This window comes from Ursus americanus, chromosome X (assembly GCF_024610735.1).
Source record: "Ursus americanus isolate L20-20 chromosome X, mUrsAme1.1.p, whole genome shotgun sequence".
NCBI lineage: Eukaryota > Metazoa > Chordata > Mammalia > Carnivora > Ursidae > Ursus > Ursus americanus.
This window is the reverse complement of record NC_142164.1, coordinates 27278638-27422816: the sequence shown is the minus strand read 5'-3', so window position 1 is coordinate 27422816 and position 144179 is coordinate 27278638. Positions and strand designations below refer to the sequence as shown.

Genomic DNA, 144179 nt, shown 5'->3' with positions numbered 1-144179 from the left:
ATATATTAAAATGAGAGTGGGGGTCATTTGGGGGGAAGTGAGGTTGAGAATATCCTTCATCAGGGGTTGAGATGTGAGAGGAAATAAAAATTATACATATCAATTACAATAAAGTCATAGGCAAAACATTGCTTGGTCAGTGTGGGATGATCACGAGGAAATTTACTTGAACTGCAACATTCAGAACAAGAAGGGGTAGCTCATAAGAGTCCCCTTGCCCTTTGGATGGGAGTGTTCATATTTGAATGACCTGGAAAGTTATTATTTCCTTTCATCATGAAATATTTTCTATGCTTCCCAACTGCTGTCTTTTAATTGATAGATATCCATGAGGTATGTCAATTCTCAATAACTTATAAATTCATCTTGGCTTAGGAGTCTTCTCTGTAGGAGACTGTGTATATTGTCTCCTGTCCATTAGCTATTTATCTTTTTTTGTTAATCTCAGGGGGCAATTTTATTTTCTCCATTTCTTCTTGGGTGGCTAGATGTCTCAATTCAGCATTGTCACACTGGTATCAAACATGTCTTTCCTCACAGATTTGTTGGCAAGGCCAAATGAAATTGTGTGAAATATTTGTGTAGTTTTTAGTCTGGCAATAATAGGTACTCAGTAAATAAATAAATGAATATTGTTCAATTAACACTTAAAAAAAAAAAAACCAGGAAGAAGACAGGTACTAATGGAGCCCATTGTTTTCTTTTTGAGGGCTTTTTTGTTTTTTGAATGCCTTATTGTTTAATGGTTCTAGTTTCTTCCCAGTGAATTAAACTTAAAGCTTCCATAATAATTAATTTTTCCTGTATCTCATTTCTAGTATATTATCACTGGACAAATCCTTTCGATTGCCTCCCTAGAATATCTTACTTATCTTTATTTTTTTCCTATCCCTTTGCCAGTAATCTAGTTCTGACCTTCATTTCTCGTTCCCATAGCAATTTGCAGCCGGGGCGGCTGGGTGGCTAAGTCAGGTAAACATCCCATTCTTGATTTAGCTGTCATGATCTCAGAGTGGTGAGAATGAGTCTCCTGTTGTCTCCACGCTCTGTGTGGAGACTTCTTAAGACACTCTCTCACCCTCTCCCTCTGCCCCTCCCCCCTTACAAAAACTAAAGAAATAAAATAGCAATTTATACCTAAATAGTGATCTCCTTCCGTCCCGTCTGAACTATATTCTGCTGCCTGATTGTTCATGTGATACTCTCCCTTCATTGCTTAGAAATAGACAATGTCTCCTTGGGTTGTAAAGTCCTTACTTCTGATCATTGTATCTTCGGATCTCCTTAGGGAGGCTTGAATCTAGGTTTTCAGTCTCGTGAATATCTGCTCTAACAAATTGGAAGATTCACCAAAAGTGAGCTATTTACATTTTCCCATAAATTCCTTGTCATTTCCAGCTTAATACATGTGGTCTTCTTCCCACTTGTAATGTTCTTATCTCCTATCATAATGTATCTAAGTTCTTCCTTTTTGGGGTGCCTGGGTGGCTCAGTCAGTTAAGCATCTGCCTTTTGCTCAGGTCATGATCCTGGGGTCCTGGGATTGAACCCTGCATTGGGCTCTCTGCTCCATGGGGAGACTGCTTCTCCCTCTCCTTCTGCCTGCCACTTTCTCTGCTGTGCCCTCTCTCTCTATGTTAAATAAATAAATATAAATAATCTTAAAAAATAATAAATTCATCTTATTTGTCAAGATCCACGTTAAATGCCACCAGCCATCCTTGATTTTCACAACACAAAGCAATCTTTCCATTCTCATTGCTATGACATTTCCTCATTTTGCATGATATTTTCTACTTTATAGTGCCATAAATATGTGAAGGATCTCAATCATCCTGTCAATTCCTTAAGGTTAGAATCTATGTCAGCTAACGTTTTTCAGTCCTCCAACACAGAACTCATAGTAAATACTAATTTGATGTTAATTATATGCATGCATTAAATTTTATCTCAAGTATGTCCTTATACCTTGATTTCTGCTGTTCTAATATTAAATAGTCATTAACATAGTCGTATGGAAAAATAATATAGTTAGAATGTAGAATATAGTTAGTTAATATCTTTCCTCTTTTTTTCTTTTAAATTTCTTGCAATAAGCTTAAGGCAAAGACAAGAATGCACATAGTTCTTGATTGAACTCTCAGATGAATACTTGAAGATCCAGAACTTTTGCTTTTGATTAAAAAAATCCATATGTCTTTTGTAAAATACATTTGGTGGTAAAGTTGACATGTGTTTATGGAAAAGAAAACCATGCTTATATTCTTCCCTTAAGGGTCATTCCACCCTTGCATGGAAGTAGGCCACATTGGCACCTCGAGGCAGAGCGAAATATACAGAAAAAGTCTTTGAAGTCACGAAACCTATTGGACACTAACATGAAATCAGAATTATGTGATATAAACAATAGACGGGATGCTGTTGACAGGATATATGGATTTCTTTTGAAAATCGGGTCTCTTTATCAAAAGCAAAAATAACAAACATGCGTTCTGTAGAACATCTAACTTAGATTAAAACTGTCAGTGTAGGCAGATACCAAGTATAATTTATCCTTATATGAAATGACAAGTTTCTTTCCTGTGAGATCATTGACATTCCCATACAGTTTGATCACATATCAGAATAATTCACTACATTAGTTATATTTTCCAAATTTTATAGTATATTGAGCTTGTTCTTTTTACAAAACTGTTTGGGTGCTGTTGGACAGTTAAAAGATAGATGGGATGTGATCCCACTCCTACAGTCTACTGACAGCCAAAACTGTCATGCAGGTGTCATAACAGGATACATGATGGGATAGAGGTGAGTGGGGGAAATTTTTACATGGTCACTATAGTGTGCAAATATTGTTCTGATCCATATATCAGATTTATGTTTGATTTCACATTATATTACACAGATATGAAGCCTGTTGATCAAATATTTGTTTATGTTATGATTTTATCATTATAGATCTCGATGTAAATTGTTTTTCTTTTCTACATCCCCAGGACTTATTTATTTCATAACTGGAAGTTTGTACCTTTTGACTCCTTCAGCCATTTTACCTATCCCACCTATGGCAACCACCAATCTGTGCTCTGTATCCTTGAGTTTGTTTTTTGTTGTTGTTACTGTTAACTATAGATATGTGAGGTCATACGGTATTTTTCTTTTTCTACCTGACTTCTTTCACTTGGTCAGTGCCCTCAAGTTCCATCCATTTTGACACAAATCACAGGATTTCATTGCTTCTTATGGTTGAGTAATATACAATTATAATAAATATATGTGAATGACCATTTGAGTACTTTAAGCTCACCTGGCTCAGACCTGCCTTTAATCCTTTAAAATGTAGACAGATATGAATGCGTGAGTGCACACGGATGAACCAGGATCACATACATTTCAAAGGTCTGTATAATTATATATTTTCTTTATTCATTAATTTGTCCTCAGATACTTCATTTTCATCTGTTATTATAATGTTGCAATGATCATGGTGTTGCAGATATGGTTTTCAGATTGTGACTTCATTTCTTTTTGAAAAGTAGCTCAAGGTAGATCATATGATGATTCTCATTTCAGTTTTTTGAGGATTTCATACTGTTTTCTATCTTCCTGTGCCGATGTGCATTCCCACCAGTAGTGTACAAGGGTTCTTTTTTTTTTTTTTTTTTAGACATCTTCAGCTACACTTGCTATCTTTTGTCTTTTGGCTAAGAGCAATGTTAGAAGATGAGAAGTCTTATGGTTATTTTGATTTGGATTTCCCTCCTGGTTAGCCTTGTCGAGCACCTTTTCACATACAGCTTGGGTATTTGTATGTCTTCTTTGAAAAAATATCTATTTTAAGTGGATCTTTTTGTTACTGTGTTTTATACGTTCTTTATTTGTTTTAGCTAGTAACCTCTTATGAGATAGATGATTTGCCTCTCACATGTATCTTTAAGAATAAAGAATCTTTTATAATGTTTTACTTTAAAATCTGTATAAAAGTATTACTTGAGAATTAGAAGATACAACAAACTGAATAACCACTCCATCTCTGAGCAAACCTGCATCATTCATCTAACCTGCAAGCTGAATTATTTTAAATGCCAGTTTTATTGAGGTGCCTGGGGAGCCCAGTCGATTCAGTGTCTGCCTTTAGTTCAGGTCATGATCCCAGAGTTCCTGAGTCAAGACCTGCATCAGGCTCCTTGCTCCGTGGGGAGCCTGCTTCTCCCCCTCCCTCTGCTGCTCCCCCTGCTTGTGCTCTCTCACTCTCTCCGTGTCAAATAGACCAATAACATCTTTTAAAAAATACCGATTTTACTGGGGTATGTGTTTGCATCTATATTTTCCTGTATTTCTGTCTGTACGTGCACATGCAGGAATTATATCACTAGACATGTCCTCTTTTCTAACCTGATTTTCTATTTAAAAATATGTGGACTTTTAAAATTTTGACCAACAGATTATTGGTTTAGTATTCTCATTCCTGATTAGGAATATCTGATGCTGGATATGGAAATCCTTAGTCTTTTGCACAATGTTTAATTTTATTTTATTCAATATTCCCGTATTTTTGTGTGTGTGTCCTTGTAATTTTTAGATATTGCTTGTGCTTTTATTGTTATCAACCACATGGTTATTATCCTCATTATCACTAATGTTTATTGAATACTTATTACATGCCTGCTACTACCTAAAGATTCATGTGCATTCTCATTTAGTGTCTTCAGAAAAAACATTAATGTCGAAATGATTACCTTGTCTGCCTGCTGTAGAAGAGGAGGTGCTTTCTAGTTTCTAGGCTCAACCACTACTGATAGGGCTTATGGTATTGCAAGGAAGTAATGATTGTGGTCTTACTTCAAGACAAGTTGTTTTCAAAGTAAAAACATTAAGCATGGGTAAAAAAGTTACTTAGAAATGAAGAAAAGTACATTCCGTAATGATTTTAAGGATGTTCTGGAGGGGCACTTGTGTGGGTGCAGTTGGTTAAGTGTTTGAATCTTGGTTTCAGCTCAGGTCGTTAATCTCATGGTCTTGGGATCAAGCTAGGTGTTGGGCTCTGTGCTCAGCACGGAATCTGCTTGAGATTCTCTCTCCCTCCTCCTCTTCCGTTCGTGCTCTCAAAATAAATAAATAACCTTTAAAATAAAAAAGATGTTCTGGAAAGTTTAACGATAATAGTACAATATGAAGTAGATAAAACATAGGCCAAACCATATAGTTGCGAAGAACATCTTAGGTTTGAATCCTGGTTTTACCATAAGTTAACTGTATGACCTTAAAGAAACTACTTGACATCTGTATTGATGAATTTCCCCAGATGTAAAATGGGGAAAGTCAAAATACCTACCTCATGTTATTTTTATAAGGATTAAGTGAATTTTATCATGTAAAGCCCTTTGAAAGGTACCTGAAATATCACAAGGTCTCAAAGCTAATTACACTTTATGCTGATGGAATTACGACGTGAAGTAAAAGCAGAAACACTCATCCCAATAGATCACAGCCTATGAGACAACAAGGAGATAATAAATGTGTGTGTATGTTCTGAATAACACAATAACTTTGATATTACACATGTATTCAGTTTATATTTTTACAAACCTAGTTCTATTTATTTAATTTTAATGTTAGTACCTGAGGTATGAGGAACAGATTACCAAAGATGTCCATACTCTATTTCTTGGAAACATTATGATGCAGTATATCTTAAAAGTGACTTCAGATGTAATTAATTTATGGACCTTGAGAGAGGAAAATTATCCTGGATCATCCAGGTACGTGCAATCTGATTACATGAGGTCTGAAAAGAGGACAGCATTCTCTGGGTAGAGTAAGAAAAATGTGGTAAAAGCGCCAAAGACATATAGAATTTAGGAAAATTTTAAGTATGAGATTGACTTTACAGTGCCTTTGCTGATTTTGAGATAGATGGGTCCATAGGACGAGGCTGATGGTCAGCAGGGAAATGAGGACCTCAGGTTTACAAATGCCCGGAACTGGAATGTTGGCAGACAACAATCTAAATGAGGTTGGAAGCAAATTTTTCCTGGGGCCTCCGCTCCCAGTAGGAGCCAAGTCCACTGCTTTGATTTGATGCTGTGTGACCCTAAATGGAGTCCTATTTGATTAGATCCTGACCCATGGAAACTGAGAGATAATAAATTAATGTTTTAAGCTGCTAAATTTGTGATATGTTGTTACACATCAAAAGAAAATATGGTCCCCTGATATTTTTATCAAAATTGAATAGATCACAAAGTAAATCTCAATGAATTCTCCAGAGTAAAAACAGCATAAATCAGCTTCTGTACCACAAATCAATAAAACTAGAAATAAATTTAAATTAAGATAAAGAATGCCCAATGGCTTGAAAATATTCATAATGATATACAAAACTCTGTCCTTAAATAAAGTTGGTCAAAGAGAAAAGCTAAACCTTGTTTAAGAATATTGAAAAACAATATTTTTGGATAATGAGAATGTTACATGCTTATAAATGTGGGATTGGAAAAATCTGTAGTGAAATGCATATTAAAATCCCGAATCATCTGCATGAGGGGTTCACAGAATGAATCAGTATCCTGACTCAAGGAAAGTAGAAAGACAATAGAAGAGGAATTAGATGTCAATACAATTGGATAAATAAATTTGAAAGGAGAGAAATGAACATTTATGAAGAAGTTGATTTTAAATAATAAGCCATACAAATGTTAAAGCTAATGATCTGATAATCAATAAATGAGGAAGGCTAAAAGAAGCATGCATTAAGAATAAAAGAGGAGAAAATAACCACAAGAAAAAGTGTTTTTTTTTTTTTTTTAAAGATTTTATTTATTCAACAGAGAGACAGCCAGCGAGAGAGGGAACACAAGCAGGGGGAGTGGGAGAGGAAGAAGCAGGCTCAAAGCGGAGGAGCCTGATGTGGGGCTCGATCCTACAACGCCGGGATCACGCCCTGAGCCGAAGGCAGACGCTTAACCGCTGTGCCACCCAGGCGCCCCCACAGGAAAAAGTTTAAAATCATATATTCTGTATCTTTTTTCTTATAAAATTTAAAACCAGGGTGAATATATGCAAATATTAATTTCCGAATTGGCTCAATAAGAGAGAAAGGCTTATGGAAACATTACCCATGGGCAGAAGTGAGAAAGCCACTAAAACTTATTAAGCCCATAGAGTTTCCCTGGAAAATTCTTTCACACATTCAAACAAAATATAGTTGTTATTGTTATTTATATTGTAGCAGACAATAGAGAAAGTAGGGAAATTCTTTTTCTGGAGCCAGCACTTTCTTAATAACAAAACATGATAGTTAAAAATAGAAAAGTATTGACAGTGTTTAAATTGAAAACAGGTGTGAACATCTGAAGTAGGTTTTTGATAAACAGAATTTAAGAGTATAATAATTAATAAAAGAACTTAAACAAGTAGACTTTATTCTAGTAATAGAAGACAGTTTAATATTATATAATCTGATGATATTTATGATAGTAATAACTGATACAAAAAATAAAAATAAAGTATACATTCATTTGTACAGATGTGAAAAATCATAAAATTCAGTAACTATTATACATAAAAAATATAACAAAATACTAATAGATTCCTCATTAATGTAGTAGCCAGCATCATTTTTTAATTGAAGTATGTTTAAGATACAGTGTTCTATTAGTTTTATTACCCAGTGCTCATCTCATTGAGTACACTCTTAATCCCCTTTATCTATTCTTTTGTTTCTGACTTACTTTATTTTTTTAAATTTTCACATATGAGTGATATCGTATGGTATTTGTCTTTATTTGTGTGAATTATTTCACTTAGCATCATACCCTCCAGGTCCATCCATGTTCTTGTAAATGACAGGATCTCATTCCCTTTTCTGGCTGGGTAATATGCCATTGTCTGTGTGTATTCGTGCATCCATCCATACATGTATATGAGTTCTTTATCCATTCATTTGGAACTGTACACCTGTGTCACTTCCACATCATTGCCTTTCTAAATACTGCAATAAACATAAGGGTGTGTATACTTTTTTTAAAGTAGTGTTATCATTTTCTTTGTATAGATTCCCAGGAGTGGCATTACTGGATCATATCATAAATCAGTTATTATTTATTGAAGGAACCTCCATCCTCTTTTCTTTCTTTTTGTTTTCATTACATTTCTATTTAATTTCTAGTCAGTTAACATACAGTCTAATATATGCAGTATAGTGATTGAACACTAACATACAGCACCCTGTGCTGATCATTCCAACTGCACTCCTTAGTACCCATAAACTGTTTCACCCATCCCCACACCCACTGCCCCTATGGTAACCATCATTTTGTTCTCTACAGTTAGAGTCTCTTCCTTGGTTTGTCTCCCTGTCTCCTTTTTCTCTCTTTGCTCTTTTGTTTATTTTCCACAAAAGAGTGAAATCATATGGTATTTGTCTTTCTTTGCCTTATTTCACTTAGCATAACACTCTAGTTCCATCCATGTCATTACAAATGGCAAGATTTCATTCTTTTTTATGGCTGAGTAATATTCCATTGTTTACATGTAACATATCTTCTTCCTCTTTTTTTTTTTTTTTCAGTATACCACATCTTCTTTATGTATTCATCAGTCAGTGAATATTTGGGCTCCTTCCATAGTTTGGCTGTTGTTGGTAATGCTGCTATAAACATCGTGGTACATGTACCCGTTCGAATCTGTATTTTGTATCATTTCAGGACATACCTAGTAGTGTAGTTTGTTGATCATAGGGTAGTTCTATTTTTAACTTTTTGAGGAACCTCCATATTCTTTTCCAGAGTGGTTCCACCAGTTTGCATTCCCACCAACAGTACAAAAGGGTTCCCCTTTCTCCACATCCTTGCCAACACTTGATTTTCCTAGTGTTGATATTAGCTGTTCTGATAGGTGTGAGGCAGTTTCTAATATTGGTTTTGATTTGTATTTCACTGACAATGAGTGATGTTCAGCATCTTTTCATGTGTCTGTTAGCCATCTGTATGTCTTCTTTGGAAAAATGCCTGTCCATGTCTTCTCCCCATTTTTTATTGGATTATTTCTTTTTTGCATATTCAGTTTTATGAGTTGCTTTTATATTTTGGATAGTAACCCCTTGTCAGTTATGTCATTTGCAAGTTCTGAAGGTTGCCTTTTAGTTTTTTGGTTGTTTCCTTTGCTGTGCAGAAGGTTTTTTATCTTGATAAAGTCTTAGTAGTTTATTTTTGCTTTTGTCTTTCTTGCCTTAGGAGACATAAATTTAGTAAGAAGTAGCTTTGGCCGAGGTAAAAGAGGTTAATGCCTGTGTTCTCCTCTAGGATTTTGGTGCTTTCCTGTTTTACATTTCGGTCTTTCATCCATTTGGAATTTATTTTTGTGCATTGTGTAATAAAGTTGTCCAGTTTCATTCTTCTGTGTGTGTCACTGTCCAGTTTTCCCAACACCATCTGCTGAGGAGACTTTTTTCCATTTCTTTGTGTTGTCTTCAATTTCTTTCATCAATTTTTTAAGACTTTTCAGAGTACAAGTCATTCACTTCTTTATTTAAGTTTATTCCTGTGTATTTTATTAATTTTTGGTAGAATCATAAATGGGATAGTTTTCTTAAATTCTCTCTCTGATGCTTTATTATTGATTTATCGAAATGCAACAGATTTCTGTATGTTGATTTTGTATTCTGTGACTTTACTGAATTTACACCCATCAGTTCTATCAAGTTTTTGGTGGAGTCGTTTGGGTTTGTTGTATAGAGTATCACATCATCTGCAAATAGTGGAAGTTGGACTTCTTTCTTGCTGATTTGGATGATTTTCTTTTCTTTTTGTTGTCTCATTGCTGAGGCTAGGACTTCCAGTGCTATGTTAAATAAAAGTGGAGAGAGTAGACATCCCTGTCTTGCTGTTGACCTGTTATTCCCCTTTAAATATATTAGCTGTGGGTTTTTCATATTTGGCCTCTATCGTGTTGAGGTATGTTCCCTCTATCCCAACTTTGCTAAGGATTTTTATAATTAATTGATGTTGTATTATGTCAAATACTTTCCTGCGTCTATTGAGAGGTACATATGTTTCTCATCTTTTCTTTTATTAATGTGCTGTATGATGTTGATATGATTTGCGAATATTGAACCACCCTTGCAGCCCAGGAGTAAATCCCACTTGATAATGGTGAACGATTCTTTTAATTTTACTGTTGGATACGATTTGCCAGTACTTTGTTGAGAATATTTGCATTCCTATTCATCAGGGATATTTCCCTGTAGTTCTCTTTTTCGTTGGAGTCTTATCTGTTATTGGTATTAGTGTAATGCTGCCCTCCATTTCTATTGTTCAGAATAGTTTAGAGAAGAATAGATATTAACTTCCTTAAATGTTTGGTAGAACATACCTGTGAAGCTATCTGGCCCTCAATTTTTGTTTGTTGTGAGTTTTTTGATTACTGATTCAAATTTTTTTCTTATCAGATTAAATTTTATTGCTGGTTATTAGTCTGTTCAATTTTTCTATATTTTCCTCCTTAAGTTTTGGCAGTTTTTATGTTTCTAGGAATTTAACCATTTCCTCCAGGTTGTCCAATGTGTTGGCATGTAGTATTTCCTAATATTCTAATTGTTTGTATATCTGTGGTGGTTTTTGTTATTTCTCCTCTCTCACTTGTGATTTTATTTGGTTCCTTTCTCTTTTCTTTTTGATATGTCTGGCTAGAGGTATATCAATTGTATTAATTTTTTCAAAGAATCAGCTCCTGCTTTCATTGATCTGATCTACTATTTTTTAAATTTCTCTTGTTTTCTGCTCTAATTTTTATTATTTCCTATCTTGCACTGGCCTTAGGCTTTGTTTCTTGTTCTTTTTCTATCTCCTTTTGGTATTTTGTTAAAAATCTTTCCAGATTTTTTTCTTGTGGTTGACTTCTAATTTCATGGTGTTTGTGCTCAGAAAATATGCGTGGCATGATTTCAGTATTTTTGTATTTATTGAGGGCTGTTTTGTGACCTGATGTGTGAGTAATCTGGAGAATGTCCCATGTGAACTTGAAAGGAATGTGTCCTGTGGTGTTTTAGGATGAAATGTTCTGAATATATCTGTTATGTCTCTCTGCTCCAGTGTGTCATTCAAGGCCCTTGTTTCCTTCTTTTGTTTCTTTTTTAGAAGATCCGTTCATTGATATGAATGGGTGTTCAAGTCCCCTATATTGTGTTATTATCCATTAGTTCCTTTATGTTCATTATTAATTGTTTTATATAATTGGCATAAATATTTATAATTTAAAATTTTCTTGTTAGATTATCCTCTTTATGACTATACAATGCCCTTCTTTATCTGTTTTTACAGTCTTTTTTTTTAACCTCCATTTTGACTGATAATAGTAATGGTGTTTTCTTTTGACCTCCATTTGGATGATAAATATTTCTCCATCCCCTCATTTTTAATCTTCAGGTGTGTTTAGGGCTAAATGTAGTCTCTTGCAGGCAGCATATAGATGGGACTTATTTTTGTTTTGTTTTGTTTTCGAACGATTTTATTTATTTGTCAGAGAGCGCAAGCACAAGCATAAGCAGGGGGGAGCAGCAGGCAGAGGGAGAAGCAGAACCCCCGCTGAGCAGGGAGCTGAATGCAGAGCTCCATCTCAGGACCCTGGGATCATGATCTGAGCCAAAGGCAGACACTCAAGTGACTGAGCCACCCAGGCACCCACTGCCACAGTTTCTAATATGATTAGGGAAAAGACAATGATCTTGGACCTAACCAGTATTGTCTAAACCACTAAAATAAGAATATTTTTTTGGAAGTGGCATAATTACCATTATTTTCAGATCATTGTATATGTAGAATATCCAAGAGAGGCTGAAAAAATTAGTATGAGCAATATGAGAATTCAGTAAAGTATTTGTTTACTGGTTTGTAGTGTGAATTTTTACTACCAAGAAAGCATATTTTGAAGGCCTGAACCCCCAATGTGACTGTAGTTTGATTTAGGATTTAAAAATGTAATTAGAGTTATATAAGGTCATAATAATGGGGCTCTGATATGATAGGATTAATGTTCTTACTAGCAGAGACACTGAAGAGCTTGGATATGCTCTGTTTCTGTCATGTGCACCAATAAGTGGTCATGTCAACACACGGTGGGATGATGATGCCCTGTACGCCACCAGCAGAGGTCTTAGAATGAGCCCCACTTTACTAGCATCCTCATCATGGACTTCCTAGTCTCCAGAACTGGTTAGAAATTAAATTCTGTTGTTTTTGTGACCCAAGCTGTGGTACTTAATATGACATTCTGAGCTAATAGAGTCACCAGTTTTGGTAGACAATATCAGTAGGATTCTCATATTGTAGGTACGTGTTTGTATGTTGCATGTTTCCTCCTCCTTTATATATGTTACATATATGACTTTATAGCTCTCAAATAATTTATTACATACTTCTTAAATACACAATGTGTATTAGAGTAATACTGATGAAACTACTGAATAAAATCTGATTAGAAATTTTTATAGTTTGTCATTATGGTTTTATAAGTATTAAGTTCAATTAAAACCTGAAGGGATAGAGTTCCCCATTTACATACACGCATAATCTGATCTCATTCACAATAGCATCAAAAACATTAACAATACATGAAATTGGAAAAATGAATAGAACCTGTAGGAATAATCTGTAACACTTACCTAAAGTACAAATAAAATATATGTCCTTTTCTCAGATTTGAAATAGAACAACTCCCTGGCAGTTAACTACTACATAAATGCAATCTCAATCAATGTTTAAATAGTGTGCTTCTGTATCATGGAAAAAGTTTGCATGGATGAAAAAATATATTGTAATATACAGAGAACTTCAGAAAAGAGGAAGCAATAAAGGGCATTGCCTTACCACATATTAAAACTTTCTATAAATCTAAGGAGTAATTAAAGCATTGTGTGGTTGTCTTAGAAATAGAACAGCAACTTCCTCTATGTTGTTAGGTATATAAAAAATTAGGTATCCAATGAAATTTATCATCACAGTTCAACCATTTGTAATAATGATTAAGCCCTTTGAAGACCATTAAGAAGGAATTCAGAGTCCTGTTCTTATTGAAATTGGGTTATCCTACAGATGTGGACATATGGAAATAATGCAGATTTTAGTTATTATAAATTTTGATCACGGGGAAAAAGAGGAATTGTTGAACTGGAGCCCTAATTATGAGAGTGTCTCAGAAAGATGACTTAATATTGAATCCACTGAATTATTTAGGGCTCCGTAAAGAAATAAGACATAAAATGAATATTTCCTCAGAGCCTGGAGAAAACTTAACCTTTATATTCAAACATCACTAATTATGGGAATTGTAGGATGTAGTGGAAAGGAGTAAGTTGGATAATTAAACCACATCTCTCAAAAACCACCACAGAAATGAATTATTTGATTTTGTGTTAGGCTTTTGAATTTTTACTTTGTTGATTATTGGTTGAGTGTTCTCCATATCTCCAGGCTTGGTTTGAATAAATATTTTTCTGTTAGTATGTATTACCAGTGAGTGGCCCAGTATATTTAGAAGTCTTGAAATGGAACTCAGAAATTCAGACATGGGCCTTGTGTGCCAAATGACATTTTTCTAGTTGCAGCAGGAGTGTGTTATGTCTGTGTTTAGCTAATGTCTTCATTGATGACTTTGAAAAGAATTTAAGTGTATGTTAATTAATTTTGAAATGATAGTAAGAAAGAAAATGTTGTGAACATTATGATATTTCACACAATAACCTCTTCAAGGGGGGGGGTTAAGGATGCACGCAGATAAGAAAGCCAGATTTAACCTATCATGTAGACTCAGTCATGCAGGGAAAATGATCAAAAATAAGATATTTTCGTCTAGGGAGTGTACTAACTGGAAATCAGCCGTGCTGTGAGCATTTGGTAGTCACCAGAATAGAATTAGGCTAAATAAAATCTCAAGGAAGGAATGGAAAGATTCACACTGAAATTCCAGTTTTTCACTAGAATTTTTTTTTTTTAAACTTTGAAGTGTTTTGAAAAAGAGTTGATATTGGCCATGCTTAAAAGGTCACAGATTGTAGACATAGATATGGGTGATGAGTCAGCACTCCATATCTGTTACTGAAGTGGAGAAAAATCTCTATAGCATGAATGAAATTTATTCATTAAGGAAAACCTGACCAGTACTTCCACTTTTTAGAGAGTACTTTGGAAAAGGATAAATGATGAGAATAATTTGTGTTTTAGTGGGGGTTTCTGAAATATCATTTGTTTTAGAACTATCAGAAATGTTTTTTGAGATTCAGAATTCTGGGCACTACCTCTGACCTAATGAAACAGAGTGCTTTCATCTGGGTACCTGGCATATGCATTTTAAAAGTTGTGGGGGTTTTCCCCCCTCTTATGTAATAACTTTTGGGAGACACTGTTTTATGTTATCAGCTCTAAAATGTGATGGATAGTAATGTACAAAATAGTAACTGTATTTTAATATGGAATGCTTGTTCTGATGACTTAGAGTATAAGGGCCCAGATCATCAGGGACAGCCATCTGCACCCACAGAGAGAGAGGCATAGCACTATTGGAGTTAGTGCTAGGGCCTCACAAATGAGTGGCTGCATAATTCCATGGGCATCATTCACATGAATTACAATGTGAATGGAACCCCCAAAGATTTGGGTAGTAAAAAATTAAAAACTCTGAGTAATTATATACAGATTTTCCCATTTACTACTAGCTTGGTTGTATTCTGGAGAAGAGAATTGCATTCATTTATCTTACTCTATATTAAAAGCCTTATGTTTTCTTTGATCTATGGTCACTAGAATTTACAAATTTGATCTTAAAAATCCCTTGATCTTGAGATAGGGATGTCATTGGAAGTGTATACCCTGTTATAACATTATACAGTTACATCTTCATTCATTAATCATTCTTCTCAATTTTGGCGAATCACAGTTTTATAACCTGTAGAGTTGAGGGCCATATCCTGGGGTAAGAAAGATACAATTAAAATGTGTTGATTTCATTAAAGCCTTCCTGAAACTATCAGCTAGCTTTGTCTTTGTCATGATTACAACTGCAATGCTGTCATATTATGTATTTTAGTTTGTAAGGGAAAAAAAATTAGTGTTTGAGGATATAAGAAAATTTGCAGACAGCTTGATGAGCCATAGATTACGTTTAGAATATTTTCACTCAAATGCAATTTTTTTTGCACCTGCAAGCATATCGTAACCTTGAGATGAATCTTATGCACGAAATTAGAGGCCACGTGGAAAATTTACTTCTGAGAGTAGGTCATCAAAAAGAGCATGCTGAGTCCAGACGCCGAGGAAATTAGAACCTTTGTTTGTTCTCTCTTTGAGGACAATTGTGCCCTCTGTGAAAATTACACGGCCCCTCCTTACACTGTTTGAGGGGGAGAGAAACCCATTAACAAAACAAGTATGGGAGATATTGGAACACAAAATCAGGAGGAGGAGTTAGGAAAATAATTGAGTTTGAAAACTGCTGAGTCATTATGACTGATTGTATAACCCCAGGAAAGAGGAGGAGAGGCAAAATAAGTTACCTGAGTTGAGGTAGATGGTACTGGGTGAAGTAGTTCCTAACAAGTCACGGCTTCTTCCACAGGTTGCTCTTCTCCTGGAAAATCATCTCCTGGAAAGAATTATTTGACCCTACTACCCTTTGTAGATTCCTCATAGCCTTACTTCCTTTCATATCTAAACTTCTCTTTGTAATTTGACTTTCTATCCTCTCCATACATCCCTCCTTAACCCTGAACTTTAATCTGAAATTTCTTCCCACCATGGTACTGAATCTACAATCCTAGCACTCATCAGTACCCTATCAAAGCTATACTTCCAGGTTCCATATTCTTTCTCAGTCTATTTCTGCTTTTCTGACTATCTGCTGAATTTTCCATCTAAATGTAATAGCCACGATGAAAACAAAAACAGCAAAGACACCACTTATAACAGGATAGATTATATATTGAACCCTGTCATGCCCTGTTTCCAGTGCTTTACATGTACTAATTCGTTTCATTCTCTGAAGTCTATGAGGTAGGTACTTCTGTTAGCCTCATTGTAAAGATAAAGGTAACAAGGTTGGGGAAGATTCATAACTTCCCCCAAGGTCAAATAACCCGGTAAGTTTTAGAGCTATGAGCTGAACTTAGGTACTTTGACTTCTATGTGCTTCACTACTTGTAAGCTTACTTTCTGTATGCCTTGCAAGTTCAAATTCAGCATATCTTAACGTCACCTCTTAAATATTTATCCCTAATCCTAAATGAGGGTTTCACTTTTTCCACTTTATTGAAATCACCATTTCCCCAAATCCTTTTATCATCATCTTTGAGCAATGCTAATGGGAAATAAGGAGATTTCACCATTTTGATTTACCAGCGTATGAAAATTGTGATCAAAAACTTTATAACTTTTCCCACAACTATATGGTCAATTAATCCTTGACAAAGCAGGAAAGTACCCAATGGGAAAAAGACTGTCTCTTTAAGAAATAGTGTTGGGAAAACTGGACAGCAACCTGCAAAAGAATGAAACAGGATGACTTTCCTACACCCTAACACAAAAATAAATCCAAAATGGGTTAAAGACCTAAATTTGAGGCCTAGACCCATAAAACTCCTTAGAGAGCACGCAGTATTTTCTTTGACATCAGCCATAGCAATTTCCTTCTAGATATGTCTCCTGAGGCAAGGGAAACAAAAGCAGAAATAAACTATTGGGACTTCTTCAAAATAAAATGCTTCTGCACAGCAAAGGAATCAACAAAACTAAAAGGTGACCTATGGACTGGGAGAAGATATTTGCAAATGACACATCTGATAGAGGGTTAGTATCCAGAATACATGAAGAACTTATCAAACTCAATACCCCCCAAAACCACAAATAATCCAATTAAAAAATGGACAGAAGGGGCGCCTGGGTGGCACAGCGGTTAAGCGTCTGGCTTCGGCTCAGGGCGTGATCCCGGCGTTCCGGGATCGAGCCCCACATCAGGCTCCTCCACTATGAGCCTGCTTCTTCCTCTCCCATTCCCCCTGCTTGTGTTCCCTCTCTCACTGGCTGTCTCTATCTCTGTCGAATAAATAAATAAAATCTTAAAAAAAAAAAAATGGAGAGAAGGCATGAACAGACACTTTTCCAAAGAAGACATATAGATGGCCAACAGACACATGAAAGAATGCTCAACATCACTCGTCATCAGGGAAATGTAATTGAAAACTACAACGAGATACCACCTGACATCAGAATGGCTAAAATCAACAACATGAGAAATAGCAGGTGTTGGTGATTATGTGGAGAAAGGGGAACCCTCTTGTATTATTGGTGGGAATGCAAACTGGTACAGCCACTCTGGATAACAGTATGGAATTTCCTCAAAAAGTTAAAAATAGCATACCCCTTGATCCAGCAATTGTAATACTAAATATTTACCCAAGGAATACGAAAATACCAATTTTTAGGAATATATGTATTCCACTGTTTATAGCAGCATTTAGCGAAATTATGGAAACAACACAAATATCTATGTACTGATGAACAAGTAAAGAAGTCACACACAGACATATACCATGGAATATTACTCAGCCATAAAATAGAATGAAATGTTGCCATTTGTAAAGATGTGGATGGAGCTACAGGGTTATTATGCTCAGTGAAGTAAGTCAATCAGAGAAATACAAATACCTTTTGATTTCACTCATTTGTGGAATTTAAGAAACCAAACAAAAGAGCAAACAAAGGGGAAAAAAGAGAGGGGGGCGCAAACCAAGAAAGAGACTCTTATCTATAGAGAACCACCCTATGGTTACCAGATGTGTGGTGGGTAGAGGGGATGGGTAATAGTGATGGAGAGTAAAAAAAAAAAAAAAAAAAAATCAAAAACAAAAAAACTTCACACCTTTTTATGCTGAATCTGGGAGTTTGATATAATAACTTATACACAGGTGTGTCATAGGTTTTAAACAGTATAGATTTATGTTTTTAAATAGTATTCATTTATTTTAATGCTTTCCTGCAAATGTGAATTTCACATATTTTTTAATAGAAGTCTGAGAGTTTATTTTTTTAAATGGGTGCGACTAAATAGTAGAATATCTTGAATTTCACTTATTAGCCGGATGCGTTTTATTTGGTAAAAATGTTTTACCTGTGCTGTCCTATAGTGATTCCCTCCAGGTTCATCAGCTATGTAAACACTCTAGTAACTTGTATGAAGAAAAAGTTCCCAAACATCTTTTTACAGATACAAAGTTTCGTGATTGGATAGTGCTTCAAGTTTGAATTTCTAAAGACTAAACTAGATAGCAGATTGAATGTTGGGATGGAGAGTAGACACAGATAAGAAAATGAAAATACTAGTAATTTATATGGAATATTATTTTAATCATCCATATATTTTTTTCTTACCATGCTTGGAAACACATCTGTCTTTGGCATAGGGTAGATCAACCATCTCTGTAGTTGGATGAGATTTTCATTTTTGTACAGACTGTTTGGTGTTACATAGACTTAGACAACCTTAATAATTTAACATCCTGTACCGAGCAAGGCATCAAACAGTGGCGTGTACAGGGCTGGTATTTAAAAGATTGGCTTAGTTCTACCCTTGAATATATCTGAATTCCAAAATAGAGGTAGTTTACAGAATATCAGTGGTTTGAAAATTACCACAAATTCTGGCAGTGGTCCTTTTCTCTTGCAAAGGGAATTTAAGTAATTTTGGCCAATAGCTCAACACTTCACACTCTTTCTGAGCCCGCCTTTTTGACTTTGTACAGTAATGGAGTCCTTTCTTTCCTTCTCGTCTAAAACTGACCTATGTGCTTCAGAATCAAAATAGAATGTGAAGACAAAGTCTGACATAAAGAGGAACAATAGCTTTAATGCTTTTCTGGGCAAGGGAGGCTGCAGGGGTCTATGTCCTTCAAAAACTGCAAGCCCATCTGAAGGTGTTGGGGGGTTTTCTAGAGAAATACAGGATCTAACGGGTTTTGACCGGAAACGTGTATGTACTACTAGCCTCCTTATTCTTGTTTTTTGGGTGGTACAGGGTTCCTGAAACAAAAGGCTAGCAATGGAGGAAGGGAAGTTCGAGGGAGAGAAAAAAGGTTACTTTAAAATTTAGCTTCGTTGGAACAGTGCAGCCATTTGATATTTGTTTGACTATTCTTGGAAGCTTTTTTTTTTTTTTTTTTTCTTTTTCTTTCCTAACAAGGTAGGTCCCTGCCTCCTTCTCCAATACCCAGAACTAGGCTTCTGTTTCTCCCTCCACTTGATCCTTTGCCCAAGACCTTTGAAATTACGTTCTTCAATTTTCTTTATCATTGTATATTCCAAGAGACTAGAATCCAGACTCAGAATTTTATTTCCCATGTCTTGACCCTTGAAAAGTGTTACCTGATTTCTCTGGCATTTCCTGTTTATCTGCCTAGACTTCATGGCTTTCACATATGGCCATGAAGGTCAACACTGCAACTCCAGGCGATGCCATTGGTGAAGAATCTGATGTCAGTATTGCCCCTGGAGTTCTATGGTGAGGCAGCCCGAAGTTGATCTTTACCTATTTTCTGCTGATAGACTTCCCTCCTTCTGTAACTGCCTTTGGTAACCCCTTGTTCCCCCCATGTCGTGGATATTTGCCTAATACTTCTTACCAGGTTGCCTTAACCTCAATTTTCTGCCTTTTTTGACCACCTATTATTAATTCCTGCTGTTTAAATACTACTGCCGGTGATTACAAATGCAATTTTTTTTTTAAAACATGGGAATTGCAGAGAAAAAAGTCACGTTGTTAGAATGACAAAATTGCAAAACTCAAGGGTATGTGAATTACCTAGTTGTCATGGTTCTGTTTTTTCACTCTGTTTATTTAATGTGTGTGTGTATACACACACACACACACACACACAGCACTTGTTGCTTAAAACATTTAGTTTTCTAAGCTCATTAATTTCAGTAAGCAGTCTATTCTGTATTTATACCATCATACCAGTGAAACAAATCTAGACTAATTCTTTGACAATTCAAATACATATACAATATTGGGAGGGTTTCTGCAGAGGTTCTGAGAATATAGCCTGAGAAGTAACTAGATTCTTTTACACAATTTCACATCAGCTTTTTGACTGATCAGGGTAGTCCACATGGATCGTTTATATTCTGTTTGGAAAATGAAAATTTTTTCAGGCTTCGTATGGTCATTTAAAAAATTATTTCAAAAGGAACATGAAGAGGAATACTAACAGTTGCCACAATAAAGCACATTATTCATGTGTTAGGTAAGTCAAATACTGTTCTATTGCAATTAACTCTTTTGGGAGAAATCTGGACATTTCCTTAAAGTGCGTAGGTAACCTTTTGTTCAATTTCACAAAATGAAATTTCCAAAGTATAGAGATTATTTGAAAAGAGCAAATTAGTAAGTTTAGTGATACAGTCACCCTGTTCTGTGAATGCTAGGATGTTTATAGCAGTGTGTCATGGACTTATTACAGTGCCTTTTCATTTCATTTTAAGTTGTAAGTTCAAAATATACTTAAGGGTTCTAAACCAAGTGCCTTTCTTCTCTCCCTTAGTTTGAAAACTCATTCTGTTTTCATTTTCATGAAATGTGGATATCATGCAGGAAAGAAGTAGGACCATCCTCCATATCTATAAAGAACGTGACAGAAGAGGTATCATTTTCCCACCTCACGTAAACTGCCTCATTGATGGAGTGTTTTTGGTTGTCTTATGTTTTTGCAGGGTACTGCTGATCAGTATTGGCTAAGAGCACAGATTCATAGTAATCACTGTACTCCAAGGCATATAATTTGAATATGTAATTCTTGATCCTGCTTAATATAAATGATAACCAATGCTGTCATATCTTTGTTTAAAGTTTATTAAGTGCAATGGAAATCACAAATATCTAAGATGTTTGCTGCTTCAGTGACTAGACTGAGCACTTTTTTCTCTCCAGCCTCTTTCCATCATTCCCCAAAGGCAGCTTTATTGTTTTAGCAAAATCTAGTTAGCTTCCTTCATTGGAGTTTATGACTTTAAGCTACAGCAATCTGAAGCAAATTTGGTAATATTGAAAAGTTCAGCATGAAGCTCTTTCCTTTACTCCTTGGCAACAAAGCAAGGTAGATTTACTATTTTTCCATGTGAAGAAACTTTATTCAGCGTATACCCTTTTTGTTTTAGTCAGTGAAATGACCAAACAATGCAATATTTAGTGCTCAAAGCTAGGGTTTTCTATATTTTATCCAATGGCCTTCAAAGGGGAGTACCCAAGCTGGTATCATAGAGCCTAATGGAAATTTTCTAGGTAGTCAGGTTAAGAAATCCAGATTTAAATCTAGAATAGATTGTTCAAATCAGAGATTACAAATTTAAATATTTGTCTTTAGGAACCAAGCAGGTAACATAAATTTGTAATTAGTCTAAATGTGGCATTTTCAGTAATGTTAGGGTCTGTTATGAACTGGAGATTGTATTCCACTTTTAGATAAATTCAAGTGAGCTTGTGACAGTGTTTTAATGGAGTTTACATCATATCTGTCCTCACATGGCAGCTTCTTACACGATGGTAATAAAAACCATGCTAGTAGGATATTAAAGCATATTAAAGCCTTTGAGAAGTATTATAGTCAATAAACTTGTTTAACCAAGAGTTTCTCAGATGTGACAACACGACCCTCCTTTCTCAATATCACTCTCCCGCCCCCTTTATGCATGTGCATCCAAGTGTGGGTGTTTGGCAAACACACAGTGTGTATTTGTTTCTTCTGGGATTTTAATTATTTTATGGGATGCAGTTTAGTAAATACTCTTCTTAGGCAAACCTACTTAAAGGGATCATAAGAAACCAAGCAGTCAATTTAATAAGGTTTACTCCTCTTAGATGCTGTGTAATAGTTCTTGATCTCTGACTATTCACATTGTGAAATGCTAAACATTTGAGCTGTCGGTCCTAATGTATCTCACAGCCAATTGAAAAGAGTGGCTTTCAATTTGAAATTAGTCATCATGCAAGGTGATAGTTTTGGCTTTATAATTTTTCTCATTAGTTAATATGATGTAGTCTATTGATTAAGGAACGGGCTAGGTTGTTACAATAAAAATGAGTCTGACACAGTGGTTCTAATAGAAGACAAATAATTTTCTCTCTCATAGAGTTGTCCACATCTGTCAGGGACAAATAGATTTGTCCTTAAGAAGATGACCCGGGGGGCTCCTGGGCGGCGCAGTCGGTTAAGCCTCTGATTCTTGGTTTCTGCTCAGGTTGTAATCTCAGGGTCCTGAGATCGAGCTTCCCTGTGGTCTCCGTGCTCAATGTGGAGTCCGCTTCTATTTCTCTCTCTCCCTCAGTCCCTCCCGCTTGTGTTCTCTCTCTCTCCAGAATACATAAATTAATCTTAATAAAAGAAAGATGACCCAGGACTTGCACACTGCATTTCTGACTGTATCCCATTGTTGAGAACTTAGTACCGTGCATATGCCTAAGTGTAGGGAGGCTTGGGAATACAGTTTCTACCTCGGTTGCCATGTTCCCGGCTGAAACTGAGAAGGAAAGAATGAATATTATTGGGACATTTAGGCAGCTCTCTTATACCCAGGAAACATTTATGGCCATGGTACAACGTAGTAGGTAAGAAGTTCAGTGAAAATTCAATGAACGTCTATTGAAAAAAAAATTGGTTGTTTTTTGAGCATAATATTATAGATATATACAAATACATTTACTGAATCAGAAAGACTGTATGATTTATCCTTCCCTTTTATATTGATAGCCACTTAATGAACTATTTGTGTATGTTTATTAAACACTAAATATTAGAAACGTTCTTTATATCAGGCACTGTACTGTGTATTGTAGGTTACATGATGAATAAATCATGGCTAGTGCCTTGGAAAAGGTCACAGTATAGTGAAGATATATGTTGTTGCACAATCCCAGCATTTTAGTCATAGTCATTTTTTTCTTGTTTCTAAAAGGAAAATAGTAAAATAACACAGAAATCTTTTGATAAGGAAGAAATTTTTTTTTGTTTAATTTTTATTTATTTGACAGAGAGAACAGAAGCACATGCAAGAGGAGGGCAGAGAGGGAAGAGCAGACTTCCCACTGATCAGGGAGCCCCATGCGGGCCTCAGTCCCAGGACCCTGGGATCATGACCTGAGCCAAAGACAGACTTTTACCGGACTGAGCCACCCAGGCGCCCCAGGGAAGAAATTTCTACTGTTGGTATGCAATTCTTGCTAAGTAAGTTCATGTTACCCGTTGTCCTTATATTAATTAATTATTCAGTTATAATATCTTATTAATTAATTGTTAATTTATTTTAATAATGCTTCTATTTCTCAAAACTCTACAAAGCAACGAAAATCTCAAGAAGACAGAACCTGTGATTTGTTAACAGAAGATATCTCTAGTAGTGCTTTGTGATAATACCACTTTTCACATTTCCATGGTCCTGTAGTGCAGAGTGGTATAGGATTTGGTTGGGAGTCAGGGAAACTCATTTTAGTCTTTTTTACTATCTTCTCAGTTTTATGAATTGTGTAATGGGGATAATGAAATTTCTTCCACATAATTCATACTCTGTGAGGTTCAGAGAAGTCAAGATATGTAAAAATACTTAATAATTCCTAGAGTAATGTTCAATTTATGTTTATTTCTGTGTCAAAACGTGGAGATTGATATCAGGACATTTGTTATCCTTATTGTAGCACTTTGGTTACAAATTCTATATAATTCTTGACTCCCTTTATAGTTTATATGCTAAGGGGTGGAGGGCAGTGGTAACAGATGTGAATTGATAGGTAGAGACTCTGTAGGCCATGTCAAGGAATTTGAAAATATTTCGAAGTGAAATCATAAGGTATTCAGTGGTTTGTAAGAAGGAAGTAGCATGATCTGTTTTCCCCTTTGGAAACATTTACTCTGGCTATTTTATGGAGAGTATTCTTTACCAGCAAAATTTAAAGGCAGGAAAAACACCAATGAGAGACTTTTACAGTGGTCCAAGCAAAAAAATAATTATGATAATAATAATATGGTGTTTTAGGTAAGGTGTTGGTTGTGGGAATGGAGAGGATACGACAGAGTTGGGAAATGTTGGAAATAGAGCTGTTGCAATTATGTAATTATGAGTCTGTAAGCAAAGTCTTTATTAATTTGTTAATAATAGAAACAATCTAGTATGAACAAGTGTTATGATTCTGATGCTAGGTCATTTGTCTTTGATCTGAGCTCAGCGGGGAGTCTGCTTCTCCCTCTGGCCCCTCTGACCCTCCTCCCTCTTGTGCTCTCTCTCTCTCCAATAAATAAATTAGAATCTTTATAACAAATAAAATTGTAAATATATATAGAAGTGTGATTTTATATAAAATATTTGCCAAAAGAATAATTGTAAAATTAAGTAGACTTGCATGAGTGCATATGGGAAAGCAAGGCCTTAAGGATGAAATCTATGTTTTTGTGTTGGGCTGTTGAATAGAAGGAACAATTTATGAAGCTACGTAAGACAGTAACAGGCTTGGGAAGAAGAATCGCAAGTTTTGTTTTGGATATGTTGAGTTTAAGATGCCTGTTTGATACTCTAGTCTGTGATGTTCTTAGTGAACAGTTAACAATATAAATGAGTTTAGGGAGGAGATTTTGGAAGGAGATAAAGATAAGGAACATGTGTTTTTAGTATGTGGTGAATGAGAAGCCTATTTCACTCCATTCCATTCCATTCCATTCCATTCCATTCCATTCCATTCCATTCCATTCCATTCCATTCCATCCTGTCCTATCCTGTCCTATCCTATCCTATCCTATCCTATCCTATCCTATCCTATCCAAATAGCCTTGTCTAGTAGGAAGTTGAATATGTTTTTTACTAAAGAGAGAGAACTTGGATATAGATTTTGGAGTCACTAGGGTATCCATGCCAATCGAAACCATTGGAGTGGAAACAATTTTACACCAGCCAAAAATGTAGTGGACATAGAAAAGAACAACCAGTACAGAGTCTTCAGGAACACCAGGAGATGAAAGAAGAAGGAAATCCCTGGTGAAAAAGGTGGGAGGAATACCAAGGGAAGAGAGTATTTTTAGTAGTAAGGATTTTTCAGCAATATCAAATGTTTTTGGTGGATCAAAAATGATAATGATTGAGAACTGGTTTGGGGTTTAATACAAGGAGCTCCTTGAGGTCTGTGGTGAGAAACGCTTGGGTGAATCAGTGGAGATAGAAACCCAATGATGTTGAGATAGGTACTGATTGTAGATTAGAAATGGGGACAGCAATTGAACATATTTCTTTTAAGAAGCTTGGCTATAACCTGGAGGAGAGAAATAAGAAAGCAGCTGGATGGGGATTAGGGAGTTATGTTTTTAAGAGAGGAGAAGTTGAACTTACTTAAATGCAAATGAAAAAGACCTAGGTCATGGACTTTGAAGATAAAAGAGAGAAAGGGGACAATCAATGTAATATGATTTCTTTTACATGAAAGGATACAAAGGATAAATGAAGATATTAATCTTAGAAGAGGTAACTCTGTTCTAATAAGAGCATAGAAGGAGATGATGGGTGCGTGTGAATGCCAGGGGACTAAAAAGCAAAAACGGTGATTAGAAGGGCACCTGCATGGCTCAGTCACTTGGGTGTCTGCTGTTGGCTCAGGTCATGATCCCCAGGTCCTGGGATTGAGTTCTGCCTCAGACTCCCTACTCACTGGGGAGCCTGCTTCTCCCTCTGCCTCTCCTCTCCGCTCGTGCTCTCTTTCTCTCTCTCTCTGAAATAAAAATCTTTAAAAAAGTAGTGATTGCAGGGTGCCTGGCTTGCTCAGTCGGTTAGATGTCTGCATTAAGCTCAGGTCATGATCTCCGGGTCCTGGGATCGAGCCCCGCATTGGGCTTCCTGCTTAGCAAGGAATCTGCTTCCCTCTCTCTCTCCCTCTGCCTCTCCTCATCGCTCATTCTCTTTCTTTCAAATACATAAATAAAATCTTTTTAAAAAATTAAAAAATAGTGATTGGAAAATAACAGAATCCCCATCTTATTGGTTTCTATTTTCGGTGAAGTGCGAGGCAAGTTCGCCTACTGAGTGAATGGTGTGATGTATTAGGGTCCATAATGAAAGAGATTGCAAGAGAGCAATAGTGAGGGGAAAAAGACAATCCTGTCTTGTGCCCTACTTTGTTTCTCTTTGATTACTTGAATGATCTTCGTTTTTATTTCCTTTTTTTTAGTGAAAGATACTTGAAACACAATATTGTGTATATATAAGGTATGAAGTATGTTGATCTAATACATGTAGATAATGTAATATGATTTACATTGTACTGGTAGCAAAATGTTTGTATCACATAATTAATATTTCTTTTTTTGTGATGAGAATAATGAAGACCTAGTCTCTTAGCCAGTTGGTGATTGTAATACTGTTGTTTGTAACGAGTATAGTGTACTTTGGATCTCTAGAATTTATTCATCTAATAGGTGCAAGTGTATATCTTTAAATAACATCTATTTTATTTCCCCACCCCCCTAGTCCCTGGTTTCAGTATTTTACTGTTTTCATAAGCTTGGCTTTTTTAGATTCCACGTATAAGTGATATTATACAGTATTTGTGTTTCTCTGTGTGACTTACCTTACTTGGCATGATGTCCCCTGGGTTCATCCATGTCTTCTTATATCTATGGTCGAAGAGCAATATCTCCCCAAAACCAGTAATAGCTATATTTTATTCTTTTTTTTTTTTTTTAAAGATTTTATTTATTTATTTGACAGAGAGAGAGATAGCCAGCCAGAGAGGGAACACAAGCAGGGGCAATGGGAGAGGAAGAAGCAGGCTTCCAGTGGAACAGGGAGCCGGATGTGGGGCTGGATCCCAGGACCCTGGGATCTCGCCCTGAGCCTAAGGCAGATACTTAATGACTCAGCCACCCAGGTACTCCTATATTTTATTCTTAAGGTTACATTGTCAGTTGTTTTTTTTTTGTTTGTTTGTTTATGACTAAGCTGTGAGAGGTTGCATCAGGGGCTTCTTACCAGATACCATTACTGTTAAGAAACCTTTCCTGAAGGGTTCTCCCCACCCCCTACCTCCATGCTACGAATAGTTTCTTAATCGATTATTTTCAAGTACTATATCTTAACAGGCCTGTGAAAGGCAATTTAATGCATTTGGAGCTCTGTAATTTTTTGCAGGTGACATTTTATCAACTACTGTAGTTGACTCTTTAACATTATTGGGTTTAGGGACACCAATCTCCCTGTCCCCACATATGCAGTTGAAAAATCTGTTTGTAATTTTTGGCACTGTAAAAACTTAACTACTAATAACTTACTGTTGACTGGAATCTTTACTGGTAACATAGACAGTTGATTAACCCATGTTTTGTTTCTTACTTGTATTATATACTGTAGGGGAGGAAGACCTTCTTTCTCTGCCCTAGGTTCCTTCAAAGGGGAGAAGTCCATTAGCAAGAAGGTGAAAGGAGGTATTTGGAAAAACAAATTTGCCCTATTATGCAGAGAAGATCCTTAGGTAAAGGGGTGTCTATGTTAATAGCAGTCTTCCTGTTGCAGGCTCCCCTTTCCAATGTAAATTGAGGACTTTGTGGGGAAGCCAGACAGCTTTTCCTGCTGTAGTGGCCCATCTTAGGGCAGCCTGTCCTGGGCCTCTATAGTGCTGTGTTCTTACAGTAAAGTAAGCCATAGAATAGAAAGTGTTGGGACTCCTGGGTGGCTCAGTCAGTTAATTGTCTGCCTTCAGCTCAGGTCTTGGTTTTACAGTCCTGGGATCAAATTTCGCGTGGGGGGTGGGGTGCGGCGTCCTTGCTCAGTGGGGAGCCTACTTCTCCCTCTGCCTGCCTCTCCCCCTGCTTCTGCCATCTCTCTGACGAATAAATAAAATCTTAAAAAAAAAAACCCACCTAATTCCCTTGTATTTAAAAAAAAAAGCAAATCTTATTAAAAAAAAAAGAAGGAAGAAAAAGTACATCTCCAGGATTGTACTCTATTTCTGAATAAGGTAAGTTTCTGTTCTCTGTTTACAGGGTGAATCATCTGTTTTTCACATCCTACATCAATATTGTTTTACATGATGCAGATCGGTGTGGATGTTATAACTAGACATCATAAATGAAAAATAATATATGGTTTGTATGTTTTGATAAATTTTAACTTTTTGTAATAGATTTGTGTGTATGTTATGGTAGTAAATGACAAACTAGTATCTACGTACGTTTATCTATTCATGACTCAGCTAAGTTTTCCTTAATTGTTTTGACATTTCGGTAATATTGTGGTTTGTCTCTGAGTTTTCTCAAATTGTTACAAATGTCCAAAAGATTTTCCAACACATTTTTTTGGAAACCAAATCTACATGTAAGTGGACCCATGCATTTTAAATCTTTGTTGTTGAAGTGCGAACTGTAATTGTTACTGCTTCTCTGTTTTCCCTTGGTGCCTCTGTTACAGAATCACAGGCAGATAAGCAGGTCATATCATCCTGGGACGCATTTGTTATGTTCTGAAAGTACATCTGTGTGCCCATCTTAGCTATTCTTTAGCTCTTTTCCGTAGTGTCTGGTTCTGGGTCATTCTGTGATGATGCCTCAACTATTCTCAGCCTCACTTGAAGCGTAACTCCAGTGGATCATGAAGTGGATCATTCAAGACTTGGATAACTCTGGTCCCTTAGCACAGTGTAACCATGTATAAATCTCTCTCTTGTTACCACGGTGCCTAAGACAGTTTTGCTTACAGAAACTCCTGATAAATTACATCTTTCTTTAACTTCTTTTCTTCTACTTGGGATATATCTGTCCCTTTTTCTCCATTGAATCCTCTCTTGTTTGTTCCTTTTTCTTAGATCTACGTTTGGATAGCTTTTGTATACAGTGATATTTGTTTAATTTGCCCACTACCACAGCATTTTGAATGATCGTCTTATTTTATGATGTTTGTCCTGTCTTCTGTATTATATCTGTCTGTATATATAGGGATATATCTGTCTGTATATATCTGTCTGTATATCTTCAGTATTATATCTGTATGGTATCTGTCATTTGTAAAATTTTGTTAACTGTTTAAACTCAATAATCTTTTCTTAACTCCCCCCGGATATTTACATTCGGTATCTTGTACTTATCATTTCTCTATGGTTAAAGAAATAATGACTCAGGGTGCCTGGGTGGCTCAGTCAGTTAAGCATGGCCCCATAGTCAATGAGTATGAAATCCGAATATTTGAACACGGGTTATCTGGACCCAGTGCCTATGTGCTTAACCGTTTCATATTATATACTATGCTTCCTCTTTGACACCTTCCCTCCTGCCTCATTTAACTTGGTCACAATCTGTGTTGGGTGTAACTTATACCTCATTAATACATTGCAGCTATGTTCTATCTTGTGGAGCTCTCCATCCACAATGGACATTCCATTCATTCATGCCTGGTACCTTCTTCATGAGTATTTTTTTTTTCTTTTTCTTTTAACTGATTTTATTTATTTATTTATTTCTGAGAGAGCTTGCACAGGAGTAGGGGAGAGGGGCAGAGGGAGAAGCTTACTCTCCTCTGAGCAGGGAGCGTGATGTGGGGCTCCATCCCAGGACACTGAAATCATGAGCTGAAGGTAGACACTTAACCAACTGAGCCACCCAGGCACCCTGGAGGAAGAAAATTTCTTAAGTTTGGCTTTTTTGTACTTTGAGACTAAGAAAGATTTTGAGGAGAAATTCTATGTATGTATTTCTTTTGTGTACTAATTATTTAAATTCTCTTAGATCACAGGTGTGTCTGCTCTCACCAATTTTATAAGCGTAAGAAAAATACCGAGCTATTTACAGTGTCAGCAAACCCTGAAATCAAAGACTAAAATTCAGTTTAAAGTTCAGAATCCACAAAGTTTGAATATGTATTAATAAATAAATTTCCATGATCATTTTCAATACCATCTTCACTTAAATTGTGTTCATTTGTTCTGGTGACTTCCATGGTTTTCCCTTTCTGTTAGCTAAATGAAAGTCTTGTTGCTTTGACGTAAGTAAACACTAACAGACTCTGAAGGGCTGAGGATTGTTTCTTGTCCTTTTCAGAGTCAATGTTTTGTAACCTGAGTTGCAGAAACTACAAGACCTCCAAGGCTAGTTACTTTCGTGCAGAAGAAAAAAAATAATATGCCAATGAACTATGTATGTGGAAGTGAGAGTTTATTTTTGAATTTCAGTTTTGTTTCCTTTTGTTTATGAATTTCCTAAAAGAGAACTTGTTTCATTTGTGGAGATTTATCATAGGATGTGAAGATTGAGGTGGGGCTTCTAAGCAAACTTTTCAGAAATGGGATTATTTGCATTTTATAAATGTAAGACGGATTGATCTCTAATAACATGCAGTGCAAGGTTTCCTTGAGTTGAATTAGATCCTACAGGAAAGAAGAGAAAGCGGAAAGGGATTGATTCTTTCCTGCCTCTTTCTGCTTTTCATTACTTGGCTTTCATTACCTTGTCGCATAGACTTTGGAAACAAGCTGATGAGAGCATGCGTCATCGCTATGACTGTGCAAAGTTATGTAACCTCTGTAGGCCTCAGTGTCCTCACAGTTCCGTGCAGACAATAAAAGTTTTACCTTGTAGGACTCTAATAAGGACGAAATGGCATAATTCATGTGAAAACCTGGATGCATTGTTCGCCATCTGCAAAGATGAGGGGCTGATATTATTACTAAATATTACTGCCGTTCCCTGGATTGATGAATATAAAATTAGATTTCAAACCACACACCAAATTTTAGTCACAGTTACCCATGTGATATTTCAGTTCTCTTTCTAAAGTTTCTACCTGGCATTCCCCTCCATCACTTCACTTTTTAGCTCTCTTCCCTGATAGAGTTTCTTTAATCTTCCCTGTTGCCTGAGTAATTCAGTTCTTTCTAAAAGTACTTTTCCAATTAGCAAAATAAAGACATGATAGTCACCTAATTTGGCTTTCTTAGAAAACAGTTTAGCGCATATTCAATAATACTTCAATCATGTGCCTTGTGGGGATTTGCCCTTTTACCTTTTGTTGTGTAAGTGGCCCTTCCATTCCCACTGCCACCCACTCTCCTTCCTTCCTACCTGCCCTTACTAAAGAAGGAATTCTGCTACTATGAAAAATAGGATTTCAGGGAGAAGATTCAGCTTTAGCATATATATTCTTATTTTTAAAGATTTATTTATTTATTCATTCGAGAAAGAGAGCACAAGCAGGGGAGAGAGGAAGGAGCAAACTCCCCTCTGAGTTGGGAGCCTGACTTGGGGCTCCTGGCTTGATCCCAGGATCTAGAGATCATGACCTGAGCTGAAGGCAGTTGCTTAACCATCTGAGCTGCCCAGGCACCCCTACCTTTAGCATATATATTCTATGTAACTGCATTGTTTGGTGGTGCCTTTAAGGTCTCTGATCACACACCAGAAGAAGCCCTGTTACTTTTGTAGGAATGTGGTGACCCGGGGTAGTCCATGGTCATAGAAGAAGGTGACTTTTGACCACTTATATCTCTAGTCTCTGAAGCATAAGTCTAAGCAATGGAAGTTACTCTACCACACTATATTGGACTAGTATACTTTAAGCTTTATGGCTTATTAGAAAAAGCCGGGCTTGGATTCACATCCTGGCTCAGACTCTTACTGGCTGTGTGAACTTGGTCAAGTGTCTTAACTTCTCTAACCTTCATTATCATTTTGAAGAATAAATGTAATACAAATTAAAAGTCCCTGGTATATCATGAATAATGTTTCTATAATTGCTTATGTGTGTGTGTATGTTAAATATTCTTGGTTGAAGGAAATATCTAGGAACATGGTCCATAGTAATATACAATTCACATCTGAGTATATGTGCCCATAGAAATTATAAACTGTCAAGAGTTTAGTTGGCTGCCATTACTAGCTATTAGTAAATTAAGTCAATGTGAACATGTTCAGAAATGCTGTCTTGACCAATCATTTTGCGTGGAATCACCATTGGCATTGGGACCACCTTGTATTTCTGTTTTGAAACTGCAGTGCTGTTGAGATTGCTTTGTAACAAGATCTTTTTAGTATTTCAACTTCTTTTTTTTTTTTTTAAAGATTATTTATTTATTTATTTGACAGAGAGAGACAGCCAGCGAGAGAGGGAACACAATCAGGGGGAGTGGGAGAGGAAGAAGCAGGCTCATAGCAGAGGAGCCCGATGTGGGACTTGATCCCTGAACGCCGGGATCACGCCCTGAGCCGAAGGCAGCCGCCTAACGACTGCGCTACCCAGGCGCCCTTAGTATTTCAACTTCTAAGTAATTTCTCTAATTCCGAAATTGCCCACATCTAATACTGGATTCTTCTTTGTAACAAGCAAAATGGTTATCTTTACCAGAGAAAAATAAATTCCTTTGCTTAAGAAGGAGATGGAAGGGAAAAAAAGAGTCTCACCAAAATAAGAGTTTCTTTTGTCATGAAAATGTAGCCTCTGTACACTTTCCGCAACAGTCAGTTGACAGAGAATGCTTGATAATTAAATGTTGATCCCCTCTTTTAGTGTTAGATCTTCAATACAAAATATCCTGTCAAGATGACAAATGAATCTAATATAAGCTATAAAACACACACACACACACACACACACACACACACACACACACACACACATCCCAAACCCAAGACCTATCTAGAGACTCTTCTGATGTGAACGGCATGTTGTAGTTTGGATTAGCAGGAGTGTAATCAGATTTTTTGATCGTCACTGAAAGGAAGGAAACTTCTCCTTTCGAAGCCATTGAAATGAACTATCTGTCAATTCTGGAGTTTTTTTTTTTTTTTTGTTTTGTTTTTGGAGTCCTCTTTTTTCCAGTATTACTTGCTGCTTAAAACTCTGTGTGGGTATTATACCTTGTTTCAGTCAAGGTTCTCATTGCTCTTGTTCTTCAGGGCCATTGCTAGCTATCGTTTGCTACCAGCTGCTGTCCTGAGCGTACTTTAGTCTATCAGCCCGTCTTGTTGTTCTACATGAAAAGAATGGAGCTGGGGAATGAGAGTTCTTCCTGTAGAATGCTTACTTCGCTTGCTCCTAAACACTCATACCCCACTCCCTTCAACTAGTTAAGGGCCACTATCAGATCTTACTTTAAGTAGCATTTTCTCAAGGAAACTTTCTCTGTCACTCAGAATAGATGAGGTTCCCTTCATATACACTCTAATTGTTTCCCCCTATTTTCCTTAATGTAGGTTATCAGAATATGTCATTATATTAAGTCGACCCATATTAAAGTGCTATTCAGATTGGTTAAAAACAGTGAACTATTGGTAGTTTCATATGGTCCAACCTAAAATACTTATTTGTGGAGTTAATTATTTTCTGTTCCCCTCACTATACTGTAAGCTTCACGAAGTCAGAATCCTTGTTTGTTTGCTTCCTTGCCCCTAGTATCCGGTAAAATGTCTGCCTCGTAGCAGTTTCTCCGTATACGTTTGTTGAATGAATGATGAGTCTATATGACCTAAATACCAATTTCAAGTATCTCTATAAACTCTTGAAACAAGTGTTCAAGGCATCCCTGGGTGGCTCAGTTGGTTAAGCGTCTGCCTTCGGTTCAGGTCATGATCCCAGGGTCCTGGGATCGAGTCCTGCATGGGGCTCCCTGCTCAGCGGGGAGTCTGCTTCTCCCCCTGGTTGCCGCTCCCCCTGCTTGTGTGCTCTCTTTCCCTGTCTCTCTGACAAATAAGTAAATAAAATCTCAAAAAAAAGAAAGGTATTCAAAAGACTCTAGACGAGGACAATAATGCTGTGTGTGGGCAGGTGGTTTTATCATAGTGGGGGGGACTTTGTAATATAACTAATGCTGCTTCTTCACGATAGATTCTCTTATCGTTCTCTAGGATGGTATATACTTTCCCACTCTTTCCGCACTCCTGTGGCAGAATACTGTTGTATGTTTCTGTTCTGGATGGATGTCATCTCCCTCAAAGACTGAACAGAAATCTTAAGCTTCTGTCTACTACTTCCCTCGTGAACATATGCTTTTAGATGAAACTTTTACTGAAACCAAATCTTTTTGCTTGCTATTCCCCATGTCTATTTTAGATTTCTTTCCATCTGCATCCTTGCTCCTGCCCCTATTTTGTATCTACTGATATTTCACCCATCTTTCAACACCCCATTCATATCCCTCCCTCTTCCCGAGTCCTTTCAGGATCACTTAAAGTGAAGTTTTCCCTTCAAACTCCTAGAACACTTAATATATGTCCCATACAATTCTCTTATCACTTAGTCACTACCTAGTTTGACAGTAATTTGGTTTTGTGTGGATCTGTTATTCTCTTTATACTTTGCCCATTTTTATCCTTCACTGGCAGTCATTTGGCAGAAACATGCCTGCTTTAAACAAAGTTTATCAATACATGTATGTTTAAAAAACTTAAAATATGCTTGTTTTATTATACTAAGTATATTAAGTTTATGAGTTTTTTTATGTTTAGCAATAGGAAGCATTTGTTTGAAAAGTTGAGAAATTCTTCACAAGGGAAAGGAAGAAACCACTTTTGGCATGATGTAAGTAGAAGGACGCAAACATGTGCCTTTCCTCTTCATCCCTCAGAATGTCAAGATATCACAACAACATATAGTGGAATCTTTCTTCATCATTTTTCTTTCCCTTCCTTTCCTAAGAGCAGCAGTTTGGGCTGTTAGACTTGGGTAGGAGGCAACAGTGTGGGCCTGAGGTGGCTTTTGCTTGGAAGGTACTTGAGATGGAAGGTACTTTAGAGTCCAACGTTGGCTATAGAGCGAGCTAAATGATGTTGGGAGTTAGCTAGTTTCTGAATTATTAGCCTAGATTGTTCAGTTAGTTGACAAGGTGTGAGAGAGGACAGAAGTTCTATCTAAAGATACTAATTAGGCTGGAGCAGCTTTAGGCTATCCTTTCTAGATGCGATTGTATCATAGAGAATGAGACAGATGCATTGTCAGCGAATGCTAGAGAACCACAAAGTCTTGTCTCCATGTACATTCTCAGGTCCTTCAAAATAATGGTCATAAACTTCTTGCATATGAAACACAGTGCATTATAAGTGGTAGGTTTTCAATAAATATTTCATTGAGTAGCTGAAATTAGGTACTGAAAATACCCTAGGAATCATTAAATTCAATTTCATCGTGTTATAGTTCGTGAATGCGATTTACCATGTGACTGTTCTGTACCAGGTACTCTGTGCACTGAAGACCTGAGTACAAATAACACAGTAATTGTGTTTGAGGCAACTTATAGAATGAGAAAATAGAAGCTCAAAGAAGTAAATTGTCTTGTTTAAAATCATGAGTCTTAGGGCAAATCTGGTTACAAACAGTTATTGCTGTTTTCTTTAGAATAAAAAAATGCCTTTCTTGAGTCCTTAGTGATCCTCCCTACCTCACTCTGGATCCTGATCCCAGCTGCTTCCCTAACTCTGGAAAGTTATTCGTTGCTCCTGTTCTACTCCTAGAAGAGGAAATGCAATTCGTAGAGCCTGGTAGTTTGTTACACCTTACTGTGTGGAAGTTAACAAGTCCTTCTTATAGTAAGTGAACCCCTTTTTTATATGTTACTGAGTTTATTGCAGTTATTTACATTAGATTTACATATCTGAGCCATTAGCTTAACTTTTCCCTTTATTTCTTTCATTCCTTTTCCTTTTTTATAAAAGATTTTATTTATTCATTTGAGAGAGACAGAGACAGGAAGAGCACAAGCAGGGGCAGAGGGCTAGGGAGAAGCAGACTCCCCGCTGAGCATGGAGCCAGACTTGGGCCTGGATCCCAGGACCATGAGATCGTGACCTGCACCCAAACCGAGAGTCGAAGACTTAACTGACTGGGCCACCCAGGTGCCCCCTTTTATTTCCTTCTAATCAGGTTTCTCTTCATCTAAGCTTTTGTCTCATTTTTAGATAAACCACCTCTAAAGAGTACCCAGTTTATTTTTATCAGGATGTTTTTAACTTATATTTTTCAGAATAATTGTTGTAAATTTTAAAGATACAGAAACGTAAGGAAGAAAATAAGAATCATCCGTAATAGTACATAGCCAGAAATAACTACCTAACTTTTTGACATGTTACTTTAGTTTTTGAAGTGAAGTAATGTTGGTTTAATTCTATAATCTTTAATTCTGGAAATTGCTTTTTTTCCCCATCAATAATATTCTTTCTGTCACGTGACTGCTATGTGCAAGGCATTGTGCTTTAATGCACAGGCATTTTGCATGAAAATAATTCTCGTGATAGATTTAGACATAGTCTATACTTAGCTAACTCCAGATTTCACTTATGGAAAAATTTGTGTTTTTTTTACAGAAATTCCTTGATAAGCATCTTGGGAGTAGAGGGTTGAATCTTGTGTGAGTGCAATTTTGGAGCAAATCCGGCATTTATTGATTAGTGTCCTTTGTGTAGGAAAATGTAGCAGGAATCTAGGGCTAGAGGGTTGGTAGCAGTAGAAATGACAGGATGGGAGGGCTGGGGGATGTTCGGCAATATGGGAGCAGTCCAGAGCCATGAGAATGCTGTGGCCAGTTACACAATAGCAATGATCGGGTAGTTGACAGACTTTTAATAGCAAAAATCAACAATATTCAATGTTTATTTGTTTAGGTAGGTATATTAGAAAATCATTCCACTGTCTCAAACCTCCAGTAACGTCTGATATACCCATGTAAGCTTGTGCATTCAAGTTGCAAAGGATCGACTTCGTGCAAATCTAAAGGGAAGGTGTTTTTTTTTTTTTTTTCTTCCCCATATACCAACTCCGCTGATGCTTTTTTACAGTCTAGGGCATTGAATCAGGGGATTGGTCTAGGAGTTCCAAGAAGTGACCAGAACAACAAGTTCAGAATAAAGATAATAATCCGGGTCTTGCATAGAAGACAGTTTTAACTTGTTTAGATTAACGAGTAGCCATTTTACAAAATCCTTTTTTCCGGTAGAAATAAAGTAAAGAATTAATCTTTGAAGCCTGGAAGGTGTTGGGAAGCTGACGTCATGTTTACATCATGCAGTGTAATACGTTTATAATATTGGCATGATCAATATCTTTGTTGGTTCTAATGTGAATTGACATTTACATGTAAAGATTCTCCATAGCAATCCTCAATTAAACTTTGATTAGGAACTAGGGGTTAGGAAAATCATGACAGTCGGAGACACATTTTTCCACTAAAACACCTATTATCTTCCTTAGAACAACTTTGCCAATAATCTTCCTACAGAGCTTAAAACATTTCTGAAAAGATGGTAAGATTCATCAATACAGAGTATCTTTTTCTGCCTTTTTCCGAAAGACATAGCTTTCTGCTTTCTGCTTCTCTGGTGTGGGATTTTCCTGACCTGCATATGAATTATGACTATCTTCACTTGGGCCTCAGCAGTAGTGCACCCTGCGTTCTAGTAACATAATGAAAACTTATTTTAAAACTTGTCATTACAGGCCAATAGATAGATCATCGGTCAAGATATATTTCCAAATAAGATGATTTTGTGTAGTAATAGCCTGTTATGATATGGTTAACGTGCCAAGAGAGATGTATGACTTCTACATCCCTACTCCAGCGTCATAAAGGAGTTCTGCTATATTGGTTTGATTGATTTATTATGCTGATTAAATGTGAGTGACTTAATTGTTGTTCTTTTTCCTGTCCAATCCAATGAAATGCAACTTCTTGAGTTCCTAGGAGATGTTGGTTGTTTGTAATGTTGTTCTAGCTTGCAGATGATAGTCCATATTCAACTGCTGATAGCAGTTTTGGCAGGGATAGACTGATCTGGAGGCCTGGAATATAGAAGCAGAATATCTCTGGCCTGAGATTGAAATCTAGAACACAAAGAATAGGTATCAGGAAAAAAAAAAAAAAACAACAACAACAACAACAAAAGCAACAACAATGAAAACCACATTGTAAATCTCTTCCATACCAGAAGAAGCAGTTTGAAATTAGGTCCCAAATCAGAATGGAGTTATAACAATGGAGACCTGAAATGTAAAGTTATATAAGAAAGGAAATAAGTGGAGTAGAAAAATGAGGGTGTACAAAGCAGTGAAAGGAAGATGAACTTGGAGTAATTTGTGATAGAGTGCCTAGAGTGGTACAGAAATTCTTTCCTTTGTTCTAAAGACCATTGGCACAGTCATGTTGAGTTTAATTCAACGCGGTGTTTATGAACCTCAGCACTATTGTCATTTTGGACCAGATAATTCTTTGTCCTGTGAGCTGTGTGATGTTTAGTGGCATACCTGGCCTCTAGCCACTAGATGCTGGTAGCCGCAACCCCCCCCCCCCCCAGCCCCCGGCCCACTGTGAGTTCCTATGGTCCAAAAATTTCTCCAGTCTTTGCCACGTGTCTCTTTGGGGACTGGGGGTGACATTGCCTAATTGAGAACCAGCGATTGAAGGTTTAGCAGAACAAAAATAGTCAAGAGGGTTACAATGTGTACTATACTTAGTCTATATTTCCCAGCTTTAGATAAACTCCTAATACTGTCTTCCTGTCTTCCTCTGTACCTAATATTTCCAAAGTTGTACCTCTTATAAAAATTAAGACTATTGATTATACTTTTACTGTCATCATAGTAGTTCAGGTGATAATAGTTATGATAAATTTCCTATGCTCCTTAGGTCTAGATTTGTATTCACTGTCTGCCTTCGAATGAAGAATGGTATCATCAGGCAAAGAAATCCTTGGAGGAATTTCTGACTTTTAGGCTTTCTCAGATATGTGTAGGAAAAGTTCTAGATATAAAGGAAGTAGGTATTCAAATACATTTTTTGATGGATTTTCTGTTTATGTGGTGCCCCAGCTTAGCTGTCCAATATAACGTTTGCGCGTGTGTGTTGATTTTCTGAGTTTTGTTAAAATTTATTTCTGTTTGCTCTTATGGAGAATAAAAATGGAAAATAAAAGAAGACGGCTGCCCCCAGTGACACTACTATCCTAGTGTTATTTTGGTCTGGAAGCTATCCAGTTCTTAAGGTTTCTTTTCTATAACTTTTCAACCATTTCATCCAACGGAGCTGAAAATATTATATAAAATGTTTTCCTTATTTGTTTGCTGGGTTTTTAGAATTCAACCAATGATCCCAAACTGTCCTCTTCCATTGATTTCTGCAATTACTCATTTTAATAGCTTCTCTTGGACAGCAGGGAATCATCCCCCGTGTTGTAAAGCAGCATTACCTTTCCTACTCAAGAACAATTTTAGTGATGAAGATTTATTGGCCTAAACTATTTATAACCTTTAGTTCTATTTGTTCTAAACATCATCTGATTTACACACTAGCATTCTTATTTCAGGACACATAAGTTAATATTAGTCCCTTATCCTTTATGGACAGAACAGTTGAAACTCATTTTTAACTGAATACTATTACTTTTCATAATATTTTGTTTCTTACATGGAGGAATTTGAAGAACTTGAATAAGACCAAATTTGTCCTGAACTTTAAGTATTTCACTTCTGGATTAATTTACCATTTTGAAATATCTAATTAAACTTCCCAAATTTGTCATTTTGAATGGTCGATATGAAATTATGAAATTTGGTTGAAGTATTTAAAATTTCTCTAATATGGTAAAACTATCCCCAAACTATAAAACTGCCTTGTGCAGAAAAAGTACCACTACTTGAAAATCCAGTAAATGAAAATGTACTTTTACAATCAGTTTAAATCAATTAGATGGCCCTTTGGTCCAGTTCTATTTATGTTTTCATTAGAAAATTTTGTTCAGGGGTGCCTGGGTGGCTCAGCCAGTTAAGCATTTGCCTTCGGCTCCGGTCATGGTCCTGGGGTCCTGGGATGGGGCTGTCTGCTCAGCGGGGTCTGCTTCTCCTTCTCCCTCTGTGCTCTCTCTCTTTCTCTCAAGTGAATAAATAAAGTCTTTAAAATAATAAAAATAATACTTTGTTCATTGTAAATATTTAAATACAGATATATGTGGATATGAAAAGTGAAAGGCTCTTATTTATTGCCTATCTTCTGCCCAATCCCACTCTCCCGAAATCCCTGCTGAGCACAGTTTGGTTTATAACTTTCAGAATTTTGTTTTAGGTATACAGAAATAACGTATCGTAAACTATTTTCATGGTATGTACACATCCACTCATCTACCTGCCCAAGAGAGCTGCTTGAGTGTTTCATTGTATGGATGTAGAACAAGTTTGCAAACTCTTCCTTAAATGATGGAGATTTATTTTAACCATTTTTTAAGTTTGCAGATGATATTTCTATATATCTTTTCTCTAAAATGACCGAGCCAGAGATGAGTAGTGAAAACTAAAATTCCTAGGCTATGCAGACATTGTTAGAGAAGTATACTAGACTTATGTTGCAAATTGTATTTTAAGCCAAATTTACCAGGACCGTAAGTGGAAGGTACTTGCAGTTCCATCTAGATGTGAATGAGAACTAAGTGACATGCTTTAAAACCTGAAAGTGATCTAAGGTAAATATAAAAAGGAACCAAAGTACGTGGACTACAGTTTACATGAGAAGATGGGTCATGTATTGTTCACCACTACAACTTAAATATATTAAGCAACATGGTAAGTATTTTTTTATGGAAGAAAAGAAAAAATAAAGAGGAAAGGGAGAGTCAGAGGGAGGGAGAAGAAAAAAGGAAAGAAGGAAGGAGGGAAGGAATGGAAGGATCTTATGAATAACAACTTTCTAAAAAGTGCTTCAGTTTACAGGTGCTTGGGTGGCTCAGTAGGTTAAGCGTCTGCCTTTGATCATGATCTCGGGTCATGATCTCAGGGTCCTGGGATCCAGCCCTATGACAGGCCGCCTGCTCACAGGGAACCTGCTTCTCCCTCTCCTCCCTGCTCTTGCTCTCTCTCACTCTCTCTCTCAAATAAATAAATAAAATCTTTAAATAAAGAAACAAATATAAAGTGCTTCAGTTTAGCATCACATCAGGTCTAAATACAAAGATATAGTTAGATATTTGGGGGAAAGCTGTGAAGTTTTAGATACATCTCTAATTTATGAATATGTGGTTATATTTTTTAATATCATATCCCTCAGTGGTCCCGTAAAAGGTTCAACATGAAGCTGCATCCGTTTATTTTTGCATTTAGTAAATATTTATTCAATGGTCATTCTGTCCATATAATTCTCTTTTGTCAGATACATCTGTTCATTGCCTTTGAATTGTGTATAATCTAGGCTTATATGCACATGCACATGATTTAATTGATTTAAGAGGACAAAAAGTAGCACTGGTCCAAAGGAGAAAAAGCATGAGCTTTTGAGTCAGATAGATTTAAATTCAAATAGCGACTAGCCATGTGACCTTGGCATGGTACACACTACTATAAATCTTAGTTTCCTTATCTATAAAATGAGGAAATTAATATTATCTGCCTCATAGGGCTATAATGAAAAAGAATGTAATTTACTTAAATACTTAGCATATTGTTTGAAACACTGAACATACATAATAATGATGATATAATTACTATTTTTCAATAATAGTGAACGTAAGATATGTCTGTAGACAGTATGTGATTAAGTGCCAAATTAGAATTATAGAGCAGTGGTCAGCGACGTGTTTTCTATAAAGGAATACATAATAAATATTTTAGGTATTGTAGACCATATATGATCTCTCTCAGAAATTCTTTATCCTTATTTATAAGTCTTTAAAAATATATAAACTACTCTTAACTCATAACGTGTACAAAAATAAGCCTATAGCTGGATTTAGTTAGAGACTATGGTTTCCAATCCCTGTGATAGATGTTAAAGTTCTTTTATCTCAAAAAAGACACTAGCTGGCATGTTGAGCTTCTTGTAAGTGGTGGTGCTTGATTTGGCTCATAGAGAATGAATGGACCATAAATATAATTTGGAATGGTAATTCTCATGTTCTTAGAACAACTGATAAAAATATTGCTCATAGTATCACTCTGAGAAATGTATGAAGTAGAGATTGGAAATAACTGAAAATAGAATTTGGGAATAGGCTTTTAAATGTTTGGCCGCTCAGTGAGTTTCCTGGACCTACAGATGTGGGTGGCATTCCTTGAAGTTTACCCCTTCCATGAAATTTCCCGTAGTAATTTTTCTCTATAAACTAGCCTTTCTTTCTTTCTTTCTTTCTTTCTTTCTTTCTTTCTTTCTTTCTTTCTTTCTTTTCCTTCCTTCCTTCCTTCCTTCCTTCCTTCCTTCCTTCCTTCCTTCCTTCTTATTTTTTAAGATTTTATTTATTTATTTGAGAGGGAGCACAAGCAGGGGAAGCTGCAGAGGGAGAGGGAGAAGCAGGGTCCTCGCTGAGCAGGGAGCTTGACACAGGTCTCAATCCCAGGATCCCGAGACCATGACCTGAGCCAATGGCAGATGCTTAACTGACTGAGCCACCCAGGCGCCCAATTAACCTTTTAAAAAATTTCATAAGGAGGTAAAATTAAAAATTCAAGATATTTAACAGAGTGGCACAGATGTAGCAATAATCGATTTGTGCCATGTGATGTTCCAAATGACTCACATTCACTAACTCATTTACTTTCTGCAATAACCTTGTGTTGTACATAGAATTATTACCATCCCCATTTTACAGATGAGAAAACCAAGGGTGAAGTAATTTAGGCAAATTATTTCATGTCTCACACATAGTAGCAGAAGTGAGATTTCAACCCAGATAGTCTGGGTCTTGAGACAGTAATCTGAACATGTCTTCTGGGGAGCTCTGATTCATTAGTGTTCTTAGGACCCGATACATGGAAACTTAATTTTATAAAATTTAAAAATGTATATTAACTTATTTCCTAGAATGTAAATTTTGTATTAATATATATTCAAGGATACACTGAAGGAAAACAATTTTTTTTTGCCATCCTCAGATTTGTATAATTTTTGGTCTACATATCCAACAGAGTGATAAATACTATGGATAGGGGGTTATCATAGCCTTCAAATATAGGTCCTGATGTCATCCTCATTTCACAAATGAGGACACTGAGATTTGAAGAGGTGCCGCAACTCGTCCATGGTCACATAGCTAATCAAACAGCAGACACAGGATTTGACCTCAAGCCTGTGTGATGCTAGAGCCTGAGCTTTAACCATCTTACTTACTGTCCCCAAATAATTTACCTTCTGGTCGGGATAGTAAGGGATGTATATATGAAATTATGACTAATGATGCCCAGTGGTATTTATGAAATGAATTGTATCGACATTAAGTACTATTAGAATTTTAGAGGAAGGAGAGGGCATTTTGGGCTGGGGTGGACAAAGGGAATGACAGTGACATTAATTTTTATGTTAGTCAATCCAAAAGTACCAAAGCACAAATGGCAATGTGAGAGTGGGATGGGATCGGCAAAAATAGCGGAGACATGGTAGAGTATTTAAGGCAATGGCAAATTGGAAAACATTAGTACTGCTGTAATTTGTTGTGATAGAAGCAGTATACACTAACAGTAAATGTTAAAAAAACAAAGAACTAAAGCCTGAAGGAAAGTGCTAAGTGATATCAGAAATTTATCTCTGAAATATTAAATAATGAATCATATTAAAAACATCTTACAAGAGAGTTAAAGATGGTACAATTTTGCTACAATACTATGTTTTCATAGTATAGCAAATGATTAGATTTAGGAATGCTGTATTGTTTTAAAAAGCAATAATTGCTTTTCATAGGATAGCAAATGACTAGAATTAGGAAGGCTGTATTTTTTTAAAAAGCAATAATTGCTTTGTGCATACTGTCAACATTTAATAATACGCCAATGACTTAACAGTTTTAATGTTACGGAGCAGGTTATGATATTCATATAATAATTTTTTTGCATCTTAAAAACATCGCCACATTTTAAACATCAACCTTCTTTTTATCTGTTTCTGTCTCCTATTATATTTTGATTTTTTAGCCTCATAAGTGGATCTAATTTAATAATGTTCCTAAAATATACCATTGTCATCTTTTAAGAAGTAAAATATATTTGTGCATTCATGTCTCTGGTATTCTATTGGAAAATAGGTTTGATTCCTTTTGCAATTGCTGCTAAGGTGGGTATTTTTCTTTGGATTATAAGGTCATTATGAATCTCTGAGTAGATTGATGAAACTGTTAATTTACCTGTCAAGAGAGGGCCACAGATATATCTGAAAGAGGTATACTAATGGCATGGCACTAATGCAATTTCACAAACGACTTAATGGAGCACATAAAGCATATTTCCTCTATTAAATACACATAGCATAGAGTCATATCTTGCTTTACGGGCTGTGAAAAATATTTTTAATCAGCTAAAGGATGAAGAGGCTCTTCAAGGTTATGCAGATTAAGTTATAAAAAGCCCTTAAACACATAATCCTCAGTGAGTGTTCAGGAAGGAAAATTTCAATCAGGGATGTTTGTTTAGATTGACAACATTTGTGAGTTTCTTAAGTTTCCAAGAGGATTTTAAAAAGAAAATTGGTATGTCATTCTTCAAAACAAAATAGGGAAAATACAAAGGTATTCAAGGCTTATGTTCTTTAAAAGATGTCTAATGCACTGTGATGCTAGATTGTTGACCTCTCTTCTAGTCTGGATTAGAGCACAATTATAGCTATAGTTTTGTTGGATTTCAGTTACCTGATCCACCCACGGATGTTCCTCGCTGTCCTTGATACCATAGCCACCTCTTCTTTCTCCTTAGCAGCAGTAATTATCAAAACATCTTTAAGTACCAACTTGCTACCCTATGAGATAAAGACTCTTTTATAGTTCATTGATTTATTCATTGATTCATCACTTATTTACTCCAGAAATCTGTATATAACTCCTGTGATATTTTCAGCATTGTCGTAGGCCCTTGAGACACAATGGGGTTCCAAATACTTCTATATGTCAACTGTACCTCAGTAACATTTAATCTGTGTGACACTGAGCTTATTGTGAACTGGGCTATGTATTAGATTGAGAGGGTACAGTTAGGGGTTCCAGCCCCTTAATAAACAATTGAGGGTTGGCTTCTGTTACACCTTAGTTTGAATATTATGCAAGGAATGGGTAAATGGCATGGAGGGCAGACTTCAGGGAATTAGACATGCCCGGAATTAAGGAAAAGGCCTCTATCCCACTAGCTTGAGGTAAAAGTCAAGGAGCCTTCAATTACCTGAGGGGAGGACAAATAGAAGATCTGCCAGCCAGCGAATCAGTCTCTATGACCTGTGCTTTAACTTCCATCTCTGATCTTTCCCCAGTCGATAACTATTGATATCTTCATGAGAATTGTTAGAGAATTGAAGACCCTGAATCATTAAGGTCGTTAATCATTCAAGAATGATTAAAATTGTTTTCAATAAGTTATTCTTCCTCATTCAAGATAAACGACACCCTCAAGAAGATGTGAATCCAAACGTGGTTTCTGCTTTATATTAAAACATTCTGAGAAGTCCATGAGGGTCCCATGTACTGATAGTCGGTCCCAGCTAGATTACTTCTGAATTGTGTGATCTTGTGCGTATCATGTAACTTCCTGGACCTGCCGCTTCCATCTGTAGAAAAAGGGTACTAAATCTGGCTCTGCTTAACATTTGGGGTTATGTTAGTAGTTCCAGTGATATTAAATGTATGAGCATTTTGGGGAGCCTGGGTGGCTCAGTTGGCTAAATGTATGAGCATTTTAAAATTTGTTCAGCAATATACAAATGTAAGGAATTTTTATTTGAAAATATCGTAGGCTCCGAGAAAGCCTGTCTTAGTACTTGAGCTGCAAGCTTATTAAGAGTCTCATCTGAAAGTTATTACATTAGTGGAAAGTATTTTAAGAGTTTATATAATAAAAGTGGAAATGGGAGATATTTTCATTTTATTATGTGGAAAATGGAATTGCCAATCGGCAGGTGAGTTTAAGACTGACTCTTTTATTCTTAATAAACAAATTCTGTTTTGACTCTTTATAATACCTATTTACAAAGGTACTCTAGACTGCTGTGGCCCACTTTGCAGAGGTGTTTTGTCTCCTCTGTTGAGCCGAAGGCCAGTGCACTGTATCAGATATGGGAGTGCATTCTCTACTCAGTGCAGGAGGACAGATAGAAAGGCCAGAGCCTTAGTTTATTATATCCCAGTTAATGAGCAACACAATTAAGGTTTTGCAGCATGGAAAGTTTAGCAGCGTATTCAGAATGAAAATAAGAGCAAAAAAAGCAAAACATCCTTTTATATTTGATCAAAATTTGTTGAGAAATGTTATTCTGCAATGTCAATCTGAACACGATTATGGTTCCTTTTTTTGTCCCACCCAATTTTCAAGAAAATTTTTTTGCAATCAATTTACATGTTTGCTTTACGATGCACAGTTAGGTCAGTTTTCACAAATGCATAAAGTCATGTAAGCATTGCCAAGATCAACATACCGAATACTCCTTACACTCTAAGAAAATTTCATGTTGCCCCTTTGTAGTCAAACCCTACTTCCCTTCATAACTCCTGTCAATTCCTTTTGTCTATAGTTCTGCCTTTTCTAGTATGGTTTTTTCATTCATTCATTCATTCATTCATTCATTCATTCATTCATTTGACAGAGAGCACAAGCTGGGGGAGCAGCAGGCAGAGGGAGAAGCAGACTCCCCGCTGAGCAGGGAGCCCTATGTGGGACTTGATCCCAGAACCCTGGGATCCTGATCTGAGCCCAAGGCAGATGCTTAACTGGCTGAGCCACCCAGGAACCACTGCTTTTTCCATTTATCAGCAAATTATTCTTTTTTATTTCTGAGTATCCAATAGTGTGAATTTACGAGTTTGTTTATACATTCACCTGTGGATGAGCATTTGGGTTGTTTCTGATTTTTGGTCGTTATGAATAAAGCTGCTATAAACAGTCTCATACTGGTTTTTATGTGAACGTGAGATTTCATTTCTCTTGCGTTGAATGCCTGGCAGTAGGATTGTTGGTTCAAATGAGAAGTATATATTTAATGTTACCAAAAACTACGTAATTGTTTTCTAAAGTGCCTGTACCATTTTTTTTTTTATTTGCAATGCAAGAGTTTTCCAGTTGCTCTGCATCCTCTCCAGGGTTGGGCATTTTCATTGTAATAGGTGTGTAGTGGAATCACATTGTGATCTTAATTTGTCTTTATTTCCCTAATGTTTAATGAGACTGAGTAACATTTTGTGCGATTATTTGCCATTACTGTATCTCCTTTGGTGAAGTATCTCTTCATGTGGTTTATCCATTTTTAAAATCAAATTTTGTTTCCTTATTCCTCTTTTTTGACAGTTATTTATATATTGTGGATATAATCCTTTGTTAGACATGTGATTTGAAATTATATTTTTTAGAATGCAGCTTGTCCTTTCATCCTAGTAATGGAGTTGTTTTTGAGCAAACATTTTTAATTTTGATGAAGTCCAAATTACCATTACTTTAAATTGGTTGTGATTTTGGTTTTATAGTAAAGAATTCTGCCAGATCTAAGTCCAGAAGAATTTTGCTCCTATGTTTTGTTCTATTGGTTTTATACTTTATCATTTTACATTTGGGTATTTGATCCATTTTGAGTTAATTTTTTGAATAAGACATAAGCAATAGATTGCGGTTTTAACTTTTTCACATGACAGTTTAATTGTTCCAGAGCCAAGCTGCGTTGTTAGGTTTGTGCACATTGAGGATTATTATTTCTTCATGATGATGTGACCCTATTATCATTATGTAATTAATGTCCCTCCTTATTCCTGGTAATTTTCCTCATATGTAAGTTAGCTGTGTCTCATGTCAATATATTTACTCCTACTCTCTTTGAATTTGTGTTTTCCCGGTATTTCTTCTTTCAGACTTTTATTTTTAATCTGTGTATATCTACTTATTTAACGTAGGTGTCTTACAGACAACATATAGTTGGGTCTTAAACAGGGCATTTAGGTGTTTTTTTTTAATGCAGTCTGAGTGTCGGTTTTCATTTGTGTTTTATACCATTTGCATTTTATTTTAGTAATTTTTCCTTGGATTGGGTCTATAATTTTGTTTTTTTGTTTTCTGTTTGTCTTGTTCTTTTGTTTCTCTGTGGTTCATATCTTGCCTTCTTTTTGATTATCTGAATAGCTTTAATTTTTTTTATTTTTTTTATAGATTTATTCATCCATTTGAGAGTGGGGAGAGGGGCAGAGGGAGAGAGTCTTTCAAGCAGACACCATCCTACCTTGGAGCTAGACACAGGGCTCCATCCCAAGACCCTTGAGATCATGACTTAAGGCTAAACCAAGATCAACTGCTCAACCTACTGACCCAGGTGGGTGCCCCTGAATAGCTTTTAGTATCCTATTTTAATTAATCTATTTTTCCCCCTATATACAGTCATATTTGTAGTGATTGCTCAAATCACAATATACGTATCTGTATTTTTACAGTGTACTTAAGGTTGGTATTTTACCACTTCAAGTAAAATGTAGAAGCCTTACACACATATAGAGTTCTTTATCTTTCCTCCTTTTATGTTAATATTTCTTTGCCCTTTGTGGTTTCGCATGACCAATCCACTAATGATGCAGATTTTCTTATATGTAATCTCTGGATGCTTTCAATATTTTTCTTTATTTTTGATTTTTACCTATTTGATTATCATGTAATCTAGGTTTGGTTTTCTTTTGGTTTATCCTCTTTTAGTATGCTATACTTCTTTTTGTGTAAATTTATTTCTTTTGGCAGATTTGAGAAGATTATAACTATTATTGTATAAAAATCTATTTTATGTTCCAGTCTTTTTCTCCTGTCATTCTGGGACTCCAGTGACACAGTGGCCTTTTAATATTGTCCCACATGTCCTTTGGGCTCTGTTCATTTTGTTAAAATTTGTTTCTGTTATTCTGATTACATAATTTACTTTAATCTATGCTTATGTTCACGTCCTCTTTCATACTCTGTCATCTCCATTCTGCTGTTGAACCCAATACAGTGAAAATTTATTTTGTATTCTGTGTTTTTTAATTTTAAAGTTCTATTCGGTTCTTTATTGTAATATATACCTTTGTTTTCTTAAAATTTTTGGTTGCATTCTGGGAGTTATGATTTTTATGTTAGGAGAGAATGGGTTCTATTAAAATCCATGGGAGATAGTTGATACTGTTAGTTTAGTATCTAATCAACATAGTTATGTTCAGACTATAAGTTCTAACTTGTTTTCTGTGTGATGTGGTTTGAAGTGGTGGGGTTCAGAGCCGACAGCCAAGAAAGAATTTTTGAGATGTCTTCTGTCTAAAAGGTGATTTTATTAAGGCATGGGGACAGGAACCTTGGGCAGAGAAGAGCTGCACTGTGGTTGTGTCCTGTGACTGATTATATACTTCAAGGTAGGAGGGGGTTAGGGACAGCACAAGCCTCAAGCTATTTTGGAAAGAAGGTTTCCAAGATCCTGAGGGATCTAACTCTTGTTTGGAAAAGGTCATTTATTATCGTTCAGTAAAAACTCAGTCATGAGACACTGCAGATGTGGATTAGTGAGCCATATGCTTGGAGGATGATTGCCAACATGTATCTTGGGGGCTTGAGATAAAGGCAGTTTCAAAGGAATTTTTATACGTTAAAGAAGACTTACAGGACTACAGGATCTGGGGCGGGGCGGGGGGGGTGGCGGTCAGGCTAAGTTGCCTTTTGTCCTTAGTGAAATGTCCACATTTAGGCAGCTGAGCTCCCAGAGGAAGGTCACTTTACCTGTTTCAGGGACTTGTCAGTGGGCTGTAGGCAGTAAGGAAATTTAATTTTTTCTTTTATCTTTGTTTCCCACATCATATGCATAATAGTTTCAATGTCAATTTATTTGTGCAAATGTTTACTATGCTCTTTGAGTTGAACATCACGTGTACCACTGGGAACTGAGTGGTGGTTCATATCATATTTCAGTTCTCATATCCTTTGTTTCTTTGTCTGTTCTTTGTATGCACAGACTGCGGTGAGCCTGTTATGTTTTTGTCCTACACATATTTAAGGTGTCAGAGAAGAAGACCTGCCTCTGCCCTATAGTCCTGTTGTAGCAAAGACATTAGGGTTCGAAGCTGATGGCCAAGAAAGAATTCTTGAGATGTCTTTGGTACAAAAAGTTGCTTTTAGTAAAGCTCAGGGACAGGACCCATGGGCAGAAATAGCTGCACCGAGGTCATGAGGAGTGGCCCGTTATATACTTTCAACTTGGGTGTTAGCTGTTCTTGGGAAAAGGTCATTTAACTACCATCTAATAAAACTTTAGTCATGAGATCCTTAAGATGTGTATCAGTATATGCTTGGGGGATGATTGCCAACACATATCTTGGGGGGTTTAGAAAGAAAGGAAATTTCTAAAGGAATTTTTATATGTCGAAGTAGCCTTACAAGATGGGAGGGGGGGTCGGGCTAGGATTGCCTTTTGCCCTTAGCAAAGTGTCAACATTGAGGCAGTTGAGTCCCTAAAGGAGTGTCACTCTGCCTGTTTCAAGGACTTGTCCATGGCCTGTAGATAGTAAGGAAATTTAATAATTTCTCTCTGCCTTTGTTTCCCAAATCAGTCCTTCTACGTGGACTTAGAATCAAATTTTCATGAGACAGTTTGAGAGGAGAAAATCAATTATATGTGTATGTACCAGAATTCTACACAGACATGGAGATCCCAACGACAATAAGGCAACTTGAAGCTCATATGATCTGAGGAGGGGGTAGGGTAGCCATTAGGTGGAAGGTGAAAGGATATGTTTGGAAAAACAAGGTTGCTCTATTATGGAGATAAGTTCCTTAGGTAAAGGGCAGTCTCAGTTAATAGCTCTCTCTTCCTGGTACAGGCTCTCCTTTCCAGTCTGAACTTAGGCAATTGAGGGCCAAGGCAGAGAGCTTTTCAGGCCTCTGCTGGGTTTTGATTACTTTTACCTCTAATCTTTATGCCAAAGTGGCCCGTCTTGGGGAAGCCTGTCCTGGGCCCTTGCAATTTCTGAATCTTCCCTCAAGTGTCACACATTAAAAGTTGAGCTAGTAAATCGTTCCATCTTATTGATGAACCAGTCTTAGTCCTGATGTTAGGTAAGTTCAGTTCAACTCATTTCAAGAGGTGATTATGCACATGTGTTTGCAGAGTAGGCCTATGGTTCAAGAAATCCAGTATTAAACAAGAGGTATTTCTATGAAAATAAATGAGAAAAACAATGGTTAATGATTAGGTCAAAATATATATCACTTTCTGATTTCTGAGAAATGCCTATGGAGAAGATTTCTGGATTTCAAGATTGAAGTATTTTCATATATAGGGAGAGCAAGGCAGTGTCAGCCTGACAGATTTTTCTAGTTTGTTGCTGAAATGGCTCTGGTGATCTCTCAATGGCCCACACAGCAACAGGCATGAAGACTGTCTCTACAGTCTCTACTGTCTCTACAGCCGTTGTGGTGATTTCGCTGAAGTTTACATCGAGTTATTCATATTTATTTTATAGGACTTCAGGAAAAAGGGCAGTTTTAGTTCTCAAATGAGTCCAATTCAGAAAGGTAGGAGAAAAATAAACTTGTTTGGAGAGTTAGGCTCTAGAAGAAATCAATATCTAGTCTAGTTTATCATAAACTGTATTAGAATCTAATATTCACTCAGGTGTGTTGTTCAAACAATTTTTGCTCTGTATAGTCACCCTCATTTTTATCAAAGGTAGCCAAATGAACATTTGTTGGTAAAACAAATTTAGTCTTAACAGCTTGTTCTAATTATTTACATGAGCACAGTAAGAATAGTGATTGGCCAAGTAGGTTCTTTTAAATCTGTTTTGCTGGAACTTCTTATAAGGAGTTTCTAGATTGAACTTTTAATAGCCTCTCCAGGCCATAAGCCAAACCAAAAGTCCCTCCAAATTCTTGCCAGACTTTGCCTGGAATAATTCTAGATTTCGGTGATTTCCTCTCTTCTCTGATCCCCCAAATATCCTGAGGTTCTGGAACCTGCCAGGAAGTATTCTTCTTTACTCCCCAGGTAAGGCTATTGGAAACTCGGTAAGCAAGGTTTGTGGCCAACGTCTCCAAGTGGCTCTGTTGGCTCCATAAAGTCTATCTTAGTTCCTCAGATCTGATCATATCTGAGTCTATGCATATTTCAAATATGACATTCCAGTCAAAGCCTGGATATATAACCAGTGATTCCAATTGTATCCTGTTAGAAGGAAAACAAATTCTTATTGATCTTACGTAAATAAATGTATAACCATAAAAATACAACAATACTTACTGAGCTTTTTAATTCTGGAGATTCAGATAAATGTTCCAATTCTGCTTATAATGGTGTAATTTATCAAAATCGCAATTGCTTAGGTATCTTAAGAAACAAGATATCCTTAGATCTGAGAAAACAAAACATTTTATTTAATTTTTTAAAAGATTTTATTTATTTATTTATTTGAGAGAGAGATGAAGAGAGCATAAGCAGGGGGAATGGCAGAGGGAGAAGGAGAAGCAGACTCCCCTGCTGAGTAGGGAGCCTGATTCAGGGCTCAGTCCTAGGACCCTGAAATCATGACCTGAGCTGAAGGCCGTCACTTAACCACCTGAGCCACCCAGGTGCCCCTGAAAAAACAAAACATTTTAAAAGCTCAGCAATGCTTAAAGAAAGTTATAAAATATATTATCTTCCTGATTTCATTTAGTCACATGTTATTAACTTTTATTTTGCTTTAATACAGTTTTTTCCTGCTGGTTTTTGAAATTTTTACCTAATTAAGTTTGATGATCCTATGGTCACCAGAAACCTGTACTCAAGAGTTCTTTCTGTGAGTCTCACTGAAGGGGAAACACATTTGCAAGAGCATTAGTGTAAAACCGTAACTGTAAATAACAAGCCTTAACAATGGCCATTTTTGAAGTTTTGGTTAGAGTTCACTATGATGAAATTGGCAAGGTAATTTGGTTATTTCTGTGACATGTAATACCTCAAGAAAATAACATACCAGGACATAAGATTTCTCGGGTATTATACAATTTTAGAACCCTTAATTACAATCTATGTAAATAAAAGCTAATGAGGTTTAGTATCAATTATTTCCTGTTTTTTTAAAAAGATTTTATGTATTAGGGCACCTGGCTGGCTCAGTTGGTTAGGTGTCTGCCTTTAGCTTGGGTCATGATCCTGGGGTTGGGCTCCCTGCTCAGTGGAGAGTCTGTTTCTCCTTCTCCCTCTTCCTGCTACTTCCCCTGTTTGTACTCCCATGCTTTTATTTATTTTTTTTAAAGATTTTATGTATTTATTCGACAGAGAACAGGAAGTGAGTGAGGGCCAAGGGAGATGGAGAAGCAGGCTCCCCACTGAGCAGGGGCGTGCAATTCCTGGGTCCTAGAGTAGCTCTATTTTTAACTTTTTGAGGAACCTCCATCATGTTTTCCAAAGTGGCTGCACCAGTTTGCATTCCCACCAACAGTGTAGGAGGGTTTCCCTTTCTCTGCATCTTCGCCAATACCTGTTGTTTCCTGAGTTGTTGATTTTAACCATTCTGACCAGTTTGAGGTGGTCTCTCCTTGTGGTTTTGATTTGTATTTCTCTGATGCCGAGTGATGTTGAGCCTTTTTTCATGTGTCTGTTGGCCATTTGTCTGTCTTCTTTGGAGAAATATCTGTTCATGAGTAAAAATGGACTATTGGGAGTTAATCAGGGTAAAAAGCTTCTGTACAGCAAAGGAAACAATCCAACAAATCTAAAAGGCATCCTATGGAATGGGAGAAGATTTTTGCAAATGACGGATTTGATAAAGTGCTGGTATCCAAACTCTATAAAGAACTTACCAAACTCAACACCCTGATGCAGTTTTGGAATGTAGGTGAGGTTTAGTGCGGTGAGGTCTGGAGCTGACAGCCAAGAAAGAATTCTTGAGATGTCTTTGATGCAGAAAGGTGGTTTTATTAAAGCACGAGCACAGGATCCATGGACAGAAAGAGCTGCACTGGGGTTGTAAGGGGTGACTGATCATGTACTTGGGATTTTGGACAGTTAAGGAAAAGGGAGGTTTTCAAAAGAACTTTCCTATGCTAAAGAGGACTGGAGGCCTAGCCATTGTCAAGTTAAGGTTGTTTTTCCCTCTAGGAAGGCATTAGCCTTAAGACAGTTGGGAGCTTCCTGGAGAAATGTCACACATGTCCCATCCAATTGGGTGGGAGGGTGGTTGCAGGGTGTCAGCTCGTGCTTTGTCTTCAGCTAGACTTCTGCTCCCTCATCAACCCAAAAAACAAGAAATCCAGTCAAGAAATGGGTGGATTTTGGTTAGTTTTTATCTTTTTTTTTTAAAGATTTTTTTTAAAGATTTATTTATTTATTTGTCAGAGAGAGAGAACACAAGCAGGGGGAGCAGCAGAGGGAGAGGGAGAAGCAGGCTCCCCGTTGGAGCCTGAAGCGGGTCTCCATTCCAGGACGCTGGGATCATGACCTGAGCCGAAGGCAGACGCTTAACCAACCGAGACACCCCCGGTGTCCCTAGTTTTTATCTTTTAGAGTTTTGGAATGCTAAGTTCTTACAAGCACTTGCCTTCAAATCAAGTAAATAGAACTCCTTGACAAATGAATTTTTGGCAATACCATCTGGAGTAGAAAAACTATCTCCTATTTGTAACATTTATAAACACATATACACAGACGAGATGCAGGCACACACATTCATAGACAAGATGTAAACAATCTTCTAGCCCAAGTTCTTACTAGTATTTGTGGAAAAGACATTAAAACCCCCTTTCCAAATACTTTTCCTCCTTTTTTCTTGTTTTTGAAAAACTTTTTCCTAAGGGTCTTCCTAATTTTTTTTTTTTAAGATTTTATTTATTTATGTGAGAGAGAATGAGAGAGAGTACAAGCAGGGGGAGCAGCAGAGGGAGAGGGAGAAGCAGGCTCCCTGCAGGGAGATCCTGGGACCCTGAGATCATGACCTGAACAGAAGGCACGTGCTTAACCGACTGAGCCCCCCAGCACCCCCAATTTTTGATCCTTGTAAGAATGGTTCTTAGGTCTTAGAGAAGATGGGATTGGTAGAAAATTATGTCACAAAGGCAGAGCAAGTATGCGCTTCTCCAAAGTGGATGGTTGGTGCGTACCTGTTCTGACAGGTGCCAGGGTCTAGACTGAAAAGCCATTTTAGCAGTTTATATTTTAAAAAAAGAAAATCTCCTTTTCCTTTTTATTTTTTTAGTTTCAGGCAATTGTGAACTATGTTTTCATTTTAAAAACATAAGATTCATAATTTCAAAGGACAGAAAGAATGCAAAATGATTTTTTTCAACGTTTCAAGGTTATTATAATTTCAAATTCAACCTTCTTTCTCCTAAGTACAGGACAATTATGTTCCAATATCTTGGTCTCTTACAATATCCAGAAGCAATTTCAGCAGGCTGTTTTGCCTGGTTTCTAGATTTGTATTTCTGTTTTTGTAGAGATTTTCAGACAAAGAGTTGTTTTTAATTCCCCAAAGAACAAAATTACAGCGTAAATATTAAGCAAGTAGCCTGCCTTTTTAAGTAAATTAGTTTCTTTATATCATGGTGAACTTTAACTGAAATGGTAATTCAAAAGGTTTTTATCTGTATAAAGCATTTTAATAAAAGCCTTTATATTCAATCTTGGGTTCCATTAGTAGAATGGACTAGGAGAAATTTTGGTCTCCCTTTCCTCTGTATAGGGAAGGCAGTGAGTGAATAAGTTATTAACCTTTTGAATTTTCTCTAAATTTTCTAGGATCTTTTTAATGTGAAGGTAAAAGGGCTTTATTAGCGATTTTGCTGCTATCAGGGAGACATGAATTCTTTTCTAGTAGGGGGTCAAAGGAACCCCTGCAAAGGACATTATATGGGAATGCCTGACACTGGTCCAACTTGATTATTAATCCCTAGAAGGTAGAAGCATAGCAAGCTCTGTTTTCATTTTCAGGTGCTTTGTTAAATGTATTCCTGTCTTTCAGCATTTATGTGAGCAATATGTACACTTTGAACTTAGAGATTAGGCCTGAATGCTATTTGTAAGCCTTAAAGGAAAAGGTAAGTTAAAATAGGCCGATGAGGCCAGATTTTAAGGGGCATTTACATTATATGTCGATATTTGTTTCTATGTCTTATGTCTAAGTTCTGTAATTTCATCCTGTCAACGGTGTCTCTAAGGGTAGCCATTATACTAATAAGATAATTGAGAGCTCTCTATAAAGAATATTTTTCTTTTCAATATAGCCAATTTGAAGGATCCATCGTCTGGCACTGACAAGTAGGATCTAATAGCAGCTCAAACCAGGAAGCCTTAATGGGTTACCCAAAATTGTAAGATGTACCCAAAGAATGCATAGGCGATACTTCCCTATGATCCAAAATCGTACTCCCAAAATTAGTCTAAGAAAGCATAGACCTTCGTTTCACAGGTGGTAAGGATGGTGTCATGAAATCAGTTTTTCAGGCTCCCACAAAATTGTGAGACACTGTTCTAAAGAAAAGATTCACCACAGCCCTGTTTTCGGTTTCAAAGGGGAAAAACACTTTATTGATATTATAAAAATCTGATAGAAACAGAAAGAAGAAAAGGGAAATGTACACACAGAGGAGGGCAATAGTAAGCGGTAAAGGAGCATGAGAACGAGTTACATGAAATCAGCTACTTAGAACGTCCAGCCTCAGTAGCTGGGGGTGCCCTGGGGAGACAGTCAGGCTGGGGTCCTCAGAGGCCGGGGCAGAACGTCCAGCCTCAGTAGCTGGGGGTGCCCTGGGGAGACAGTCAGGCTGGGGTTCTCAGAGGCCGGGGCAGAGCACCCTCCTCTCAGCTGAGACTTCCATCTGACCATCCCAATAAGGGGCATATTTATAGGGCAAAGGACAGGCTCTGAAGTTAAACATTTGTTTGCCTATGTGTAGTTGGGAGTGCGCTACATTTCTATGTTATCGTGTCTTCAATCTTCAAGGAGCCTGGGCCGTCTGTGCTGTCCTCCTCTCCCGGATTCTATTCTGGGGGGGCCACCCTAGCCTGGAGCAGGAGGAGATGGAAGGCAAAATTTTCAGCTCTTGGCCTTTAGATGGAAAGGGCCAATTCTGACCTGGAGGCCAGCTCATGTTGACTAACCAGGCTCCTGAGGTCACTCATGCCACAGGTGTCTCACAACCAACATTCTTCAGCCTGCCTGTGTACCTGCAGGTTGGGGTGGTGGGTGTGGGGTCTGCAGGACAATTCCTAGAAACCTCCATCCATACAATACAGATGCCTCCAGGCACAGACCCCTCCTAATCCTTTTACACTGGGTCGGGGGTTACTGGAATGGGATTTTATAGCACTAACAAGCAACAAACGTTGACACGACAAAGGTTTCTATGGGCTGGAACCTTTCGCGGCACCCCTTGAGAGCTGACTAGGTTAGACAGAGATAGAGAGTCAGACTTAGATCCCCAGTCTATTTGGCCACCAAAGTGCATACTGGTAAGTGTGATGTGGTTTTGGAATACAGGTGAGGTTCCGTGGGGGAAGGTCCGGAGCTGAGGACCAAGAAAGAATTCTTGAGATGTCTTTGGTGCAAAATGGTGGTTTTATGAAAGCATGGGGACAGGACCATGGACGGAAAGAGCTGCTCTGGGGTTGTGAGGAGCAATTGATTATATACTATGGGGTTGGGGGAGGTAAGGCAAAAGGGAAATTTTCAAAAGAACTTTACTTTGTTAAGGAGGACCTACCAGAGGCCTTGCCTTTGTGAAGTTAAGGTTGTTTTTCCCTCTAGCAAGGCATTAACATTAAGATAGTTGGGAGCTTCCTGGAAGAATGTAGCTCATATCTCACCCAGGAGTGGGGGGGAGGGGAGGTTGCAGGGTGTCAGCTTATGCTTTGTACTCAGCTAGGCCTCTCTGCTCCCTCATCTGCATTCTCTGATGGTAGAGACCAAAGAGAATATTCTTACTGATCATAAAGCTGTATTCTTAGGACATGGAATAGGATGAAGGGAAAAATATATACACATTAATAGTGTTGGCCAAGCTTTGGGACTCTTTGAGCCACACTGACACCTAAGAGCGATGTATTGTGGGGTTCTAGATTATGTTGGTTTTTGTGTACCTTGATGGATGGAAGTTGTCATGAGGATGGCAGATGACCTTGTGTCAATCTAACCATCACCTTGTCCAAGTTACCGTTTCGTGGTACTCTTCTGCATGTGGTAAATGCTCTAACATACCACTGCCTGGCTTTTTGTGGCTTTGGCTTCTGAGCTGTCCCTTAGCAACAGCTTTTACCTCCTGGGCACAAGAAAAGATACAGAGAAAAGAATACAAAGACCATATCTAAGATGAAATGGGTCAGTAACCTGAGTACTTCACCAAATTTAACCTAAGCCTTGCTAGGCCCCTGTGACTAGTTCTACAAATAATTTTTCCTGCTAATGTAAGTGTAGAAAGGGAGAAAAAGGACTCTCAACATTCTTGCTCCACTGGACTGGACTCTCTAGATAGAGACCCTGTTCCGGCTGACATGGTAAGAAATCTCACGTTTTGCTGACTGCCTGTTAGATACCACAAAGGTGTCTTAGCTGTGGCATTGTTTGGGATATGTGGTGTCTGGTGAATTAAAGTGTACTACTGATTATGCGAACTGTTGGGAGGGAAAAACTTCTGTCCTATCATTCTTCTAGCTTGACTAAGAATCACATTGTTATGAGACAGATTAATAGAAGAAAATCAAATTTATTAGGCTTACCTACAGGAAATCCACAGGGACCTAGGATTTCTAAAGACAGTGAGGCTATGTGAAGCTTATATGAACTAATGAGAGGGGTAGGGTCTGAGGATACAAAGGGGAGAAGGCCTTTAGCAGGATGGTGAAAGCTGTTTTGAAAAAGAAGTTTGTCCTATTAAGCAGATAAGTCTCTTTGTAAAGGGGAGTCTCTGTTAATATCTGTCTTCTTGGTCTAGGATTTCCTTTGCAATGCAAATTTAGACGGTTGAGGAGCTGTCAGAGAGCTTTCCCTGCATCTGTTGGATTTTGATTACTTTTAACTGAAAATAATCTTTATTACAAAGTGGCTCTTTTTGGGTAGCTTGCCTTTGACCCCTACAGTGGGATTTTTTATTCTAGCTGTCTTCCACAGGGATTCTTACCATATTCTCCAGCACCTGAGGGACCATTACCCCTGATTCCTATGGCCAAAAAGAAAGGGTTCTTTTCAGATTTTAGACCTTCCCATAAGATTTTAAATGGTGAGGCTGCTTACACCATAGCAATGCAACGTAAGGTTTAGGGATGCCCCCAAAGTAAGACGGAAAAGAGAGATAAAATGTGGCAAAATGATGGGGATGGAAGCAATAATGAAATACCATGACACACCTCTTAGAATGATGATAATCCAAAAAGTTGACAATACCAGCTGCTGGTGAGAACGCAGAGCAAGAGCTCTCATTACATCTAGTGCGAGTGCAAAATGGTACTGTGGAAGACAGGTCGACAGTTTCTTTCAAACTATACTTAGCCTTACCATGTAATCCAGCAGTCGCGCTCCTTGGCATTTTCCCAAATGAGTTGAAAACTTATGTCTATACGAAACTGCACATGAATGTTATAGCAGCCTTATTCATAATTGCCAAAATGTGGAAGCCACCGGAATGCCCTTCAGTAGGTGGGAGTATAAATACACTGTGGTCCATCTCTACAATATAATATTATTCAGTGATTAAAAAATGAGCAATCAAGCCACAAAAGGTATAGAGGAACCATAAATGCATATTGTTAAGTGAATGAATCCAATTTGAAAAAATTACATACTGCTTGATTCCAATTTTATGATTTTTCTGGAAAGGTCCAAAGCATCAAATCAGTAAGAAAGATAATGTTTGCCAGAGGGTCATGGAAATGGTTGAAGGGTTAAAATACTAGATTTGTTTAGAGGAGAGAAACTATTTAATATGATGCTATAATGGTGGCTAAATGACAGTTTGCCTTCATCAAAACCCAGAAAACTTCACAGTAAAAAGCAAATCTTAATGTATGGAAATTTAAAAATGATTTAGGAACTTGGGGAATCCCAGGAAGCACTGAAGAATATGACAAAAGAATCTGAATGTATCACAAATGTATGAAACTAGTGAGCAGAGTGGGGGAACAAGGCCTTTACCTATTAATTTTAAAAATGGTTGGAAACTAAGACTAAAGTCATACAGAACTATATATAAGCATTGTACTCTAGTTGATAAAATTGTTTCCTATGGCGTACGGGTTGACAACTTTGAAACCACTATACCCGATGTATACTGGAATGAAACAATTAAGTAAATTGATTGCAGATGGTAGGAGCCAGTTTTCTCAATGTTGCCATGGAAGGTTATAGAGAAGTAAGCGCAGGGGGGCACCCGGACTGATTCATGTTTTAATGGTTTAGAGTTGGAGACATTATTTTGAACTCATATTTTGCTTAATATAGATAAAAATGGATCTGTATTTATATCTATATTTATCTATCTATATATATATATAGAGAGAGAGACTTACATTTATATATAAGAATTAGTATACACACATGTATTTTCTTTCCTCTTTCAGTGGAGAAAGCAAAGAGGTAGGAACAATCAAGTATCAATGACATTGCTTAGCATCACATCTTGGATTCTAACACCATTCTCAAATAAAAGAAACCTGTGATCCATTGAGAAAAGACTGATTGACTGTAGTAGCGGGGCAGAATATAAGTAAAATGAGCTTGAAAAAAAAAAAAGAGCTTGGACCAAGAAAGTGCTCCTCTTCCCATAATAAAAGACCCAAAATGCGACGTTGGGTTATGTCAAAGGATACTGGGAGTCACGTGAAAGAGCTGCTTATTGTGAAAGTTGAAAAAATTTTTGATGCAACACCTAAAATAGCATTACGTTATATCTTAAAGTGTAAAATAAATATTTATGTGTAAACTGATATAAATAAATGATTGTAGAAGGACATACATGAGTAAGATCAGAATAATCTCTCATGGAGAAAAATCCCCAATAATTTATGTAGATACTCTGTCCTTAAAGAGGTGATAGTCCTTAAGTAGGTAGAGAATAACTCTTACTTTATTAAGTTTGGGCTGCACATAGTGACTATTTTCCGAAGAGTACATTATGGAAAGGGAGGGAAGCAATAATTAGTTTTCCACTGAGAAACCTTACCAGAATGCCTCAAGGCAAGTGATGAAGGTTAATATCAACAGTGATGAGACATGTTGATTCCATGATTCCTTGATATGATGTTATGTGAAGGACTTCTTATCTCTGTGATCTTCTTCCCCAGAACATGTTACATCAGAATAATCGTAATTACAACTTTAGATAAATCCCAGTTGAAGGAAATTGTAAAAAAATACCGTGCCACTATTTCCGTATGTCTGTCAGTGTCCTCAGATGAGGAATGTCTACGAAACTCACAAGTACCTGAGGAGACATGGTATCTATATGAAATGTAGTATCATGTGTGAGAGCCATGAACAGAAAAATAGTATGGACTTTAATTTATAATAATGTACCAGTATTGGCTCATTATTATGGCAAATGTTACATAGTAATGTAAGTTGTTAATAATTGGGTGGGTGTCAGTATAAAGGTATTCTTTGTATTATCTTCAGAAGAATCCTGTTATCCAAATTGTTCTACAATAGAGAGTTTATTTAAAACGTTTTTTAGACAAGAATGTGATTATTCCACATTCTTTGCCTTTCACTGGCTCCCCAAATATGTCCTCTGAGTATAAATAAGGAGTTACCCCTGGAATTTTTTGTGTACATTGCTAACTATAGTGCATTTATATATCCATTCAAGTGAAATGCAGGATAAAAAGAAGGGGAGAAAATCTGTGAAGATTACTGTTAATTAAGTTGTGACTATAGTCTTCAATCTGCCTTCTACTGTTTAGTTTCTAGAGCCCTTAGGTGGAGACTTTTATATTTTGTTTGATCATAAGTGTTATCAGTGGGAGAGATAAAGTATAGGTTATGACACCATCTTGGTCAGTATTGGCAATCCCAACACACCTTTCATTGAAAAGACAGCATGTATATCTTTGAATGATTTTTCTTTTATTGAAAAATCTATATTGTCGTCAATTTATTTCCTAAGTGCTCATACCCACTGAATGTTTCCTGTAGCTTCAGAACATCACCATGTGAATTCCTAAATTTATGTGCTAACCCATGAGTTTGTCTGTCATTGATTATAGGTCTATATTCAAAATTAAAGAGCTAGATGGTATATATGTTCATAAAATGCATGTGTTTATGTTACGTCCACCTACCTGTCTTTCTATTTGTCTAGCTGTATCTGAGAGATAACCTTACTAATGCACATTCACAAACAGGATCATATGTTGTATTTCTTTTAGCTTGCTTTTTCAACAATGTATATTGAGCATTTTATCATGTGCATGCATCCAAATCAGTCCCATTCTTTTATAATGGTTGCGTGTATATTTAGGAGGTTACATCTAACTCATGGCTAATTGGGAGTATTTAAACATAGTTATACTTGCAAGTTACATACAGCAGTTTGGCCTAATACAGAAGGGAAGAAGACGAGAAGCAGGAAAGCTAATAAAGAAGGTAATGCTGGGGTCCTCTAGGCAACCAGGATGAGGACCTGGAATAAATAGCAGTGTTGGGATACATTTGAGAAGTGTTTGAGAAGTTAACAAAAAAAGTTATGAGGGCGAGTAGGATTTAAGATAGTTCTTTTTTTTTTTTTTAAAGATTTTATTTATTTATTAGACAGAGATAGAGACAGCCAGCGAGAGAGGGAACACAAGCAGGGGGAGTGGGAGAGGAAGAAGCAGGCTCCTAGCGGAGGAGCCTGACGTGGGGCTCGATCCCACAATGCTGGGATCACGCCCTGAGCCGAAGGCAGACGCTTAACCGCTGTGCCACCCAGGCGCCCCTGATTTAAGATAGTTCTTAATTCTATAGCATAGAAATGTCTTTAATGAACTCCTTTATCATTGGGTTAAGTCCCTCAGGCCATGGGTTCAATATAGAGTTTATGTCAGCATTTCAGTGTGGATTAACTTTAAATGTTCATTTCACAGGTATATTTCATTATCATTTATCATCTCTCTAGTTTCATTCTGTCAATCTAGGGCTTGCTTTATGATTACGAGGAAATGAAAACTGGTTAAGGAAATTGAACTTGCATGTATGACACACTATACCATGTGACTGGCCCTGACGAAACATTTTGTTTACTTGATCGCAGCGTATTAGTCTGCTCCAGCTGCCGTAACAAAATAACATAGACTGGATGGTGGGAACAACGGAAATTTCTCTTCTTACACTTCTGAAAGCAAGAAGTCCCAGATGCTGTTTTTGTGTCTTATAGACACCTGCCTTTTAACTATGTTCTCACATGGCCTTTACTCTGTGTGCAAGAACTAGAGAGACAGGGTGAGAGTGTGAGAGAGCTCTTTCTCTTCTTAATAGGCCGCAACGCTATCAGATAAGGGTCCCTCTTTTATGACCTGCTTTAACCTTATTTACCTCTTAAAGTGCATCTCAAAAAAACATACTTTGAGAATTATGACTTCAGTGTATTAGTTTTGAGTTGATGCAGTTCAATTCGTTGCCATCATAGTTAACTCTGATGATAGCCCTACAAAATATTAACTATATTTTGTACTTGATGAAATGAAATCTGAAAAATGTTAAGTAAACGGCCTAGGGTCACTGTTCTAATAAATGATATAACTGCTATTTGAGCCCCTGTCTCTCAGAATCAATCTAGTATACCAGGGGTTGGAAAACTATCGTCCATGAGCCAAAACTGATCTGTCACCTGTTCTGCTGAAACATAGCCATGCTCATTTTATTGTATATTCCCTAGTTGCCTATGGCTGATTTCATGCCATAATGGCAAGTTTAGTAGTGGTGACGGAGTCCATAAGGCCCACAATGGCTAATATTTATTACGTGTAATTTTGCAGAAAAGGTGTTGGTCCCCGTACTATATCATACTGCTATCAAACAAAGTTGAATTTTTGAGAATGTCCCCACGTCTTTATTAAATTACCACCTTTTTTTAACTTGTCAGTTTGTACTATCCTTTTTTTCTACTGGCCCTGTGTTTTGTTTAGAGGTGATGGCTAGCTAAGGCTATTGTGTTCATGAATATTAATTGGTTAATGGAAGATGCTAAACCTCTGGCTTTCATGCTCTGCTGGGAAACACAGATGAATGAGCCAGAAAACTTGCTTTGGGGCCATAGACCCTGATGCGGTGAAATTGAGGGTGTGGAGAAAGTAAGTTCTGGAGCACTGGATTAATTTCATGATGGAATAATGTATTTTACTCCTATAGGTACTGATAGCTCTTCTTGAAACCCAATGTTTACTATAACAATTTTCGTATTAAAGTGGTAGAAATAAAATTGAAAATTGAATATAGACTCAGCAAATATAACCCTAAAGTAATAATGTCATGACTAATTTTGATATAGATGCTTATTTCTAAGAGATTTATTGTTGCACAATCAAGTCTAAGTTAAATACAGTAGAGCTTAGGGTTATGCTGCTTACTATTATGTAGTCCCAGGTGTATTTTTGGTTACATCATGTCTGGAGGACATGTTGAGGAATCATAACAACTCCATCCATTAGAAGCTAGTCGTAATGTGATTAATAGAAATATTAGTCTTATTGTCTATATGTAATTTTCGTTAAAGGTATTTATCATACTGATTATATATCTGTCCTTAGGTTGGATGACAGTACAGAGAAGAGAATTACAAGTGATAATAAGTAGATCAGTGAAATCTTAAGGAACTTTTAAATAAATATATATGCACACATATGAATGATTAGGTAATTTTTGAATTGCAGTAACTTGTTATGCGCTTTGATTTTCTCCACAGAACATTCCATTTGATTTAGGATTATCAAGTGTCAGATTTCGGAGAACCAAAATAGGTTATTTAGTCCAGTATTTTCACTTAAAACATGAGTTAACTCTCGTCCCGAAAGGGTCAAGTTTTTATTTTTTTAATTTTTTAAATTTTTTTAAAAGATTTTATTTATTTATTTGAGAGAGAGAGAAAGACAGCCAGCGAGAGAGGGAACACAAGCAGGGGGAGTGGGAGAGGAAGAAGCAGGCTCCCAGCGGAGGAGCCCGATGTGGGGCTCGATCCCGGAACGCCGGGATCACGCCCTAAGCCGAAGGCAGACGCTTAACGACTGCACTACCCAGGTGCCCCCAGAAAGGGACAAGTTTTTACGAAAAGTCTCACAGTAAATTTCATGGCAGTGCTTAGACAAGAAGATCACAGTCCATTCAAAACAGGGGATTTGTGCTGCATACCATAGTATAAATGAATGGGATAGATAGTGGTACATGTAACACACGCTCTCCCTTAGCATTTCTGAAGGAATTTGTGTATGAGTGGGGACCACATTTGAGTGAACGAGGGAGAGTATATCTTTAGTATGTCACAGGGAATAAAATCAGACTTCTCCTGGGGTTCCTTCTGTGAGGGGACCTTTCTTCCTACCAGCTCTCTGTCTACTAAATATTTGCCTATGCCTAAAGGAGTTTTTGCACTGGAAGAATTTTCAGTAGACCTGTAGTATAAACCCCCATCAGATAATGCAATCCCCATGATTTGCCATATAAAAAGAGCGCTTGACTTAAAGTAAGAAAACCTCAATTTAAGTACTGCCTGTGATACCCTAGATCGGTCACTTCCCCTTTCTATATTATTCTCTGTACATGTCAAGTGAAACTGTTTTGCTAGAAAATGATGTCTAAGATTTCTTTCATGTCTCAAAACTCTGAACTCTAATATTCCGATTTGTTAATCAATCTCTACTTGTCAACCTGTGGTTGGAAGAAATCCGTCTGTGCCATTATCTGGTTTCAATTATGGACCTCCCTATTCATTAGAAAACAGTTTCCCAATGTGGGTCCATCCAAAATCTCTATTGTCATAATTACATCTATTAATCATACAGGCAAACTGGAACAAGCCTGGTTTCCTTATCTATTAGCAGTCCAATTATATTCGAAGGTACTCAAAATCCTTTTCTAGACTCTGTCTCCTTGCTTCTTTCAACTGTTCTTCGCATGTTATTGTTTTTGCCTCCCTTGCTATCTCGCTCTTCCTCCTTTGTATATGTGCTTTGCTACTGTGGAGTCCATAAAGGACCTAGCCCCAAGTATCTCCTTCGTTTGTCCATCTTTCCTAGAGTAGAACAGGTCTACCTATTTTTATCTTACTAATTATATTTGTTGGATTATATCCCAGGATCACATCCATGTTTAAATATGTATATTTTACACCTGCTTCATAGTAAATGTGTAGTCAGTCCATCCAACGATGATTTTATTTACATATATGGCTTTAGATACATGATTTCCCCAGTCTTGACTTGAACACTTTACTATTTAGACTCATGGGTAAGATGCTACTTAAGTATATGAATAATTCTTATTGTTGATCAAGTTGGTCCCTCTCTTGTTTATCCAATGTGCTCCCTCTCTTTTGAGTTCCCTATCATTGACAAAGTTCATAAGCCAAATGTCAAAATTTTCTTCCAAATAATTAATGATTATTTTGAATGAGCGAGACTATCAAATGCCACTGATGTTCTAAGATCAGTGCTTCGCCTATAACCAAATTCTTACAAATGTCTCAGGTACAAATCAATCGAAATCTTCCAGTACCTAACGTGTATTTTGCTACTTTTTTTGCATTAAGAGTCTTGAGGCTGGCTTCATCAGATGCCCTGCTGGTGGCGAGTTGCTGTATGCTTAACAATATTTTCCCTGATCTACCAGTCACCCAAACCTTACCTTTTGAAAAGGGAAATGATATTTCTTTTGTATAGCTTGTTATTTATGAAAATACGTGGAATCCTAGAAAAGTATTTATAAAATCCTCTTTTTAATAATCAAGATTAACTAATATTTCGCTCATCTTTTTCCTTTATGAAAAATTAAGAAGCACCGATATATCTCTTGTCTTCCAACATCCTTCACAAATTCATTCAAATATGATTTCAAAATTCACCATTGGTTTATAGAAACCGGGCAGCCTGACCTACAACAGAAAGAGAGTAGCCTTGGAATCAGGTTTGTGTTCACCTTTTGTCTCCAATATTTACTTGTTGTTATAAAATGTCAGCCTTAGTATTTTCCTTTGTGAAATGTAAATAATACTGCCTACTTGGCAAGAAGAGTTGTGAAGGCTAGCAATGCTGTATGTAACATACCTGGCTCATAGTAAGAATTTCTGTTGTTATTATTGTTCTTTTCTTGGAATATGTAATGTAATTTGTTGTTGCTATTATTTTTATTTCTTTGGAATATAATTCACTTAGGTCTGGTAGTCCAATTTCATTTAAGGTTATAAATATTTTCTTAAAATTTTCTTATGTTGCTCCGGTTTCCAATTTGTTCTTAATGACCATTCAAAACTTTTTAATGCATGAATTCTCCCCCTACCCCCTATGTCTTTGGCTTCCTACCCCATGGTTGTTTCAAGTACAGCCTAAGGGCTGTCTGGGGTGCTGTGTCAGATGCTGAGGTTCTGAATCAGAGCTCTTCCTTGATGTTATATTGTGTGCTCACAACGCTTTCTTTCCTCCCTCTTTTACCTTTTATCCTGCTGTATTCTAATAGTAAAACATATACTTTCCGCGTGATTCTTCTTCCTTACTATCTCAGATTTTTACTTGTTGGTTCTTTTTCAGGCCTTTCTAGGTTTTCATAAAATCCAAAATGAATTTTTTGATCCTTGTTTTCTCCGTCTGCCCTTGAGCTCTATAGTTCTATAACAGAAGCTGGTAGAATGTTAGAAAGGAAGACTTTTCTGAGTTAGAGTTGTGTATATATGGATTCTATTTTCCTTGTCACCAGTGTTACCATGTGATTAGAATGTGTTGGCTATATCTTCCTGATAGAGAATATTATTCATTAAAATTGCTTTGTCCTAATATCTGTTTTTTTTTTTTAAGATTTTATTTGAGAGAGAGAGAGAGAAAGGGAGAGAGAGAGAGCACAAGCCGGGGGAGGCTCAGAGGGAGAGGGAGAAGCAGGCTTCCCCATGAGCAGGTTGCCCAATGCTAGTCTTGATCCCAGGACCCTGTGATTATGACCTGAGCTGAAGGCAGATGCTTAACTGGCTGAACCACCCAGGCACCCCGTAATATCTGTTTTTAATATGCACAGGATAGGGCTAGAATGATGGTGTACAGTGTAAGGAGTTGTGCTCAACAGTAGTTATGTCAAGTTCGTTCATTTTTCAGAATGATCTTAAGATTTCCATGGCTTCTCTGTATAATAGAAACTGGTATCTGTAAATCAGACCATAGCCTAACTGGGAAGTCCCTAGAATCATAGTGAGTAATGAGTTTTGGAATATCTATGTTTCCTTCTTGTTATTATGGTAATGAGTACATTTTCGTCCTCAATTTCTCTCTAGGATTTGAAACTTTTCACTCTTCCTGCTTCCTTAAAAAGTTCTTTTCAATTGACTTCTATCTTTCACACTCCAGATTTTGTTACTTTTTTATGTATTCCTTTTCTCTTATCTGTCGTCTTCCACCTACCCTTCAAACATGCTAGTGTTATCTGAAACCTCATGTTCTCCTTATTCCCCTCTAAATCCATCTACTCTCCCTGGGCAGTTCATTTATTCCTATAGTTTCAACCACATGTCTACCACTTGTAAGTTGATGATTTCTGAATCTATATTTCCATTCCAGAAGTCTCATCCAAGCTCTAGATATGTATGTCTAACTCCCGACTGGATATTTCCACTTAGGTGTTTTCTCAACTTCTCAAGGTAAACATGAAAATAATAATACCACCTATTATCTTTCCCCCAGTTCCACATTTCTCATAGTAAGCTCTAACTCAGTGAATAGTATCAGTATCGATCCATGAATTCATTAAGTAATTAATTTGAATTCGTCCTTTTCTCATGTCCCACTGTGGTGGATTGTAAAAGGCTAACGTTTATTTGCATTTCAGAGGTAGTCTGTTTCCCCACCTTTTGAAGCTGGGCTGGCCTTGTGACTTTTTTTGTGGAAATCATATTGGGTGATTTATGAACCTTGGCCTCAGGCCTCACGGCTTTACTCTGATTCTCTGAAAACCTGGTACCATCGTGTGTGAACGCCTAGGTTAGTGTGCTGGGTTTTGAGACCATGTGGAGAATAGCCTGGGTGAGCTGTCTTCAAGACGAACTGTAACCACTTGAGCATGTTATACAAGATCCTGCGTGATGTGTTCCAAGCCATGATATTGCCACAGTCCTGGCAAGGTGCAGGTATAGTGTGACTTATTTTCTTTAGTTCTGTACCTTTTCGCATATTCTTCTGTCTATATTCTCTTCTGGAATTCAAGAATTAGTTCTATCATTACACCTCTTTTGATAAGTTTTCATTGAGCCCCTATATTCCTCGTCTGAATTTCCTCACCATCTTCGTTATCCCATAGCCCTGCTTTTGTCTCTATTCTTGTCCTTTAAGCTATATTGTTAATGTACGTACTTATATTCCCAATAGTCCATATACTCTTTAAATGCAAGAGTATGCTGTACTTATTTCTGTATTTAACTAGTAAAGAGTGATAAGATGACAATTTGATTTGAAACATTTATCTAACCAATGTTAGAATGCCAAGGGAAGTCCAGAATTTCTAGTCCTTAAGGCTTGAAATAAGTGTATGGAAAGGATATTTATAAAGCATGATATCCAAATGGATATGGCTATAGGAACTGGGGGAAACATTTTTTTGTCATCCATTAAATACTGACAGTGTTTCCATATTTATAATATATATACATTGTGATATGTCTGATAACAGAATTAATTTTGGAGGAGTGTACCATGTTTCAGTCTGTTGTAACAGTTGGCTTTACACACGCACACATATTATTCCTGTCTAGGAGAGCTCTAGATTCCAGAAAGTAAGGATAAACTTATTTAATTTTGAATTGTTAATTTTTTTGAACCATTGTGTTTACATACTGTATATAAATGACATTTAGACTAGTCGTTCGTTTCCTTTGGTTGGAGTATTTATGTAATATAGAGATATGATACACCTGACGGAGCAGTTTGGGAGCTTGTCTGATTAACTGAGGATCTGAATTCGTTTAAATGCATATTCATATCAAACAGATGCATGTGTTTATCTGTGAATACACATATAAACATTTTCTGTTTATTTATATGCTCACATGATCTCTATATATAGACATATTTATTGTGTACTGAATCAATGGAAAAATGCTGTATATTCACTTCTTTTAACATTCATCACCAGTGCAGATTGCATGTTGGAAAGATTTTATGGAAATTATATATATGACATAGTGCACTTGTAGAAATCTACCATTTTGTAAATGATCATGAACATTCAAATCTATCCCTATCAAACTGGAGGAAATATTTATCTTTTGATGTTGGGCTAGGAGGGAATTGCAAGGAAATTTCGATTTCTATTCATTTGCATTTGTGTTTTACTTTTGTAATCTGAAAACAAAAATGGAAAAGAAAAAAATTTTCTTAAGGATTTTATTTATTTTTTTGACTTAGAGAGCACAAGCAGGGGGAACAGCAGAGGGAGAGGGAGAAGCAGCCTCCCCGCTGAGCGGGGAGTTCTATGTGGATACAGGTCTTGATCCCATCATGACCTGAGCCAAAGGCAGATGTTTAACTGACTGAGGCAGCCAGGTGCCCCAAAAGAAAACAATTTTAAGAAGACACTTGTCAGGTGAATTCAGACCTCTGTAGAACTAAAAATGTGGCAAACCCGTTAAATACTGTAATGTCATGTGGATTATGACAGCTTTGCTGCGATTTCTTTCAGAAACAAGGAAATTATTTTCCATTTGACTATTTTATATTAAATCAACACTATGTATAGATATTCCAATTTATGAAATTGTAGATTATAGTGGGTATAACAATTTCAGATTTAAGTATACGAATAATCAGTATAATAGTTGAGTCCCTGAGGATTGCACACATACAAGTTTTTTTGAAATCCATAGATCCAAGTATATATAAGTAAATTTGAAAATTGGAACCGTATCTTATCTACATCACTATGTGAAGCCTTGTTCTTCACGGTAGTTTTTGTTTTTTGTAGTCTTCTTATTTGTTTCTTATTGGTAAACTTATGGTCACATTTGCACTTCATTTTGGGGAAAAAAAAATATCTTCCTTGTCTTGCCTTTGCCAAAGGGTAGCACTTTGTTTACCTTCTTTTTTTTTTTTTTTCCTTAAGGAAATTTTTTATTTATTATTTATTTTTTATTTTAAATTCAGTGAATTAACATATAATGTATTATTAGTTTCAGATGTAGAGTTCAGCGATTCATCAGATTTGTTCACCTTTTAAGAGAAAAAATGATCGAGTTTGGTACACTGAGGTGTGTCATTCATTTAAATAGTGTCCTTTGGAATATAAGTGATTGCAATTGTTGTCTAACTCCTGAAGCAATCTTTGAGTTAGACCGGATGGTGTCAGGTATGGAACAGATTGGGGTGTCATGTCACTCCTCAAATCACTCTCTTGAAATTACTTCTATCCCTGAAACCTGTGATGATCCCTAAGTGATATCATCTGTGACTTGTTCATTCATAAAAAATGGGATTTCCTCATTATACAAGGGGGAAATGCTAATTTGGCTCATCAAAGTTATCCAAGGACTCTTAGTGTATAAGTTATCACAAGAGGAGGAAATACATTTTGATGAGTTGGTGTAAATTAATCATTAACATGTGCGCCTGAACTTCCTTTTATTTAGAGACACAGGAAGGATTCTAAACACTTCAGCTAAAACATTGTAAGTCTGAGGATGTCATGTCTATTCAAATCCACGTTATTTGGTCTGAAGTTCAAAAATGTGGAATCGAAAAGAAGGTCAGGCCTATTTAGTCAGAGATGCATTTTTTACATTAGCTAGTGCATTGATGAAGTCCATTACATTCTGATTTTGCAGAGTTTTTAGTTTCTCCCGTTATTAATTAGGTACAGTGTTCTACCTTATAATGTATTTAATTCATATACTTAGTTACCATTTGGTAAGGAAAACAAAACCCTGCATGATGACAAATGAGTGTCTGAGTGGTTATTTTATATTAATGTGGTATTTTGCAAAGCACAGATCTGAAGTAGCCAATGCATTTATTGGATTATCTGAAGATTTTTATTTCTTACACTGGTTCTTCTCATCATTAGTGGAAATAATCAATAGTTTGAGTGGTCTGAAATACTATTCTTTTTTTTTTTTTAACAATTTTATTTATTTACTTGACAGAGAGAGACAGCCAGCGAGAGAGGGAACGCAAGCAGGGGGAGTGGGAGAGGAAGAAGCAGGCTCCCAGTGGAGGAGCCTGATGTGGGGCTCGATCCCATAATGCCGGGATCACGCCCTGAGCTGAAGGCAGACGCTTAAGGACTGAGCCACCCAGGCGCCCCCTGAAATACTATTCTTCCTCTTCCATTACTTTATTATTATTTTGACAGTTTTGGAAGAGCGTGTGGTCTTGCATGGAAGTTACATATACCCCTTCTAAGTGCATCAGTAATCAAATGTGGTTTTAGTATTTGAGAATGTGCTTCCTTTTAAAAAGAAAGAAGGATGTGTTTTCCTTTTGCGCAGTAGGAAACGTTAGTGACTGCCAGCCAAAGTTTTCTCCTTTTGTGTTCTGAATTTTTGATTTCATTAAACAATTTGTAATCTCAACCCTCAATCCAATCTGAATAAATGCTGGTCATCTTATGTGATGGAACTCACCGATAGGCCCTTTCTTTTTTTTTTTTTCTTTTTAAAGATTTTGTTTATTTATTTGACAGAGATAGAGACAGCCAGCGAGAGAGGGAACACAAGCAGGGGGAGTGGGAGAGGAAGAAGCAGGCTCCTAGCGGAAGAGCCTGATGTGGGGCTCGATCCCAGAACGCCGGGATCACGCCCTGATCCGAAGGCAGACACTTAACCGCTGTGCCACCCAGGCGCCCCCGATAGGCCCTTTCTTAACGAGAATTTATCTGGAGGGGAGTTGGCTGGAATTGAAGAAATTTTGAGAACCGTTGAGAACTTGTTCTTTCTGATAGCTGAGTAATATTCCATTGTATATATGGAGTACAACTTCTTTTTTTTAAAATTAATTAATTAATTAATTTATTTTTAATGATTTTTTATTATATTATGTTAGTCACCATACAGGACATCCCCGGTTTCCGATGTAAGGCTCGATGATTCATTAGTTGTGTATAACACCCAGTGCACCATGCAATACGTGCCCTCCTTACTACCCATCACCAGCCTATCCCATTCCCCCACCCCCCTCCCCTCTGAAGTCCTCAGTTTGTTTCTCATAGTCCATAGTCTCTCATGTTTCATTCCCCCTTCTGATTACCCCCCCTTTCTTTATCCCTTTCTTCCCCTACTGATCATCCTAGTTCTTATGTTCCATAGATGAGAGAAATCATATGATAGTTGTCTTTCTCTGCTTGACTTATTTCACTTAGCATTATCTCCTCCAGTGCCGTCCATGTTGTAGCAAATGTTGAGAACTCGTTCTTTCTGATAGCTGAGTAATATTCCATTGTATATATGGACCACAACTTCTTAATCCAGTCATCTGTTGAAGGGCATCTCGGCTCCTTCCACGATTTAGCTATTGTGGACATTGCTGCTATGAACATTGGGGTGCATATGGCCCTTCTCTTCACTACGTCTGTATCTTTGGGGAAAACACCCAGTAGTGCAATGGCTGGGTCATAGGGTAGCTCAATTTTTAACTTTTTAAGGGACCTCCACACGGTTTTCCAGAGTGGCTGTACCAACTTGCATTCCCACCAACAATGTAGGAGGGATCCCCTTTCTCCACATCCTCTCCAACAATTGTTGTTTCTTGCCTGGTCTATTTTTGCCATTCTAACTGACGTAAGGTAAAAACCAAACTTTTATGACAGTATTTAAAGTCACCACTAACAGATAAGAAGGAAAAAATTAGCATGCATCCAGAACAATTCATTCCGTGTGTGTGTGTGTGTGTGTGATATTTAAGAGTACATTTTCCAGGGGTGCCTGGGTAGCGCAGTCGTTAAGCGTCTGCCTTCGACTCAGGGCGTGATTCCAGGGTCTTAGGACTGAGCCCCGCATCGGGCTCCCTGCTCTGCTGGGAGCCTTCTTCTTCCTCTCCCACTTCCCTGCTGTGTTCTCTCTCTTGCTGGCGGTCTCTCTGTCACATAAATAAATAAAATCTTTAAAAAAAAAAATAAGAGTACATTTTCCAGCCATGTTTTCTCCTATGTTGAAGCCTAAAGAAATAGCAGAAGTTAGATAAATGAACAAGGGCTGGAAAGATGGGAATCAGTTCAGGGCATATGCAATAGCATATGCCAAGTCCCCGAGATGAGAAAGAACATGACACCTTTAGCAACTGAAAGGAATTCAGTATAACAGGAGCATATAATGCACTGGCATGAATAAAATATGGGCATTGGAGAGAGAAGTAGGGACCAAATCATAAAGGATCTTATGACCCAATGTGTGATTTTCAGCCTTATTCTTAGGGTAATGGGTAGCCATTGAAGGTTTAAGCAGAAAAGGGACATGATTAGCTTCATGAATTTTAAAGCTCATGTGACTATGTGATAGAGAATCAATTTGAGGGCTTAAAAATGGAGGTGGCAAGATTATTTGGAGGGTGGCTATTGGAGTAATTAAGCTAAGAATTTAATAATGAGTATAGAAAAAGAAAATTCCCTTAGTAAATTAAGTTACTCAGAGGCTACTGGGATGTGAGGAATGAGTCCATGGCCAAGGAAACTGAAATATTCTCAGTAATTGTGAAAATGAGAGGGCAATGATGACTTATTTAATAGGTACAGTGCTGTACAGTTTACTAATCATTTGAGAAACTGTTGTCCTATGTAAACCTTTTTTAATAGCTTCATAAGTTACATGTTTATATTATGATTATTATTTATTTTATGGAAATAGTTGAATAGAAGTTTGCAGAAGTTCTATGAATGTGCAGTGTCATGGTGTCAAGAACTGTGAAAGGTCTTAGATTTCACCTACTTGTATGCTAGGAAATTAGTTCGACACAGTTTCGTGGAGGCTGGGAAAAAAACAACAACAATGAGATTTCTGGGTCAAAGAGAAAGGATTTTATTACTCCTGGCTTGGTAGACAGCATGACTATATTCACATCTATTCCTGTGGCTATTCAATTCCCATGGGAATAATGTGAAATTGGCCCAAGTGCCTGGTGGAGATTTAGTGTGCTTTACAGCTGAGAAGACCTAAGACTAGGAAGCCCCAATATTTTAATGACCCCCCTCCCCAACATTTGCACTGAAAGATGATGTTATCTTTAGTATCCTGGACAGTAAGCACATCTGCCCTCTGCTTTAGAGGAAGACACTATCTCCATCTCCCAAAGTTGTCGAAAATACTTTAGAAGTTATTCTAAGTTAGTTAGACTAGGCTCTCAGTGCTTCTGATCAGTAGATGTATAGAAATGTAAGAAACCCAAGGAGAATTATCACCCAATAATTATCTTTGCTCTTGGATGCCAAGTCCCACGGATATTCTATACTCCTTGATTTTTGTAGGACTTATAATTTTATGAGCACATTCGTAACATTGAATTAAGTCAAAACCTTTATATAGAGTCAATTTCGCTGTGAGAATTGGAGATTCATGCTCATGAATATACAAGTTTAGAACTGTGTAAACTCCCACAGAAATATTCTCATATTTTTCTTTGCTGTAGCATCTGGGAGATTTCAATTATTGCTACTGGCTGGATTTAGAGGACTGAAAACTAAAGGAGCATGGCTGAATGTTTGTTTATTTATTAGACTTTCTAAATTGCTCGTTCATGGTGATTAGAACTGTTGGAGAGCATCAGTGCTGCCAGAGCCATTCGATGTGAAAGGAAGTGATAGGAGCCAGAAGGAGCAAGGGAAATGCTTTAGTATCGGAATCTCAACCAATAATAAATCTCTATTGGATGTATACATTGGATTGCTATGACTCAGTATCAAATGCAGGTGGTGTGTCAGTTGCATACAGTGCAGAAACCTCCTTTATGGTCTCTCGAGAATAGCGAAAGGCTTATGCTACTTTAGAAAGTGCTTGGAAAACTCCAGATCTAAGTAAGGTTACAAAACTGGAAGGGAGGGAACCACGAGTCACTGATCACTTTCTATATGCCATGTCCTTGTATTTAATTCTCACTGCAACCCTATCAGATCGTTGTTATTCTCATTTTAAAGAAGAGGAATATGTGGGGTGCCTCACTGGCTCAGTTAGTAGTGTATGCATCTCTTGATCTTGGGGTTGTGAGTTCAAGTCCATGTTGGGTGTAGCGCCTACTTAGAAATACAGAAATGAGAAAGAAAAAGAGGAAGAATATGAATTTTGTTAAATCTAAGTAACTTGCTCAAAATTTTATAATTGTAAATTGACCAATCTTAGATTGGAGGTTAGTTATAATTCCCAACACTTGTTATAATTCTATGTCACATGCTATCTATGTATAAATTCTTACAATTTTATAGAATAGGTAGAACTACTGTTTTCCAAAAGTACTTGGAGACTCTTAATGAAATATGTTGACATGGCTAAGCTTATATATTATCCTATTTGGGGAAACTTAAATATAATCAAAAACAAGAAAATAGCAGTGATTATAATAGTTTGGGGGTGGGAAGAAGGAAAATCAGCCATGACTCTGTTTCTTAAAGAGTGGAAAGTCCTCCAGGTACCACCAGTGTGTATATGTATTAGCTGGTTTGATATAAGAGGGTGTATAAATCCAGTCTACCCATTTCTGTCCAGTAAAATGTGTTGACAATGGATATAGTTGGATTGTGTAGACTACTCAATCAGATCAACCCTCTGGAGATTGCTTCCTTTCTCAGAAACAGTTTATTACAGTAGTTAAAAGCCTTGTGGTGGTATTGCCTATACTTTTGTTAGAAATTGGCCAATTTACTTATAACGTTCAGTGAAACTGATCATTTGGATCCTGTGGACAAATTGATACATCAAAGTAGTGGTGTAACAGGATTTGTCTCCATTGTAGGAATGTGGTGTTCACTTCCTTTATACACAGCTTCAGCCTTAAGAGCCTGAAGTAGGAAGTATTGCTTTTGTCATTTTTTCTCGTTCTGTAATACAGGTTGTGTAGGCTTTTGAGATAATATAATAAGGAATAATAATACATCTGTTTTCTGATGTCTTCTGGGGAGCTATGTTGACTCAGTATTGCCTTGCCTACGTTGGAATTGCTCAAGCGTCTGATACGCCTTGGACTCTGAAAAGTAATCTTAACACATTCCCAAGAAAATGGAATCCTCTGGAATAGAATGTATTACTGTGAATGGAGTCAAAATCACAAATAATCTGCATTGAATATCTGAAGAAAGGATGTATGGAATAAATTACAATGGAAAAGCTTAGTAATACACACTGGAGAATGATTTAAGAGAAGGGTGGAAAAATGATTATTTGTTTAATTTGGATAAACATGTTTTCCATTAGTGCATTTAATGAGAATCCTTAAAATGGAATTGGTGGTGATAAATTTAAAAATAGATTAAAGAAAATATTTTGAGAAACATAAAAGCAACTTGTGAGACTCATAAATACAGTTAATGAATTGCAAATAAGGATGAAAATATCAAAAAGTATAATAAGGTTATTAAGGAAAAAAATGGGAACTTTTCTTTTTCTTTTTTTTTCAAGTAAGTTCTACACCCAACATGGGGCTTGAACTCATGGCCCCCAGATCAAGAGTCCCATGGTCTACTGACTGAGCCAGCCAGATGCCCCATAATTGTTGCTTTTAACACGCACACAATGTCCAAAGTAACAATTGATGTCTGAATAGTTACTGATATATCCCATACCTCCATACAGTTGACCTGTTACGTGGAATTTACTGTATTGCTAGTAATAACATCTTGACTTCTGAGAAAATCACAATGTTTAATCCATAATCAGGATTCTGCAACACATTATTTTGGGCAGACTTAGGAAATGCCAAGACGATGGTAGAATTGATTGATTGATTTTAATTTTTTTTAAAGATTTTATTTATTTGCCAGGGAGAGACACAGCGAGAGAGGGAACACAAGCAGGGGGAGTGCGAGAGGGAGAAGCAGGCTTCTCACTGAGCAGGGAGCCTGATGCGGGGCTCGATCTCAGGATGCTGGGATACTGACCTGAGCCGAAGGTATACGCTTAATGACTGAGCCACCCAGGCGCCCTCAGAGTTTATGTTTTGATCAGGAATTAGGGTTTGTAGAGGGAAGAATTTGAGGGTGGGGATCTATTATTCCTTTCTTCAATAGGAGAAGTTAAAAAATAAGCTGTTCTTATCTCAAGCAAATCCCACATTTACTTCTTAGCTAATTTTATCTAATGAACAGTTTTCACAAAGGAGCAACTCTTCTCACCTGGCTCTTTAGACTTTCCTTCCTTCCCCGTTCCTTCTCTCGCCCCTTTATCTTTCTCAGAAAAAATTTAATAAGCCTCTACTATGTGTCACAACGTTTTGCTAACCCCTAGTAATTTATTGATAAACAAGAACATAATACATGCCATCTTGGAGCTTATAGTGTCATTTAGAATACAGGCAAGTAAATAGCTTCAAATACGGTGTTACAAATGCTAAAATAGAAGTACAGAGTAATATGTAAAGAGAGAGGGAAAGCATCTGAATTTCAGGGAAAGCTTTCCAGAGGAAATCAACATGTAGATTAGATATGAACGGATAAGTAGTAATTAGCCAAGAGAACAATGGAGGAATGAATGTCATTTTGTAGAAGAAGCAAAATGTGAAAGGTATGAAGTTGAAAGCAAGCACAGAACCTTCAGGAAATGAAAATTCAGTCCTGGGTCAACGAAATTGAAATTTGAAGTAGTAATAGATAAGACTTGGGAAAGAATAGTATAAAGCCATGCATGATACTCTAGACTTATTGCAATGAGAAACCATTCAGTTGTTTTATTTTATTTATGTATTTTTAAAAATGTTATTCATTTATTTGGGAGAGAGAGCATAAGAGGGGAAAGGGCAGAGGGCGAGGGAGAAGCAAACTCCCCGCTGAGCAGGGAGCCCGATCCCCACTGGGATCATGACCTGAGCTGAATGCAGACACTTAACCGACTGAGCCACCCTGACACCCCATTGAGTTGTTTTAAGCAAGGAAGTGGCTAGACCAGATGTATATATGTATTTATTTCAGATGCATGTTTTATTTTATTTTTTATTTTTATTTATTTTTTTTAAGATTTTATTTTTATTTATTTGACAGGGAGAGACAGCGAGAGAGGGAACACAAGCAGGGGAAGTGGGAGAGGGAGAAGCAGGCTTCCCACCAAGCAGGGAGCCTGATGTGGGGCTCCATCCCAGGACCTTGGGATCATGACCTGAGCTGAAGGCAGACGCTTAATGGCTGTGCCACCCAGGTGCCCCACTGATGTATGTTTTGAAAGTTGACTGTTACTGCTGTGTGCAACATAGCAATCCTAAAATGGAGTGGAAAGAGAAGGGAAAACATGCATGATCCACTTCAAAAGGTGTTAAAACAGTTGTTGTGACACATAAATGAAGGCATGACTCAAGTTGTAGCAGTGAAGATGGATTCAGGATATTTAGGTGTTACAGCTCACAAGATTTGTTGATGCATCAGCTAGCACACACAGATGGTGAAGAGTTCCGATGGTGACTAGGAATGAATCTTGCTTTCTGTTGTGGACAACACGGTAGGTACCATTTTCTGAGAGGCAACACTGTAGGATAATGATTATGGAGTTGCAGCAATGAGAATTTAGTTTTTCCAGTGAGACATACTTTCGGAATTATTTATGAGGCTATTGGATATATGTGTGTGGAATATAGAGGAAAATTTGGGATACAGATGTAAATTTGTGAATCATTAACATAACCGTGTGATTGAAGCCGTATGAATTGAGAACATACATTGAGAGTATGAATGGAGAGTAAGAGCTTAGCACAGAACTCTGAGGAGTGCGCATTCATATTTAATGAATGGCCTCATTAAAAGTACCCATCCTAAGAGACTGAATAGAAGAAGAATCTGGAGAACATGGATTTATGGAAAGCAAAGAAGTATACCTAGAAAAGGAGGTGGTTTCAACAGTACCAAAAATTTCTAGGATTAGTATTACAAAAGGATCCATTAGATTCAAGAACAAAGTTGTCTGTGATTTGGGCAAGAGTTATTTCAGCAGGGTGAAGAATATGGAAACCATATTGGAGTAGATCAGAAAGTAAATGGGATTTTAGGAAGTGTTGATTGTATATCTGGGGAAGGTATATGTATACCAGGGGCCAATGGTGGTGGTGGATGTGTTTGTCCTAGAATTCTGCCTACCCTTCAAGAAATATTTGCCTAAATCAAAGTCACAAAATTTTTCTTCTGTGTTTTTCTCTGGAAGTTTCATCTTTTAAATTTTATGTTCAAGTCTATGATCCATTTTGATTCACTTTTCATTCATGTTGTGAGGTTCTTTTGTTGTTGTTGTTGTTTATACTAATGTATATTCAATTATTCCAGGACTATTTCTTGAAAAGTCTATTCTTTCTTCCTAAAATTGCCTTCCTTTGTCGAAAATCATTTGCCCATTTTTGTGTGAGTCTGTTTTGGTACATTCTATTGCATTTCATTCATTTGTCCATCTTATGCCAGTAAATACACTGTTTTGATTATTATAGCTTTATAATATTGATGTTTTGACTATTGTAGTTACTTTGCATTTGTATTTTATATGAATTTTATATTCAATTTGTTAATTTCTGTATAAAAGCCTACAGAGATTCAGATTGGAAATTTTTTTTCATGATTTTATTTATTTATTTGTCAGAGAGAGATAGCACAAGCAGGGGGAGCAGCAGGCAGGGGGAGAATCAGGCTCCCTGCTGAGCAAGGACCTGGATGCGGGACTTGATCCCAGGACCCTGGGATCATGACCTGAGCTGAAGGCAGGCACTTAACCAACTGAGCCACCCAGGAGTCCCTGGATTAGAAATTTTTTTAATGTATATATGAATGTGGGGAGATTTGACATCTTAACAAGATTGAATTTAATCACGAACATGTTCTCTCTTCATTTTGTGAGTTTTTCTTTATTTCGTCTCAGCAATGTTCTGTTTTCTGAAGTGTACTGGTCTTGCAAGTCAGATTTATCCCAAAGGATTTCATATTTTTCATGCTTTTTAACAGTATTGTTTTTAGTTGAATTTTCTATCATTTATTTGCAGAATCAATAAAATTGATTTTTATTTAAACTTCTTTATTTTGAGATCATTGTATATTAACATGCAATTTTAAGTAATTATACAAGTACCACGTATACTTAACCCAGTTTTCCTTTATGGTAACATGTTGTGAAAGTATAATGCAACATCACAACCATGATATTGTCATTGTTGCGGTGAATGTCTACAATATTTCCATCTCTAAAAGGATCCAACATGTTGCCCTTTTATATAGCCTCATTGACTCCCATCTTTTCTTCCCACCGCCATGCCTTCTTATTTCCTGGAAACCACTAATCTGTTACTCTTTATATAATATTGTCATTTGAATAATTGTAGATGAATGAAATAATACATCATGTAACCTTTTGGACATTGGCTTCATTCGTCATAACTGTTTTCAGATTCATCCAGAAATGATAGAATTGTATCAATAACATCTGTATTTTAGATGTATATTATTATCACAATTTCTCTTTCCTTCTATTTCTTTTTCTGAGATCATAATATTAACCAGGATGGACAGACTAAAAGAGTAGTCTTGTGACTAGTAGTAGATGGTAGTTTGAGAATTATAAATGTTATCTCAGGGGACATCTGGTTGGCTCAGTGGGTAGAACATATGACTCTTGATCTCTGGGTTGTGGCTAGAGCCCCATATTGGGTGTTGAGATTACTTAACAAAATTAAAAAAGTAAACAAAAATCTTAAAAATAGTTATCTCAAAACTTCAATCTGTATCCATTGTAGTTCCTACTTTTCACTGTTTTTATTAAATTGTATTGTATTGTTTGTGTGTGTATGTGTATTATTGGTAGTTTACAATTTCTTCCATATAAATGGTAGTGGAATAGTGCGAACTTCTTTGGGCATTTGTCAGATTTTTCAGGAATTAGAAATATGTACAAGCAGCAGGCTTTTCTTCAAGTGGATAAGTATAATTTCACACTTTCCCAAATCTTCTCTCTTCATTAAGTGTAGTACCAAGATAAGTGAGATAAAAATGTGATGCCAAATAGGAAGACTTTCATTATGTTTTCACAAAAGAGTCAATTTAGAGAGAGTATTCTATGGACTACTAGAATAATTGAAGTCTTAGGATGTTTATATTCAGGATGGATACATCTCCCTGTTGTTGTGTTTTTAAGGAACATTTCACCTTCATATCTAAAGCATTAAAATACTTCCTAGAGACAGGAAAATGCTTCCTTAAGCCTTTTCTCCCCCTGGGTTTTTTTAGAGAGAGGTGCTATGGAGTTGGGCTCACACCCAGTATTTGGCATATTGCTTGTTATTCTGCAAATTTTATTTAGTTCTTTCTGCGGAGCAAATCACCAAGCGGAAACTATTCTAGTCTATTTTCATTCACAGTGCCTGACTCTTTTGATAGGACTAGGTAGCTAGAGTGGTACTGGATGCAGGGATTGTAGGGATAAGTGTATAAATTCAAATATGCATACACATTTATGCATTCTGGTTAGTATTAGTATTAATGGTTCTCAATTATGTAGGCTCATTGGATCTAAGTTGTTAGCATCTTGCTACAAGTGGAGAGGGAGTCCTTTTAGGGAGTATGGTCCAACACACTGTAATATTAATAGTTATACTACATTTAGGGGCTTCATATTGATTTTGAGGAATTCTCATTATAACTTCTTGGGTCACTGTTACAGGGAAGGTGGATATGACAATGCAATGGTTATAATGCTGACAATTATTATTATTTATGGTAATAACAATAATGGTGATTAATTTATATATTAATTCTTAAATTACATATATGAACCAGCGAATTATTTACATCAACCAGTGTAAAAATATGGATGTGAGTAGTGGCAGTATGTTTATCAGCCCAGTTTAATGATAAAATTTGGGTTTACATTGCTTAAAAAACTGACAATGTGCCTAGAATATACTTCTCATGAGACTGAAGAATTTTTCTAAGCAGTTTATATTCACTATGAGAAGCTGTTGAGTTCATATATTTCCTAAGAATTCTGGGAGTTTTTATTTCCCCGATTTTGCTTTGAATATTAATAAGTGAGAGATTGTATAGATTAGAGATGGAGAGATTGCATTAATGAATTAATATACAAATGAAAGAACTGAATACAAAAGAATTCAATTTTTCCATAACAGCTACTATCTAAAAGATGACTTTGGTATAATGGAGCTGGAGTTCAGAAGGGAAGGTGAATTTATGGAAAGAAAAATGTCTGGATGTAAAAGGAAAGAATGAGTCAACCTTCCAGGTGTTTTAGACTAATTTAGACGGTAAATGAAAGGGGGTGGCTATTTGCCATTTTGCACATCCTTCATCAATGAGTCCAGTCCCTTCTGGGATGAAATTTTCACAGAAGCAGTTTTAGAATTTATTCTAGGATACCAATATTTCAAATAGTCCACATGCAGCTTCATTCCTAGGGTATGTGAGTCTAAGGATTCATGTATTTGAAGATAATCTTCCAGGCAAAATTATCCTTTTAGACACTAATTTCCCACTGTGTTTTTGTGGGGGTGTTTTTATTGATGTTAAATTTATCTGTGCTAAATATTTAATATAAATAGAATTATATAACATGTGACATTGTATCTGATTTCTTTTACTTAGCAAGATGTTTTTAAGGTCATCCACATTATAGCGTGTATCAGTACTTCAATCCATTTAATTGATGAATAATATTTCATTGCCTGTGTATACAATTTCTTTATCCACTCATCTGTTGGTGGATATTTGTCTTGTTTCTACGATTTGGCTATTATGAATAATGTTGCTATAGACATTATTGTATATCTTTTTAGTATCTGCTTTTAGTTCTTTTGATTATATACCTAGAAGAGGAATTCTTGGGTTATATGGTAATCTTATTTTCAACTTCTTTTGAAACCACCTGTTTTCAATAGTAGCTGTTTATTCCCACCTCCAATGTATAAGAGTTCCAATTTCTCTGATTGATATTGGAATGAGAGAGGTTTTTTAGCAGGATATACTCACAGTGTAGCAGAAGTGAGACTTGTATCCTTTTCTTTTCAATTGAAGCCCATTATTTATTATACCATTTTGCTACTCCGACAATACCCTTTTGGAAACAGAGCAATAAGTATTTGTGATTTGTGGTTATGGAGAAAAGGCTTTTGTGTATATTAATGATGGAATGAAAAGAGGGATTTGTCTAGAATTCTATCATTTGTCAGGCTCTCTTAACTTGCATTTTATTGTTGGTTAAATATCATAATGATTGGCTGTCTTAATATTGATGTCCAAGTGTCCTACAAGATAATTCACATACCATAAAATTTACTCTTTTAAATTGTTAAACTCAGTGGTTTTCAGTACATTTAAAGAGTCATACAATTATCAGTCCATCTAAGTTTAGAGCAGTTTCATCATCCCCCAAAAGTAACTTTGTTCTTGCTGATAGTCACTCCCCATTTTCCCTTCCCATCCAACCCCTGGAAATGATCAATCTATTTTCTATCTCTGTGGACTTACCTTTTCTGGTTATTTCATGTAAACGCAGTTGTACAACTTCCGGTCTCTATTACTTGTTTTTCACTTTCATTTGCCTCGTTGCTTATGATGTTGAGCATCTTTTCATGTGCAAATTGGCCATTTCTTTATCTTCCTTGGAGAAATGTCTGTTCACATCCTTTACACATTTTAAATTGGTTTATCTTTTTATTGTTGAATTGTATGTGTTCTTTATATATTCTGGAAGCAAATGCCTTATAAGATATATGATCACAGAATGTCTTCTGTCATTCTGTGTGGTGTCTTCTCTTTATGGTTTATTTTGAAACACAAAAGTGTTTACTTTTGACAAATTCCAATTTATCTGTTTTTTCTTTTGTTGCTTTGCTTTTGATGTCATATTTAAGAAATCTTTGAACCAAGTTCTGGTGATTGACCCTTATTTTCTTATACTAAGAGTTTTAATTTTTTGGCTCCTACATTTAAGTCCATGATCCATTTTGAGTTAATGATCGTATATGGCTTGAGGTAGGAGTTCAAATTTGCTTTGCAGGTATCAGGAATTGGCAGGTGTCAAGTTGATAAATTAGTACAGCAAACGAAACCGAAAATAACAATCAAGACTTTATTAACTTATTGTGATAGTATAAGTAAGAGGCCAGAAAGGAGATGCCAGCTACTCACAGTGTTCCATTTTCCCTCACAGAGGCACAGGACATGGGCAAATTTTTCAGCAAACATTGGCAGTGGAGTGCTAGCTAGTGTGGTGGGTCACCTCTCAATCAAAAGGCTTCTGCTGTTTTATGGACCTGAGGGCTGGGGAAAATGAGAGGAGGAAGTGCTTGGAGTAGGAAAGTACTAATTACTGGTGGTCAAGCCTTTGATAAAGAAGTCTCCACTGAGGCGCTTTGGATAGGAATACAGATTGGCATTGGAGAATGGCCTTTGTTGGGGGCTAGGTGACTCAGTCCCTTCAGAGCTTGAAATGCATTGACTGTGCAACAAGTCTGGTGGGTAGAATGCATGAGACTAGGTCATGAGACCTGGCAGATAAGGTCTTAAAATAATTGCTTATGGTGTGGGCTGAGAAATCATATATAGTATTTTCTTCCGGAGTCAGCGTCCTCTCCATGAGGATACCATTTGTCCCAGAAGTGTTTAAGGAACCATTCCTACCCCGTTGAATCATCATGATACCCCTATTGAAAATCAACACATTGTTCTAATTATACTACATTGGTCTATCCTTATGTGGTACTACACTGTCTTGATTGCTGTAGCTGTGTCATATATGTTGAAATCATTTGGTTTGTTAGTCTTCCAACTTTGGTCTTCTTCATCAAGATTGTTTTGGCTACTCTGGGTCCCTTGCATTTCCATATGAATTTTAGGATAACCTTACCAATTCTTAAGGATCTTCTCCATCATAAAAAAAGAAATTATTTTTTGGATAAAAATATTACATTTTGTATTTTTGAAAACTATCGCCTCGATGCATTGCATATGATAGCTTTGTTCACAGAACATTTGAGTACCTTGCTTGATTTTCTTCTGAGGGAGAGGGACCTTTTTTGTTTTTGTTTCTGTTTTTGTTTTTTAATTTCTAAAAGATTTTATTTATTTGAGTGAGAGCGTGAGTGAGCACACAGAAGGAGAAATAGGGAGAAGGAGAAGCAGACTCCTTGCTGAGCAGGGAGACTGACGCAGGGCTTGATCCTAGGACCCTGAGATCATAACCTGAGCCTAAGGCAGATGCTTAACCAGCTGAGCCACCCAGGCGCCCAAGAGGTGTTTTTGCTAAAGAATAATGGAAAAGAATCCGTGAGATCATGGATTAATTCCAAAAACATATCTCGTCACTTTTTATTTAGAGTTTTTTGTACATTTATGTAATGTAAAGGCATCTGAAGAAATAGTAAAAAAAAAAAATACTATTTACTTAATAGAAACGAGAGAAACCTTGAGGGAAAATTGTTAATCAAATGCAATATTCTTTTTATTGAAAGGTAGTAACAGTATTTAATATAATATAACAACTTATATTTACTTCATTATTTCTAACTTTAGTCTCACAATTTCTGATAAGAAGAGAAGACCAATATTAATATTGAATTTCACACAGATGGGAGTTGGAGTTCTCAGATTTGAAGTGATTTGCCCCAAGTCACACTGTAAACCAGCAAGTGCCCCTGAACACATTTTTCCTCATCAGAAGTAATGGTTTTTCCTCTGAACCATCTGTCTTTTTTTGGATACAAATTATAATTTTACGCAATACAAAAATATGTATTTGAGCTTAGAAACAATTACCTGAGATTTTTAATTCTATAGTAGTCACAGATTTAACCACTTGATGCTGTTCGCTCAGTTCTTTATTTGTATATACTTTGACTAGTCAATAACTTTGAAGAGCTTAAAATCCAGCTGTGTAGATTTACATGAGTATTTGAGGCAATTGGAGGGCAGAGTACCTAGTGAACAAAAGAAAGGTAATGACATTCATAATGCTTAGTGGTGAAAATGCCATTGGGGTTAATAACAAAAGCTTTTTATTCAGAGACAGCAGTCTAAAAGCCAAGTATTAAATATATTGACACATTGGTTTTAGTAGATGTATCAAGCAATATGAGGTTGGAGTCTCCCTCAGGAAAGCCAATCACCTATTTATTCCAGAATTTTCAGTGACCAGCACATTGCAATGTTTGGAGTCCATGCTCAGTGATATAAGTTGACTTAATCGAACAAATAAAGCATCCCACTCAGGGACAGCAACATGTCTTTTAGAAAGGTTAATATACGTGTATTGTATATTGTGTTAAGTTTGGCATGGAGAAGAGTGTTGAAAGGACTTGAAGTGTTATAATATGAGGTGATTTTTGATAACACATTCACTGATGTGGAAAAATTGTACAGTCTTTCCATGACGTTTGGTTCTAACACAGAAGAGCTGTTTATTTCTCAAATTCTTAGAGAGTAATGTCCGGATTAGACTTCAGATATAAATCTGTCTCCCTAGGAATAAGCTAAAAATCTCCATTTCCTCCAGGCCATTGTTTTCGTTCTTTCTCTTTTTTGTAATTCGCTCTCAAATATTGCCCTCTTCCGAAAATAGTTGTATGTTGTGCTTTGTGAGATGAATTTTAATAAACAATGAGCAATAAAGCTAAACCGACATTTTAGATGGCTAGGGCTAGCTTTAGTGAAAACACAATAATGTCTCGAAGATTTATATTCCAAATAACCTAGCCTCTGATAGCATGAAGCAAAGCTCCTTGGATGTCCCTTAAAGAATGTTCCATGTGACAGTCCTTACAAATGCCAGGGCAACCAGAAGCCCAGAGCTGAAATCTTTCTTTTTAACCTCCGGGCAATGGAAGACCCAGGAGGAAGCAAGACAGATTGTGAGGTGGAGAGACAAATTCTTTTCTAGGAAAGAACGGAAGTTGATCCTCTTGTCTCTCAGTCACATCAAATAAATACAACTTAGAACTTGAAGTAATATTTCAAATATGATGTTCTTTATTTAGCTTTAGTTTACTTTCTTCCCTCAGGGAACCTTGAGAGCTATTGATTATATCCAGTTTATGAAACTGTGATGGTGGTTTTAAAAAGCACCTGTGTTAACTTACATGCTTCTAAGCATAGATTACCTTTTGAAGGTTAAAAAACAAATAAACAAACTTCCCTAAAATTATGAGCAGTTTGTTTTACTTAGGCAGCTATTAATAAGCTGAGAAATATTAAAGAATAGAGACTGGGCAGGAAGGATCCTTCCTCATTAGCTGCCCGTTTGTAGTAGCTGTTCACAGCAAGAATGTGAAACTGATGTCTAAAATGAACAGAGGCGAAATATGGAATTTCTCCTTGAGAATTTAGAATGACATATGCTGTTTTGATTTCTGCCTCATGGTATGGGATAATTTAGAACAGAGAAAGGGGCTTTATTCTTCTATATTGGCTTTAGCCCGCTATCTTACAAATATGTGCTATTGGTGAAAATGGAGTTAGTATGAGGAAGTACTCATTGTGGCTTGGGTTAAATTCAACCCCAAGTTTCTTGGCCTTCCTGATTCTCAGTAGAATATGTCATCTGTATATGAAAGAGAGGTTTTATCTTGAACTATGTGAATTGGTGATCCCATTGCAGACAATACACCTATGTATTAATTTTATACTGGATAATAGAGAGTGTGCAGTATACGAACGGTTTCAATCTGGCAATCTTTGTGTTTATTTTGGCATGTACATACAGATACATTGCTTGAGCAAGAGTATGTTGACTTCCATATTGCTTCAAAGAAATGGAAGTAGATTTCACTTAAAAATCCAGATCTATGGCTTCCTTTAATTTGAGGATATTGGCCACAGTGGTTTCTTGTTCATGTTGGCAATAGTAAGCTAGAGCTAAGAGTTATTACCTTTCCTTCATCAGGAAGGGCAGGAACTCTACAGATTGCTACAGCCTCCACCAATTTCCATTTTTAACACCCAGTCCACGTCATGTACTTATCTAACCATTCTTGCCATTCTAAGTAACTGTGTTCGAGAGTCCTAGAAACATCGCTATGTGGATAAAATCTATCGTGAATTGAGTGAACAATGAAAATTACACTAATATTTAAAGAAAAGCAATTGTTCTCATTAAGCACATAATTTTTCAGAGCCTGGAACCAATCACTGAATCTCGGCTTGAATACAGTATTGCTTCCAGGTCCCTAGAAATTATCTTGCCAAATCCCTTTAATTTAGGAATAGAAAATCTGAGGTTCAAAGAGTCTAAGCAACTTGCCTAGGGCTTTATAGTTAATTTCTAAGACAACTGATATCTGAAATACTAGTTCATGGCTGTTTTTAACCGTTCTGGTACTTCCAGTTAATACACAGATGTGATATATTCAAGTAGTACGTGGTTCAATTTCAACTTTATTTTAATGGCCCAGCTTTACATTCTGTCTCTCCTCTGAAGTCTTTCATGACTGGTCCAACTTTTCAGGGCTTACCCCAGTTCATCCCTCCTTTGAACTATTCTGGTATGTATAACCTGTACCACTCACCTGGGTACGTACTCATTTATCACCTGGCACGATTACTTAATTCCAGTATGAGGTTTTGAGTTCCTCAAGGGCACAGCAGTAGTGTATACTTTTCTCCACATTAGCATCCAGCACTTGGCTGAACACTTATTAAATACTTGATTAATAGCTGTTGGGTTGAAATGAGTTGAACTGAATATCCATGGCTGCAGCACAAATCAGGAAATTTGTTTGCTCGAGTGTGCATAAAATAGCCAAACCTCTCTTCGGAAGAGTAGGGTCCATGCTTTAGCTGAGATGCAGCTTTTGTTTTTTTATCCACTAGCCACTGCCCGACCCCGGTCTCTGAGCTATCAAGAGATATTCCTTTGCGTGGAAAGATAATCCAAGGATCTTTGATGTATAACTTTACAGTGGAGAAACCTAGCAGAAACTCTCTTAACTGTCCTTTTTTGAATTTACAGTTTCATAATACCTTTCCCATACCATTTCACAGGCTATATCACTGTCTATCTTGTGTTACAACTTTCCAGTTTCTATTACAACTGTTGGTGGCAATTTAGACCTCGTTCAATAAAAAGGGTTAATCAGGCAAGGAGAGTAGTAGATGAATATCCAAATCAGTGATAATAGTGCTAGATTCAGAAGCTCAAGAGAGCCCAGAAAGTCAGTTCGCAGCATTTATGAGGGTATCCAGTGAATATATACATTATTTCCCATTTGTAGTTTCTCACCTCGAGCTCAGAAGTTAAATTCTTTGCTTCCCTGAAGCTGTTGGACCACTATTAATACTTCATTGAAGGTTAATGGAAATATAATCAAACATGGGAACATACCTATTTTTGTTTTTATATTTGGCTTGTTTTTTTTTTTTTTAAGATTTTTAAAATTTATTTGACAGAGAGAGAGAGCACAAGTAGGGGAAGTGGCAGGCAGAGGGAGATGGAGAAGCAGGGTCCCTGCTGAGCAGAGAGCCCTAAGTGGGGCTCCATCCCAGGACTCTGGGATCATGACCTGGGCTGAAGGCAACCACTCAACCAGCTGAGTCACCCAGGGGCCCCTGCTAGTTTTGTTATATGTAAGGTAGATGCCCTGGCATTGCTTAGAACCAGTGGATGTCATTTCTGGGGATAACGTTAGAGAATCTTCTTTGGTTTGCTTCTTTCATCCCCTCAGAATAAGAAAATTTTGTTTGCAAGCCTGTAATTTAAACAATTCCCTGTTCAGTAATATTTTGTCACAGCCACAATTTTTTTTCATGAAAAATAAGATACTTAATTCTTTGGATGATGTATTTCAGTATTAACTAAAAGCTGAAATGGCGTTCTCAGCTAATTAGAATCTGCAGCAAATTTGGGAGAGAATCTTTCATAAGATAATGAATAATTTCTTTGACTGGCTTGTGATGTTCAATTCTCTGTGGAACTGACAACTACTCAGTATTGATACTGATAGCCCATTTCAAATGTGAAATCGTAAATACAAATAAAAGATTTAAGACCTCCACTGTTTGATATTTTTGAGTCCATCCTGTGAAAATGAAGACTGCCCTATCATGCTGTTTGCAATGAATCTGACAGATGTTGACCATGTTTATTAAAAAATGACCTGTTTTACTTCATTACTTCTTTATCAGAGAAATCTGCCATCTCCTGGTAATTTAAAAACGTATCTTAAAATTTTGTAGAAAGATCCTCCTGTTTCTTAGTGTAGGAAGACTTTCGGATCAGTGCAGTTATTTATGAGTTTACTGCAAACTGAAGATGTGCCCATTTAGGCCATCCTTTAAAACTCTGTTAGAAGTATGAAATGATTGATGGGAAACTTTGGCATTGGGGCTTAACTATTCTGGGCATATGTATGGCTAATGATGTAGGAACCTCTGAGACCTCTCTGCTTCTTTCATTAGCCCTGAAGCCTTGAAGCTCAAGTGAGCAGAAAATGGAGAGACACCTGAGTCAGAAAGGCCAAAATATAATATAAATGAAGAAATTGTGACTGTGGGACAGATGGTAGCAACTTAGCTTGACTGGGTTTATTATCTTCTTTTTTTTTTTTTAAGATTTTATTTATTTATTCGACAGAGATAGAGACAGCCAGCGAGAGAGAGGGAACACAAGCAGGGGGAGTGGGAGAGGAAGAAGCAGGCTCATAGCAGAAGAGCCTGATGTGGGGCTCGATCCCAGAACGCTGGGATCACGCCCTGAGCTGAAGGCAGACGCTTAACCGCTGTGCCACCCAGGCGCCCCTGGGTTTATTATCTTCTGTCATCCTTTTCTTTCCATCCACAAGCATTTATCAATTATTTACACTATTCTAGGCAGTATTGCATACTATTGTTTAATCCAGCTCCTAGATGTTTGAGATATGGAGATTAAAGAGTTGTATGCTTTTAAGGGAGACAAAATTGAGTCAGGAAGATAGACAGAAATTCACTGTGACATTACGCTTTCTGTTATTGGTACAGCATTAAGTGTTTGGGAGTGATTTGGGTTCCTTGGACATAGTCATGGTAGAGGTCTTCATGCATAGTGCATGGAATAAAGTACGAGTAGTACTAGCTAAAATATAATGAACACTAACTAGGTGCCAGGCACTCAACTAAGCCTTTAACATGTACAAATGTCCTTAATTCTCAACGGCAATCCGAAGAGCTAGATACTGTTATATTAATTTAACGAAAATGAAAATGAGTAGAGAGATTACATAAATTGTTCAGGGTCACCCAGCTAGTAAGCTGTATAGTAAGGTTTTGAGCTCAGGTAACATGATTCCAGAGACTATGCTCCTAATTATTATACTGCACTGCCTCTAATTAAATGTTCGTTGATATAATTGTTTTTATTATGCATATTCTTTACTTGAAATGCCCTTGTCAATTGGGTGATATCAAAGTGTGTGTGATTTTTCTTTCCTTTATCCACTGATGGACATTTTAGAATTTTATGATTTCTATGCCATTGTGGTGTAAAGAAAATTATGAGTTGTTTTACATTTTATATGATAGTGGTGATGACAACAATGATGATAGTAATAGTTACTAGGTGCCGGACACTATCATAAGTGCTTTACATTTTTTAACGCATATATCCTCATGACAACCCCACAGCGTAGGTACAATTAACACCCATTTTATGTATGAGAAAATGAGGGTAAAGATGCTAACTTACTCAAGGTCATATAGCTAAAAAGCAGCAGAGTAGGATTCATATCCCTTCCTCTTCCCTCCACAGTGTTTGTGCTTAACTCCCATATGATCCAGTTCATGTAATCTTGATAGTTCTGTCATACTGTTTTTTTTGTTTGTTTGTTTTTTGTTTTTTAGAAAGTTGGGTGATATTTACTATCCTCCATCTCCCCCTGCAATGTTATCTAGGTCCTCTGTGTTAGTACATAGCATGGTGATATCCAGAAAGTAGTGTGTCTGGAGGTTGTCCACACACTCTTCCAGTTCCTTTCATAAAAAAGGCAGATGGTGGAGATCTTACTGGGACTGGCTTTTTAAACCATGGGTATACTGGGGGCAGTGTGAACAGTAGTAGCTATGAACAGAAGGCTCAGAAAGTAGCAACAGATATATATTTTGCATCTGCTCTGTACAAGGCAATTTCCCAGCATTGAGGATTGAGCATGAAACAGAGAAGATTCTCTACCATCATGTAATTTGTATGTTAGTGGAGAAAGATGAACAATAAACAAATTATTGCAAATGTTCTAGAGAAAAGTAACCAGGGAGTAGGAATGGGGAATGTAATCGAGGGGGAGGCGATGGTATAATTTTAAATAGAATGGTTAGGGCAGGCCATCATGTGAAGGAGATGTTTAATGTTTAAAAAGGTGAGGGATATGTCCACACAAACACTTGCACATCAATGTACTGCAGTGTATATAGCAATATTATTCACACTATTCAAATAGTGCATTACCAAATGCCCATCAATGAATAAATGGGTAAATAAAAAGTTTATGTCTATATGACTGTATATTGTACATAGGAATGCTTTCTTATGTATGCCACAATATGAATGAACTTCAAAAATGTGCTAAGTTAAAGTAAGGAGTCACAAAAGGCCACAGATTTTATGTTCCATTTATATGAAATGTAGAGAATATGAAAGTCCAAAGAGCCAGAATGTAGCTTAGTGGTTGCCAGGATCTGGGGAGGGAGAGTGGGGAATGGTTGTTTTTGTGAATGGGGTTTATTTTTGGAATGATGAAAATATTCTGAATGTAGATAGTTGTGCTGCTTGTACAACCTTTCAATTATGCTAGAAAGTACTAAGATATACACTATAATGTACTGACTTTTTAATATGTAAATTTTATCAATTTTAAAAACCTCAAGACAATATTTTATTTAGCCACAGTCCATGTAAATTTGGCCATGTGTGCTTAGTTTAACTTTAAGGGCATCCAGACTGCCCTTGGAAGTAAAAGGTGGTAGAAACCCAGGGCCCTTCCTAAGCTGATGCCCATCCTTCAACAGTAAAGGCCACCAATCTTGACTCTCTTGAGTATTGTGCTCTTTACCCTCAGGTGGGCAGATCTTTGAGAGTCATGATGTCACAAAGACCTCTCAGAACATTCCAGCCATCTTTGAGCACAATACATACATCTGTAACAGGGTTGAGTTTCTAGCTGAATAGTATCCTGAAAAGAATAGAAAAGAAAAAAGAAAAGAAAGGAAAAATATTCTGACACAGATGTTTCTCTGTTGGTTGAATTCCCGAAAGTTATGCCTTGGTGATCTCTTCTTTCAGGTGAGATCCATAGTTATAACTGCTTGGCCTAATCTGTAATGTACAGACTAAGGAGTCCATTGTTGTCTTAGAGATCTGGCTAACCCCAGTCCAAATATAAATTCTCAGAGGTAATAGATTGATGAAAGTATAACATTCATGTATTTAATAAAAAAGGAGCTAGATGGGAGTTTATTAAGAAATACTTGCTTACAAGTAAGTTACGTATCATTTTTATACAGCAGTCTGTTCACATCATGTATAATCTATACTACCAATTATAATTGTGGATACTCTAATGTTGAATTTATACTTCAGTACTTAAAAGTTAATGTTCCTGTCTATCAACAGATGAATCGACAAACAAAATTTTAGTGTATCTATACAATGCAGTATTTTCACCTGTAAAAACGAATGTGAAATACTGTTACATGTAAAATATGGATGAACCTAAGAAACAGCATGCTAAGTGAAAGAAGTCAGACATAAAAGGGCACATATTATATGACTCCATCTGTATTAAATGACCAGAATAGATAAATCCACAGAGACAGAAACCCAATAAATGGTTGCTATGGGTTGAAAAGATGAGGCAATGGGGAAGTTCAAGTATAGTAAGTATGAAGTATCCTTTTGAGCTGTTGAACAGTTTCTGGAATTATAAAACGGTGATTATTGTGCAGCTCTGTAAAAATAATAGTAAATACTGAATTTTACACTTTAACAAGGTGAATATTATGTAAATTTTGTCTTAATCAAAAATACATTTACAAAATGAACTTCCCCAAAATGGTGAAGGAAGTGAAGGGCAGAGCCATACCAGGAGCTGAGGAGAGTTCAAGACAGAACAAATAAGCAGTTCGAAGACTTCAGAGCCAGAGCGCCCCTGGCATGTTTGAGGAATATCAGGTGGCTAGTGTGGATATAGTAGAGTGCTCAGCAATGACAGTAGTAACAGGAGATGAGGTGTCAGAATTAACAGGGGGCCTTGTGGGACTTGTAAACCATTTTGTAAACTTTGACTTCGGTAGTAAATTGCCGTATCATTGGAGATTTGAACAGAAGAGAAGTAGGGTCTAGGTGTATGGGCGGCTCGGTGGGTAAAGCATCCAGCTCTTGATTTCCGCTCCAGTCTTGAGATAGAGTCCCCCCTCATCGGGCTCTGCGCCCAGCGTGGAGTCTGCTTGGCCCTCTCCCTCTCCTCCCCCCCCCCGCTCTCTTGTTCTCTCTTAAATAGATAAATAAATAGGTTAATAAATATAATCTTCAAAAAGAAAGAAAAATATGATCTGACATGTTTTTTAAAAATCGTTCTGCCTTTTCTATGGAGAAGATAGTGTAGGAACACAAGATGTGAAGCAAGTAGACTAATTAATGGCGCTTTTACAATAATCCCGGTAACAAATGGTAGTTTAGACTTAACAGTGGAGGGCGTAAGAAATGTTGAGATTTGGGTACACATTTTTGTAGTTTGAGAAAACAATTCCTGATACGCTGAATGGGGAATGTAAGAGAAGGAGAGAAGTCAGTGATGACTCCTACTTTTTTGGCCCAAGCAACTGAAGAGTGGAGTGAACTTTAACAATATAAGGAAGTGTATGGTACCAGCAGCTTACCCATAGAATTGAACACATTGCTTTAAACATACCTATTAGTTATTTCTTCCAACTTTCAGTAGGCAGTTGCATATATACAGCATACCTATATGAGATACATATTGGTATCTCTTGTGATTGTTAATACCCTGGCAATACCATTCTTTCTATATTTTAACATATCCTCTGTATATGGGTCCTAAGTTCAAGTGTGAAAGGTGTGGATCATTGATAGAATTTGTGCATCTTATTATCACACATACATAAATATATGTTTTTTAAAGCCATGTGTGTGTGTTTCTCAATGGATTTATTCTGTAATGTGTAAAGTGTATGGATTGTGATAGAGGAAGTAGGGTCTTCTAGCAAGGCCCACATATCAAACTCTGACTGTTTGAGTTGAATGGTGTTGCGGGTAAATTAGTATATTTTTTAAAGATTTTATTTATCCATTTGACAGAGCAAGAGAGCACAAGCAGGGCGAGTGGCAGAGGGAGAGGGAGAAAAAGACTCCCTGATGAGCAGGAAGCCTGCCCTGGGGCTCGATCCCAGGACCCCAAGACCATGACCTGAGCCGAAGGCAGATGCTCAACTGACGAAGCCAACCAGCCGCCCCAAGGGTAAATTTTTTAAAAATGGTATTTTTCCTGCTGCCAAGGGGGAAACTGATCTTTTCCCCTCTGTTTTTCAGTACATTTCTGTGAGTAACCTATTGTTTGTGACTCCTTCTTTTTTCCCTTTGATATTTCTATAGATGTTTTTAAAGTCTAGCTAAGCCTCTTTTGAGCTTTACAACCCAGGAGCATTTTTCTTGAGGAGACATCTCTTGATGTCTCAGGAGCATGTCTCTTGAGGAGACATTTTCTGGGAGACATCTCTTTGAAAATGTAAACATCAAGGAGTATAGTGCCTCTCTCTCCCTGTCACTGTGGGGATGCCTTACTCTGAGCTTTAACCAAATGCTTGTCCTAGTGATAGAAGGTTTATTTTTCCTTCATACATTGGCAGTTAGCTAAAACAAATGGCTGCCACAATGACAGGTAAATTTGGGATGAACTAAGAAAGAATGTATAACGAGTGATGTTGTAAAGTCCTCTTACAGGAAGACAAGTTATGGTTACTCATGAAGATATGTATGTAATGGATTATAACTGCTTGGTGATGTATATGGTGGAATTTCTTTCCATCCTTGTAAGCTCCCTGCAGATCGCCTATGATGCACATTGTAATCTGCTTTAGTGCTTATTCAATAATAAAATGGTTTTCTCTCTTTTCTATATCTCATGGAGAGCGTTCTCTGCCTGACATGATGTTTTTAAAGTGCCCATCATTGGTAATAAAGGGGAAAAACCTTGTAATTTTAAATTTTCTGTGGGTGCCTTTTAGTGTTTACTGACACAAAAAATAAAATAAAACTTAGAAGAGAGACATGTTTATATAGCATACCACTGTATAGATTGAGTTTCTAAATGTGACAGACCCCCAAAGTGGCAGTTCCCCTCCTCCACACTTTAACGCTCTCCCAGTTACAGATTGCCCACTTGGCCACTGATTCTCTGAAGTAAAAAATCTGTGGATATAGGTTAGGAAGCCTCTTCACTCAACAGCAGTAAATTATTTAGAACTGTTATTTTACAAGTTGAGGATCGTAGCAAAATGAATCTTTTCTTAGAGCTTTTAGTGGTAGCGCAAAAGCTAGATAAACAGGCAGTGAAAATACGTTAAGATCAAGTGGTATGATCAAGGAATTACGGAGTGCTCCGGTAAAATGAAAGAAGGGTATTTAATAGTCTTTGAGAGTCCTCGGAGTCTTCCCGGAGGAAGGTTGTTTTGGCTAAGTGTTAGCATTAGGAAAAACGATTGTGAGGTGGTAAAGGGTATGCCAGCTGTGTGCACAATTCCGGATATGAGAGAGGAAATAAATATGGGTGGAGCTGTAACCAGTTTAGTATAATTAGAGCATGAAATACAGCTAAATAAGGCTGGGGGTGGTTAGTGACAAGAGACGGTACTTGCACTTACACACCATGTTAAGGCATTTGAATTTCGCATGTTTGGGAAGTCTGAAGGCAGACATAGGATGGCATTTTCAAAAATGTGCTTTATTTAGAAAGATCAGTACTGCTGCAATAGGAAGAGTAATTTTGAATCTGAAAAGACTGCATGCAGGAAGACTTGATATGATGCTGTGGCACAATTCATAAAATCCTTGTTTTGATGAGACTTCGAGGTAGAGGATGAGGCAGAGGGAGGAAGTATAATGCCCACTGGCACATTGTTCCCCAATCCCCATTGTTAAAACTCCTGCTTTTAACAAATTGAGCTCATTTGGGCATGTTCCCCGCATTACCCACAGGTATAAGAAACACAAATGATACCTGGCAATGGGATGGCCTCCCCCTTTTCGGAGAAACATGAGCTACAGTCTCATGTTCAAATTCTCTTTTCACCTGAGAGACCATAAGGAAATGCGTCCTACTTTCTATTATATTTTGGAGCATTTTACTCTTTAACCACTCAATCTCAAAATGATTTAAATGCATCCTCTTTGAGGGTGATGAATTTCCTTGTCACCATCACAGATGCCTAAAGACAGCCTAAAGCAGAATACACTATCAAATAAAAAAAAAAAATAAGGAATACTAATTTTTACCCAAAGTCCTCATAAGCTAGTATTCTCTTGATTGTTACAAATGTAACAACTGAGGTAGGAGAATTTAGAAATTGGTAAGAATGTTACAATCTTAATACATGTTTTAACCTGTTAATATTACATTTTTATTTAATATATTTGGGTACTAAGAGCAGAATTCTTCCTATATGACATAGGGTGATAGAGAAAATATTTATTGATGCTAAAAATTATTCTCAGTTGTCCAGAGTATTTAGACAACATTATTACTCTGTCATTTTATCCATAGTTCTTAGTACGCATAAAGTACATATCTAACACTATTTCTTTTTTTTTTTTTAAAGATTTTATTTATTTATTTGACAGAGATAGAGACAGCCAGCGAGAGAGGGAACACAAGCAGGGGGAGTGGGAGAGGAAGAAGCAGGCTCACAGCGGAGGAGCCTGATGTGGGTCTCGATCCCATAACACCGGGATCATGCCCTGAGCCGAAGGCAGACGCTTAACCGCTGTGCCACCCAGGCGCCCCTCTAACACTGTTTCTTAAATAAAGGTAAAACATATGTACATTATCAATTACCAATAACATCAAAATGATGCACTTTAGTATACGGAAAACCCAAACTAGACATAGCATATCTTGGTTCCTCCTAAGTCAATATGCACTGTAGAATATTTTAAGAATTTTCATAGCAATTGAAATTGTCCAGTGTTTTAGTTATAAATGAAATGTTATTAAGTAATTTTATCTTCAGTTCAGGATAGGCCCTGGAACATTTGTTTTTTTGTAAATCCTTTTCATCACCATGAATAGTTGTTATTTGTCTTTCCTAGTTGCCAGGGTGCCAAAATTACACTTGAGTATCCTAATGGCTTGGTTTCAATAAAAGTAATTATTTCTTGATATTTGATTTACAAGGCATATTTAATCCCAGTGCTAAAAAAGTGCTTTATTAAATAATCAGTATTTCCAATACTTAGAATATTTTAATGCTCATCAACCATCCTCAATTGATTCAGGAATTTAATTTGAAAATTGACGTTCTCTCATAATGAAGGATTGCGTTGCCGCTAGGATTACTTTATTCAGCGTTTTCTCCCATGCTAACATATATTTTGTTAAAATGGTACACATTTATGCAAACTTGACTTTGCAAGAAACAGGTCTTAAATAGTCATATATATCTCTTTAGTTACAAATATTATATACTTTATGCAGTCATCATTTTATACTATTCATGGGTTTTATTTTTATTTCTCTAACAATCATACTTCTAAAATTAAGGCTATATAAAAGCTTTTAAACAAAATATCAGATTTGGTAATGGTTTCTTTATCAGTCAGGGTCCTGTCAGGAGACAGAATCTAATTGAATGTTCCAAGATACCTGTTAGAGAGGAATACTCAGGGATAGGAGAACTATTGAAGAATCATGTAGTTTCTCAGGCACCAATCACAATGGGATGCCATTACCACACTTAGGCCTTAAGGGCCACATGGAGAAAATGGTGTTACTGGAGCTTAGAGAGAGTTTGGAGCTGTGTAAGGAGTCCTGTATTAAATGAACTGTGACCATGGAAGAATCACAGTTAGACACAGGGCCATTAAGTGTGGGTAGATTTCATAAGTATGGGGATATCTCCTATATGACCTCTCTTCTATCCCTTTTTCTTTTCTACCTTGCCAATCTTCTCCTGTTGCCTCCTAACTAAATGTAATAAATAAATCAATGCAACCATTAAGAGAACTCCAGTAGTTCTATTAAAAGAAAATAGTCTTCCAGGAGCACTGAGCAGGTCAGAAAAAGGTAGAAAGTGCATTTGGGGAAGAGGGGACAGGGACATACAGAGAATAGGAATGACATCTTCAGAAGTTGGACACATCTTTTTTATCCTGAACACACCATGACTGCAAACAGATTTTTTAAAAGTAAAGTATGGCAACTTTGTTTTTAATGCATTACCCAGATATCTTGGGATCTTTCTGATGTCTTAAAACTTTGTAAGTTAGAATGACCATTTTGAAATAAAGGAAGTGAGACCAACAAAAATTACAAATGAAGGTAAATTTTAAATTAGTACTTTTCCTTGTGGACAAGATGCTCCTTGCTCAGAAATAAGGATATATTTAAAGTATTTGATGATCATTTAGTGTTTTAGGGTTCTTTCCTATTTTCCTTGAAATACACAAGTTCTTGGGGCATCTGGATGGCTCAGTCATTTATGCATCTGCTTTTGGCTCAGATCATAATGCCAGGGTCCTGGGATTGAGCCCCGTATCAGGCTCCCTGCTCAGTGGGGAGCCTGCTTCTCCCTCTCCTTCTCCTTTTGCACCTCTCCCCTGCTCGTGCTCTCTCTCAAATAAATAATTAAAATCTTTATTTAAAAAATGAGAAATACATAAGTCCTCTCCATTTATCACAGATTTTGAAGAATTGAAGTATTATTATAAGCCTTGGGGAGAAAACCATTTACTATGCTATACTTCTGGCTGACCTAAGAAGCAAGTTGACATGACCATTATTATTTTTTTTTAAGATTTCTTTATTGAGAGAGGCAGCATGAGAAGGAGGGAGGGGCAGAGGGAGAGGGAGAAACAGACTCCCCACTGAGCAGGGAGCTTGTTGATGACGCAGGGCTCGATCTCAGGACTCTGGGATAATGACCTGAGCTGAAGGCAGAGGCTTAACCAACTGAGCCACCCAGGTGGTCCAACATGATCATTATTAGCAGAAATAAATCAAATGTAATCTTAATAACATGTATACCTCCCGTAAATATGGGAGAGAGTCAAGAACTTTGAATAATTCCTGAAATGGCCAAAGCCACCATTTCAAATACCATCCTCAGAAAAAGAGAAAAGATGTTGAGGGTGGGCAGTTGGTTATGGGAGGTTACCAATAAAAGCTCAGGAAACAAGAGTTATGTTGTTTTACAGATTTAAGTCCTTGCCTTCTCAAATGATAGTTTCTAGTGATTGAGTCATCACCCTCTTCCTGGGACATTGAGTTGATACCATTAGAAATAGAGATTTCTTTATAAATGTAAATGTTTCCTACAAAAGGATAATTTCTACTAGGTTTTCATAGCTTATCCTGTGATTATAATTTAGTCAATATGGCTATGAGGGTTATCATGGATGGCACAATTTGCTTCCCTCCAGAAGGGAAAGAATAGCGTAACCATACTGACTAAATAGCAGCTAATGTTCAGCATCTATATTGAGATGAAAATCTCATGCAGTATTTTGGTGCCAAATTGGACGATACATGCCCTTTCTAATGGGGGCAGGTCCTAATCAATGATACATGTAATTATTATCATTTATTAAGTGTTTAATATGTAGTGTGTTCTCTGTTTATTATCTAATTTAATCCTAATAACAACCTGTTACAGAGATATCATTATCTTCATTTTACAGGTGAAGAAACTAAGACTCAGGTTGAACCGTGTAGGGGCTAAGGGCAAAACTAAGTTGAAATATATAGGGTCTAAGGGCAGGCCACCCCAAGATGGGTCACTTTTGCATACAGAATATTTTGAGTTTGAAGGCAATCGAGACATGTGGGATCAATAGAAACTCTTTCCTCTCCTGTAACTGTATATAATTTGATTCTTAGTCCAGCTAGAAGGACCCTGAAGGGGACTGAAATTTTCACTTACCTAGTCGTGACTTACCCAAGTCATAGTTTTCTGTTTAGGAAGGAGAGTTTAATCTAACTGATTTTCAAGTTTTCAAAGGAAGTACAGAATCTAGATGTTTATGTGAAAGTTCTCGTGTTTAAATGTAGATTAATTTTTTTAATTGCCTTGTGTTCAAAGCCAACACATATGCAGGTCTGATCTAGTTCTCAGTCCATTATATTTATCATTCAATCAGATAATAAAATTATCATCACCAGCAACTTTATAATCTCTATTCAAAGGTATGAGTAATGTGAAGATTTCAGGTCTTTTGAAGGGAAATGTTTTGGGTAGTGGAGCATTTTGGTGCTCATGAAATCATAGGGTGGCAACTTATTATTTGTAGTTTCTGGGTACTTTAAGGGGAGAGGAAGTTCTTTGAAGGGAGAAGTCCCAGGAAATATCTTAGTGCTTCATATAACTATTGCTTTCCTGTTACCCTTGGGTGGTAAAGCTGTGAACTGCACCCTATTCAGGATAACATCATAATAGTATATAACCCTGTGTTTCCTAACAGCCTAACGATTTACCTCATTCACTTAATTGACTGCATAACCACGTTATTATGTGAACAAAAGCAAAAAGGTTTATTTTTGCATTCATGTACTTTTTGTTTTCATTTTCCCCACTGATGCTGTGATCACTGGAAGTAGTTTTGACACACATTAAAGAATTTCAGGGTCCCTGGTATTGGAGAATGTATTAGTAACTGGTAATTTCATCCCCTATAATTTATTCTTTTCATTAGGATTTTTATAAATGTATACCATAGAGCCATAATCTATAGCACTGGTGGTGAATTTACCTTTCAGAATGATAAATATCTATTAGCGTAGATGGTACACATGCATTTGTGCATACAGAACCATTGCAATCCATTGTTATGGGTGTGAGGCATAGAAAAAAATAGAAGGCTTGATATGGACAGGTAAGTGCAGCAAATCTGAAATTGGAGCAAGACCTCAGTCATTTTAGAAGGAAGCTAGCTCTAAATATATATATTTTTGATTATTCATATAGACCACTTTTCTATATTCTCTGCTATAACAAAGAGAGCAGTAAATATAGAATGAAAAATATAGAAAAAATTTGGACTCTAACTCTTGTATAATTCTACATAGTATCATTTTGAATGAGGAAAGCCTTCTAATTTACTTACGTAAAGTGCTATTATAATCAGCGCCCAAGAGTGCAAGAGTACATGGCTCTGGCAGTCCCATGCAGACCAGGGTTGGGTACTTGCTGCTGACTTAATCCAAAGGCAGAGATACTAGTGTTGGTGAAACAAGAAAGGTATTTCAGTGAGGCCAACACTTGGAAGATATTAGATGAATGTTTCAAAGACTCTTTCCAAGGTCCTGAAACTACTTACAGCTTTATATAACGAAAATGTGGAACAAAGGTCCTTGGATATATACAGGCGTGTGGTAAAGGTCAGGTTGATCATTGTCTTGTGGTCAGCTATGCTGGGTCCTGCTGGCATCTCGGCCAGTCCTTATTTCTTGGGTAATTTTCATTCCCATCACAGGATTCTTTGGCCTCCAGGTCTTTTGCTTGAGTCAAAAGATAGATGGAAATGAACTTAATCAGAAAGTACAGGGATGCCTGGCTGGCTCAGTTGGTAGAATATGTGACTCCTGATCTTGGAGTTGTGAGATCAGATTACACGTTGGGGGTAGAGTTTACTTGGAAAAATAAAAATAAAAAAAGAAAGTACTTTCTAAGCATCTGCCTTTGGCTCAGGTCAGGATCTGGGGGTCCTGGGATTGAGCCCCTGTCAGCAGGGAGTCTTGTCCCTCTCCCACTACCCCTGCTTGTGTTCCCCCCATCTCGTTGTCAAATACATAAATAATAGAATCTTTTAAAAAGACTTTAAAAAGAAAGTACAGACTAAGGTAAAAATGGAGGTAGATAAAGCAATAACTGGATACTCTTTCACTACTGTGTTTGGGAAAAGCTGCATTTTATAATATTGTTGAAGATTTCACATTTATTAATATAACCACCTAATTCTGGGTAATTTTGTGTACAGAGAAAAGCCCAATTAACTTAAAATAATGTGGAAGGATTATGGAAGAACCAAAAGATAATTGGAACCCACATATAATCCTTCTCATTTAAATCCTTAGTTTCAATATGTTTTCTCTTCAAATCATTTACCAAAACAGCTCATATTTAAGACAACAGGTTTGAATTTAAAACGTTTACCATGTAATTTACATGTGTCATAGAAGAATTTTTGCTACCCTTCAAGGTCTTTCTAGCTAGAATGAGAATCCATTTGGCTTGACACAGATTAACAGGAGAATAAAATTTAATAGCTTAAATACAAAGAATCTACATGACAGGGAAGTTGCAAAGACAGTGAATCAACAGGGCTCTTATTTGAGGTAAGATGAGGGTTAGGGCCCTGAGGATACAAAGAAGATAAAGACCAGGAGGATAAAGACCATTTGCAGTAATGTGAGGGGAGTTGTTTGGAATACAAAGGTTGCTTATTCTTCATGTGAGGTAGGGAGGTTTAGAGCAATCTGTGTTAATAGGTCTTAGAGCTATCTGTGTTAATAGGTCTTTTGATTTAAGCAGGCAGTTGAGGGGGATGTAAAGAACTTCTCCTGAATGGGTTGTGTAGTTTACATTCTGTATATGCTTCTTTTTGCACTTACGTGTGTGTATTATCTTTGCTTAGTGATGAATATTTATGAAGATTAAAGGAGCTTTAGGCTTTTTCATGTTTAGTAATATGCCATATATGCCATTTGGGCCATCTCCAATATGGTTGGAGAGTGAAAGCTAACATATATGACTGATCGAAATTATTATATAAAGATGTGCAAAATTGTCATATTGTCTGTGTTCTGGGGATTTTGAGGGCCCTGGGGAGTGAGGAAAGTTTTGTAGAAACTCTCCTAAACTCAAAAACTAGAGTAGACCTTTGCCTGGATATTAGAATTTACCAATACTGAAAGTTTCCAGGTAATTTCATAATGAAATTCTGCTCCAGTGAGGTGACTTCTGTAATTTTCCAAGTAGAATAATAAAAGTAATTTTCTAATAACCTAAGGAAGTAAATTCAACAGGCTTGTCTGTGAGTTAAATATGGAGTACCAGACTTGGATGGCTAGAGATTGAATTTCCTTAGGCAGTGTTAACATCTCAAAATCCTTCCAATGAATTTCTACATTTAGAACCCTGAAGAGCTTTTCAAAATGCAGGAAAAAATTTTGATATCCTGTAACATGTAAATGCCATAACAAAAGTTACGCCATGTAATTTACCTCTTTCTCTTTTGCACACGTATGCTTGTACTAGTGCACACACACCTACACACAGAGCTTAATTTAATCCTGACATATTTATTTCTAGGTAGATACCATTGTTATTACATTTTTTCTGAGGAGGTAACTTAGAATTTAGAAAAAGTAAGTGACTCACCTGGGAACTACCTAACCATTGGCTCCAAATTTTAAATAGTATATTGCAATTTATTTTCATGGTCTTTAGTAAGTTTGCAGATGCCTTGATTAAGAAGAGAACTAAAGAATAAGAAATTTTCCCTCTGCCATTAATGTTCTTTATGAGGAATACCATGTGGTGTGAGAGGTATTTTTGAGACACGTTTCTTTAATTCTACATAGCATTGTAAATAGGGATATTCAAGCTAGTTTTGCCTTAGTATTCTAGGTTAGAAAGTAATATGTTGTGCTAGCTAGCGGCATGGTTTCTGGAGATAGGCTTCGTAGATTTTTAATATGATCTTTGTAACCTTGGACAAGTTAATTTCTTTATTTGTAAAATTAAGATAATAGTACTTACCACATAAATATTCATTAAAATAAGAAAAGAATACTTGTATCAAAGTGAGTACTCCTAATTGTTAGCTGTTACCATTCTCACCTGACTGTGCATTTCCAGATAACAAAATTGCTTAGAATAGTGCTTCTACAATTTCAGTATGTATTAGTATCCCCTTGAGATCATGTTAACGCACTGATAATTGGTCTTCTCACCCTGGTTCAGTTATGCTTAGGTGTGTTTGAAAATTTGTATTTCTAATAAGTTGCTGCTGGTCCACGAACCATACTTTTAGAATTTGTGTATTAGAGTACAGTGTTAATAAAATCTAGATCGTAGCTTTGGCCTTCATTTTGGCCTTTTGTCTCCCCCTCCCCCCTTCTCTATCATCTGAAAACAAGATTCTCTGCTTAAAATTGTCACACCTCTCAGAGACAAACACTCACATAGGAAGCTTCAATATCCCCAATCATGCATCAAGGAAAAAGAACTAGAATTTGAAGATAGAATATCAGGGAAAATGTTAATCTTGACAGTTTTTGATTGGTGAGATTATAAATGCTTTGAATTTATATTTTCTATTTTCAACACTTGAAAATATTTTCTTCTTAATGGATTTTTTTTCAAAAACAAGGACTACTTCAGAGGTTAGTAATGTCAACTCCATGATAAAACTGATAGATTTTATTTATCTTGTACTTGTAAAACTTCATAGAATGTCACTCCAATTAAAGTCCCTCACCCTGAAGCACCAATTTCTTTTTGTTTTTTCTTAAGATTTTATTTATTTATTTGACACAGGGAGAAAGCACAAGGAGGGGGAAGGCCAGAGGGAGAGGGAGAAGTAGGCCCCCTGCTGAGCAGGACTCTGGGGTCATGACCTGAGCTGAAGGCATATGCTTAACTTACTGAGCCACCCAGGTGCCCCTGAAGCACCCATTTCTTCTGTCTTTTTCTCCTTTTGAAGTCAACTCTTGAAGAGCTTATTGTAACACATACATAATTATAATACAGAGAACAACTCTCAAGTTGTAGGCTGTTATTTCAATGATTCATTGAATTCATTTTCTTACTCTCTTTATTTTAAAAAGATCTATTTGTTATCCCTTAAAAAAATTCAGTCTTAAGTCTATTATTTAAAGGGAGTGTCGTCTTTTTTTAAAAATTCTGAATATCCTGAACTCCTATCTAGCATGAAACAGTGGACTACTAATAAAATGATGGACCTTTACATTTCATTAAATAGGTCTTGATAAACTAAGTTATAAAGGCAGTGCTTAATTTTAATGTATATAGCAGGTGGCATAGGCTTCCCTACTGCTAGCATTTGTTTCTCAAATCTATTCCTAGGAATTCATATGAGAATATTTACTACAAAACTTAGCATTGAATGAGCATAGATATTTAAAGCTCTAGAAGCCCAGTGTGTTTGGTCAACTTATTTAGAAAATATATACACATATAAAGCTTTTGAGTTAATCGATATACATCAGGCATTGAACAAGGTACTTTATATCCGTTAGTTTCTCATTTAATTTCCACAGCAGCTCTCAGCAGTAGATACTATTATTATCTATCTTCTTATGTTAGAGGAATTGAGATCTAAATTGAAGTCTTATTTAATCCCAGAAGATGTTTTAATGCTGCTATCAATAACTTTCCTGTTTAAATGGAAATAACAGCCTGAAGAGAGATTTTGTATGTCACACATGGGTCGTGGAATCAGCCTGACTGGGGTCCACACCCTGCCTTTTCTAATTATAATCTAGTGTGTCTCTCTACCGAAGTTACATTATCTACCTTAGTTTCCTTATCTATATCTAACCCTCAGTTTTTTTTATTGGGAATAATATATTCACTCCCCATTATAGTGATATAGTTTATTGGATATGTATTGTGTGGTTAGCTCTGTACTAGGTAGTGTGTGGTTATTTTGGCCATGATTTTTATAAACTCATTGGAGGTTTCCTTGCAGTATAAATTATTTTGTCTTCATTAACAAAATAACTGGCAAAGAGTATTCGGTATTCGTAGGGTTCGGGGATGTAGCGTTTGAAGCCCTAGCTCTGTCACTTGGCATTTTTTTTTTTTTGACAATAGGCAGATCTTTACTACTCAGTGCCTCTATTTAGTTATCTGTAAAAAGAGTGAATACTGATGTTTCCTAATTCGTTTGGTTTTAATGAAGATCAAATGACCTAATGTATATAAAATTCCTACTTCCAGGACTGGCATTTATTACATATTAGCCAAAATAATGCTAGGGTGACTGTATTAATATTGGGTATAATAAATTTTGGTTAAAAGAAATTTCTAAATATTTAGAAAGGGAATACATAGATAGAAAGGGTAAGTTTCTTAAGGAGATTGAGCCACTCTAAACTTTATTTTACCTAATAATGTAACTTTGATGTAAAAGTTTTAAAAAATGGAAAGAAGTGGAAAAATTCACCAAAATGTAGGGTGATTTTAACATAATCTGGCAGTATTTTATATTTCAAAGAGATTTTAAAAATAGTAAAATTACAAAATTTCTAATTCCTGTATTTATTTTATATCAAAATAAACAAGCTTAATCTAATCAACCAGTTTTCATGTGTGCAATTGCTAAAAAGACTGCATGTAATACCCGCAGATAGTTCATTATTTTTTGGCCGCATGGGACATACTTGAGAATTTACCATGTTTTATCATAAAGCTTGTTTGTTCAAGCTTCAAAGTATTATAAAGTCCATATTTTTGACCCAAACACAATAAAATTAGAAATTAGTAACTGATAAGTTTGTAAAAATATATATCTAGAAAATGACAGGTGAACATGTACATAACTCATGATCAATGAAGTAAGTACAATGGAATTTATAAATATTTTGACTGAAGACTGTGAAATGCTATATATCAAACTTGTGTAATGCAGCTAAAGTGGTATTTAGTCGAGTATAGTATGAAATGTTTATTTTATTAAATAAAAAGGGCTGAAAAGTAGTGAGTCAAGCATATAAAGCCATCATCTTTTATAAAGCAACGTAAAAAAGCATATTGGAAGAGTTTAAAGTAAAAAAATAAATAGGCAAATACAATAGAGAAATGAAAAAATCCTCATAGAAATGATAAAAACGTGGACAACTATTTCTCAAGATTAAAAAAATACAGAGAAGACAGTCAATATTAGTAATGATAACTAGATCATATATCCAAATGTAGGAAAGGATGTAAAAATGATGGGAATGTTATGGTAAACAATACACCTTATATGTTGAAAGACATAGGCCTAATGGACAAATTCCTAGGATAATATAGATCACCCAAACTGATTCAAGAAGAAGTAGGCAGTTTTAAGAGTCCTATAGATATCAGTGAATTTGAATCAGTAAACTATGATGTTGTATTACCTCCTCATTAAGAACAAATAAAGAGCAAGTGTCTGGACATGACTCTCTGAAGGTAGGATATATGAATTTTAGATCTAAATTGTTGATATGTTCTAGTTATAGTAAGCATCAGGTTGTGACAGAGTGGTAGAGATAACATAGAAGAGATCCCTGCAGATGAAGAATTCTAGGGTCCAAATATTTGGCTTGGTTATCCATAGAATTGGTGGAGTTACCCAAAATTCTGGGAGTATTTGTGCTAAAAGGAGAGATTGTTATCCAGGTGCAAAAATCTTTTAAGAATGAAAGAAAAGATGGTTCAGCCAGATGCCTTTTGTATCGAAAGAACCAGTGTTTTTACAATAAGGTACAGGAGTAATGCTTTGAAAGTTACATTGGAGATTAAGATATGTGGAATTTTATTTACAAAATCTGATTGTACAGAGTAGTTGTGAGAAAATTAAAGAGCAGCTTCATCCTTAGAGTGTTGCTAGGGAAACAAAACTCAGTTAAGCCATTGACAGCATCAGTGAAGAATGGCGGCCTTGAATTTAAATTTTAATCAATAATTTATGATCTGTGTAAGCGTAGTAACCATTTGCTCTGAAAGGAAGCTGTTTGGGGTCAGATGGGAGAAAGAGCATTCAACTGGGAATTTAGTTTTAGAGAGGAAAAGAAATAAAATGCTTGTTTTTTTTTCCCCCTACATTCTAGCTATCATGTGATTGTTAGATGATAAGGCTGGAAAAATAGTTTATAGCTACATCACTCCACTCTTCTCCCTTCTGCTAGTTTAGAATGTTATGAGGTCAGTTTTTTTCTTTTTTAAGTATTCAGAAAATACCTTTGAGGTTTCTTAAGATTTTGGATGGATCCAAAAAAGGTGAAGTTAAGACCTCTGCTTCATTGACAACTGCACTCATTCTCATCGAGTTGTAAAGGCTTCTTGTTCATTTCAAGGGAGCAAGGGTATCTGCCATCTACCTCTACCAGGGTGGTAATCCAAATTAGTATAGGTACAAGGCAAATAACCCTTTCCATTTTCTTCATTTGTCTGTTTCAGAGAAGCCAAACCAGCAATATCCTGATGTCTGTTCTAAAAAAGACTTTGGTTTTATTTTCTTTCTCTCTTAATGATGAATATTTTTAGTTCTAGAATAATGAGAATGTGGTACCCACTTGTTTTTCTCTTAATACTAGAGATATGTGAGATATGAACATACCTGTATTAGACTAACTTGCAAGAAATGTACTGTATTTGTAGGGGTTGATAACAGGAGAGTTTTATCTTTGCATAATTGTTCTCCTAACTTGCTACTTTCCCCAAAGAAACTGAGTTGGAGTTAAAGTTATTTGAATTATGGCAGCTTTAAAAAAATATATTTCCAGTAGAGTGACATGCCAAAATAGCTGAACATTAATATCATGCCATCTGACATCAATCTAATGATATATTTCGTAGAGAATGAATTTGCCAATTGAATAAAACTTGAAAAAACATTTTCACGTGTCAGGCTAACAACGAGCGGGTGTTATAAATGTCCCATATTATGTAGGAGCCTTACACAGTAAAGTCAAATGACTGAATATCAACTTAGTTCATTATCAAGTCGATTGGAAAATTTATTATCTTTCATGGGGCTTTCACTCTTCCATAGCAGTGCCAAAAAATCACAAGAAGGAAAATATGTGAAGTGCTGAATTTACATGACATTTTCCTGATTTTCATGATACTTTGGGAAAACATTTTGTCAAGTAAAAGTATCTATCTTCAGGCCTATTTTTAGTGCCTAAAAAGGAGTATTCCATGGTAGAAAAGCAATGTGGGCATCAATTTCATGAAACAAGACAATTAGTAATGGTAAATCAGAGAGAAGAGGAGAACTCAAAGACCTCCAGGTAAGCTTTTCCCTAGTAGATCCTATTAGGAAACTAAATGCAAAAAGAAAACAAACGCAAGTGGACATACACCTTGTTTTTAAACCAATTATAGTAATTGTGGAATGGGTGTTATCTGTAGGTTTGTCTAGTATTACAGTGTTGAGGTTAGTTATAATTTTTTATATCATTCTAAGGACTTTGATTTTTAAACGAGCTCATCCTGGCATAAAAGAACAGAGATAGATCATCATTAAAGAAAGTTATTTCAAAGGCTTTCAAAGGCATTTCCTTTTCTTTTCAGGTTTTGGTGAATTTTGTTCAGGAGCCATTCTTCGTGAGGATGAAAATAGCAGCCCGAGAATATTACTCAACTTCCTAAAACTGCAATATCACACTGCATCTACTGATTATCTTACTACATTGTGGCCCATAATAAAGCAGGCCTGATTTGGATCACTTCGATGTTACATCTCTCATTGGACAGTTTCCACCATTCTCTTGGTCAAGCAAGCACGTTTAGTACCAGTAAGTATTGTTGGTGGGTCGTTTATGGATCTGTATGGTCTCTGTTGGGTTAGAGTTGTTTTAGTGTTCTTTTTCTCTTTTTATTCTCATAAAAGTTACAAATCAAAATTTATACTCATAACCATTTTTAAGTGTTCAGTTAAGTCGTATTCAGGAAATTTACATTGTTATGAAACAGATCTCAAGAATTTTTTTATGTTGCAAATCTGAAACTCCAGGTATTTTAGTTATATTAAGTATACCTAAATAAGTGTATTTATAGTTTGGCAGCCCCAGTCTTTGGCAACCAGTATTCTATATCTGTTGTTATAAATTTGACTATGGTAGATACCTTATGTAAGTGGAATCCTACAGTATTTGTGGTTTTGTGACTGGTTTGATTCACTTAGCACAACATCCTCACGTTCATACAACTTGTAGCATGTGGCAGGATTTACTTCCTTTTCAAGATTTCATTATATGTATATATCACTTTTTCTGTAATTAATTTTTCAAGAATTTATTCATGTATTTCAGTGAGGGAGGTGCAGAGGGAGAGCGAAACTTAAGCAGTCTCTGCACTCAGTGCAGAGGCTGATGTGGGTCTCGATTTCACGACCCTGAGATCAGACCTGAGCTGAAACCAAGAGTTGGACACCCAACCAACTGCACCACCCAGGAACCTCTTTAACTTATCTTTTGATGCAGATTTTATTTGCTTCCACCTATTGGTTATTGGAATTGCTATGAACATGAGTATGCAAGCATCTCTTAGAGACTATGCTTAAAGTACTTTTTGGTACATATCCAGAAGTGGAATTGCTCCTTCCTTCGCGTTATCATTTACATGGAATATCTTTTTCCATCCTTTCACTTTCATTCTGTGTGTGTCCTAAGATGTAAAATGTGTCTTGTGCGAAGAACATATAGCTGGAGTCTGGATTTTTTTTTTTTTTTCTTAATCATTTACACCATGTGTATCTTTTGACTGGAGAATTTAATCCACCTATATTTAAAATAACTTGATAGTGAAAGACAGTTTTGCCATTTTGTTAAATGTTTTCTGTATTTCTTACAGCTTTTTTGTCCTTATTTCATGTCTTATTGCCTTCATTTGTGCCTCATTGATTTTATATTTTGATATGCTATGATTCACTGTTCATCTCCTTTTTTGAATACTTTTTTTTATTTTTTTTAATTTTATTTCATTTCGTTTGTGGTTCCCATTGCAATTACATAAAACTTCTTAAAGCTGTAATATTCTGTTGTAACCTGATAACTACTTGCATTCCATCAATATACGAAGACTGTAGTCCTTTAAAGTTCAACTTCTTCTGTAATATGTTACTGATTTCACAAATTACATCTTTATATATTGTTTACACATTGACATAGATTTATAAGGTTCTTTGTATGTTTTTGTAATTTAAATTTATAAAGTAAATTTGGTATAGTACAGGTTGTTTCATTTGTCTATGTCTTTAACTTTACCAGATAGACAAATTTTTTTTTGTACAGCTTTTTTTTTATATACCTTCCTTTGGTTTTAACATGAAGGAATCTTTGTAGTTTACTTGTAGAAAAGATCTAGTGGTACTGAATTCCCCTAACTGTTGTTTATCTCAAAAGGTCTTAATTTCTCCTTTTTTAAAAAATTAATTTCTATGCCCAATGTGGGGCTTGAACTCAAAACCCCGAGATCAAGAGTCCCATCCTCCGTTTCCTGAGCCAACCAGGCACCCCTCTCCTGTATTTTCCAAGTACAATTTTGACTTACATGTTATTCTTGGTTGACATTTGTTGTTGTTGTTGTTGTTCAGAACTTTGAATATATTATCCCACTCCCTTCTGGGCTACAATATTTCTTTTCAGAAACCTGCTGATATTCTTCTGAAAGTTTTCTTTTATGTGACAAATTACTTTTCTCTTGCTTCTTTTAAGATTCTCTCTTTGACTACAGTCATTTTTATTATATTGTGTTTCATTGTGGTTCCCTTTGGATTTATCCCAGTTGGATTCCTCTGTGCTTCTTGAAACTGTATATCCATTTCTTTCTACAGTTTGGGGAAGTTTTTGTCATAATTTCTTAAATATGCTTGCTGCTCCTTTCTCTCTCATTTTTCTAGAATGCCCATATTTTGCATACTGGTCTTCTTGAGAGCATTCTATAAGTCTTTTGGTCTCTGCACTTTTCTTAATTCTTTTTTTTTCCTTTTTTGTTCTGACTAGGGGATTTTATCTATCTTCAAATGTACTGTATATTTAGTTTTGTTTGTTTGCTTTTTGTTTGGTAAGTCTTGGTGTTGAATCCTTTTAATGAATTTTTTAGTTCATTTATTTTTCAATTTCATAATTCTGTTTGGTTTTCTTTTTTTCTTTTTCTTTTTCTTTTTAAAAAGATTTATTTATTTGACAGTGAAAGAGAGAGCACAAGCATGGGGAGCAGCAGGCAGTGGGAGAGGGAGAAGTAGGCTCCCCGCTGAGCATGGAGCCCAATGTGGGGCTGGATCCCAGGACCCTGGGACTATGACCTGAGCCGTAGGCAGATGCTTATCTGACCGAGCCACCTAGGCTCCCTCTGTTTGGTTGTCTTTTTATTGTTTCTGTCTCTTTCTTGGTATTCTCATTTTATTCATGTATAATATTCCTGATTTCAATGGTTGTGTATCTGTGTTCTCTTTTAGGTTATTCGGCATTATTATGATAGTTACTTTAAATTTTTTGTCACTTAGCTTATAGATCTGTTTTTCTTTAGGGTTGGTTTCTGGCCTTTTTTTTTTTTTTTCCCCCTTTGTTTAGGCCATGTTTCCCTGTTTCTTTCATACCTTTAAATTTTTGTATGATTTGGTCATTTGAAGAAATCTCCACCTCTCCCGATCTTTGTGTATTGGCTTTGTGTAGGAGAAGACCATGAATCAGCCTGGCTGGTGGTTCCAGTTCCTCTCAATCTGTTTCTGATCTATTGCTCCACCTGTATCTCACTGCAAATCTTCAACTCTAATGTGTCACTCATCTGGTTTTAGCTGTTTCTATATTCTGCCTTTAGTCCCATTAGTACTCCAGGCCAGGTGAGGCATAGCTCATTCCTTTTAGCACCTTTTACTCAAGCCAGAATGTTGATCACACTATCATCTCTTTTGTGTCCATCCTAAGGTAGAGTCTCCAGAATGGGTCATTTCTTCTGGTTGCTTTGAACTAAAGTCTCCAGAATGGGTCATTTCTTCTGGTTGCTTTAAACTATGCCATGCATTCAGTGGGCCAGGAACGGTTGTGCCAAACACCATGAATTTTGCTACCTCTTTTTCTGCAATTCCTTCTTGGTTTTACAATGCTCTGGGTGCTGTATCTTCTCAGTTGTTCTCTAGCATTCTCCTAGTGTTATTCTGATCAGTATTATGTTGTTGACTTGGTGTCTTTTTGGGTGAAAGGGCCTATATCTTCCCTAGTCATTTGTCTTGCTGACCTAACTCTGCTTGAGTACTCTTAGTTATTCTGAATACCACTTCTATTACTTGTTTTCATAAGGTGATCATAGGCTTACAGTTGAAACAAGCTCCATACTAACAGAGGGACAGAGAAACTGAAAGTGTTATATGTTAACTGTGAGTTCTGGGGGTGGGGTTAATCAACCTAATACACGTCTGGCCTAATAAGAATTAATTGTCCAACATTTGTGCCAGATAATTTTTTCATTCCAAGTGTATTCTTTTTTATTTTATTTTATTTTATTTTATTTTATTTTATTTTATTTATTTATTTTTTAATGATTTTTTATTATATTATGTTAGTCACCATACAGTACATCCCCGGTTTCCGATGTAAAGTTCGCTAATTCATTAGTTGCGTATAACACCCAGTGCACCATGCAATACGTGCCCTCCCTCATACCCATGACGGGTCTAGCCCATTCCCCCACCACCCCCTCCCCTCTGAGGCCCTCAGTTTGTTTCTCATAGTCCATAGTCTCTCATGTTTCATTCCCCCTTCTGATTACTCCCCCCTTTCTTTATCCCTTTCTTCCCCTGCTGATCATCCTAGTTCTAATGTTCCATAGATGAGAGAAATCATATGATAGTTGTCTTTCTCTGTCCAAGCGTATTCTTAAGTGTGAATAGAGCAGTTTGGCACTTAAGAAAAACATGTCAACTATGGACTCTGGGAAACAAACTGAGGGCTTCGGGGTGTGGGGAATGGGATAGGCCTGTGATGGGTATTAAGGAGGGCACGTATTGCATGGTGCACTGGGTGTTATACGCAAGTAATGAGTCATGGAACTTATATCAAAAACTAGGGATGTAGTGTATGGTGACTAACATAATATAATAATAAAAAAAAAGAAAAACATGTCAGATCATATCAATAATCAACAGCATTTCTGAAGAAGGCTTTGTCGCTCATGGAATTTAGGTTATTAATAAATAAGAGGAATTCTTGTAGCTCATTCCCCGCAGGATTTGATTCTACTCTCTCAATCTTAGCCCTAACTAGGTACCAAGCCAGGCCCTCACAGGATTTCACCAGAGAACATCTAATATGTGGGAGCCATTGTAATTTTTCCTCTGGGGCAACAGGATAAAGAGCTTTTCTTACAGCTGATGGCAGCGGTTGTAGAAGGATTGCTTTTGTATTTTTCAATGGAATATCAATGAGTAGCAGCCGTAATTGTATTTTGAGCCTCCCATTAAATCAGTGTTTGAGCCAGTCCCCAATTTAGTGATGAAAGGAAGAGAAGTATCTTTGTTAATGGTAGAAATGCAAGAGCCAGGCCACTTGGGTTCAGTTCTGCACTTTTCTGTGTACTGGATGTGTGAGTTCATGAAAGTTACATAACTTTTCTGTCCCCTCTGCGAAACAGGCCTAATCATAATTCTGCCTCATATGGTTGTTATAAAAATTCAATGAGTCACTAACATGTAAAGCTCTTAAAAAGTGTCTGGCATATCACAGGTATGCATTTGCTATGGCCAACAGTGTTCCTTTTCTCAGGAAGAATACTTAAGCACTTCCATTCTGAGATCCAGGGGTCAGCTGTTCTTCCTTCGGTATTTCTGATTTAAGCGTCCCTTATATTATTGGGTTGAAATGTGCAAACAACCTAAGTTCAGTTTCCAGCTACATTACCTGTCAATTCATGCTGAAAGCACAAAGCTTTTGGTACGAGTTTGATGAGTAATAAGGAATCATTTGGCCCAAATAAAATGACACTACTTTCTTTTATATCATTTTTCATTTTATTGATACAGAATAGTGTACAGGAATAAATCTGGACTAAGGGGCTGTCTCCTTCCATTACAAGATATGTCACTCTGAGTAAGCAACCTCTGAGTCTCAGTCACCTCATTGATAAGGTAGCAGGAAACCATTCCTGACTAGTAGTAGGATCTACTTAAGTATGCAGTAAGTTCATAAAAAATGATAAATATTGTAGGAAAAGATGACGTTAGTCCATCCTTAATTCTACCCACACCACACATGCACTCCGCGAAAACCCTATCACCATCATGGATGTTACTTTTTCTTCCTTCATATCAATTTCCCAGGCAATATTTCTCTGAACACTAAATCTAAAGTAGCCCCCCTTCATCATCTTTATGATATTTTCTTGCTTATTGCTTTTATATTGCTTATCACAATCTATAATTATCATTTTTACTTATTTATTTGCACATTTAATATCTGTTTCCATTAGCATGATGCTTTCTCCTCCGTGACCGTTAGGCAGTAGATAGTGTGGTAGCATTTGGTAGACTTCTGAGGGGTAGGAGGGAGTGAGATTTAATTTTCTATTTCCTACTTCTCTAGTGTGGCTACAGACTACACCAGTGTGCCCATTATCGTGCCTCCTTTACTCTCTCCTTTTGAAAATCTTTTCTTCCACAACAAGTCTTTCTTTCTCTTCAGATTCAGAAGTGTCACTGGTAGAGGATGAATAAGATAATGGATTTCAGTGTAGGAAGTTAGATGATGATTTGATCTTTCTATCCACTTTACTACTTCTGGTGTTGTGTGATGTGAATACTAGAGCATTGGTCATCCTTCCTGTGGACTTGTAATTCTCTAGAAATAATGTAAGTGTTATGACTAGTTATCCTAGTTGTAACAGGGAAATTAAGCAGTGCATCTTTTTTTCGGGTTGTTCAATGGGATCTGTAGGACTCAGAAAATAAAACATTGACAGTTTAAATGAGCATTTGTTCAGAGTAGGAACACAGACAGTGAATATAAATCCTTTGAGGAAGTAACTGAATTTATTTGTCTTGAGACTTTGTACCTTAGGTTTGTGAATTGGTGAATTCCACATGCTCACCCTCTTTCTCATTGTCTATCAAATTTCTAACAGATGTCACCCATTTGTTTCCTTTAAATGTATGGCTTGATTCAGAAGAAATTTCCCCATCTCTTTCAGATGTATCTCTTTTGTTAAAACCCAGGGACAGTGAGAGACATCACTTATCTTTGTGGAAATTACGTGGAATGTGGGGATGTACTTGGATTTGTAGTGGTGAAGCTCATGTTTGACTCAGCACCCACACACACAATAGCAGATCTCAACCTTCCAATCCCATCACTAACTCTTGCTATGTATCAAAGGGCGAAATGGTGCTGTTCAACTACCTTGATGCTTTTTCTTCTGCTGCTGCTTTTCTAGCTATTGGTGTCTGTGGTTATCCAGAGGCCCCTTACTATATCTCCAGGAGTTCAGTCATTAAAGCAAGACTCTTCTTCCTCCGGGAGTTTGCAGCCTTCATAAATTAAACAGGCCCAATTTGCTGCAGACCCATCTTTTAGCTAATAGGTTCCTCCATGATTCCTGTGAAATATATTGCTCCAACTAGTTCTTGCTTAAGCAGCTTCTCTAGAGCCCCTGGAGGTCTCTTATACAAATTCTGTCAATGGCAAATGAGGGATTTGAGTTGTTTCTTTCTTTTGATTTTTGTGAAGATCATGACGTAGAGAATGTTGGCTAAAGTATTAATTTTCCCTGAAACTGCTAGTCTCACCTTGAAATGAGATTAGTTCACTAGGGGAATCAGTTTCAGAAGCTTCTCTAGTTATGTGTTCTGTGGTTATCTAGTGTAATTGATAGGAAGAATGATCTTATTTCTGTGTGCTTCTGCTCATTGTATTATGCTGTTCCTGACTTTTTTGGAGGAATAGGGGAAAGGACAACAGTTGGGGAAAAAGATTTGTTGTGTGTCTAAATGGATTATAAATATATAAATCAAGAAGGCTAAAGTTTGCGAAATGTGTGCATTAATCCAGTAGAGCCATGACTTAAGGGCAAGAAAATAATAACTCAAATGGACATTGACAACAATAGGTATAGGGAGAGAAGGTAAGCAGTTAAAAGAGAAAACTCCAGAGCACTTTACTCTTAATACAATTTCACCTATCAGAAATACTGCTAAGACACTTGAATCTAATGATTAAGTAAATAGGCTTTAGTTTTTGAAGCAAGGCCGACTTAAGTGTGAGGCCTTGTTCTGCCATATTACTTGTGTTACCTTGGTATGTGTGTACACTTTATCTATGAAGTAGATATATTAATAGTCATACTGTTCCACATGGTTGTTGTAAGAGGTAAATGTAATAATGCATGTATAGTGTATGGCGGTTTCCTGGCTTATATTGTGTATTATCAATAGATAGCTGCTATTATTAATAAGTATCATTTTAAGTATGCTAAACACATAGGATTAACGTGTATGCTTTTCCTCACATAAGAAGTAGTTAAAAGTGGTCCCATCACTCACATACCTAGCAATTTTGGGCAAATTAGTGACAATCTCTCAATCTAAGTTTCCTCAAGTATCAAATGGGCATAAAGATTTGACCTGCCACATTAATTTTTAAGGTTTAAATGAACTGATGTATTTAAATTTTACCTCAAGTTCTGGTGCCGTAGTGAATACTGTATAAATGTTAGTGGTCATTTTTTTACTCCATTGACCCCAGAAATGAATAGCCTATGGTTTCAAAATAGAGGTTTCATTTAGTCCATTGTCAGACATCTATTAATTATATACTAAATGACAGACAGTGTTCTTATGAGTATTGATATACCCACAAATAAGGCAGAGGAACATCACTAACTTTTTTGTGGTCCCTTACTTTTGGAGACTTGCAAACACAATAAATAGGTACCTTATTATATGTTAGAAAGTGGTAAGTCCTAAGGGAAAGGGATTAGTTGTGCTTGAGTAGTGAGGGATAGAGATTATAGCATTAATGAATAAATCCAAGTAAGTCTATTTCAAAAGGTATCATTTGACCAAAACTGTAAAAGAGATGTTTAAATGGTCCATCTGGCTTTCTGAAGAAAGTATGTTCTTGATGGAGGGAACACCCAGGAAAACTCTGAGACAACAGTGCACCTGGTTTGTTAAACAGTGAAATTTTCAGTGTGCATAGGGCTTGAATACATGACTGTGAGATCGAGACTCAGCTGAGATCAAAAGTTGGGTGCTTAACCATCTGAGCCACCCAGGTGCCCTGCATACAGACCTAGTTTATATGAATGATTTGAGTTAACTAAAATACTGTGAACTCACAAAAACCACTGGTCCAAATCAGAGGAAATTTTTTTCTATTATTCCTGTTTTCAAGGACTTCCTAGGTTTACTTACTCTAGTCTGTCCATTGACTCTTTCAACATCCTCCAACTTCAGAATCCTTGGTGGCCAGTTACAAATGTTGCCATTTGTACAATCCATTCTGCTTGGCACAGTTGTCCATAACTTTATTGCGATATAATCCACATACCGGAAGTGTTACTTTTGAAAAATGTACAAATTCAGTGGATTTTAGTGGTCTCACAAGGTTGTCAACCATCATTACTCTCAAAATTAGAATATTTTCACCACCCAATCAATGAAACCCAATATATTCATTTCTCTACCCATGCTACCAACCACTAATGTACTTTCTGTTGGTATGTATTTGATTACTCTAGACTTTTCATGTAATCATACAATTTGTCACTTTTTGCATTCTGGTGTTTAAACTATTAAAACATAGTATGTTTTCAAGGTTCATGCACAATACAGCATGTATCAGTACTTCATTCCTCTTTATTCCTTTTTTTGTTCCAATCATATTCCATTGAATGGCCATATGGTATTTTGTTTATTCATTTATCAGTTGATGGACACTTGGATGAGTACTTCTTTTGCTATTATGAATAATGCTGCTATGAATAATGCTGCTATGAATATCCATGTACAGATTTTTATGTAAATACATGATTTTATTTAAAAAAATTTTTTTTGGTAAGAGAGAGAGTGTGCAGGAGCAGGCCTCGGGGAGGGGCAGAGGGAAAGGGAAAGAGAATCCCAAGCAGTCTCCATACCCATTGTGGAGCATAGTGTGGGGCTTGATCTCACCACCCTGAGATCATGACCTGAGCTGATGTCAAGAGTCAGATGCTTAAGCGACTGAGTCACCCATATACTCCTGAATACGTGTTTTTAAGTCTGTTGTTTTTAAATAGGAAATTATTGGGTCATATGGTAATACTGTATTTAACTTTTGGAGGAACTGCCAGTTTTTTTACAAAGTGTCTGTGCCATTTTACATTTGTACTAATCAAAAACAAGGGCTTCAAAAGATGTTTTTGTTGATAGGCATCGTAGTGGCTGTAACGTGGTATCTCCTGTTTTTGACTTGGCATTTCCCTAACGACTAACGATGTTGAGTCTCTTATTCATGTGTTTATTGGCTATTTGTATATCTTCTTTGGAGCAATGTTTTTTTGGGTTCTTTGCCTATTCTTTATCATGGCAAAATACAGAAAAGGTAAATATACCATTTTAACCATTTTAAAGTATGTAAATCAGATATATTTAATAAATTCTTAATGTTGTACAGTAATCACCACTATCTTGTTCCACGTTTTCATCACCCCAATGGGAACCCTATACCCATTAAAAACTAATTCTCCATCTCATCTGCACATAGCCCATAGCAGTTAGTACTCTGCTTTCTATCTGGAATTGCTTATTGTAGACTTTTGTTATAGATGGAGTCGTATAATATGTGACTTATTGTAGTATCTGACATCTTTTACTTGGTATAATTTTTGCAAGGTTCATTCACTGTGTTGCCAGTATCAATTTTCCATTTCTTTTTTGACTAAATAATATTTCGATATATGGATCTACCGTATTTTGTTTGTCCATTCATTATTCGGTGGATACTTGAGTTGTTTTCACTTTTTGGCAATCGTTAATAGTGACTATTAGCGTTTGTGTTCAAGTTTTTGTTTGAAACCCATTGCATTTGAAAACCTGTTTGGTTTTTTTGGTCTGTTTACCAAGAGGGCTCATATATAATTCTATGTTTAACTTACCGATGAACCTTCAAATTGATTTCCTCAGCAACTGTGCCATTTTACTGGCACTCCAGGAATATACGAGCATTTTAATTTCTCTATATCCCTATAACACTCATAATTTTTGGTTTTTAAATAATTATTATTTTAGCCATCCTGAATTCGCTTATTAGCTCTGAATTTTTTTGTGATGATAACAGCACATAACATGAGCTGTACAGTCTTCAGTTTTTAATCGCACAGTACAGTCTTGGTAAGTGGAAGCACGATGTTATATAGCAGATACCTAGAAATTTTTCACCTTGAATGACTGAAAATTTCTCCTTACTCAACGGCAATTCTGTTTCTCCTATCCCTCAGCCCTTGGTAGCCACCATTCTACTTCCTGCTTTAATGAATTTGACTTCTTTAGATACCTCATATAAGTCGTATCAGGCAGTATTTGTACTTTTGTGACTATCTTACTTCAGTTAGCATATCTTCAAGGTTCATCCATGTTGTGGCATATGACAGGATTTCTTCCTTTTCATGGCCAAATACTATTCCATTGTATGTGTACACCCCATTTTCTTTTTTTTTTTTCTTTTTTTTTCTTTTTTATTTATTTATTTATTTTATTAATAATGATTTTTTATTATATTATGTTAGTCACCATACAGTACATCCCCGGTTTCCGATGTAAGGTTCGATGATTCATTAGTTGTGTATAACACCCAGTGCACCATGCAATATGTGCCCTCCTTACTACCCATCACCGGTCTATCCCATTCCCCCACCCCCCTCCCCTCTGTAGCCCTCAGATTGTTTCTCATAGTCCATAGTCTCTCATGTTTCATTCCCCCTTCTGATTACCCCCCCTTTCTTTATCCCTTTCTTCCCCTACTGATCATTCTAGTTCTTATGTTCCATAGATGAGAGAAATCATATGATAGTTGTCTTTCTTTGCTTGACTTATTTCACTAAGCATTATCTCCTCCAGTGCCGTCCATGTTGTAGCAAATGTTGAGAACTCATTCTTTCTGATTGCTGAGTAATATTCCATTGTATATATGGACCACAACTTCTTAATCCAGTCATCTGTTGCAGGGCATCTCGGCTCCTTCCACGATTTAGCTATTGTGGACATTGCTGCTATGAACGTTGGGGTGCATATGGCCCTTCTCTTCACTACGTCTGTATCTTTGGGGTAAACACCCAGTAGTGCAATGGCTGGATCATAGGGTAGCTCAATTTTTAACATTTTAAGGGACCTCCACACTGTTTTCCAGAGTGGCTGTACCAACTTGCATTCCCACCAACAATGTAGGAGGGATCCCCTTTCTCCACATCCTCTCCAACAATTGTTGTTTCTTGCCTTGTCTATTTTTGCCATTCTAACTGGCGTAAGGTGGTATCTCAGTGTGGTTTAGATTTGAATTTCCTTGATGGCTAATGATTTTGAACATTTTTTCATGTGTCTGTTAGCCATTTGTATGTCTTCATTGGAAAAGTGTCTGTTCATATCTTCTGCCCATTTTTTGATTTGTTTATTTGTTTCTCATGTATTGAGTTTGAGAAGTTCTTTGTAGATCTTGGATACCAGTCCTTTATCTGTAGTGTCATTTGCAAATATATTCTCCCATTCCGTGGGCTGCCTCTTAGTTTTTCTGACTGTTTCCTTGGCTGTGCAGAAACTTTTAATCTTGATGAAGTCCCATAAATTCATTTTATCTTTTGTTTCTCTTGCCTTTGGGGATGTGTCATGAAAAAGGTTGCTTTGGCCGATGTCGTAGAGGTTGCTGCCTATGTTCTCCTCTAGAATTTTGATGGATTCCTGTCTCACATCGAGGTCTTTCATCCATTTGGAGTTTATTTTTGTGTATGGTGTGAGATAGTGGTCAAGTTTCATTCTTTTGCATGTAGCTGTCCAATTTTCCCAGCACCATTTATTGAAGAGAATGTCTTTTTCCCACCGGATGTTTTTTCCTGCTTTATCAAATATTAGTTGCCCAAAGAGCTGAGGGTCCATTTCTGGGCTCTCTATTCTGTTCCATTGGTCTATGTGTCTGTTTTTGTGCCAGTACCATGCTGTCTTTGTGATCACAGCTTTGTAGTACAGCTCGAAATCCGGCATTGTGATGCCCCCAGCTTTGTTTTTCCTTTTCAACAGTTCCTTGGAGATTCGGGGTCTTTTCTGGTTCCATACAAATTTAAGGACTATTTGTTCCAGTTCTTTGAAAAACGTTCTCGGTATTTTGATCGGGATAGCATTGAAAGTGTAGATTGCTCTGGGTAGCATGGACATTTTAACTATGTTAATTCTTCCGATCCATGAGCATGGAATATCTTTCCATCTTTTTATGTCTTCCTCAATGTCTTTTAAGAGTGATTTATAGTTTCTAGAATAAAGGTCCTTTACGTCTCTGGTTAAGTTAATTCCAAGGTAACGTATGGTTTTTGGTGCTATTGTAAATGGGATGGATTCCCTGATTTCTCTTTCTTCGTTCTCGTTATTCGTGTACAGAAATGCAACTGATTTCTGAGCATTGATTTTGTATCCCGCCTCGTTACTGAATTGCTCTATAACTTCTAATAGTTTGGGAGTGGCTTCTTTTGGGTTTTCCATATAGAGTATCATGTCGTCTGCGAAGAGAGACATTTTGACTTCTTCTTTGCCGATTTGAATACCTTTGATCCCTTTTTGTTGTCTGATTGCTGTTGCAAGGACTTCTAGTACTATGTTGAATAATAGTGGTGAGAGTGGGCATCCTTGTCGTGTTCCTGATCTTAAGGGAAAGGCTTCCAGCTTTTCCCCATTGAGAATAATCTTTGCAGTAGGCTTTTCATAGATGGCTTTTATGAGATTGAGAAATGTACCTTCTATTCCTACACTCTGAAGGGTTTTAATCAGGAAAGGATGCTATATTTTGTCAAATGCTTTTTCGGCATCGATTGAGAGGATCATATGGTTCTTGAGTCTTGTTGATATGATGTATCACGCTGATTGATTTGCGAATATTGAACCACGCTTGCATCCCAGGTATGAATCCCACTTGATCGTGGTGGATAATCCTTTTAATGAACTGTTGGATTCTATTAGCAAGTATCTTGTTGAGGATTTTGGCGTCCATATTCATTAGGGAAATCGGTCTGTAATTCTCCTTTTTGAGGGGGTCTTTGCCTGGTTTGGGGATCAAGGTAATATTGGCCTCATAGAATGAGTTTGGTAGCTTTCCTTCTGTTTCTATTTTTTGAAATAGCTTTAGGAGAATAGGTATTATTTCTTCTTTGAATGTTTGGTAGAATTCCCCAGGAAAACCGTCCGGACCTGGAGTTTTGTTATTTGGAAGGTTGTTTATCACTGACTCAATTTCTTTATAATTAATTGGCCTGTTTAAGAAATCAATTTCTTCCTTTTTCAATCTTGGTAGTTTATAGGTTTCCAGGAAGGATTCCATCTCTTCCAGATTGCTTAGTTTATTGGCATATTGCTGTTGATAAAAATTTCTAATAATCCTTCCAATTTCAATGGTGTTCGTCGTGACCTCTCCTTTTTCATTCATAATTTTAATAATCTGGGTCCTTTCTCTTTTCTTTTGGATAAGTCTTGCCAGTGGTCTGTCAATTTTATTGATTCTCTCCAAGAACCAGCTTCTAGTCCTGTTGATCTGCTCTACTGTACTTCTGGTTTCTGCTTGATTGATTTCAGCTCTAATTTTGGTCAACTGCTTCCTTGTGCATGGATTAGGCCTGTCCCTCTGTTGCTGTTCCAGCTTCTTGAGGTGAGAATATAAAAACTGCATTTTAGATTTTTCTATTCTTTTGAGTGAGGCTTGGATGGCTATGTATTTCCCCCTTAGGACTGCCTTTGCAGTATCCCATAGGTTTTGGACTGTTGTATTTTCATTCTCATTGGTTTCCATAAATTGTTTAATTTGATTTTTGATTTCCTGGTTTATCGAGTCATTCCTGAGCAGGATGGTTCTTAGTCTCCAAGTGTTTGAGTTTCTTCCAAATTTTTCCTTGTGGTTGAGTTCCAATTTCAGAGCGTTGTGGTCTGAGAATATGCAGGGGATAATTTCAATCTTTTGGTATCGACTGAGACCTGTTTTGTGTCCCAGAACATGGTCTATTCTTGCAAATGTTCCATGGGCATTAGAATAGAATGAGTATTCTTTGGTTCTGGGGTGTAGTGTTCTATATATATCTAAGAGGTCCAACTCGTCGAGTATGGCATTCAAAGCCTTTGATTCTTTGCTTAGTTTTTGCCAGGGTGTTCTGTCTATTTCTGAGAGTGGAGTGTTGAGGTCCCCTACTATTAATGTATTTTTATCTATATGTCTCTTTATTCTGGTTAAGAGTTGGCTTGTGTATCTTGCTGCTCCCCTGTTGGGGGCATATATATTTATAATTGTCATATCCACTTGTTGAATACTTCCTTTAAGAATAATATAGTGCCCTTCTGCATCTCTAACTATAGTCTGTAGTTTAAAATCCAATTTATCTGATATGAGAATTGCTACCCCAGCTTTCTTTTGAGGTCCATTTGCGTGAAAGATGGTACTCCATCCCCTTACTCTCAGTCTGAATGCATCTTTGGGCTCGAAATGAGTCTCTTGTAGACAGCAAATGGATGGGTCATTTCTTTTTATCCAATCTGCAACCCTGTGGCGTTTGAAGCCAGAATTTAAACCATTAATGTTCAGGCTGAGTACTGAGAGATATGCTTTTAATTCTGCCATGTTGTCAGTAAAGTCTTTGTTTGTATTGGCTGTGACTTTCTGTTTTGTATCACTCTTGGGGCCTTTTTACTTTTATAGAACCCCCCATAATACCTCCTGTAGGGCTGGTTTCGTGGTTACGAAATTGGCTAGTGACTGTCGATTCTGAAATGTCTTTATTTCTCCATCCATTCTGAATGACAGCCTTGCTGGATAAAGGATCCTTGGCTGCATGTTTTTCTCTGAAAGAGCTTTAAAAATGCTCCCCCAACCCTTTCTCTCATTCCAGGTCTGTGTAGACAGGTCTGATGTAATTCTGATGCCTTTGCCTTGGTACGTGAGAAATTTCTTTGCCCTGGCCGCTTTCAATACTGTATCCTTGCATCTAATATTTGCGAATATGCACTATGACGTGACGTGGTGTAGGTCTGTCATGGTTGAGCTTGGGAGGGGTCCTCTCTGCCTCTTGGACACGAATTTTTGTTTCCCTTGCTAGATTAGGGAAGTTTTCAGCTACAATTTGTTCAAATATCTCTTCTAGACCTCTGTTTTTCTCCACCCCCTCGGGGATGCCGATGATTCTAACATTGGATCGTTTCGTTGAGTCAGTAATCTCCCGTAGCCAACATTCGTGGGCGTGGATTTTTTTAAGACCATCTTCTATTTTTATTTTTTCCTCTATTAACCCATCCTCCAATTCACTAACCCTTTCCTCCGCTTCCGTGACCCTGGCCGTCAGAGCCTCTAGTTTTGCCTGCATTTGGCTCATAGAATTTTTAATTTCTGTCAAATTCGCTCTCATTTCCGCCCTTAGGGATTGTATATTCTCAGTAATATTTTCCTGAATACTTTTTTCAAGTCTACTCATTATCTTGACCATTGTTACTCTGAATTCCATTTCTGATAATTTGGTTACATCCATATCCATTACTCCTGTGGCAGAGGCCACTGACTCACTGTCTTTTCTTTGCTGGGGGGGGCTTCTCCTTCTTGTCATTCTGATGAAGAGAGGTTGCGGGGTTGTCCAGAGCCCAAAATTATTGACTGGGTCCCAGGCCGTGCCCCTTGTTTTATAGGGATCTTAGAGATGTGGGCTTCTTCTTTAAAGATTTTATTTATTTACTTATCTGAGAGAGGGAGACAGACAGTCAGCGAGAACGAAACAGAAGCAGGGGAGTGAGAGAGGAAGAAGCAGGCTCCCAGCGGAGGAGCCCGATGAGGGACTCCTTTCCGGAACGCCGGGATCACGCCCTAAGCCGAAGACAGGCGCTCAATGACTGCACCACCCAGGCGCCCGGGTTGTGGGCTTCTTGATTTTTCAGCCTGCCTTCTGTGTTCTGGGGGAGGGGCCTGCCGCGCCGATACTCAGGCAGCCCTGTTTGGTTAGAGTCTCCGTGTCCCCTGCGAGGGAGGATGGGGATGGGCACTCTCTGAGCCGGTATTTCCAGGCTTTTGTTCTCTGGCGGCTTTCCCTGGCGGCCGGCTATGCCTCTTCTGAGGGTCAGAGCAGCAGAGGCTGCATTGTCGCAGAACAGAGGGATTGCGGCCCGTTACACCCCATTTTCTTTATCCATTTATCCATTGATGGATATTTAGGTGGTTTCACTTCTTGACTCTTACGAATAATGTTGCAATGAACGTGAGAATGCAAATAGTTCTCCCAAATTCTGACTTTAATCTAAATGTTTTTCTGGTACTTATACTTAAGGAATATATACATATATCATCTTAAAATACCTATTATAGTAGTTATTCATAGTCCACAGTTTACATTATACATCACTCTTGGTGTTGAACGAGGATAGTCTCTTCTTCTTGATCATAGGGGGAGATTTCAGTCTTTCACCATTGAGAATGAACTTAGGTATGCGTTTTTACATAAATTACTTATAATTTTGAGGATGCTTCCCTGTATTCTCAGTCTGTGAAAATTTTTTTAATGAAATTGTGTTACATTTTGACAAATGCATTTTATGGATCAATAGAAATGATCACTGATTTTTTTTTCTCTTTATTCTGTTAACATGATGTATTACATTGATTGATTTTCATTTACTGATTCAACCTTTCATTCCAGGGACAAATCCCACTTTGTCAATATGTGTAATAATCTGCTGGATTTGTTACTTAATATTTTATTAAAAATTTTTACATTTATATTCATAAGGAATGTTGCTCTATAGTTTTTTTTTAATGATGCTTTAGTATTAGGGTAATGCTGGGCTTATATTAAGTAGTAGAAAGTATTGGCTTCCATTATTTAGCCGAGTTTTTGAAAGATTTGGATTATTTCTTCTTAGCATATTTGATAGAATTCACTGAAGCTATCTGGTTCTGGGATATTTTATTGTTGGGAAATTTTTGATTAGTGATTGAATCTCATTACTTTTTATAAGTTTATTCCAATCCGGTTTTCTATTTCTTCTTCAGCCTGTTGTTTTCTTTTTTAAAATTGACTTCATTTTCTTGTTTTTAGAGATGTTTAAATTCACAGCAAATGTGAGTATAAGGTACACAGATGTTTGATATACCCTCTGCCCCCACACTTGCATAGCCTCCCCTATCATCAGCTTTTTCCACCAGAGTGGTGTATTTGTTACAATTGATGAACCTTCACTAACACATCATAATTGCCCAAAGTCCACAGTTTACGTTACCGTTCACTCTCAGTTTTGTGCTTTCTCTGGTTTTCGACAAATGTGTAGTGACATGTTTTGATCATTATAGTAATATGCAGACTATTTTCATTGCCCTAATACTCTGTGCTCTGCCTATTCATTTCTTTATACCACTCCCCAAACTCCTCACATCCATTGGTCTTTTCACTGATTCCATACATTTGCCTATTTCAGAATGTCATATAGTTGATCATATAGTGTATAGACTCATCAAATTACCTTAGTTCACTTAGCAATAATGCATTTGGTGTTTCTGTTCCTTTTCTTGGCTTAATGGTTCATTTCTTTTTGGTGCAAAATAACCTTCAATTGTCTGGATGTACCACAAATGTTTCACGCATCTAGTCAAGAACATCTTGGTTGCTTCTATGTCTAGGCAATTTTGATACAAGATGCCCTAAGTATTGCAGTGTAGAATTTTATGTGGATATAAGTTTTCCAGTTCGCTTGGGAATATAGCAAAGAATATGATTGCTGTATCATATGGTAAAAGTATATTGAATTTTGTAATAAAATTCCAAGCTGTCTTCCCACATGGTGGTAACATTCTGCATTCTGATCAGCAGTTCATGAGAGTTCCTGAAGCTGCACATCCTCATCAGTATTTGGTGTCATTAGTGCTCAGGAGTTAGGGATTCAAAGAGGCTTGTAGTAGTTGTTTTAATTGGCATTTCTCTGATGCTATATGATGTGGCGCATCTTTTCATGTTTTTGTTTTGTTTTGTTTTGTTTTTGTTTTTTTGTGAAATGTCCATTAAGGTTTTTGGCCCATTTTTTAATCAGATTGTTTCTCATTGAATTTTCAGAGTTCCCTGTATATTTTGGATAATCCTTTAAGATGTGACTTTTGAAAATTGCTATCCATGTCTGCGGCTTGTCTTCTCATTCTCTCAACATTGTCTTTTTTTTTTTTCTTTTTAATTTATTTGAGCTAGAGATAGAGCGAGAGCACTATAGGGGAAGCAGAGGGAGAGGGAAAAGCAGACTCCCCACAGAGCAGGGAGCCCGATAGGGGGCTGGATCCCAGGACTCCAGGATCATGACCTGAGTCGAAGGCAGATGCTTAACCAACTGACCCACCCAGGCGCCCCTCTACATTGTCTTTTTAGAGCAGAAGTTTTTTTTAGAGGTGTAGAGTATCAACTGTTTATTTCATGGATTGTCCCTTTGCTGTCGTATCTAAAAAGTCATCATCATACCCAAGGTCATCTGGGTTTTCTGCTATGTTTTATCCTAATTTTATTCTTTTGTATTTCATATTCTGTGATGCATTTCAGTTTGATTTTTGTAACAAGTACAAGGTTTTCATGTTTTTTTGTTGTTTTTTTTTGTTTGTTTTTTTTTTTGCGTGTGGATGTGTAACTTTTCCTGCTCTATTTGTTGAAAAGACTATATTTGCTCCATTGTATTACCTTTGCTCTTTTGTCAAAGATCAGTTGAATATACTTATGTGGTTTTATTTCCGGTCTCTTTCTTAGTTTCATTGATCTATTTGTTTTTCTTTCTTTTTAAGATTTTATTTTTAAGTATTCTCTTCACCCAATATGGGGATCAAACTCACAACCCCTAGATTCAGAGTTGTATGGTCTACCTGCTGAGCCAGCCAGGCGCCCCTATTTGTTTATTGTTTAAACAGTACCATACTGTCTTGATTATCATAGCTTTAAACTAACTATTGAAGTTGAGTGACATCAGCTTTCCAACTTAGTTCTTCTTTAATATTTTGTTGGCTATTCCACATGTTTTGCCTCTCCCTGTTAACTTAATTATCACTTTGTTGATATCCACAAAATAATTTGATGGGATTTTGATTGAGATTTTAGTAAATCTGTAGATCAATTTGGGAAGAACTGATATCTTTACAAGTTTTTCTATCCATGAATATGGAATTTCCCTCTATTTAGTTTTTCTGTGGTTTTGTTTGTCAGAGCTTTGCAGCTTTCCTCATAGATCTTGTACATATTTTATTATATTTATACCTATGTATTTTATTTTACATGTTATAATGTAAAGGTATTGCATTTTTTAATTGAAATTACACTCGTTCGTTACTGGTGTATAAGAAAGCTATTTACTTTGATTAGCCAAATTTCCCAAACATTCTGATTATTTTTACCACCAATCCACAGTCACAGTTCTTTTGGAGAAGGCTGGGAGAAAGATTAACAGTCTAAATTTTTGGCATTGTACCAGGTTTCTTTCTCAAGAGGCCTGGAGTCATTTGCATTCTTTATATTCTGGATTTAAAATCTGGCTCAAGTCAGAATTGATTGAGGAATGTTTGATTCTCCTTTTTATTATCAGTCTAGTTAGTCTTTTCTTCAATTGACATAAAACTTTTTTGATTATACAGTTTAAGTAAGAATTTAACAATTTTCTTATCTGTTTCACTTCTAGGAACATGATGAACTAGCCAATGCCATAGGTCTGCAATAGGCAGACGATTCTGACTGTTGATTTTACTCTGCCGTCCATTACAGCAACCATAACCATTTTGCTATTGGCAGTTGATTGCTGCCACTTGGTCAGTGCCAACCTCTGATCCATTGACTCCCATTGCTTATAGTTTTCTCATTTTAATGACTCTAGTTCCTATTCCAAGGTCTGGCCTGCACAGATAACCAATTATGAAGCGCATCAAGGTTGGCAGGACCACCTTCACAAATTTATTTCTTCATAGTATTAGTGAAAGGCTTGTCTTCCAGATTTTCCTAGTGTGGGTGTATAAATCTTAAATAACAAGTGCAGTATAACATTCCAACCCCCCTAAGGCTTTGAATCCTTTTCTCTACATTAAAATAAGGAAGGTCCCACATTTCCAGTTATTTAGCAATGGGCCAATTTTTAATCGATATATGCAGCTAACCAACCAAAGAATCTGTCAGAGCCCTTTATAAGATTTTATTTATTTGTCAGAGAGAGAGCACGAGCAGGGGGAGTGGCAGGCAGAGGCAGAGGGAGAAGCACGCTCCCTGGTGAGCAAGGAGCCTAATGTAGGACTTGATCCCAAGACCCTAGGATCATGACCTGAGCCGAAGGCAGACGCTTAACCAGCTGAGCCACCCAGGCATCCCTGTTAGAGCCCTTCATAATGTCTGAGCTACAGTATCAAATGCGGAGTCTGTTTAGTTAGCCCATATCAATAAATTCCTCCTGATCCAAATTTATGTTTCTTCCAGTATTCCACATCCTCTATGTACATTCTTACTTGTGTTTGCTGTATTGCTGTCTGTATAAATTTGAAACCTCAAGCCATTAGTTTGAAATGTAGTGTATCTCATTGCAGGTCACACTTTGGACCTTACCATTAAGGGCCTTCTGGGACATGTATTTAGTTATCAGTCTGAAGGCAAAGAGAGGTGGTGTGGTTGGGTCCTGAGGAGAATCAGTATTATCTTGAAACTCAGCTGCCTAAAGGCTGCCACTATTGTTTTCTCACATTATGAGGGGTTAATCCCTGTTTCCAATCGGGAGAGAAAAGGAAGCCTCTTGCATTGGTAAAAATGGTTCATCAGAATTTAGGGTCTTTTTTTTTTTTTAATTCATTTATTTGACAGAGATAGAGACAGCCAGCGAGAGAGGGAACACAAGCAGGGGGAGTGGGAGAGGAAGAAGCAGGCTCATAGCGGAGGAGCCTGATGTGGGGTTCGATCCCAAAACGCCGGGATCATGCCCTGAGCCAAAGGCAGACGCTTAACCGCTGTGCCACCCAGGCGCCCCAGAATTTAGGGTCTTAATGACCCCAGCTTCATTAAACTCTTTCCACATTTTCCCATCCCATTTTATAGTATCCTGTTCTTTCCAAATCAGTGTATTCACTTTAACAATAGATAGGCTCTGAGCTTGGGAGTTTGTGTTGTAATTCATCCAGTCGGAATGCAATTCTGTGTTTGATTTTTTAGAATTCTCAGCCCTTTGGCTATACAAAATAAATGTGTCCTTCATGGAGTACATAGAAGCTTTTAGGGCATTTATGTGGCACTTGAGCTGGAAATTCAAATCCCTAAGCTCATACTTTTCTTTCACCACTTTGTCCAGTGGTCTTAGAGAATATCCAACCCACTAACCAACTTCAATATATTTGTTCATTTTCCAAAAATTATTGAAAGTATCACATTTACAGGCACCCAGTTTATTATTTTTTTTTAATGAAGTAGTTGGTTAAGAGTATCCAATTTTGCACATACGTATTGTCAGATCATACTCTGGAGTATGATTGTTTTCTTTACTACCGGAAATGGAGTCCTTAGAGTTTTTAAATCTAATCAGATTGTGCATGTCCCAGTCTAAAGTCAGAAGACTAATGAACCAGAGCCTTTAGTTAGAAAGATGAAATTTTCCCTTCTTCTGCCTTTTGGTGTTATGTAGGCCCTCAATGCTTGGAACTATGCCTACTTACTTTGGGGAGGGCTGTTCTATTTGTTTTTTGGGGGTTGAGTTAAGTTCTTTATTTGAGTACTAACCCTTCATCTGATATGTCATTTGCATATGTCTTGTCCCATTCAGTATTTTGCCATTGATTGGTTTTTGTGGGGTTTTTTGTAGTTTTTTTTTCTTTTGAGAGAGAGAACACCCTGGCAAATGGGGGTGGGGAGGAGTTGCAGAAGGAGAGGGAAAGAGAATCTTAAGCAAGCTCCACTCCCTGTGCGGAGCTCCACTTGGTGTTGCCCTTTTGTTTTGTTGATTTTTTTCTTTGCTGTGCAGAAGTGTTTTATCTTGATGTAGTCCCAATAATTCATTTTTGTTTTTATTTCCCATGCCTCAGGAGACATATGTAGAAAAATGTTGCTATTACTGATTTCAAAGATATTACTGCCTGTGATCTCCTCTAGGATTTTTATTGTTTCAGGTCTCACATTTATATCTTAAATCCAATTTGAGTTTATTTTGTGCATGGTGAAATAAAGTGGTCCAGTTTCATTCTTTTACATATTGCTGTCCATTTTCCCAACACCGTTTTTTGAAGAGGCTGTCTTTTCCCGATTGTATATCCTTTTTTCCTTTGTTGAAGATTAATTGACAATATAGTTGTGGGTAAATTTCTGGGGTTTCTATTCGGTTCCAGTATGGTGCCTTTTAACCCCTTGGTGATGTCCATTGAAATCAAGAAAATTGTAATTCCGTTTAGTTTTTTATCTTGTACTTCTGATGTGACATCTAAGATTTACTCCTATATTTTCTTCTTAGAGTCTTCTATTCATATGCTTCTTAGAGCACTTACATTTAGGTCTACGGACCATTTTCAGTTAGGTTTTTTTATAATGTGAGGAAGTCATTTCCTCCTTTATGTGGATATCAACTTGTACCAGAACCATTTGTTAAAAACTGTTCTTTCCCCCATTGAATCGTCTTGACACTGTTGTTAAAAATCAGTTGACTATAAATAAATAGGCGTTACTTCTGGACTCCATATTCCATTCCATTGGTGTATGTGATTGTCTGTATGCCATTGTCTCTCTTTCTTGATAATTATAGCTGTGTTGTAAGTTTTGAAATATATAACATAAGTCCTCCAACTTTATTCTTTCCCAAGATTGTTTTTGCTATTTTGGTTCCTTTTAATTTCCATGTAAATTTTAGAATTAGCTTGTCAATTTCTGAAAAGAGACAGTTTACATTTTTATTTATTGTATTGAATTTGTAGATCAATTTGAATTTTGTCAATTTTAGCAATAGTAAGTCTTCTTTTCTATGAACATGGGATGTCTTTCCATGTATTTTAATCCTCTTTCATTTCTTTCAGCAATTTTTATAGTTTTCAGAGTTTATTCCTGGGTATTTTGTTCTTGTCGATGCTATTGTAACTTGAATTACTTTCTTAGTTTCAGTTTTGGGTTGCTCATTGCTCTTGTATGGAAATTAAATTTATTTGCTTATATTGATTTTGTATCCTGCAGTATTAGTTCTAATAGTTTTTTGGTGTGAATTTGGTAGGATTTAGTACATATAAGATCTTGTCATCTGCAAATAGAGATCATTGTATTTATTTGTTTCCTAAATAAAAACCTTGTATATATTTCATTTTCTTGCACAATCAGTCTGTCTGGAAATTCCAGTAGAATGTTGACTAGGACTAGTGAGAGTAGATATTCTTGTTGTTCTTCTTTTTTTTTTTTTTCTTGTTGTTGTTAGTCTTTTTTTCCCCTGAAGATTTATTTATTTATTTGAGAGAGAGAGTGTGAGAGAGCAAGGGGCAGGTGCAGAGGGAGAGAGAGTGTCTTAAACAGACCCCTTGATTAGCTCAGAGCCTGATGTGGGGCTTGATCCCACAACCTTGAGGTCATGACCTGAGCCAAAACCAAGAGTTGGACGCTTAATCATCTGCACCACCCAGGCACCCCCTCTTGTTATTCTTAAGGAGTAAATCACTTAGTCTTTTCACCATTAGGTGTGATGTTAGCTGTGTGATTTTCATAGATGTGTTTTATCAACTCCTGTAACTTTATTTTAGTTTGTTGGTTTTATTATGAAGGGATATTGTGTTTTGTCAAATTGTTTTTCTGTTTATTGATTTTATCATGTGGGTTTTGTCTTTTATTTTGGTGATGTAGTGTATTATATTAATTGATATTCTGATGTTATATACCATACTTCGATGAGTATATTTTCCTTTATTTTGGGAACAGATGATAATAGTAGTTTGTCATCATTGCCCCTAATCAAGATATGCCAAAGTAGCTATGGAATTCAGAGATATGCAGTGACAGAAAATAATACCTTTTGAATTTGGCATGTTGAGTTTTATAGGTTTTTTTTTTAACCTATAAATATTTTATGTAGTTATGTTTTCCCTTCGAATCCCAGGTAAGACATAGGTTGTAATTTGATTTCACTTTCATTGACACTATCTACTCATAGAAATGAATAAATATATTGGAGCATCCAGTGCTTTTTCTGGAATATCCACTCTGTAGTCTCTGCTGTGGCCCTTCCATTGGCCTTAGGTTAAATCACTTTTGTCTACATCAAAATCACTAATGGGTTAGTGTCAATGCTGGGCTTATGAGTATGTTACCACTGAATTTTTGTGCCATGGCCTATTTTTTATTGTGTGACTATTTTGTTGGATTGAGAATGAAGCTTTAGGCCTTTTGACAAGTGTCCGTATTGTATTGACTAGATATTTCCTCCTCATTGGGATCAAAATATCAAATGTAGTCTGGCATAGAAAATGGGAATCTATGTTGGTATATGTTAAATTGTTCAAGTGAATACTGGTAATTCTACCCAGCTAGTTAATTTGTTCAACTATTTGGAGGCACCCAATTTGGTACTGCCTTTTGAATTAAGTGCTACTTCAAGTCAGATGGTCTGCAACAAAGTTATAAGCTAAGATGATTTCAATTCATGGTAGGGTTTGTACATAACTTTTTCTAGGTCAAGATGATCTCTTCTATGGCTTTTGATTTTGAACTCTGAGAATGCAAGAGGATTCCTGTTTAAGCACTAGAATAGATTCAACTATTTTTTTTTTTTTAAGGAAACATTTGGACATGCCTGAAGGCAACCCTGCAGGCAATTCTATGTATAGGTGGGTTAGCTGTATGTCAGCAAGAATATAAGTTAGGTCTCAATTATCATATAACATAATGTCAGCCTGGTCTTCAGCTTATCAGATACCTGAAGTTTTTCTTTAATCAATAGCTTGGTATATCAGAATACTGGACAGACTTGTGAGAATTCAATTTTGAAGTGAATGCTATCGAGCTGCTGACAAAAATGCAATTGAGACAGCTGATATATGAGAGCGAATTACTGTGCTACAGTAACTATCAATTCTTCTAGATTTTTATAGTTCTAGTCTCATACCAAGTTTGATCCATAGAATACAATAGACATGGATAATATTAGCTGATTTCCCAGTGGAAATACTTCACTTGCATTACTGTTTAATGGTGCAATTGTGGCTTTCATGTGTAGTCTAATAAGAAAGAGCTGTTTTAATAACCTCTTGTATTTTCTGGGAAAAAAACACTTTGCGAGCTATTGCTATCTATATTCATCAGTATAAATATTAGATAATGGAGGGCACCTGTTTCGCCACAGGTCATGATCTCGGGATTGTGAGATCAAGCCCTACATTGGGCTCCATGCTGGGTGTGGAGCCTGCTTAAGATTCTCTCTCCCCCTGCCCCTTCCCCGCTCTCTCACTCTTCCCTCCCCCCCAAAAAATAAATAAATAAATAAATAAATAAATAAATAAATAAATAAATAAATAAATAAACACACACACACACACACACACACACAAATAAACATTAGATAATAATATAATATAAATTATCAACTATTAGCCTTTCAACTATAATTCTGCAGATTTTCTTCTGAGTACATAAAATTCAGGACAGCTTTATTTTGAGGAAAGAAAATGTGATAGACAAGTATATTGCATCAGAAAACTTCTCCAGGAAGGGCAAAGCTGGTGTTTCTTTTGGTAGAGTGCATGAGTATTGAAAACTAGTTTTGCAGAACACTGAAAACAAATTAAGAAGTAGATATGAACATTTACTTTACTTTTTATGGTAAGCAGTAGTGTGGTTTCTTAATACAGTATTTAGTATGAGTTTGGTAAGAATCAATTTTTAGGGGTAATTCATGCTCCTTGAATAACTTTGCCAGAGGTGAGTGATACATAAAAGACCACTACATTTTAAATTTTACATAGTTGTTTATGTGAATGTTGCCTTATTGTTTGTGTAGTGTACACGTGGATTAGCTTTACATTGCTACTTTAGCTCTTTTTCCATTGGAGTTACGATATTTTCAAAAGAATAATTAAAAATTACCAATAATCATGTTTATTCAAAACCTGTGGTCATACATGTATATGTGTGTTTGTGTATGCGTGCATGCTTGCACTTGTTCTGATTTTAGCTTAAAGCCAATTTGGAAATATTTTTATTTTATGCTGGTTAATTGGTTTTCTTTTTGTGCCTTTATTTTCAATTCCAATGAGGCATACCCAACTATTTCTAACTGAACATTCTGGGCTAAGTGAGATTATATATTTCCATAGATTCCCTTTACCGTGTTTAGGAAATTTCCTTCTAGTGAGAGACTATGGACTCTGGGAAACAAACTGAGGGCTTCAGAGGGGAGGGGAGTGGGGGAATGGGATAGGCTGGTGATGGGTATTAAGGAGGGCACGTATTGCATCGTGCACTGGGTGTTGTACGCACCCAGTGTGGAGCTCAAACTCACAAAATGTAGTGATGCCCCTTATTCATTTGCAATATAGGTAATTTGTCTTGTATTTCTTTTTTTCTTTTTCAGTCCATCTAGTGATTTACTAATTTTATTAAGTTTTTTAAAAGAAAAGTCTTTGGTTCTATTGGTTTTCTTTTTTTTTTTTTTTTAAAGATTTTATTTATTTATGTGACAGAGAGAGAGACAGCCAGCGAGAGAGGGAACACAAGCAGGGGGAGTGGGAGAGGAAGAAGCAGGCTCATAGCGGAAGAGCCTGATGTGGGGCTCGATCCCATAACGCCGGGATCACGCCCTGAGCCAAAGGCAGACGCTTAACCGCTGTGCCACCCAGGCGCCCCTGGTTCTATTGGTTTTCTGTATAATTTATCCACTTTCTACTTCATTGATTTTTAAGGCTTTTTTCTACTTCTTTTGTGTTTAATATTCAGTTTAATTTCATATAATATCCTACTAGTTTCCACATAATGTAAGAACCTTAGATTAGTATAATTCCATATTGACTTCCATTATAGATACTTGTGATATATTTTATTTATACATATGTTAATAAACCTCATAATAAATTATTATACACATATATGGAATATTTTATTTTTATTGAGTATATGTTTTTATAGTTACCTACATACTTAACCTTTCTGATGCTTTTCATTTTTCTTGACATTCTGGGCTTTCGTTTGGTATTATACACTTTAGCCTGAACAACTGCTTTTTAAAAGTATTTCTTGTGGTGTAAGACTATTGGAGACAAATTCTTTGGCTTTTGTATGTGTGCAAGTATATTCATTCAGTCTATTTTTGAAATTTTATTTTGTAGGGTGCCTGGCTAACTCAGTCGGTAGAGCATGTGACTCTTGAACTTGGGATTGTGAGTTTGAGCTCCACATTGGGTGTGAAGATTACTTAAAAATAATCAGAAGGGGGAATGAAGCATGAGAGACTATCGACTCTGAGAAACAAACTGAGGGCCTCAGAGGGGAGGGGGGTGGGGGAATGGGATAGACTGGTGATGGGTAGTAAGGAGGGCACGTATTGCATGGTGCACTGGGTGTTATACACAACTAATGAATCATCGAACTTTACGTCAAAAACCATGGATGTACTGTATGGTGACTAACATAACATAATAAAAAAAATAAAATAAATAAAAATAAAAATAAAATATTTTTTAAAAAAAAGAAATATAATTTTGCAGTGCATAAAATTCTAATTTGACTTTTTTTCACAACACTTTAAATATGTCATTTCATGGTGTTCTGTTCTCCCTTCAGTTTTTTTTTTAAGAAGTTAGCTGTCATTATTCTTATCTATATAGAGTTTAGTTTTTTTCTGGCAGATCTTAAGATTATCTTTTTCATTGGTTTGCAGCAGTTTCACTCTATGGGCCTAGCTGGATCCAGTTTTCTTTGTTTGTATCTAACTTGGTGGTTGCTGATTTTTTTCATTTTGTATGTTGCTGAATTTGACAGTTTGGTTGTCCACAATTTCTTTCGCTTCCAGTACGGTCTGATATTCTTCCCATAAATAGTTAAGAGTCTATTTTCACTCTTATTGAAAATTGGTTGTCTTTGTGAGTTTTTGACTAACAGAATAGAGTGGAAGTAATGCCTTGTCACTTTTGGGAATCACTGTTCGGGCCTGTAAACTTCCTTTTCCTGCTCTCTTGGAAACCATCTGCTATTTCGTGAGGTAATTCATGGTATTCTTCTGCTTTGGAGGCTATTTAGAGAAGAACTGAAAGATGAGACAGCCTGTGGTATGGAAGTGCCCCGTAGGAATCTTAGTTACCCAGGGGTACCTGGGTGGCCCAGTGTGTTAAGCATCTGTCTTCCACTCAGGTCATGATCCCAGGGTCCTGGGATCCAGCCCTGAGTTGGGCTTGCTGCTCAGCCGGAGTCTGTTTCTCCCTGTCCCTCTGGCCTTCCTCCATGTCATGCTCTCTCTCTTAAATAAATAAATAAAATCTTTAAGAATATAAAGGAATCTTAGTTACCCAGCTTAAGTCCAAGGTGAATGCAGTCACATGATTGACTCCAGCTGATACTATGTCCATGATAATTACTACTAAGTCAGTCTATAGACTTGCAAGAAATAATAAATTGTTGTTTTCCTGGGATTATAGTGCTTTTTAAACGTAATAGATAACTGAAATAGAATTGGGCTTGTAGATGTGGGGTATTTCTTTGACAAAAACACAATATATATACTATTGTCTCTGAGACTGAGTGAGTGGAAGAGTGGTGAGGAAGTCGTTGTTGAAGTCCAATAGAGCAGTGAGGAAACTGCTATTGGGGCATCAGAGGGAGTTTTGTGTTATGTGTTTATATAACATCAATCAGATTGTTACCTTTTATATCTTTGAAAGTAGAAAAAATACCTAACAAACTTTTAGAACTGGATAGGGGCGCCTGGGTGGCACAGCGGTTAAGCATCTGCCTTCGGCTCAGGGTGTGATCCCGGCGTTCTGGGATCGAGCCTCACATCAGGCTCCTCTGCTATGAGCCTGCTTCTTCCTCTCCCACTCCCCCTGCTTGTGTTCCCTCTCTTGCTGGCTGTCTCTATCTCTGTCAAATAAATAAATAAAATCTTTAAAAAAAAGAAAAAAGAAAAAAAAAGAACTGGATAAGTTGATTGTCAAGGATTCAAAAGTGTGAATTGTCTTCATTTAGCAGTCTGGGTATGATGAAGTATGGGAAGTGAGAGAAGAGTTAAAGGAGGGAGTATTCAGTGTTTAGAAATAATAATATGCAGTAAATATGTCAATGTATGACTTACTGGTTAAAATTGATGAATTCTCATTCACCACTTTTTCCAGCTAGCAAATGGTTTTCAAGGTAAAGAATGATGTCATGCAACTTATTAAATCCAGAGCACTTCTGAGAATCAAAATCAAATGAAAGTGCAGATGCGGAAGGTTCTGGAAGAAAAGACAAAACGTGAAAAGAGATTCCACATTGAGGAGAACCAAGACCCATAACCTAAGCTCCTAAATGAATGAAGATGTATGAGTGATCCAAACGGGCCCTACATTGCAGTAGAAGAACCACCCAGTCAACCCACAGAATTGTAAGAAATACTTTCTTTTTTCATGTTTTAAAGTGCTAAGTCTTTGTAAGCTGTATCTGACATTTGCGCTATCTGATAGTTAGCTTTTTTGAAATTGCTTTCTCTTGACCTGTTCGTCACATTTTCTTGCCTTTTCATTTCTTTCCATTAAGTGACATACCATTTATTTCACAGTGTTAATAGTGGTTACAAAGGGGGAGAGGCAGTAGTAGGTGAGAGGGGAGAAATTTTCATTTTTATTATATTAACTTGCATATCGTTGGACTATTATTTTATCAAGCATGTCTCCTTTTGTAAGATAAAGACGATTTTATGTACTTTCAGTAAAGTAAAGAATTATATACAAATTGGTAACTCTTTATGGAATATAAGGCGGGCTTGCTCTTCTATTCCTCCATGCTGTAGTGGGCCATAAAATACAATCCAGTTATTTCTCATAAAGCCAGATGTGCTCAAAGATGTACTTTATCAATTCCCACACTATTGGTTTGCCCAGTTGCTTTTTTAAAAATGGAATTGTCAACCCTTTAAAACATTGTTGATTTTTGCATAAAAATATAGTGTGGATATTATGGATTGTTACTCTGCATCTCTCTCACACACATTTTTAGCTAAAAATTTTTATTTTATATTTCTGTGTGGTCCTTCCAGATATTTAGCTTTAGCTTTCACCAATCAGGAAATGACTTAAATGATATTTAAAATGCAGTCGTTTAGCAGCTTCTGTTGGCAAACATGATCAGGGAGGGTTTGGGTTTATCGCTAGTAGTACTCCTATCACCAGCTTTGTGAGAATCAAGAATCAGGGGCAGAAGACAAACCTTTTAGTTGTTATTTCTGTTGCTGGTGTGGACCTAATGTTAACGGGCATGTGTTTGGAAATAACCATTAAAAGTAGCAGTAGCTTCCTTACTTTTTTGTTCTTGGTTTTGTCCATCAAGACTAGTCTGTAAAACAGTCAAAATTGTTCATCTGTGGTCTTAGAGATTGCAATCCAGGAGACACAGAGTGTTCTAAAATCAAAAGTGTGCTCTGAATTGAAGTTGGGACGTTCAGGATTTTAAAAGTAAAAAAAAACACCAGAAAGTTATGTAAATTGTTTTGAAAGAATTATGATTTGTGGTAGTAAAAGTTAAATTGACTCTAATACATGATGAATATTTGACTAAAGCTTTACATTATGTTTATTTCATTCTAATGTAGAAGCATATTTTCTGGAAAGTGGTTGAGTTTGAAACTAACAAAAGTGAATTTTCATGTTATTTAGAGAATATGAATAGGAGACATGCATAGGTTCTACCTCCTCAGTGTATTTCTGATTCTATTTTGAGTGACTCTTTTAGCAGTACTTACTCCATTTTGGAATCTTCTTTCACAGCGTCACCAGTTCAGGTAAGGTTTTAGGATTTCTCACTTTCCACGTTGAAGTACTATTGGCAGTTTACTTGAGGTCGGATTCTTCATTGTTCTCCTGCTATTCATTCATTCTTGAGACACAATCTCAACAAATTGCCCTCATTTGGTTTCTTCATGTTGAAGCCCTTTATTCTTTATTCTTAAAAGAGTCTTAGTGGTGTATGGTTTTGTTTTTGTTCTTTTGTTTTCTTTTGTTTTGTTTTCTTTTGTTTGTTTTTTTCACCTGACCTCTGAGTAATACGCAAGGAAAAGTAAGAGATCTGGCAACATATGTCACATATTTTGGTTATAGTGACAGTAAGCTCATTGACATTTATAGGCTCTAGTTTGCCATCGCCCCTAACCCCTCAAATTGAGGTATCCATATTTTAAACATCATTTTCATTGTATTTGTAGTTTTTGTTTGTCCATTTGCTTAAATCCTACTTCTTTCGTTTATTTTACTATCCTGCCCTTCTTGAGATTTGAGTTTGCCATCCTTCTAATACTTACCTAAAGCTTGTTTGAAAGAAAGAATTTTGATGATAGATCACTGAAAGGATATAATTCTTTCATTTTTTAAATACTACAAAATGGCTCAAGATCAAACCAGGCCATCAGAAAGCTGTACACGCAAGCTGCATTGTGTAGGTTGCAAATACATGTAGTTCTACTGAATTAAACTTTATCATGATGTTAAAAACATACACCTGGGGCGCCTGGGTGGCACAGCGGTTAAGCATCTGCCTTCGGCTCAGGGCGTGATCCCGGCGTTATGGGATCGAGCCCCACATCAGGCTCCTCCGCTGTGAGCCTGCTTCTTCCTCTCCCACTCCCCCTGCTTGTGTTCCCTCTCTCGCTGGCTGTCTCTCTCTCTGTCGA

General features: G+C 36.7%; 1 long non-coding RNA gene across 1 annotated transcript; it reads left to right on the top strand.

Moving 5' to 3' along the window:
* The first annotated feature begins 23071 nt into the window (after positions 1-23071).
* On the top strand, positions 23072-142393 carry LOC123796542 (uncharacterized). The gene is made up of 5 exons (XR_006780770.2): positions 23072-23260; positions 48108-48267; positions 96516-96675; positions 111719-111942; positions 141652-142393. It is a non-coding gene; the product is annotated as an uncharacterized LOC123796542 (long non-coding RNA).
* Positions 142394-144179: the final 1786 nt, after the last annotated feature.